The sequence below is a fragment of the Tachypleus tridentatus genome, chromosome 1 (assembly GCF_004210375.1).
Source record: "Tachypleus tridentatus isolate NWPU-2018 chromosome 1, ASM421037v1, whole genome shotgun sequence".
NCBI classification, from domain to species: domain Eukaryota; kingdom Metazoa; phylum Arthropoda; class Merostomata; order Xiphosura; family Limulidae; genus Tachypleus; species Tachypleus tridentatus.
Window position 1 is genome coordinate 47597624 of NC_134825.1, and position 137721 is coordinate 47735344.

Sequence of the window (137721 nt, forward strand, 5' to 3'; positions counted from 1 at the left end):
ACTCATTACAATCTTATCCACTACTTTTAGCCCTGATATTATCGTTCCTAACTCACTGAAAATCATTGTTAACTTGTGTATCCTTTGTATGTAAAAACTTAAGCTTCTCTTAAAATTCTACTGCCATTTCCTACGGTTTACATTTTCTACTTTAACTAGAATAGCCTCCAACTTGCAAACTCTACAAATAAATTTCACATTTTCATTGTCAGTTTCTTAAAAGTACATACCAGTTCAGTGTTCTAAATAAAACTCACTCATTGTACCCATCACACCTAACAAACTGTTAATGCTTAACTTCTATATAAATTCATTCTTCCCCTTTATTTTTTAAGATCAAGGAGGATTACTGTAAAATTTACTTTGATCAGCCTAAAACCATGATAATAAACAGTAATATCTCATTTATTTTATATGGACATTTACAGGTTTGTTTATTGTTAAGCGCAGGGATGCGCAATAAGCTATTAGTGATATGCTAACCACATGGACCAAGCCTCAAATTTTAACATTATACGTACACAAATACGTAAGTCCGAAGACATACAATGCTAGATGACTGATTTTGATACCCATGGAGGGCAGAGTAACCCATTGTGTAGCTTTGTGCTTAATTACAAACAAACAAACAAAATAACCGGGCAGTTTTACTGAAGAACCAAGCAGTTTCACTGAAGAACCATGCGGACAAGGGTAAAAATACAAATTATTTACCATTTCCCCAAACATTTTATATCGATCTTCTAGCATAAAAATAGCAAATTGATACTCTTTTTAGTATCAAATTATTTTTAGTTCTGATGGAAACAAATGCAACATTTATGTAAAAAAAATCTTTCGCTGTTACATTAGAAACTCAGTGTATCCTAATCATGAATTCTTAGCGAGTAAACATTTCAAACATTCAGTGAAAATTTTTCATTATCACCAAAATGTTGTATTTTTTAATGAAATTAATAAACTTCAGGTTGTTCTGTTTTTTACTTTGAGCGGAACAAATCATAGAACACGAGAAGACTTCGCTGTAAACTTCATTCCAAATATTTCAGTAAAGAGTTAGAATGGAAACAGTAAGGTTTGGTAGTAGCTTATCTACAGTAACAACATGACCCCTCAAAGAGTAAATAAAATGGCTCAGACAACTTTACTTTGTTAAGTTATCAACTTGAAAGGGGTTGTGTAACTGAGTGTCAGAATGTAGAGGGCGTGTTTAGATGTTTGAATATATAATTTTATATTATTTATTTTATTATTATTATTTATTATATTATTTTAATATAAGTATAAAGGTGTTCCTTTGTATTGGTTTATTTTGGGCTTGAGTTGTTGTATAAGTAAGGCTTCTTTAATTTTGCGTTTCTTTATGTTTGTTTCTTTATTTAGTATTTGAGTGTTTTCTATGGTTATGTCGTGTTTATTTGACTTGCAGTGTTCGAAAACGTGTGAAGGTGACTTTTTTATGTTCTTTGAATCTGGTTTTTATTTTTCTACTTGTTTCTCCAATATAGAAGTCGTGGCATTTATCACATTGTATTTTGTAAATAATGTTGGTGTGGTGTTTGTCAGTGTAGTTTTTACATAGTATAGACCTCAGTTTTGTGCCTCGTTTATCTCAACCCAAACGAGCCTTTTTTACATAAATATTTTCTTTACAAGTGGATTTCTCGACAAATGTGTATAATACATGTCATCCCTCGCTCGTGAGCCACCTAGTTAACAAGAATATCACATTGATGAGTGTCTGGAACAACTTCAGAACATCACTATGACTGTGGAGAGAGAGAGTTCCAGAAAATTTACTCTCTGCTTTTAAGAAGACAACAGCAGTTCTGTCTTGATATCAAATAACAGTTAGAGGACCAGAGCTGCTAGAAAAAATAATTTAAGCCAACTTGTTACAGATTGCATATACTTTTGAACTATAAGAAAATATTAGATGTAGTTATATCTAAATTCGTAAATAGAATGCAGTTTAGTGTTTACCTTACACATTAATAGAAATGAAGTAGTGTTATGTAGACACGAGTGCTGCTAAAACATTTCTTGATCTAGTTGTATGTTGGACTAATATTTTGATAAATAGTGATGCGTAAATAACACTTTGGTTCATTCACTTCACTGTTATTCCTCACAGAATAAAATTAATAGAGGCGACTTTGGTTCAAGTATAAAAATCTTAGAAATGGATCTCTAATAAAGTTAGGTGTTAAAGCAACGTGTGGTATTCAGGTGAAATGTAACGTTATAGTAGGGGCCATTAAATGCTATCAAATAAAACACACGAACAGTGAAAAACTTGAAGATGGATTTGTACTCTTCTAGTGCACAAATAGTTTCGATGGAACTGTGAATGCATTGTTGTGTGCCAACGTTTATAAATGTTTTAAAAGCTGTATACAATGTAGACTGTTTACTGTCCAATCTTCAGGCTACAGTTACTAGGATGAGATAACAACCCTTAGAAACAAGTATGTTCTTGGGAAGCAGTAAAAATATGGACAGATAGCTACAGAACAGACCTCCTTCAAATAAAATGTATAGTGTTTGAAGAAAAATGTAACTAAAGTTAACATTGTTGCTGGAATCACCTTAGTAATACCACATTAATAATATAATAATTAGTTTAAGAACATCTTAAATTATTATTCGTTGACTGTGCTCACAATTTCAATGGAAGACAGCGGAAATATTTATGTGTTACTGACCAAATATGCTGATAACTTTATGGAAACACATTACCAGCTGAGTATAACAAACTTAACTTCACATAATGTAGACTCTCTTCTCTTCATTGCCATCTCTAATAATGTTTCTCTTGGAATAACAAGGGATATAACCAGCACTGAAATAGGGTGGATTTTGAAATATTATATTATACAACCACCAGAAAGCATGTGATCGTAACCAGGAGCTATCGTGAGAAAGCAGAAGAAATGCTTAGGTTCTGTGTGGACTTCAGGTAGATGAAGTTAATAATGTACATAGACATACTTTCTTGTGCAGACGGGTGTTTCGATGTCCTCGAGAGCTCTAATAATGCAAAGCGTCAGGTCTGATATCTGGTAGTTGTCAACTCGCACTTCATAGTGAAAATGTAACTGATTTCAGTACTCAACAATGACTCTAAGAGTTCCAAGTGATATTATTCAGAATTTCTAAAGCACAAGTTGTGGTTGGTAGAACTTGTCTTACGATAGTGTTGATATATAATTTAAGTTTATGACATAAACATTTGAAAAATTGTTTTAATAAATTAAACGGATTCTTGGCATACTATTGCATTACTGCTGCTTTATAATGGATATTCCCGAGTTTGTGTTCTCTATATTAATTTAATTATACACATTATTTATCTGTATCTAATGTAAGTAGACAATTTGGCTTTTGATAGACTAATAATAGAGCATTCCAAAGCTTGCTGTATTGTCCAAAACGACTTTTTACAATCCTCAGTGCAGAAGATATCATGTTTCTAGTTTTGTTACAAAAAAAATTTACAGTTAGCAGTTGTAGTATTTTTTAAACATTACTGGTTCTATTTGTATGCAAGATGGTTTGCCATAAAAAATAGACTATACTTTACTTAAACAGCTAATGAACACGAAAGATACAGAAAAAATGATTGAATAATTCATAAGAACATTACAATAGTATAATCTTATTGTACAATATTATTTAAGTAACAGCATGTAAAGCATGTAAAACAACGCTTATTTGCAGAATGCTCTGACTCAGGACATAAACTTTTCTTGATAATAAACAGACTGAACAACAAAGAGAACGTTGTAGATAACTGGTTAGCAAAGATAATCTTCTAAACAAACAGTTTAAGTGCCAAGATTCGACATTAGTGCTGATTTTTTAGAGAAATAAAATTGCGACCCATACAGTGTAACGAACATAATATCAAAATTTCTAACCTTACATGAGGAATTAAAGGTATCAAAAATACTTATATTTCTGTTATGGACCACAGATGCGTAATACGTGCTTTGTGAAGTAACCAGTAGTCCCCAGGGCTCTGAGACAAGAATTTTATGTTATTCATATAGGCTCTGAGATGTGCTGTGTACCATGACTAACTTACAAAGATGATTTTTTTCTCGTCCTATTGTATTGCCATAGAAACGTTCATTGATTGAATACCTATTGTACTACATATGTCTGTTGCAAGAAAAGCTCTTGTTTATCTTGTCCATAAACAAAGTTGTGAAAGAGATTAATAGGTTAATTTTTTGCAATATATTACTATAAAGATAGACGGATCCGCCCCGTAATTAGAAGAACGAAAAGAATATGTAATCATTATGATCATTGGAGCTCATGAAATAGATTTGAATAATATCTGTTTCCTGATAATCAGATCTGAGCACAATCAGTAACCGGTGAAATTGTTAAGCAAGGAACAATATGTTTCAAAGCGACAGAAAAGATCCATAAAGGCAGAAGAGAAAAACTTTTATAAGTTGATGGTTGCATAGCTATGAGCGGTGGGGATTCATTCTAATTGTAACTGTCTGGATAAATAAACTGTTTAAATTGTCAAATAAATCTTTGTAAAGTTTGTGAGCCTCAGACTTGGAGTTCATTTTCTGCTAGCCTTCATTTACCATACGGTCTTTAGCCGATTACTCTCACCATACTTTTATAATAGCCTATCAGACAGTCAGATAAAATAAATAATTATAGTGTGCTATATGTTACAAATAATAATGGAATACACAGAAAATATATAAACATGAAGAACAAATTGCAAATGTGTATAAACAATATGAACTGTTTTATAAAATATTTATAGTTAAAACATCATATATAACATTATAGCATCATATTTAGGAAGTATGGCCTTGGTCTAGCTGTAATAATTTGTTATATTATTATCTTACAGGTTGCTACTAATGGTACAATGGTATGTATTTGAACCTATAGTGTTAAAAATCGGGTTTCGAAACCCGTGGTAGACATAGCAAAGATAGCCCTGTGTGTAGCTTTGTACTTAATGAGAAACAAAAACAAACAACGTCCAACAGGTAGATGTATCTCCATAAAAGAAGTTTCTAGGTAATATGTGGATGTTCAAGATGAGTAGCTTTGCAGAAAGAAATAATGAAAAACACATAATATATATATATATATAACAAATAAACTCTGTAACAGCAACAAGGTATTATACGGCGCAGTTAATAAAATTTGAATGTGAATAACAAAAGACTATACAGAATTATACATGGTCTTGACCAAAATATCTGGATAATTTGTAAAAATAAAATAATAATTACAAAGATGGAATACATTTAACTCTGTCAAACTAATAAATACATGTTACATTAAATATTTACATATGTAACTTGTATAATAAGACAGGTTCTGAGGACATCACGAGCAATGTATTAAAAAATAAAACAGTTTTATCAGACATCTGGAGAAGGTTGTATAAGTTCATCTATCACAATAAAACATAATCATAATATGTATAATGATAAAGTATAACATAGACTTGTTAAAAATAGCGTCTGTAACCTTATATCAGTTCATATTAAACGTTCGGTACGTCGTTGGTCCTCCTTCACTCTAATAACCTCCGCAAGGCGACATTTCATGCTCTTCATGAGGTTATTGATGTAATTCACTATGATTTCATCCCAACATGTCACTAGAAGGTACTGCAACTCTGTTACAATAGCTGATTTAGGGTCGTACTTATAATCATTTTAACTCTTCAGTTATTTTATTCCAAAATATGTGTACAGAACTTATTGCCCACAACTCTTTTAAAATGCATTTCTGTTTTTAACCAGACAACAAAATATGATGCAGGTGACTTTATAAATCCAATGCTTAAGTGGTAACAATAACGCAGGTTATGGAATCTGTAAAAGTCTTAAAATGTTAACTTCATAGAGTAATACAGTGCACTGTTGTCTGCAATTTAAAAAATCCAAAATTCTTACGAATTTAAAATTTTTTATTGATGTGCATCCATTTAGCTTCAAACTTAACTTTATAAATTGTAAATTAAAACTGAAATACAGTATTCTGTGAGCATACTTTAGCGCAACTAACCTAAAATTAAAATCAGACGATGTGGTAGTGAGGCCTTTGTAGAGGCCTTTGTTCGGTTCTCATTTTTATTTCTCGTTTCTTCCTCTCCGTTTATTTCTATCCTACACACCAAAACAATTCACTACTCCCTAAGAAGTGTCTTAGAACTTAGAGACCTATGTCATCCACAATAGGTTAGTTATAGCCCAAACTACATACAGTAATACATATTGTTTAATATTGCCTATTACACATATCGATCAATAGATGGGGACACCTATGAGGATCATGGTATATTAAAAAATGAACCAAACTAGCATTTAAAATTACAGTAAAAAATTGTTGGGATGTAGGGACGAAAAAATATCAGAAGCTAGAGACCATTTGAGATTGAAAGAAAAATCCACAATACCATTTTTTGTATTCCACCACCCACCTCGTGAGTGTTTGAATTCAAAAATGGGTCAGGCAGTTTACCTTCCATCTCAAATGCTGTCTTTTTCTGATATTTTTCCCTCCATACATCTCAACAATTTTAGAATTTTATCTTTACTAATATATAATAAAATTTGCTTCTCTTTTCCGTCGTTAAACACAATGGATTATTTGAACTCTGCCAACTGTGATTATCGAAACCTGTACTTTAACCATCAGAATTACCAGTGAGCTATTGAAAAAATGTATTATAAATACATACAGCAGCTTATTAAGACCTAATAAAAATTATGTTTATACCAATTTATATTTTGTCAAAACTAAATATTTTTCCTTCTGACTTATTTCTTTTAATACTTCAAATTAAATCTTTATTCAACAGTTGTTCATTAATTAAAAAGATTACTTCTTTCCAACTTAAAGGTATATTCAATTTAAAACAATTTCGAATAAACTTTTAAATAAAAGATACCCATATGCATAAATATCTGTTTTTAAATAAATCTGTAATTGTTTAAATTGAAAAGAATTGTCTAAAGATCATTAAGGCCTCTAGGAATAAATACGTTTAATGTTTAATTAACAGAGTAGATTTATATTCTCAACTATATATTGTCCACTTGTTTTCTATTATAAAGATATTTTTAATTATGTAAGTTGATTTCTTCTTACATCGCATTGCTCGGTTTTTTTATCATGATATCAAAATTTTCAGTGACTAAAACATCCGTTATGTTTAAAATTTAATTTATACAATCTTATTAAAGCTGTATTAATGTATTGTTATAATATATTTTAAGAAATTTCACTAAAGTTTGAGAACATCAGATGGAGAAGTAAAACATACACGTGAGTCTCGACTTTTCACATATGGTAACTGATTTGATTCAGGTTATTTTTTTCTGATTCACAAATAGCGTACAGTATTGAACTTTCAAATATGCATGTTAGTACTTGTACAATCAAGTCGGCGAAACCTCACGTAAACATGGTAGAACATTAGCTGTTTTATTAGTTTTATTATTTTTTTATCTTAAGCTATTAAAATGCTTAATTTCATATATTCTGGAGTTAATAAAATAAATCAATTTATATCACTAAGTACCCATTTTACCTCTAAAATGTTTATCATAAACTATTATTGGAACCTCTTTAGAAAGAGTTATGTGGATTCTATTGAAAGGTTTGTTAAATGTATGCACAATATTTTATCAGCCTGTGGGTTTGTTAATTTTGAAATAATTTCTCATTCTCTATTTTAGTAGGAATAAAATTTCATGGGAACTTGTCTATGCCTAACTTACGCTTTCTTTAAATTAGTTTTCGATATTTTAAAGTAATTAGGGCCTGGCATGGCCTAGCGCGTTAAGGCGTGCGCTTCGTAATCTCAGGGTCACGGGTTCGCGCTCGAGTCGCGCCAAACATGCTCGCCCTCCCAGCCGTGGGGGTGTTATAAAGTGACGGTCAATCCCACTTTTCGTTGGTAAAGAGTAGCCCAAGAGTTGGCGGTGGGTGGTGATGACTAGCTGCCTTCCCTCTAGTCTTACACTGCTAAATTAGGGACGGCTAGCACAGATAGCCCTCGAGTAGCTTTGTGCGAAATTCCAAAACAAATAAACAAATAAAATTAAAGTAATTATTAAATTAGTTTTGCTCAGAATTTTTATTAAAATATTCTTATTCACTTTAGATTAGAGATACTATTTTGATTACTTGCATTACATAACTTATATTTTCCCGAATATATTTTAGCAGTTACTTCGTCATTTTTTTATTTATTAATCGTATTATTTTCATTTCATGTTTATTTCATAAATTAGTTATAAAGTTATAAATATCAGTAAAACTTATTCTGCAAAACAATACTCGACTCTACATTCTCAAGTTCATTTATAAAACTAATTTTATCGTATAAACTATAATCATGGACTCATTTGCTTTTTTTCAGTATAATTAGATAACTACTTCAATGGGAGGTTATTACGTTGAAAAAGTATTTTGGTTTTTGTAATTATTTTGTATTCTACCTGAGTAAATTATTACATGAAATATTGAGCAAACCAAAATTCCACAAATATACCATTTTCTTTCTATCTGTAAACGAATTAATAAAACCTGTAAGATTATTTCTTTAGCTTTAATAAATAATTCTTATAAATCACATTCGTTATTTACATCGATTTCTCCAGTTCACAAACTACAATAACCAATTTTTCAGTTCGTTATTTAAACGAACAGAGTAAGTCAGAGTTTTCCGAAGAGAAACCCAACTAAATGCCATTGATTGGTTGTTTTTAGTGTTTGGCAGACGGTTTTATGAATAAAACAAAAATATAAGTTGAGGGCAAAGACTGACGAAAACACGTCGTATTAATCAGAAGCCTGGAAAATCATAGAACGCTCATCACACATAAACTAATATTCGTGGGCCTCTGGCCCGGCATGGCCTAGCGCGTAAGGCGTGCGACTCGTAATCCGAGGGTCGCGGGTTCGCGCCCGCGTTGCGCTAAACATCCTCGCTCTCCCAGCCGTGGGGGTGTATAATGTTACAGTCAATCCCACTATTCGTTGGTAAAGAGTAACCCAAGAGTTGGCGGTGGGTGGTGATAACTAGTTGCTTTCCCTCTAGTCTTACACTGCTAAATTAGGGATGGCTAGCACAGATAGCCCTCGAGTAGCTTTATGCGAAATTCCCAAACAAACAAACAAAACAAATCGTGGGCCTCTACCCTTTTTTTTTTTCTAAATGGTTCGATAGGTGTCTGTTCAGTTACGGAATCGAGTAACTTATAACATGTTAAGTCTTATACGAAAATATCTAAGTGATATTTTATAAAAGTTCTTCGATGGGACAACTCTAGAATCTGAGGTCCGATTTCCGGCTGTAGAGACAGCATCTAGGCCGCTATGACTTTGTTTTAAAATCAATGAAAATATTTTATAAAAAACGAAAAATTTGGCGAATCTGTTCATTTCTATGATTATGTCATTTTTCTATGCAGTTTATCCATGAATGTTCTTAACAGCATCTATTTACTGTATATTCCTAATCTGAAGGATACTACAAAATAGTGTTCGTAATGAAGGCTTCTGCGTCATTTGCACCAAGAGACTGTTCCTTCTTTCATCGTAATTTCTTATTAACTGTTCTTGTCATTGTTCAATCTCAATTGTAAAATAATTTTACCCGTACGTTCATTTCTACGTTACAATTTATTTTTATAAGTATTTGTTTTTTTATTTCCGAAGACTGTTATTGTTGACGGTTATTGATCGTATTTTTCATCAGTGAATTACGACAAACTAACTATCTTTATCAAGAGTATTGAACTGTTTAAAGCCTTTGTTTTGTGCAACCGAATTTGATAGTGTATTGCCATCTTATTATTGTTCCTTTAACTTATATGATTTTCGCTAAAATTTCAATGAAGATATCAATAACAATATTGTTTTACTTCAGCATATTCAGTATTAGACTTAATCTAAGAGGCATTACTTTAATACATTGATATTTTTATAACGTAGACTTTGTATTTCTTGTTTAAAACTTGGTGTGTTAACGAATCTTATTGAGCTTAGTCAATAAGGATTTTAAGATAAATTAACATTTAATCATTCTGCCCGCTCCTATTTGACACCGCCATTAAAAAAAGACAATTTCTTTACTCCTCTCAAGAGTTTTGCTACTGGTATTCTCTAATGTTTCCCATCATATAGTAAAGTTAGAGAATTTTAGTTAGGGAAAAAATTATAATAAAACTTAGTTTTTCTAAACACCAAGAAACCTATTGGTCCATCTTAACTTTCCAATTTTGTAAACTAATCTAAAACTGAGTAAAAAAATGCAGCTCTTATTATTCAAATAATTCTCAAGCTCACTAAAATTTATTGCCTCAAGAACCTGTTTCAAATGCCAACCACCCTGTCAGAAAAATAACACTGTCTTGGCTGAAGGTGACTCATATCCTGCCAAAATTTATATTTATGTCTCCTCGTCCTACCTTTTTCATCACTAAGTATGAAAATGATAGAATGCATCAACGCTACCAATTTCCTTTAAAATTTTAAACACTTAAATCAGATCCCCCTCTAATCCTTCTTTTGTTCAAGAGAAACAATTTCAGAGATCTCAATCTCTCCTTGTATGACAAACCCAGGTACCATTCTAGTAGCCCTTCTCTTAATCCTATCCAACGATTCAATGTCCTTCATAAGGTAAGAAGACAAGACTGAACACAATACTCAAATGTGGCATAAACAGTGACCTATACTATGAAATAACATTCCTTTTAGATGTTTATTCAGTATCTATGTAGATAAACCTAAAATGCTATTTGTTTTACCACTAGCAATAACAGTACATTCCTTGGATGGCTTTAAAGACGAATCAACTATTACAACAGATCTCTTTCTTTTGAGACACTGTTAGGGTTATTCCTATTCATATTATACTTATGATTCTAGTTATAATAAACCACATGCATTAAATTGTATTTATTATAATTAAAACCCATCTGTCATATATTTGTCCAACTCACCAAATGATCTAAATCCTTTCGTAAATAAGCAACATCCTCTTCACAGCTAGCAACACCCAAAACCTGAATGTCTCCAAATTTATTGACTATTCCTTCATTTACATCATTGATTTAAATAAAAAAAGAATAAAGGTTCTAACACTGAACCCTAAGATACCATGCTTCTGTCATTATTCCAGTTTGACTGAACTCCATTTGTAACAGCCCTCTGTTTTCTTCCATTCAGTCATCCTTCTATTCATTTAGTTAACTCTTCACCCACACCTATATATATAAGCTTTTATGCAGCACCTTAAAATTCTTCCAAAAGCCCAGCTGCACCAAAGCTACATTCTCCCCGTTATTTACATAAGAAGTCATCCTCTTAAAGAATGTCAAATTATTTATAAAGCAAGATTTTCCTTGATGAATCCTTAAGATTTTCAGTAGAATTCTAAACGTTGTTTGGCTTGGTTTGTTTTGAATTTCGCGCAAAGCTACACGAGTGCTATCTGCACTAGCCGTCCCTAATTTAGAAGTGTAAGACTAGATCGTGTGTTTCATTATAGCAAAGCCACATAGGAATATCTGCTGAGCCCACCGAAGGGAATCGAACTCCTGATCTTAGCGTTGTAAATCTGGAGACTTACCGCTGTACTAGGGGGGGCAAGACTAGAGGGAAGGCAGCTAGTCATCACCACCCAGCGTCAACTCTTGGGCTACTCTTTTACCAATGAATAGTTAGATTGACTGTAACATTATAACGCTCTCACGGCTGAAAGAATAAGCATGTTTGATGTAACGGGGATTCGAACCCTGAACTCTCAGATTACGAATCGAGTGTCTTAATCACCTGACCATGCCAGGTCTCTAAAAATTGTTAAGTGACTTTGTTAACAGCTTTTCAACATATTTTCCCACAAGTGATGTGAAACCTTTTCTCGTCTATCAGCTGTTTAAGATAAAGAATATTGTTTAAAATCTTCATCAGCAAAAACAGAAAAAAATCAGAATTCAATACCACAGCCATCTCATTATCGTCCAATATGAGCCTTCTTTCACCATCCCTCAAAGTTGCCGTCCACATCCTAGCATCTTTCTTATTATTAATGTATTTAACAAAGTCTTAATGTTGTGTTTTACTTTCTCAACCAACTTTTTTCATGCATCATTTTGATATCCTAATTTTCTGTTTGACCAACTTACTTGATCTTCTATAATCCTTTAACTCTTCCATATATCAATCAATTTATCTTTTGTGGGCTAACTTGTTTTTTATTTGTAGCCACCACTTTTCGTTCTATGAGGTGTATGTTTATTTTAAGTTGTTTTTTTAAATATCTTTAAAATGCTTCCACATCATATCATTGTCCCCACATAACTCTGCTGCCCAATTCACAGCAGATAATTCTTGTCGCATACTTTCACAATTTGCTTTTTGAAATTTATAATAAAAGTATGATTATTCTCGATCTCCAAATGCAGCAAAACATTGAACCTAATAGAACGGTGATCATTTGCACTCTGATGTTCCCCAGTTTCCACCCTCTCAAATCATTTCTTTATTAGAAAATAACAATAAATCGAAAATAGCATTTTTCCTAGTAGGGTCTGCTACTGACCTGATCCCACAGGTCCAACCAGCCAATCTGCTCATTCCTACATATTAACCTAAGTCTAACATTTAGCTCTAGTCACCAACTTATAATTCCAACCCCACAATTAATTCTCGGCAGTAACTCCAGCACAGTTATGTTATGACCTCTTTATCAACCCTTGTACTTATCAAGTAGTTTCTCTGACCTACCTTTCCCCATTTCATTAATCCTTGTATACATAACAAAGACTGCATCAGTACTAATCCCTTTAGTATATCTTCTGATCTGCCTGTTATATCCTTCACAGACTATCCTGTCCACATGTGTTGTCGAATAATTAAGTATAACATCCTTAAGTTTCTCATCTATATCATTTTCTGTTCCTTCCCTTCAATAGCTTCACCTTTACACACGGGCTTCTCTGAAATCTGTTCCTTAACAGAACAAACTCATTACAATCTTATCCACTACTTTTAGCCCTGATATTATCGTTCCTAACTCACTGAAAATCATTGTTAACTTGTGTATCCTTTGTATGTAAAAACTTAAGCTTCTCTTAAAATTCTACTGCCATTTCCTACGGTTTACATTTTCTACTTTAACTAGAATAGCCTCCAACCTGCAAACTCTACAAATAAATTTCACATTTTCATTGTCAGTTTCTTAAAAGTACATACCAGTTCAGTGTTCTAAATAAAACTCACTCATTGTACCCATCACACCTAACAAACTGTTAATGCTTAACTCCTATATAAATTCATTCTTCCCTTTATTTTTTAAGATCAAGGAGGATTACTGTAAAATTTACTTTGATCAGCCTAAAACCATGATAATAAACAGTAATATCTCATTTATTTTATATGGACATTTACAGGTTTGTTTATTGTTAAGCGCAGTGATGCGCAATAAGCTATTAGTGACATGCTAACCACATGGACCAAGCCTCAAATTTTAACATTATACGTACACAAATACGTAAGTCCGAAGACATACAATGCTAGATGACTGATTTTGATACCCATGGAGGGCAGAGTAACCCATTGTGTAGCTTTGTGCTTAATTACAAACAAACAAACAAAATAACCGGGCAGTTTTACTGAAGAACCAAGCAGTTTCACTGAAGAACCATGCGGACAAGGGTAAAAATACAAATTATTTACCATTTCCCCAAACATTTTATATCGATCTTCTAGCATAAAAATAGCAAATTGATACTCTTTTTAGTATCAAATTATTTTTAGTTCTGATGGAAACAAATGCAACATTTATGTAAAAAAATCTTTCGCTGTTACATTAGAAACTCAGTGTATCCTAATCATGAATTCTTAGCGAGTAAACATTTCAAACATTCAGTGAAAATTTTTCATTATCACCAAAATGTTGTATTTTTTAATGAAATTAATAAACTTCAGGTTGTTCTGTTTTTTACTTTGAGCGGAACAAATCATAGAACACGAGAAGACTTCGCTGTAAACTTCATTCCAAATATTTCAGTAAAGAGTTAGAATGGAAACAGTAAGGTTTGGTAGTAGCTTATCTACAGTAACAACATGACCCCTCAAAGAGTAAATAAAATGGCTCAGACAACTTTACTTTGTTAAGTTATCAACTTGAAAGGGGTTGTGTAACTGAGTGTCAGAATGTAGAGGGCGTGTTTAGATGTTTGAATATATAATTTTATATTATTTATTTTATTATTATTATTTATTATATTATTTTAATATAGGTATAAAGGTGTTCCTTTGTATTGGTTTATTTTGGGCTTGAGTTGTTGTATAAGTAAGGCTTCTTTAATTTTGCGTTTCTTTATGTTTGTTTCTTTATTTAGTATTTGAGTGTTTTCTATGGTTATGTCGTGTTTATTTGACTTGCAGTGTTCGAAAACGTGTGAAGGTGACTTTTTATGTTCTTTGAATCTGGTTTTTATTTTTCTACTTGTTTCTCCAATATAGAAGTCGTGGCAGTTATCACATTGTATTTTGTAAATAATGTTGGTGTGGTGTTTGTCAGTGTAGTTTTACATAGTATAGACCTCAGTTTTGTGCCTGGTTTATCTCAACCCAAACGAGCCTTTTTTACATAAATATTTTTCTTTACAAGTGGGTTTTCTCGACAAATGTGTATAATACATGTCATCCCTCGCTCGTGAGCCACCTAGTTAACAAAATATCACATTGATGAGTGTCTGGAACAACTTCAGAACATCACTATGACTGTGGAGAGAGAGAGAGTTCCAGAAATTTTACTCTCTGCTTTTGACAAGCATGATTAAAATTAAAAGACAACAGCAGTTCTGTCTTGATATCAAATAACAGTTAGAGGACCAGAGCTGCTAGAAAAAATAATTTAAGCCAACTTGTTACAGATTGGATATACTTTTGAACTATAAGAAAATATTAGATGTAGTTATATCTAAATTCGTAAATAGAATGCAGTTTAGTGTTTACCTTACACATTAATAGAAATAAAGTAGTTTTGTGTAGACACGAGTGCTGCTAAAACATTTCTTGATCTAGTTGTATGTTGGACTAATATTTTGATAAATAGTGATGCGTAAATAACACTTTGCTTCATTCACTTCACTGTTATTCCTCACAGAATAAAATTAATAGAGGCGACTTTGGTTCAAGTATAAAAATCTTAGAAATGGATCTCTAATAAAGTTAGGTGTTAAAGCAACGTGTGGTATTCAGGTGAAATGTAACGTTATAGTAGGAGCCATTAAATGCTATCAAATAAAACACACGAACAGTGAAAAACTTGAAGATGGATTTGTACTCTTCTAGTGCACAAATAGTTTCGATAGAACTGTGAATGCATTGTTGTGTGCCAACGTTTATAAATGTTTTAAAAGCTATATGCAATGTAGACTGTTTACTGTCCAATCTTCAGGCTACAGTTACTAGGATGAGATAACAACCCTTAGAAACAAGTATGTTCTTGGGAAGCAGTAAAAATATGGACAGATAGCTACAGAACAGACCTCCTTCAAATAAAATGTATAGTGTTTGAAGAAAAATGTAACTAAAGTTAACATTGTTGCTGGAATCACCTTAGTAATACCACATTAATAATATAATAATTAGTTTAAGAACATCTTAAATTATTATTCGTTGACTGTGCTCACAATTTCAATGGAAGACAGCGGAAATATTTATGTGTTACTGACCAAATATGCTGATAACTTTATGGAAACACATTACCAGCTGAGTATAACAAACTTAACTTCACATAATGTAGACTCTCTTCTCTTCATTGCCATCTCTAATAAAGTTTCTCTTGGAATAACAAGGGATATAACCAGCACTGAAATAGGGTGGATTTTGAAATATTATATTATACAACCACCAGAAAGCATGTGATCGTAACCAGGAGCTATCGTGAGAAAGCAGAAGAAATGCTTAGGTTCTGTGTGGACTTCAGGTAGATGAAGTTAATAATGTACATAGACATACTTTCTTGTGCAGACGGGTGTTTCGATGTCCTCGAGAGCTCTATTGATGCAAAGCGTCAGGTCTGATATCTGGCAGTTGTCAACTCGCACTTCATAGTGAAAATGTAACTGATTTCAGTACTCAACAATGACTCTAAGAGTTCCAAGTGATATTATTCAGAATTTCTAAAGCACAAGTTGTGGTTGGTAGAACTTGTCTTATGCAGCCTACGATAGTGTTGATATATAATTTAAGTTTATGACATAAACATTTGAAAAATTGTTTTAATAAATTAAACGGATTCTGGCATACTATTGCATTACTGCTGCTTTATAATGGATATTACCGAGTTTGTGTTCTCTATATTAATTTAATTATACACATTATTTATCTGTATCTAATGTAAGTAGACAATTTGGCTTTTGATAGACTAATAATAGAGCATTCCAAAGCTTGCTGTATTGTCCAAAACGACTTTTTACAATCCTCAGTGCAGAAGATATCATGTTTCTAGTTTTGTTACAAAAAAAATTTACAGTTAGCAGTTGTAGTATTTTTTAAACATTACCGGTTCTATTTGTATGCAAGATGGTTTTCCATATACTTTACTTAAACAGCTAATGAACACGAAAGATACAGAAGAAATGATTGAATAATTCATAAGAACATTACAATAGTATAATCTTATTGTACAATATTATTTAAGTAACAGCATGTAAAGCATGTAAAACAACGCTTATTTGCAGAATGCTCTGACTCAGGACATAAACTTTTCTTGATAATAAACAGACTGAACAACAAAGAGAACGTTGTAGATAACTGGTTAGCAAAGATAATCTTCTAAACAAACAGTTTAAGTGCCAAGATTCGACATTAGTGCTGATTTTTTAGAGAAATAAAATTGCGACCAATACAGTGTAACGAACATAATATCAAAATTTCTAACCTTACATGAGAAATTAAAGGTATCAAAAATACTTATATTTCTGTTATGGACCACAGATGCGTAATACGTGCTTTGTGAAGTAACCAGTAGTCCCCAGGGCTCTGAGACAAGAATTTTATGTTATTCATATAGGCTCTGAAATGTGCTGTGTACCATGACTAACTTACAAAGATGATTTTTTTCTCGTCCTATTGTATTGCCATAGAAACGTTCATTGATTGAATACCTATTGTACTACATATGTCTGTTGCAAGAAAAGCTCTTGTTTATCTTGTCCATAAACAAAGTTGTGAAAGAGATTAATAGGTTAATTTTTTGCAATATATTACTATAAAGATAGACGGATCCGCCCCGTAATTAGAAGAACGAAAAGAATATGTAATCATTATGATCATTGGAGCTCATGAAATAGATTTGAATAATATCTGTTTCCTGATAATCAGATCTGAGCACAATCAGTAACCGGTGAAATTGTTAAGCAAGGAACAATATGTTTCAAAGCGACAGAAAAGATCCATAAAGGCAGAAGAGAAAACTTTTATAAGTTGATGGTTGCATAGCTATGAGCGGTGGAGATTCATTCTAATTGTAACTGTCTGGATAAATGAACTGTTTAAATTGTCAAATAAATCTTTGTAAAGTTTGTGAGCCTCAGATAAATTGAATCGAATGAGCACCTATCTCACATCATTTAAGCATATCTAGGACAAAACGTTTACTGGATGTATTTATAAATATTTGGCTGAGACGTTATACATACATCATTTAAACTTAATGTATAGCTTATAACCAGCTATGAATGTTCTAATGAATATGTAATGCCCACGATCTTCTAGGATAGAAACTGAAAAATCTAAGGCTAAAACAACGAAGCTACACAACAAACTCTGGATGAAAGAAATTCTGGTCTAAAAGTAAATATATTTTTAGTCTTATTTTATAGCAGATATTTGTGTGTTTACCGTCTTAATTTCGAAACCAACAGTAGCAGAGACTGTAAAGTGATTACAAATATTTTTTGACTTTTAAACTAAGGGTTAAAATTTTCAGTAAGACGACTATTGCTGTTAACAAGTTAATAAGCAACACAGAAACAATACAATCACGAATTTATTACTATTGTGCCATAAGAACGTACGGGTCGACACTGATTCTTCTCCTAAGGTTAAAAGAGTTTTTCCTTCTTTACAAGTTTGCTAAGACAATACGCTATTTCTCTTTCTCACTTTGTAAGTAAACGAAATTTTCCATACTCTGACCACATAAATCTGGTTTCCTATTCAGAGACGCAAGTTGACTTACAAATAACATGAATCTTTGGGGACAAATTTACTTTATAGTGATCCTAACTACGGTATTGAACTTAACCTTACATAAAGATAACCAACTTTGACAGAAATATCCACACGTGTAAGCCACCTCAGAACGACAATGTCACTTATAAAGGGTTAGCCGAACAGCTACCAGTTACTAAGACACTAGTATTTACTGTTGCAAAGCCGTTACTTATGAGTAACTCCACCTGTTTGATGAGTAGGTGTGAGGTCAAAGCTTTTAAAATTTAGTTTTTAAGAAATGTGAACCTGAGAAGAATGTGGAGTGAAAGAGATTTTATGAGGTGACTTTAATTGTTCTGGCCTGGCATGGCCAAGCGCGTAAGGCGTGCGACTCGTAATCCGAGGGTCACGGGTTCGCGCCCGCGTCGCGCTAAACATGCTCGCCCTCCCAGCCGTGGGGGCGTATAATGTGAGGTCAATCCCACTATTCGTTGGTAAAAGAGTAGCCCAAGAGTTGGCGGTGGGTGGTGATGACTAGCTGCCTTCCCTCTAGTCTTACACTGCTAAATTAGGGACGGCTAGCACAGATAGCCCTCGAGTAGCTTTGTGCGAAATTCCAAAAACAAACAAATTAATTGTTCTTGAAACTATTAATACGTTCCAGGGTTTTTCTCCTCTAAAATACAGAAATTGGGAACAAAATAACTTTTGTAGTTAGATTTTATAATGTAAAGAAAACTGATCTATTTGACGTGTGAAAACAGTTACAGAACGTTATTAATAGGGGATTTTCGGTTTTATTTATTTGTAAAAACCTATACTTAAGTGTTGGAATGGCTACGAAAGATTGAAATAATTTGTAGAAATTTTTTGTCTGGAAAATATATTGTTCTTGTTGTTTTGAATTAATCACAAAGCTATACAATGGGCTCTCTGTGCTCTGCCCAATACGGGTATCGAAACCCGGTTTTTAGCATTGTAAATCCGCAGACATACCGCTGAGCCAGGGGTGGGGCTCAAAAATATATCATTTAATTGGCAGCGATTTTACAAACACGAAATACCAAGTTTCCTTTACATGCTACAATATCTATCTACAAAACTAGTTTGACACTTCCTCTCATACACATTTTACAAACACGAAATACCAAGTTTCCTTTACATACTACAATATCTATCTACAAAACTAGTTTGACACTTCCTCTCATACACATTTTACAAACACGAAATACCAAGTTTCCTTTACATGCTACAATATCTATCTACAATATCTATCTACAAAACTAGTTTGACACTTCCTCTCATACACATTTTACAAACACGAAATACCAAGTTTCCTTTACATACTACAATATCTATCTACAAAACTAGTTTGACACTTCCTCTCATACACATTTTACAAACACGAAATACCAAGTTTCCTTTACATACTACAATATTTATCTACAAAACTAGTTTGACACTTCCTCTCATACACATTTTACAAACACGAAATACCAAGTTTCCTTTACATACTACAATATCTATCTACAAAACTAGTTTGATACTTCCTACACATTTTACAAACACGAAATACCAAGTTTCATTTTACAAACACGAAATACCAACAAACACGAAATACCAAGTTTCCTTTACATACTACAATATCTATCTACAAAACTAGTTTGACACTTCCTCTCATACACATTTTACAAACACGAAATACCAAGTTTCCTTTACATACTACAATATCTATCTACAAAACTAGTTTGACACTTCCTCTCATACACATTTTACAAACACGAAATACCAAGTTTCCTTTACATGCTACAATATCTATCTACAAAACTATTTTGACACTTCCTCTCATACACATTCCCAAATTTCGCCAGATCTTGGTTTTAGTGTAAAGAACACAATAATAATTCTGATATACACTACCAATGATAAATATCTTTACAAATAACCTTTTCATATCAAATAATCTTAATCTCTTAGTTCCATATTTCAACTTTTTGTGATATTATCATGTATTTATTCCACTGAATTAACCTGTTAGCAAGAAAAGTATTCATATACTAGTAAATGACATGAGTACAGTTTCTGATTAAGGTAAATACGCAATCACCAAATCATGAGAAGTTATATTTCTTATTGTTGTTTACTACTGATAAGTGCTAAATATTAATATTTTATCTGTCTAATATGTCTTATAATCTTCATTTTAGGTATGTTTCAGACAAGAACCTTTGGAGTTCTCTTCTACTGAGCAAAACCTATTCACGTAAATATGTATTCTAAATACAGCTTTAGGTTAACCTGAAAATGATGACCTAAGAAGGTCAAAAGGTTGTACCGTACTTTATTGTAATTAACGTTTTAATACCCGTACCAGTCATCTTTATAATACATTTTTATTTCAAGGGGTTTCTCGTCATCATCTATTCACGTAACTGTTTACAACTCTTTACATCTGCCTATCCCCCAGTTTCACAAATATAGATTCAAAGCAATTCCCTAAAGCATAGAATTACTTAAATTTTCTCCAGACATCAAGTTTTGGAGTTATCTTTTACTTATAAAATCTCTTTACAACAATAATCTAAATCCTAGAATTTCTCCAAACCTCAATACTTTGTGGGATTTGGGTTTCGTAAAAAGGAATCACTCTAAGATATAAATGTATTAATAGCTTTTCTTTAAAATGTTCATCAGATGTAAAATTTGTATTTTAGTTTTAAAGTCTTATTCACAACAATTATTTAAACAACTCGTTCTATCCTCGTTTCTCTGTACCCAAGATCTGTGCTACAAAGAAAACATCTTTACATCAAATACACTTCAAGAAATGTCCTTGCAGTTTTCAAATTTGGAAGTTGTCCTTTACATCGCAAAAATACTCTAGACCCTACTCTAGATCCTTATAGCATTTTCGCATTTCACAGAAAACTTGGTTTTAAATGATGAAAAGTCTGAAACACAAAATGGTTCCCCGGTGGAACAGCTGTAAGTCTACGACATAAAATCCAAGGTTCAGTTCTATTCCCCGCAGTGAAAATAGATAGCCCTAGGTAACTTTACTGTAAAAAAATGAGCAAACACAAACTTACCAAAGATAAAATTGAATATTTTTTTTTTACTGTAATGCTATTCGTAACAGCACTTTAGGCCCTTTAATATCTCCTCATTACCAGACCTGGCATGGCCTGATGATTAGAGCGCTTGTCTCACAATATCAGGGCCGCAACATACTCATCCTTTCTCCCTTGGGGGTGTTATTACGTGACAGTTAATCCCGCTTTTCGTAAGTAAAAAAGTAATCTAAGGTTTGATGGTGAGCTGTGTTAACTAGTTTGAAAAGTAGGGACAGCTAATGCAGGTATCCTTCGTGTAGCTTTGCAAGAAATTCAAAGCAAACCAAGCTCTCCTCTTTATCACATTTCATTGGATCTGTATTTAAGAAGAAAGCATGCGTACTTGTAAATAGTTTTTATAAAATATTTCACGCATGCTAAAGTTTTCTTTTATATACTAATATCCACAAAAAATACATTTCTACCCCTTAGGTTTACAGTTATTAAGTTTTATAAAATAATAAGAAAAAACACTTTAAAACAACACTTTAATGTCTTTCTTTTAAAATTATTCTTTGTACGTTTTTACTCCAAAATACACATTTGCAAAAAATTTTTCGACTCTTTTTAGTTTTAGTTTTTCACACGTCACGCTAAAACACAAACCTATGTCGCATTTGGAAGAATATAGAGTACCATTGTATGATTGTAAAATATAATTTAAAAGTCCTTCCTAGAATCAGCGTAGCAATTTGGTAATCTTTTGATCAGCTTAATTGACATATATATATATATATAAGTCCATACAGTCTCAAAAACATTCGTGGTTTTAGTATTCCATCGACCTCTTTTACACAGAGTGCTAGTTTCGCGTACTCTTTCATAGAGCACATAGTAGTAAAACACGGGGTTTTGCAGCAATTTTGCTTATGAAGTAGAAGCAAAACTTTGATTTCTACATGTTTTTCAACGTTTTTCAGTCCTGGAAGACACGATTGGGTTAACAATACTACTACTGGGCATAGTATCATTGCCAGTACTTTTAAATACTTTGTATTGGTATAGTTCTCTCTAATTAGTTGGAAGATAACCAATCACAGGGACTTTACTGTGATATAAGTCATTTTCACACAACAAAGAGATTATATTCCAGTACCATTGTCTTTTTATCCTTTTCCTCACCGTTCCTATGAATATTCCAATAAGCTATATGTCATAATTGTACATTCATCGTGGCTGTAAGTATAGTCTGAACGAAAAGTGGCCAGACATAACTAAGATATTCTTTTATAGATTTAAAAACCAGGATGTCGAAGGAAGAAGTTATAACAAAGCACAGGATGAGAGAGAGAAGAACGTGCTATTTTGGTAATAAACGTATAAATAATTTAATATCATTTGACTTGTAATTACATTAAAGAACAACCCTAAGACTAGTCAATTAATTACCTAATAATTGTTGTTTGTTGTTAAGCGAAAAGCTACATGTTCTACCTACCAAGGGTATCGAAACTTAATTTTTAACGTAATAAGGCTTTCAGATCAACTACTGAGTTACTTTGAGAGATAGTTATTAGTTCGCTTGATGGTCAACTGAAATTACTACTTTGATTTTTGCATTTAAAACTGCATTTCATTTATTATTTTATTGTTTGTTTTAACTCAAAATTACATGATGGCTATCTGCACTGTACCCACTGCGGATGATCTAAACACGAATTTTAACGATCCAATTTTTTTGACATATTAAAGATATATTTTACAACTTTAGTATATTACTTTGTTATATTTAACTTTTACTATTATATTTTTATTATAAAATATGACAATCAAACTAAGTTTCACATTTTACTTTATGTTGTGTATAAGGCGTCAGTAAAACTATTCTCATTTGTTCAATCAGTTTGTTTCTTTTGTTGAATTTCGCGCAAAGCCACATTATGACTGTTTGTACCAGCCGTTCCTAAGTTTGAAGTGATAAACCAGTGAAGAAAGCAACTAACCAACATATAACATGACCAGCTCTTGGGCAGCTCACGTCAGACTGAATAGTTTGATTTGATTGTCATTGTCATAAAGTTTCCATGACTCAAAAGTATGGAGCGCGAATTATTTTTTATTATGAAGGAACTCGAATTACTGATATATCTAATTCTACACGAATTACCGTCTACACTAGCCACCGGGCCGCTCTCGATCCTTTTTATTAGTTATAGATAGATTTTTACACTCTACTGATAGCACGTAAAACAATATTTTATAAACCCCGTTTCCTATTCTATTCGCTGGATTTGGCAAGTTGTAACGTTTGTTTTTTGTCCCATGTTATAAGAAACGTGTTAGTTTTGCTGAAATTTGAAACTAAATATTTTATATGATTTACTCATACTTTATTTTTACTTTTTTGTAAACAAGTAATTTTATTGGCGACTTCAGCAAATATTTGAACTGCAAATTTGAGGCCTGGCATGGCCAAGCGTGTTAAGGCGTTCGACTCGTAATCCGTGGGTCGCGGGTTTGAATCCCCGTCGCACCAAACATGCTTGTCCTTTCAGCCGTGGGGGCTTTATAATGTGATGGTCAATCCCACTATTCGTTGGCAAAAGAGTAGCCCAAGAGTTGACGGTGGGTGGTGATGACTAGTTGCCTTCCCTCTAGTCTTACACTGCTAAATTAGGGACGGCTAGCGCAAATATCTCCCGTGTATCTTTGCGCGAAATTCAAAACAACAAACTGTAAATTTTATAATTTGATTGCAATAATAGATCATGTCTTCATTTTAACATGTTTCACAAGATTTTAAACCCAGTTGCTACATGTTTAAAGATAGACGTTAAACGTAATTATTTTTAAGAATACATCAAATGTGATTACTTTCGCATTTCAGTTTCATGGAGTTTGTCGAAATTTCTTTGTATGGTTAAAAATAGTGTTAAACATAAGTTTTTAACTGTAATTTATGGGTTTCAAACTTAAGTTATTTTAAAGTCTTATGCACAATAATTATTTAAACAGCTCGTTCTATCCTCATCTCCCTGTTACACAAGACCTGTGCTACACATTATATACACTTCAAGAACTTTCTCGCAGTTTTCAGATTTGTAACTTTTACATCTCATGTAATTTACTATATTTCCCCTCAATATTATCGAATCAAATTAAATAATTGATTTTTTTTACTTACCTATTGGTTTTGTGTAAATTCATTTTACCTCCTAACTTCTGTTTAGAACACCTCTGCAGAGGTGAAAAGAAATTGATTTTACTTTTATTTCATGACGATAAAATATCTCGGTAAGATTATATGCTACGATATTTAGTTCCGTATATCTGTTTTGAAGGCTGGAGGCCTGTATCCCGTAAATGCAGTGAACATTTTAATAAAACGCTGTTTATTTCCGGGAAATGCATGCAATAGGCTAACTGCTCACTGTCCACCACGAGAAATCGAACTACGTTTTCTATTGTCTTTAAGTCCGTAAAATTACTGCTAATCCAGTAGGAAACTTTAGTAGAAATAAATAAACGCAGTCCTAATCTTTAGATTTAACTTTATCTACTATTTCTGATAAGGGACAAAATTCCCCGAAACCGGTATGGTATGTAGTCAATCGAATGATAGATTAGTCTTCACATTTCAATAAATGAATGGTTGCGTAATAATAAAATCAAATTATTCTACTAGTTATTCTATGTATAAGTTAAATTAGAAATTATTCTAGTCATCGCGAACTTTAGACTGTTATTGTGTAACATAACCGATGGATTTGACCGTTCATCCAAGGTCTCAAAGTCCGGAACACGTTTCTTGACAAAGGTCCACAAACGTCGATTCTCGGATTCAGAGTAAACTATCCACTAGGCCACGCCAGGCTTAACAACATTGTGGGTATGACACAGAGATTGAGTTAATATATAGAAATTGTGTTTAAAATAATTTAGCTGAGTTCAAGAATATGTTTTTGCGGTTAGACTTAGCTAACGTTATTAAAACATTCGAATTTTCATCTACTACTTGCTGTAAGTTAACTTTATATGTTGCATGTTTGTGAAATCAAAATTACTTGTTATTTATCACTAAACTAAGGTATATCAGACCTCATTTGGTTCATAACTGTTTATAAACAAGACGTTTAAGTTTTTTCCCTTTAATCTATGTATAAAAACGTTATTTTATTGCTTATTTTAAATGAAACTTTATATAGCATAAACCGATGTTTTACATTTTGTTCTCTACTTAAATACAACGTTAACATCTATTGTTCGATTTTCCTCGATGTACAGAGAACAGATAGTCTGTTGTGTAACTTCAAGTTAAGAAAAGAACAAGAAATTTACCTGAACTGATTTTGTTTTGAGCGAACCTAAATCAGTGTTTTATCTTTTGTTATATTAACCATTATATATCAGTAGACCTGGCATGGCCATGTGGTTAAGGCACTCGACTCATAATTCGCGGGTTCGCTCAAAGATGCTCACCCATTCAGCCGTGGGAGCGTTATAATGTTTCCGTCAATTCCACTATTCATTGGTAAAAGAATAGTCTAAGAGTTAGTGGTGGTTGATGATGACTAGCTGCCTTCCCTCTAGCTTTACACTGCTAAATTAGGGACGCTTGTGCAGATCGTCCTTACGTAGTTTTGCGCGAAATTCAAACCATACAAACCAATGTAGCAAGAATTTGTTTTATATCATAATTATTTCTAGCCCGGATTACACTCTATTAAATGATGGTTTTAAAGTACTTGTTACATGGTATTCACTCTAAATTTGAATTTGATAAGAAATAAATTATAAATACAGCGAGAGTAAAACACGTGTTTACAAGTTAAAAGTTGATCAGCTTTATCGCCATCCGTTTCTACTCTGTGAATATTTAAAAAAACACTTTACATTATGTAATATAATTTTGTGATTTAAAAATAAATCATTGGAGTTACTTTTACTTTACAGAAGATGTACAACGAGAAAAGAGCTGCCGTCACAAGCTCCGCATTTGAAGGTTAATCACTCCACTCGCTTCACACGACTCAAGAAGTTAACAACATATAGTAGTTTACGCTGCGCTGGTAGTGTGACACACACAAACACAGCTACAACTGAGGGACTAGGTTTAGATCGATCCAACACCATAACATGGTTGATTAAAACTGGGGACGGAGGGAGGAAGGGAAACGGGCGGCATGATAGATGCCAGTTGGCACTCAACATTATCCAGGTTTTCTTTGTAGCCTGGCCAGACAGTGCCAACACCATTTGTTGAAATTTATGCTACTCGTAAAGTGGTACCCCGTGACCATAACTCCAATTTTAAACAAATTCCCTTTTTAAGCTTGCGTCAGTAGACCTGCCGTATTTTAGCCCGTAGACTATGCCGCGAGGGAACGATGGGTCTTCTGCCTCTCGTTGGCCTGTAATGGTGAACATTACGCGTCCTAGATATGTGAGCCTACCGACATGACGTATGATGCAGCGGCTACGTTAATATTCAGTATAACTCGGCATACGTGATTAGCTTGCAGTTTCGTGCTGTTAATATTCCTCTACTTGTATGTGGGACGAGAAATCCCTCGGTTTGAACTTGGGTCAACTGGACGTCTACGAGATCAGGGGTTACCATTACTTACACTTCATTAGTGCATTGTGTTTTTTTCAAAGTCGTCTTCTCATAGGGATCGTCTTCGAAATGAAACGAGTTCTTAATTAAGTACATGTTATGAAATGATCCCCCGTATCGATCATTTCTATTCGATTCTCTTTTGGTTTTGACATTTTTAAGTAAGTAAAGTGTAAAACGTTTCTCATTATTTATACAGTGCGTGTTACCAAAGGTAATAAAAAGGCAGTCTATAGCGCTATTTTAAAGGATCACGTAATAATATGTAAAATACGTAGAAGACTTGCACAAAATAAGTCTAGATGTAAATGTATGGTGGAGAACCATACAATCTGCAGCTTCATCAGTGCTCACAGCTGTAGAGAAGTATGTGCAGAGCCCATTAACAAAAACTGACTGTAGGTAATGCTGGAAATATTCACAGGTGTAGAGAAATATATAGTAACACATGTATGACCATAGGTAGCGCTGCAAAGGTAACTTTTAAACTAGATAAATTTTATTTTATTTGAAGAATTCGATAACATGAATGCAAGTCACATCAAGAGCCCACCGTCAATTTTAGAGACTTGAAAAGAGATAAGACATAACGCAGAGCAGCATGAAACACGTTTTATGTTCAGTGTTAACATTTGGTACCAAAAAAACTCTACTAATCGATGAGTAAATAAATGAACCTTGACATTAATTTTCATGAAAAGAAGTCTTCATATAGAATTCATTATCTACTAGTTGTCCCCACTGGTACAGCGGTAAGTCTACGGATTTTATAACCCTAATATCAGCGGTAAGTCTACGGATTTTATAACCCTAATATCAGCGGTTCGATTCAGCTGGTTGCACTCAATAGATAGCCTCATGTAACTGTGCTATATGAAAACACACACACTATGAATTATAATTCTAGGTGTTTGGTTTTTTTATGTAAAAATATTAAAGCGTTTTTTTGTGTGTTTTTTTTACTTAGATAGCTCATGTATAACCAATTTAGAAACAATTAATGCTATAATTCAATGTTATTTTCATCGAGAAAGAAAATTAGTTTTTAAACTTAAATGTATTTTTTATTTCAAATGTTTGAATTAAGTTATTGCCATATTCAACTTATTAAAATTGGTGATAAAATCAAAATGAATCTAGATTTGCGAATACAAAATTTTCAATAAAGTGAAACGTTCCAGAATAAAGAATGAAAACAGTTTATACCAGATCATATTTGTCAAATCGTGTTTACACCAGTTCATTGTCAGATCATGTTTTGCTATGTGATAGAAATCTTTGCTTAAAAGGGAGCGTACTGGAAAGATTTGCTCATTTCAGAATTGCTTGCGCACAGCTGTCTTTAATTTTGAATTTATAAACTGTAAGGAAGGCTGCTAGACACAAACACCCACTCAATGTCTTGGGCTACCATTGTCTGATCGAATAGTAGAGTTTGGCTGTCAATCTTATCATACCAATGACCTTAAAGAGAGGAAGAGATTCTGCGGGAATGGGCAGTGACCTGTGAATCGCCTAAGTTATGGTTTGAACATTAACAGTCAGGCTACGTTCGGTTCTACTGGGAAGGAATATTATTTGTAGAATACTATGAAAAAAAATATTCACTTCTAAAGATTTCTATACCACATAACAATACAATAAAACAAAGAAACTTTTCAAAATCTTACGTGATAAAAACGTACTACTGCTAAAAATAAATGGTATTTGCATACAGACAATTTTACAGGAATATGTAGGGTTTTCGTACACCTGTTCGCTACCGGTAACGTCACCATGTAAAGAATTACGTTCTTTCTGTATCCTTAACTGGTTACTTCAGGTTCCTAGAAGACTGCTTCTGCCTGCAAGGTACATCATTAGGATACTAGATGTAGTTAATTGGTTAAGGTGATTGATAACAATCGGTTTGTTTAAAGAAATTCTTTGCCGTGTATAATTAACGGCAATCTGTCTTTTCTTATTTGGACAGTATTTTGTGTTTCTCTTGTTTCTTGTTCATTGTCTCTCTGACTTATAGCACTTTCTGTACATAGTTTCCTGCGAAAACTTAGTAAACCTGACTAACCTGACCGAAACCAAACGTTTATTGTTAAATATCTTATCATTGTTTTTCTCATGTTCTTGAGCTTCGGAAATTTAACGTCCTATTGTATAAAAAAGATAAACCTAACAGGCCAGACCTTTGTATCAACGTCCTATTGTATAAAGATAAACCTAACAGGCCAGGACTTTGTTTCGGCGATTGGATGCTATAATAACAATTTGTTACCAACTTTATAAACAACAATATACGTAAGAATAATTTCTAAAAAAAACAGTACTTGCATTCATAAGGAAGCTCTGTGTTCAGAAACCTCTGCGATCTTTGACGAAACTAGAAGCTTTTAGAATATTGAATTCCAATGTATGTTTGGAAGCGATAATTACATTAAGGTGTATTCTCAATAAGCTAACGTAAAGATACAGTTGTTAGCATAATAAATTCCCATTTGTAAGTTACGAATTCGTTCAAACACTTATATAAAATATAGGGCTTTAACCAAGAATGAAATAAGGCGTATGAAAATAAAATTAAAATGGGGAAACATAATTCCTTAAAATTAATGTATTTTGTTGTATACATCAACAATATATCTATCTATGTGTTATCGTCCGCCAGTCTTGCTGTCTACTTATATCAATATACGTACTTTTAAACGTCATTAGTTTAATCTATTTTTATTTTATAATTTAAATAATAATTATTATTTAATTTAACCGAAAGTGCATTTAATTATGAGGTGATGATTTTTATATTCACCTTATACTCATTGTATCCAGGATTTATTTGTTGGTGTGCAATAAGTTAGGTTACATACTTTATAATTTATTTTATCTAAAAGTTTCGTCTTATCTGATGCCCAGAGTCCTTGTCATCTGAAATATATTAACAGAGTTTTAACAGAAACTAAGAGACAGTAAACGGAAGCGTTTCAGATACAGGATTTAGGTATTTTCGTCGTTACTTGTGTCTCGTTGAACTCTTCACGTCACGTCCTGTCACTTGGCTAACCTATAATACGACAAAAACCACCTCTATCGGCAATCTGCTGACAGCTGAAAACTATCTTTGATGGATTACCTTACCTTTGATTGACGTAATCAGATCACTTAAGTTTTGTTGTGAAGCTTACGATAACATATATCCTTTAATGGCGAAAATATATCGTTAAATTTAGAAGGTGTTTCTAATACCCTAGTGATAAAGTAAAAAAACAACAACAACTAAATCGTAAGTTTAAAAACTTAAAATAAGTAAACAAAACATCCACAAGACAAACTACTGTAGTTATCTTTCTATCTATATTACGTACTGTTATTTCAACCTTGTGTCCGGTATGTGTTAGCTATTGAAACAAATTTATTGTTAATACAAATTGTTCGTTTGTTAGTCGTAAGTTGACGCGTGAAAATGGTTAATTAGTACAAAATGGCTTCATGGGTAAGTTGGTCTTTCATGTTAATACATTAAGAGTGTTTATTCCAGTGTAAGTTATCTTGTAAAATAACATGTTATTCGTTTTACTCGTTATTTTCTTATATCGCTAAGATTCATGAGTCGATCCCCGATGCGGATAGAGCATAAGTATTCCACTCTATAGTTTTGCATTGATACAAAACAAACAAATAAGGACATTTTTTTTTTTACTGAATGACCCTTCAGGAAGTCAGCAGTAAGCTGAAGTTCTTACAGTGGTAAAGTCCAGGGCTCGATTCTCCGTTGGGGAGAAAGGCGCAAATAACTTATTGCGTTGCTTTACGCTAAAAAAATCAATAAGCATTATACACTATAAGCCTACATTTAGTTTCTCATTGTCCTATTTTCGATACATTTAGTATTCTGGTTGATATTGTTTCACAAGTTCCTTCGCATCCAAGGTGTTGATTGTACATTCATAAAGATTTCTATATTTTATCACACGAATATGATTAAGAGATTCAACTTTTTTGAAATCCGTTATTTTCCGTAGTCTCTGAGAAAATAACAGAGTTTAGATACGCGTATTGTCCCTTAACAACAACATCAATCTAATTATTTACCTCAAAAGGTAAAAAATGAGTGTGTGTGTTTTTTTTTCTTTCAGCAAAGCCACATCAGGCTATCTGCTGTATCCACCGAGGAGAATCGAGGCCCTGATTTTAGCGTTATAAATCTGAAGACTTACCGCTGTCCCAGAGGGGGGACACGTGAAAAATATATACGTAAAAGAAAATACTTCATTGCGGGTTGTAAAACACAAACCTACAGTATCCAGGTATTTAATGTTTATTGAAAATGAATAATTGACAGAACTTCTGTGGTTTTAAAAAATCCAAGTATTTGATTTTATCATGTGTTGTAAAGGGAATGAACGACGTTTAATTCCTTTGAAGCTGCTAAGAAGAGATAACTGATTTATTCTACTTTATTACTAACTAAAAGTAATCAAAGTTATATATGTTATAAAGCATACCTACATTTAGTTTACAGTTAAATCACGTGATTATTTATAGCATCTTCATTTATGTTTGTTTTGTACGTCTGAGGCTTGTTTATTGACTAGCAAATAATTGTTCAACAGAAAATTATGTAACATTAAGTCATTTTAGGGACACATCACTAACCAAAAAAGGACACACTTAACTAACTAATATACACATGTGCTGTTATCCTGTTAAACTATCTATTCAGAACGAACTGTCGATTACGAGGAAACACAAATAAGTTACTAAGGGCAATAATACTATTTTTTCTGTTTTAACCACTGTTTTCTAATTAACCAGTATCCGCAACTATATGTCTCATATTTGTCTTCTATAAAAACATGAAGTTTGGTAATCACTTAGAAAAGAAATACTGTAAACGTTAGGCTTAACTAGTCGTTTATTTTTTAAGTTATTTATTATGGGCTGAAGCTGACGTCAGATGGTTTAGTAGAGTGGTTACTGCTTCACTTTGGATGTTATGAGTTAACATTTGTAATGGTTTCAGTCTCTTCAAGATTTCGACTCCCAGCTGTGAGTCTGCTTTATCTTGTATTGTGCAAACTGTGTACAATATAAAAGTCACGGTAAGTTAGATACACATACAACGAGGGCTGTTCAAAAAATACGCGGACTGTTTAAACTGCGCGGCTCCAGTTGGTTCCAGAGAAATCCGCTTGGTGTCGGTAGGTTCGCACAGATCAACTGATTACGACGCCATTTCCCGATTGCAGATATCTTCATTTGTGTATTAGCTACGCGGTTTTAAGTGAAGTGCGATTTTTTCGTTTGGCGGATTTCAGAATGAATGACCTGAAGGAGCAACGACTTGCTGTGAAATTTTGTGTTAAACTTGGAAAATCTGCGACTGAAACTTTTGCTATGCTTAACACGGCTTACGGTGATGTTGCTATGAAGCGTATGGCATGTTTCAAGTGGCATGAACGTTTTAAGGATGGTCGACAGTCCATTGAAGATGATGAGCGTCCTGGACGTCCTTCCACATCAACTGACGACCCACACGTCGACAAAATCAACACCCTGGTGCGGGCAAATCAACGTTTGACTTTCAGGGAGCTTGCTTAAGAGTGTGGGATATCAGTTGGATCTTGTTACGAGATTTTGACCGACAAATTGAAGATGTACCGCGTTGCTGCGAAATTTGTGCTTCAGAACTCGTGAGTTTTTGGCCAAACACTCGATCACTGTTCTTCCTCACCCCCCTACTCACCTGACCTTGCTCCTTGCGATTTTTTCTTGTTCCCCAAACTCAAAAGACCCTTGAAAGGAAGAAGATTTGAGACGATTCCCGAGATTAAGGCAAATGCGACGAAGGAGCTGGAGGACATTACAAAAGAAGCGTACCAGGACTGTTTCAACAAGTGGAAACACCGTTGGGATAAGTGTGTGCGTTGGGGAGGAGAGTACCTTGAAGGGGTCCCAGACCTGTAACTTCTAAATAAAGTACATTTTGTTTTATGACGTCTGTCCGCGTATTTGTTTAACAGACCTCGTATACAAATAATTCATTTGCGTTTGTTAATTCGAAACGTTTTTGGCAACTTTTTTCCAATCAAGCGCTACAGATTTGATATCATTAGAAAGGCCTTTGTCCGATGAGTCAATCTATTGGCTTTTTCCATTCAGAATCCCCTTACCTGTTTTTTGGTTAGTCAAACTTTTTAATGCAACGAGAATGTTACGCGATGGCATGATGTAGCTGTCATCACATGAGTACCGGCTTCGAGTATCCTTACACTGAAACCATACTGTTCAAAATTTTCCATTATCTTAAAGACGCACCTACAAAATGAAGAATGTTAAGGAGTGTTCGTAAGATTTCTTACAGATGTATTTTAAACTGAACTGTAGAAGTCTCAGTATAATAAAATGTTTTTCCTCAATAGAGGCACATTATACGGAAGTTCACTAGTTTAAAAGTGATAGGTGGACTTTCCAGAGTTTGTTTATCCTTAAGCGCAAAACTACGCAATGGACTATCTGTGCTGTCTATTACAGATATCAAAACCAGGGTTTTAGTGTTAAAACCTCCAAACACTCCGCTGTTCCACTGGAAGGTTATTTCATAAAGAAAAATATTTCCATGGAGTCCTGATTATTTTTCGTATGATAGTTTTTGTAGTTGGTTTTTAATGGCGACTTTTTATCGTTACTGACAAAGTTTGTTTTATCTAATTTTTGATTTTACATTTTCTTATTCTATAATAACATTCAAATTTATTTCCCCTAACAACGTACTTGAAATATGTTATCAAAACATATAATATGTATCAGCAGTTGACGTTATATAGTTTTACATGTATCCTCATGCATTTCTTAAACAAAGATTATATTTTGATTGGAATTCGAAATCATTTTATCGTTTATTGATAGTAATGGTTTGACTAAATTTTCTAAAGCTCATGACATGCATATAAGTTATTATAGTTATATTAACTATAATATACATATGACATTTATATATGATATAACATATCATAGTTATGTTTTAACTACTTCTCCAATTTACTTTTCAAAATATCATTACAACTTCAACTATTATAATTATCCATCCCCAATTACAACTATCACAGATATCACCTTTAAATACAAATGTGACGTTTTTAAATTTTCCTGTTATCACAACCCATTCTCTCAAATCTTCAATATTATCAAAGACATATTAACATATTTCATAGTTTCTAAAATTAATAATTCGTATTTTTCTTAAACTATATGAAAAGCACAACAATAGAACGATATGGAAATGATTGCTCGAGAATAAGAGCATTGCAACCTAACTCGGCGTGGTGTGGTAATTAAAAATAATTTACGCCTTCGTGAAAAGCTTCTCATGATGAATAACTGATTATTTTTAAAGGTGATTAAACCATTTGTGTCTTTCTTTTTTATTGATTTATTAGTTACTGTCTTTCAAATGTTTTTGGTGTAGCTAGAGATATTTCCTCTAATTTGAGAAAGTTAATTATTCCTTGAACTCAACGATAAATACTTATGTTAAAGATAGGACAATGTTTCCATGTATTTGGCTCCTCGAATGTAAATCGGTAATAAAATTAGAAAGTTGGTATTATAGTTTAAATAATTAAAGTGAGAAAAGGTGTGTCTGTTTTTTATAGCAGAGCCACATCGCTGCTGAGTCTACAGAACGTTGTAAATCCGTAGACTTACCGCTGTACCAGATAGGGACAGTGAAAAAGATGACCTAGTAGTTAAAACAGGAAGAATAATCTAATAGGTCAAGTGTAGGTAAAATAAAAAATGCCATAATAATTAAAGGTATTTAAAAATGAGAAAGATAATCTAACAATCAAGTGTAACAAAAATGAAAAGGTTAACTATTAGTTAAACGAAGTTAAATTGAGAAGAGGGATGTGATAGTTAAAATTAATTAAAACAAAAAAAGTAGTCTGATAGTTAGGGGTAATTAACATTTCAGACACACGTCGTTTCTTGATAATAAAAAAATATGCGTTACAGTTAAGCTTTTAAATATGTGCATGTTGTAAGAATCTACTAGTCAAAGTGAAGGAAAATATGTTTAAATACGTCACCTTTATTATATCTTCTATAAACAGTACTTTACGATACCTTTTGCTCAGTACCACTGGTGCCTTTTAAGCATCAGGAAATCGTTTTCCTGCTGATTTACTTTTAAGACCTGATTATAGTTAATTCGATGACTGAATTCGGAAATGACCTCCTTTTTTTTTCTTCTCTATATCTGGTGTGAGTATTTCACAAATTACATTTAAAAAATTCACTAGTATAGTAAATTTCCACCTTACCTAAATGTATAATGACTAATTACTTCTGCTACAAACCAGTTAGAATATATGATTAAAAGATGAAGAAATAAGGGTGCATATTTCTAAATACAAAGAAATATCGACAGCATATACTAGACTATATGACTATATCTTCACTTTCTATGATTTATTATACCACTAGGGCCTGGCATGGCCAAACGTGTTAAGGCGTGCGACTCGTAATCTGAGAGTCGCAGGTTCGCATCCCCGTCGCGCCAAACATGCTCGCCCTTTCAGCCGTGTGGGTGTTATAATGTTACGGTCAATCCCACTATTCGTTGGTAAAAGAGTAGCCCAAGAGTTGGCGGTGGGTGGTGATGATTAGCTGCCCTCCTTCTAGTCTTACACTGCTAAATTAGGGACGGCTAGCGCAGATAGCCCTCGAGTAGCTTTGTGCGAAATTCAAAAACAACAACAAAAACAACATTATACCACTATACTTATTACAGTTAAATTTCAAAATTCAATCTGAAAAAAACAAAAAACTAGTTATTACTAAAAGTATAATTAATATGAAAAATATAATTAGTATTTTGAAAGTATGAATATAGTATAATTAATTATAAAACAGAAATGAAATTTGTAATTTCGTTTTCCGGCTTTTGTGAGAAAACCTGACCTGACACTAAAAAATTAAAGTCATTTTCGTATTTTTTTCATATAAACAACTGTTATTTTTAAGTCAGCAAAAACTATGCAGGGCGGTAATATAACAGAGTAGTGGTTTAAGCACTATATGTCATTTTCGTGAATAAGTGCTTGCATGTGTGTGTTCTTATAGCAAAGCCATATCGGGCTATATGCTCTGTCCATCGAGGGGATTCGCACCTCGTGATGGACACAGCATATATCTTAATGTGGTTTTGCTCTAAAACTAATTAACTAACCAATCAGAGTTAACGGTAATAATTAATAACACACCATTATTTATTTCATTTTTAATTTTAAGACCAATTATTTATACTTATTATTAGTTTTTAAATTAATTATTGCTAACATGAAGTAGTGAACGAGCATCTTGAAGCAGTCCAAGTAACTACAGAGTCAACAGGAAGAAAACTACGTTAATAGTTTATAGGTGAAATATATCAACCAAATTATATGCGTCATATTTGATGTTACAGAGGCCTTTCGTCCGTTAATAGTTTATGAGTGAAATACATCAACCAAATTATATGCGTCATATTCGGTGTTACAGAGGCCTTTTTTCCGTTACCAAGAGTCACCAGTCATTTAGCTCCAAACTTTGGCCTATTTCATGAAGTGTACAATTATACAAAGAATGTTTTGAACATATGTTTAGTGAAGACGTACTCTTTAACTACCTAATCGTTTCACAGTAACAGTTATTGTCATGGGGTTTCATAATATTAATAGCGTCTCAACCAGTGCTGCGTCTGTCATATTCCAGTTGGCTTGAAGAGAACTCGTGTAGTAGATATGGTGTGTTTCACACAGTATTATGTATTTTTCTTTGTTTTCACTTAGAAACACTTATTAATAAATACTCTCTGGGTTACAGTTTGCAATTATAAATATTCACGCATCACATTTTGCGAATATTTCTGTATAATGTAATATTTTAGCATATCACAAAACTTATTAATGACTAGCAGTTTAATCCATAATGGGATTATTAATACACTAGTGTTACATTAACGTATTAAGTCAAATATATGTTTTGCATTGTTAAAGAAAAGGTCCAACAACAGAAGCAATCAGTCTGCTTATCAACGGTTGTGTACATCACTACCACACGCAACATATTATTGATTTGTATTTCATTCCAAGCTCTTTACTCACTGCTTCTTAATTTGTTTCTCAAAAAATAAAATATCTTCGTTCATGGCTTCGTTCAAAAATTTATTTACTATTATCACGGACTGTGATTTAACCGTTAGTAAAGAATATTTTATAGTTATCATAAAGTTTCTCCAAGAAGTATGTCATAGTTTATCATAGTTATGTTTTAACTACTTCTCCAATCTACTTTTCAAAATATCATTACAACTTCAACTATTATAATTATCCATCCCCAATAACAACTATCACAGATATCACCTTTAAATACAAATGTGACGATTTTATTTTTCCTGTTATCACAACCCATTCTCTCAAATCTTCAATATTATCAAAGACATACATATTTCATAGTTTCTAAAATTAATAAGTAATTCGTATTTTTCTTGAGTCATTTCTTCAAATATTCTTCAGATATAATTGCCTTTCTTCCTTATGACCTCTCCAAATTATTCATTATTATTACAAACTTAAAGTTTATCGAAAAACAAACAAACAAAACTTCTGCAGTTGTTAGATATTTTACCTTCAGTCTTGCTCTTCCCTATATCTTCCATGGGTTTGTTTTTACCCACTTCACTGTATCTTCCATGGGTTTGTTTTTACCCACTTCACTGTATCCTTCATGGGTTTGTTTTTAATCACTTCACTGTACCTTCCATGGGCTTGTTTTTAGTCACTTTACTGTATCTTTCATGGGTTTGTTTCTAACCATTTCACTGTATCTTCCATGGATTTGTTTCTAACCATTTCACTGTATCTTCCATGGGTTTGTTTCTAACCACTTCACTGTGTCTTCCACGGGCTCATCTTTAACCATTTTACTGTATTTTTCCTAGGTCTGTTTTTAAGCACTTCACTATATCTTCGATGAGTTTTTTTAATCACTTCTATATATCACAGACAATACCACAAACTACATGTTAAAAGCTTTTAACAGCTTCTTTAAGTCATTTATAGCTATTATAGAATTCATATTTAGTTCATTCTTTAGTCTTGAATTAGAAATAATAGTCATAAATAATCGTTCTTAAAAGTTAAATAAATAATGCTGTATCAGTAATTATTACCCTAACTGTGATATAAAGATAATTACAAATAAAAACTAATAATAATTACGATTCACTAACATAATCCGTTTCTTACTGTAATATATTTTGTTTATACAGTTAATGATGTAAACATCTTTTCAATTATTATTATGTTTGTTGTATTCTAGCCAGCCTGATGAATCTTGAAATTTGGCACAAGGCCTCGCTAGTAGACATAAGTGAAGAATTACCGCATATTCTTTGCTTTCACTTGTAAGTTTGTAGAATTAGCAACATATACTGTTTTAGATTGTTATCTCTATGTGCTATCTAAAAAGTTTACTCAGAAACCGAGACGTGAAAACAGGTTTATGATAGAATGAACAAATACAAATTACTTAAAGACCACATTACACTACGACAACAGCGTTTCTTTTGGAACTAAAATATTGCTGTGATATATTATTATGTGTCAGAAATTAGTACAATCAGGTTTACGTACTGCTCCTTTCTAAATTTTTAATAAAGTTTGTTATTTTTATTCAGTTTAATTAACGGGTGATAACAGAAAAAAAAAACCAACAAACAACAACACTAAAATTGACTAGTGTGTAATATTCGTGTTATAACTAAAACCCTGAAATACACTAACGTATACGTTGTGAAATGCACGAGGGTAAGTTCACTTTGATAAATAGTGATGTTTTAAAACAATTTTCCTTTGGATGACACGTGGCGACAGTTTGCTTAGTGGTAGTTCAAAAGCGTGTTAATCAATCCATTATAAGAAGCTATTTTATACAGCTAATTTCATTTATTGTAATTTTTCTACACAATTTCACCGTAATGTGTTTAGTATGGCTTTGAGATCTACTCCGAATTTATAATTACTTCTTTTTAGCACGGGTAATTTATATGTATATACAAAAAGAGTTGTGAACTTGGTGTCACAAGTTATCGTGAGAAACTGGTTGAATCAATTTATATGTATATAGAAACAGAGTTGTCAACCTGGTGTCACAAGTTATCGTGAGAAACTGGTTGAATCAATTTATATGTATATAGAAACAGAGTTGTCAACCTGGTGTCACAAGTTATCGTGAGAAACTGGTTGAATCAATTTATATGTATATAGAAACAGAGTTGTCAACCTGGTGTCACAAGTTATCGTGAGAAACTGGTTGAATCAATTTATATGTATATAGAAACAGAGTTGTCAACCTGGTGTCACAAGTTATCGTGAGAAACTGGTTGAATCAATTTCGATTAATTTGGAGTTTTAGCTCGAGTTAGGACGGGTAAATGAGTAGAAGTGGCTGAGATGAAATTTATACTTTGTTTTTAATTTCGCGCAAAGCTACTCGAGGGCTGTCTGCTGAGCTCACCGAAGGGAATAGAACTCCTGATTTTAGCGTTGTAAATCTGGAGACTTACCGCTGTACTAGCGGGAGGCAAGACTAGAGGGAAGGCAGCGAACTCTTGGGCTACTCTTTTAGCAACGAATAGTGGGATTGACCGTAACATTATAACGTCCCCATGGCTGCAAGGGCGAGCATGTTTGGTGCGACCGATATTCGAACCCCGCGACCCTCGGATTACGAGTCGAACGCCTTAATTCACTTGGCCGTGCCTGGCCGAAATGTATACTTCTGAAACCTATTGAGGCTCAGTTACTCGAAGGACGTCTTCTTCCTTCTTTTTCAACTGTGTTCTTTCTTACTTCCACTGTTCTTTAGGTAACGTGCTCCTTGAAAGTTACTTACTCGCAGTATTTTAATATATTTGGAGCTTGACAGTTATTTAAATGTTACAACATCGATGCTTCAAATGAAGGTTGAACAAAGCGAAGATGTCGATAGCAACGTACGTTAAACTACTGACAAATGAAAATGATATTTAATGCCATGCTTAGCACGGTTACCTTTTCATTAAAGGAAAGAATCATGTTCTCTGGCTCAAAATAATGAAAAGTCACCGATACTCCACACTCTAATTCGTAACAATTATAAGATCATATCTTGCCAGTTTGAAATATCTCACTACAACAAATAACTCGGATACGTTTTCTGTATATCAAGGCTTAGGAACAGTTTCCTGAAATAAAAGTAATAAAGGTCATGAAATTTCTAAACTTCAATTTAGAACTTTTTGTTGGTTATTTAGAAAACTCACTTTCAGACTAGTAGTTCCACCTTACCAGAGAATCATAATAGAAAGCAATAAAGAATATTCGTTATTAACTATCTGATTAATAGACAAGTCATTAGAGGTTTGGTATCTTTTAAACTACCAAACAATTTTTAATACGAGAGCTATAAATTTAATTTTCAACATTCTGGCTGACAGTTTGGAGAATTTTTCTAAAACTATTCTGAGTAGTCAAATAATATGTTAATATTCTTATGTATATCTCTTTTGAAAACAGCTATTTATTCTGTGGAGAGCCTCGAATGAACAAACATTAAACACTAAATACAATTAAATGGACCGTTACTACTGAATTCAGACAGTTCTTTTGTTAATTACCCAGAACTGTATTTGCTTTTGCATAAGGTTCAACAGTGAGAAATCATCTTTGTTCTTACCCACACACACATATATATATATATTTTAAAGCATGTTTATGAATCACAAAATTATTATGTTTGTTTACTTATACACGGCAATAGATGGTTCTGCACCATTAAGTGTGGTAACAAGTATGCGGATATTTTAGCTATTACATTCTTACTGGTTTTGTGTTTGCTCGATTTATACAAAAATAGAAGGACTAGAATATCGAAACTGTTGTTCTTGTCCTCCTCCCCATAGCGATACGTTTGGTAGCCCATCGTGTAGCTCTGTGCTTAATTTCAAACAAACCAAACCAAATTATTGTTCTTAATATGTTGTTAATATGACTGCATGTCTATTTCTAAATTCACTATATATTTTAAAAACGTATATGTATGTATATGTTTTAGACTCATTTTATTTTTATACGCTGTTTAAGTGGCCGTTTTATGTTAAATAGTCCATATTTTATTTAAAATTAATGTAAATATGGACCAGCCAGTCTATATGTCTAGTTTTACTCTGTTAAAATAACCATATGTATGGTTCCATACAGGCTATATTGTTATTAGACTTTCAAAATGACCATATGTAGATATTCTTACTAGTTGTAAAAATGATACAATATATCTCACATATATTCTTGTTAGGATTTTTAAATGACTGTTTCTGCTTGTTTGCTTGTTTCGGGATATTAGAGCATAGCTAATCAGAAGATATCTACACTAGCCATCCCTAATTTTGAACTGCCAAGATAGTCTAGAAGGAAGGCAGTTAGCCAGCATTATCTACCGTTAACTCTTGTCTGCTCAAATATTGAGATGTGACGCACTCAAAGTCCCAAAGTGGGATTCCATCTTTCCTTTCTAGAGAGGAAAAAGGCATAAAGAGAGGCCAAACTGAATTCGATAATTCACAGTCCGGTATGCTAACTGACCACTGAGCGCCCTCGACCAACTAAGTTTACTCTAGATAGTGTACATTCGTATTTATTTCTAATTTTGTTCCTCATTAAAACTGAGATTTCAGTAAATAAAATATGTCGTAGAGGCCTAATCTATATTTGAATCATTACTTTGGCTACAGTTGACTGGTTACGTTGAATTCACAACTCATCAGTGCTGATTGGAAGAGCAAAGAAAATAAACTGAGTAGGCTTCCTATAGAAATACAAACAAAACTTATCTGGTTTTAATATATAACTCTTTAGGTTATTAGTGGTGAGTAGAAACTATACATCAAAACTATATTATTGTGAGTTTCCAGGTAAGGTATCGTTATTAGGTCGTCAAAGTATTCGTCTCATATATTTCAAAGAACCTGCTAATCTGTTAAAATATATGTATTTTCTCCAGACAGTGTGTACTGTTGTTAGGTCGTTAATGTATTTTTACTAATGTTGCCTATATGTTTGCCAAGTTGTTGAAATTAACGTATTTACTCCAAACAAATTCACTTCTTGTTTGGCTGTTAAAATAATGTTTAAAAATGCTTCACTGTGATTTATTATAGTAAAGGTACATTGGGCTATCTGTTCTGATACCGAGGGGAATCGAACCCCTGAGTTTAGCGTCGTAAATCCGTAGACTTACCGCTGTACCAGCGGGGAACCCGTAAACTGAACCTTCTATAATATAACTCTTACTAGTGTCGGTAACTCGTATAACCCAACTTCTAAATGAAATTCTGTAACAGTCATCACGTTTTATATTTGCATTTTTTGGATTATTCTAGTATACGGGAGATATTTTTTTTAAAAATTATACATTTTGTACACTATTGACAAATGGCATCATTTTAAATTTGTTTTGGAAATTTTGAAAACTAGTTAAGTTTATGTTGTTGAAATCTTATTTGAGTAACGATTTTAATTTAGAACTTCACATTAGACTATTTGAATTTGAAATACATATATATCTTTCCTTTATTGTTATATACTGTTGAATTTATTGCGTCACTGTACTTGATGCAATTTTCAGTATAAGACCTACATATATATATATATATATGTAGCTGTGTGTGTGTGTGTGTATAGAGAGATAGATATGCCCGAATACAAAGCAAACGACTCTCTGTCTGTTAAAAGTTAAACTTATACTAAAGAAATGTTCATTGATGAGCTTCTCTTGACTATATACAGGAACACCACTTCTACATACAGACTCTAACACTTGTTGGTTGATGAATGTGTAGTCGTTTATCAATGTCAGAAACGTAAGGTCACAGACTAGGATGTAATAACAGCTTGAAATAAACAAACACAACATGTAAATACTATCAAACCTGGAACGTATTTCCAATGCTGTTTTTTTTTCTTTTTTGCTGTATTTCTCCTTTCCTTCAGCATCAATTATTGTTCAACCAATATGACTCGTTTTACCACTTCATGCAACCTAAAATACATCAAAATATTTTTGTGTGGAAAATATTTTCTTTAAAGTCAGAAATGAATAACTTTAAACATTAAAAAAACTGATAGCCCAATCTTACCTTTTACATTAAATATGTAAAGAGTGTGGTTCACCTCTCAACTATCTAAACTTATATATTCACACACATAATTATGAATTTCGTATTTACCTCCATAGAAAAGTTAAGTGTTTTATAGTTAGTTCGCATAGTTCTAATTTTATCTAATAAGCGTATTAGTAATGAACTGAAGGATATATAAATGTAGTAGTAATGAACTGAAGGATATATAAATGTAGTAGTAATGAACTGAAGGATATATAAATGTATTGGTAATGAACAGAAGGATATATAAATGTATTGGTAATGAACTGAAGGATATATAAATGTAGTAGTAATGAACTGAAGGATATATAAATGTAGTAGTAATGAACTGAAGGATATATAAATGTATTGGTAATGAACTGAAGGATATATAAATGTAGTAGTAATGAACTGAAGGATATATAAATGTAGTAGTAATGAACTGAAGGATATATAAATGTATTGGTAATGAACTGAAGGATATATAAATGTATTAGTAATGAACTGAAGGATATATAAATGTAGTAGTAATGAACTGAAGGATATATAAATGTATTAGTAATGAACTGAAGGATATATAAATGTATTGGTAATGAACTGAAGGATATATAAATGTATTGGTAATGAACTGAAGGATATATAAATATAGTAGTAATGAATTGAAGGATGTATAAATGTACGCATGTATATTCTTCTTCAACCTTAATTCTATCCTCTCACTGAAATTTCCAGTCAAAGATTGAAGCATGGAATAGAAACTGTAAAATCAATTTATCTTTGTTAAGTATTAAACAATAAAGTACAAAAGAAGGAAAACTATGATAGAGACAGTCTGAATATATTACGTTAGATGAAAACTGAAAGGAAATAAGGGGTAATTTGATTACCATTATATGCACTAATGTCAGTTTGGTAGACACTCGCTTAGCTCATTATCTGGTAATTACTGTCTGGCTAAAGTGAAAATGGTGAGAGAGAGCAGCGATTGAAGGGAACATTCAGACTAAAAAGTAGAAATCTGACTGCCATGCCTTATTCTTAAAGATATTTGTTTTTGCTTCATTTCTCTTGATATACTGAACTGCCATGAACAGAAAGAAACTTGGCTGCAGTTTTTATGTTGAACTTCTCATGGATTAGGCATAGATCTGTTTCAAGCATCCTGCCTGCTGAGATAGATAATTTATGTAAATTCGGTTAAGTTGGTACAGATGGCAGACTATACAAGTCTATAAATCAGGTGATTCTCCATTTATCAGTTTATTTTTTATCCTGAAATTGTCCCCTTTTCAGGTCTGTTTATATAATAGATTAAATTTATTATATTTTCTTAAGCTTTAAAAACGGTGTTGCAAATTACATTGTAATACAAATAAGAAATAGATATTTGTATTACGTTTATTAAATAGACAAATTTATATATTAAGCTACGTGAGTTGGAAAGTTGTATATTTATAAACGCAATCAATATTTAAAATAAACTGCTTTTGATGTGATTATGCAAACTCCAAGTTGATGAAAATATATTTCATTAGTACTGTTCAGTATAAACATGTCAGTTACTTATGTATTAAGAGATAAATTCTGAAAGCTAACTGATGGAAAACAGTCACCATCCAGCTGTGTACTGACAGTGTACAAATCAGGCCGGGATCCACTGTTGAGAGTTAACTGTACTTGTGTACACACCTAGTTTCCATCAACAATTGTCACTTAACGTCTGTTCCATTTGTACCTTCTTCCACCCTATTTTAACTGTAACTAAGCAATTAGCTACGTGTTTCTCTTAGAGAGAGAACTGAATGACATAAAATTATTCTGTTCATTGCAAAGTTTGCATCCTTCTTAACTCAGTACATCCACTTGACAAACTTGTAGGAACCTATCGCTCATTAAGAACACTTATCAAGCAGGTTAAAATATCCTAGTTGCTTCGTTTAAATACACTTTACAATTAGTACAGTTAAATACTGATTTGTAAAAGTCTCATAGGTCTCTAGCATTGAGATATAAAGCTATGAAGTAATTGTTATTTATCTCTGCACCAATAGGTTCGCTCAAGCCAACACAAAAACACACACTTAAACAAATGTGGCAAAAATTCCATACATTCAAACTGTTTATTATGACAGAAGTAAATATGCGTCAAGAGATTTCTATTTTTGTCTCAATAATAATAATAATAAACATTTTCCTATAATATCTTGTTTATATAAATGTGAAGCTATGAAGAGACCTAGAGAGGTGATGTTTCTCATGCTAAAATAGTAAAGTATCTCTTTTCATTGTTGGTAAAAATACAAGGTGGCAGAGTGTTGTTACAGGAGTGAAGTTGTTTTCTCTTATGGAAGAAGCTAAGGATATGATATATTTCCATAACAGGAAGCTCTCTTTGACCTCCTGGAGGTTCCTTGATACAGAAGCAAAAACGGTGTGCTACAAGTAATCTTATATATGAAGAAATGTTTTCTCTGTAAGTAGATATAAGACAGATGACTTCTTCGAACAGTAGGGAAGTATGTTTTCTGTGGATTACAATTTGTACTTTCAGTAAGAAAGCGTATTTTGTTTAAGTAGTGATATAAAGACAAAGTTAAGTATTTGCACAGAAGGAGAGCATTTTTTTCTGTTATTTTTGGTTCAGAAATATACTTCCTTGTAGCAATAAGAAAGTCTAATTTGTCTGTGTCGGGCCTGGCATGGCCTAGCGCGTAAGGCGTGCGACTCGTAATCAGAGAGTCGCGGGTTCGCGCCCGCGTCGCGCCAAACATGCTCGCCCTCCCAGCCGTGGGGGCGTTATAAGTTACGGTCAATACCACTAATCGTTGGTAAAAGAATAGCCCAAGAGTTGGCGGTGGGTGGTAATGACTAGCTGCCTTCCCTCTAGTCTTACACTGCTAAATAAGGGACGGCTCGGTGCAGTGGGCTAACAACCTACTCACTTAAATACTTGTTGAATAATCCGCAAGCAAGTGCGGCCCTATGTTCCTAGATGGAATCTAATGGTGATAACTAATTTGTCTGGAAGTGACACTAGGCTTGACACCTAGGCAAACGTATATAACGATGGTTTGTTGTTACAACAGAAAAATCTGTTTTGTATTGGTGGAGATATAGAGTAATTATTGTGGTAAGTAACCTTTGTCTTAAAAATTTACGTCCTTCACATCTTGTTTACGAGGTCAAAAACTGCGTGAAAAACACTTCAAAAACACAATTTTGAAACATTTAACTGTATATATCTGAACAAATACATACCATTTTCTGGTTATGGAAGAAGGAAATGTATAATTTTTTGAAACTCCTTCTACTTCCTTATCCCAAGGCCTTTCTTGACCTAAAAGTTTAAGACAGATTTTCTAAGATCAAGTTGTAAATTTAACTAAATAAGGTCATAGTTTCCAATTGTCGCCTTTTTGGATCGCATATACAAAGACTAGACATTTACATGCACACAAAGGAAACTGCACTTAATAGAGGACCAATGAAAATAACTTGCTTGTTTAGTCTTTAATTTCGCCCAAACCTACTCAAGAGTTATTTGCGCTAGCCGTTCCTAATTTGGCAGTCACAGACAAGAGAAGAGGAAGCTAACTAATCAACAACACTCACCGCCAACTCTTACATAACTCTTTTACCAACAAATAGAGGAACTGACCGTCACATTGTAACGCTTCCATAGATGAAATGGTTTTTGGACTCACGAGCTGCAGATTGTAAGTTGAGTGCCCATTCTAGACCTATAAAACTAAAATGTTTAACTAAAATCAGATAAAAACCTTAAATGCGACTGTTTTCACAAAACACAATCAAATTTCAACAAAACAAATTTGTTTGTTTCAGGTATTCATGCATAGATACACAAAACATTCATCAAAAAAAGAAACTGAACAAAATTAAACAACATTCAAACTACATAAAATGATAATGCACTGTCATGAAAGCAGATGCTCCACTTATTTCACCCGCATTCACAAAGTTAGCAAACAAACACTTATCAACCGGCATAACTCAAGCACCCAAATCACCATTTTCTTCTGTTCTTTACACCAAGGTATATAAGGACTACCTGTGCTAATCATCCCTTATTTTGAACTAATGAACTAGAGGGAAAATAACTAATCAACAACCCTCGCTGTAAACTTTTGAGTAATTCTAGTTGATGGGTGGAATTTGTCCATCAGTCTTAAGTGTAAGCTCGCTGCCGTAAAGTATGAGTTGATGACAATTAGACATAAACCATAAACACTCGGATTCATAGTCCGGTATGCCATTTATTACGCCAAATATCGTACTGCAGATGATAAATGAAGTGCATATTTTCATTGTCCAATACTTAGCAAAATTTGGCAAACGACTAGTTAGTTATCTTAGTTAGTTCGTTGTTCCATGTAGACTTCTCCAGGTGTCTTAAATCGTGTTATCCATCGTTTGGTTAAGAATCAGTGATAGACTTCACTGCGGCTCACGGAAGCTACTACATACTCTATGCCCTCTTATTTCTGTGATAAAACTGCCCCAATTTCAATTCCACTATTACTGACATCAGCATTCATGATGAATAAACATTTTGATAGCAATGAGCAATTTTTAATTACAGGGACGTCAGCTGTAGTCATGTGATAACAAGAAACTGTTGATTTACACAATCAGCCATTTAATCATACAAGCATATCAGCAAACTTTATGAGCAAGACACTAAGTTCCTGTCTATATTTTGAGTTCAAATTGGTAGCATTGTAATAAAATTTCAACTTCAAATGCTCTTTCTTTCCAGTTTCAATGCTCTTTTATCATTATTAAGCTGATAACCATTCAAACTGTGACCCAGAGAGCCAAAATGTGTTTAATTATAAATAGACGTGGCACAATGTCAGAGTTCAGACAAATAACGTTTTGAGTAAGTGATCTCTTTCTTGGATAGTATTGCCTCAACCAGCACTGCCAAGAATTTTAATTAGTCAGTGTGATGGCTTCCTTCAGAGTAGCTGACACATGATAAAGTTTAGCAGGGTTTTGATTGCTACATTATCCACTAGGGACTCGATATTATATCCATATATTTTTAAAGGCACGTTCTACATGATGACAAATCTAAGGGCGTCGAAAGAAACTACTATAACATTTGGTACAAGTTGACTGTTGCACCCCACTTTATACTAGTTTAAACTAGCTAAACCAGCAATGGCTATATATTGCCACCAATTTTCCTCAACTTGCTGTTAAATTAGTCTCATTGATAATCATAGATGACATTTTTATCTCACAACAAAATCGAGGGCATTTCTTTGTTTAAAGGACTTAATATAATACAGGTAAAGCGAAATCAGAATTCTTCATGTTTCAAATATCTCAAGAAGACCAAAGTTGGGCTATGTAGGTAAAGAAATAAAACAAACCATTTTGGCCCCTTTGGAACCATTGTTCTACACCATGCCATTTCGTGGAATGTGGAATTGTAAAGCTGATGGAGTTATTGGTTGATGTTTCAGTTGGACCTTAACTAGTTTCTCATGGCATTGTTGTCAGATTTGTCTTATTTTTAGTTTGTAGCTGAAACAGTGTCGTCATACAAACATTTTCTGTTAGAGACAAGTTCTCCTTAAGTATTTGCAAAGTAACCTTTTCAGAAACTTATTCATGAATACCTTAACATAATCAACAATAGATGTATTTGGTAATACCCTCCCTCTCAACCCCTTAATGCGATCTCCATAAGTAGCTAAGATCTCTTAAGACCCTCGTATTTGAGCTTCCACTCCAGCATTGCCTGAGCATACACAAGCTCATTTATGATGCACAGCTCAGAGACTGTTACGTCCCAATTGTTGATTTGTTTCTTATTCAAATGCTCTAGGCCAACAAGCGCGTCAAATAATAAATAATACACCACCTATAACTAAGTCCATTTATTCCACCACAATATTCTTGAGATATTAAAATATGCCCCTACAGAAGTTGAAAAACATCTACCTAAATATTCCTGATAAAAATATATTATTTTGTAGTTAAAAAAGGATGGTAATCTACCATTTTCTAAATTATAATACAAGTAAAAACACTAGAAAAGTGGTTTCTCACCATTGAAATTTTCTGTAATTTCTATAAGTAAAAGTGTTAAAAAGTCCTTATTTTTACCACACCAGTATCGTGTTTTGTTTTCTGCAGTTAAAGATATAAAAAAGATTTTGTAACACGCTAGTAAAATATATTTTCTCTAAAGATTTTTCTTATTAAAGTAGTAATTTCTTTTAAGAAATTGGTTTGTTCCCATGTAATATAATAAAGAAATGGTTTGTTTTCATAGCTGTATTTTTATGCATATTTCTCTCCTTTTTATACAGCAGTGAAGTTGTTCACTGAAGGTAAAGGTCTTGAAAACTTTGTCCGCAGCATAGAAATAGCTTCTTTAGTTAAAGGTCTAGAGGAGTAGCTTCTTAAGTTAAAGGTCTAGAGAAGTTGTTTATTTAGTTAAAGGTCTAAAGGAGTAGCATCTTAAGTTAAAGGTCTAGAGAAGTTGTTTATTTAGTTGAAGGTCTAGAGGAGTAGCATCTTAAATTAAAGGTCTAGAGAAGTTGTTTATTTAGTTAAAGGTCTAGAGGAGTAGCATCTTAAGTTAAAGGCCTAGAGAAGTTGTTTATTTAGTTAAAGGTCTAGAGGAGTAGCATCTTAAGTTAAAGGTCTAGAGAAGTTGTTTATTTAGTTAAACGTCTAGAGAAGAGAAGTAGTTTCTTTAGTTAAAGGTTTAAAAAAGTTGTTTCTATAGTTAAAAGTATAGAGAAGTTGTTTCTTTAGTTAAAAGTCAAGAGAAGTCGTTTCTTTAATTAAAAGTCTAGAGAAGTTCCTTATTTAGTTAAAGGTCTAGAGAAGTTGTTTCTATAGTTAAAAGTCTAGAGAAGTCGTTTCTTTAATTAAAAGTCTAGAGAAGTTCCTTATTTAGTTAAAGGTCTAGAGAAGTTGTTTCTATAGTTAAAAGTCTAGAGAAGTAGTTTCTTTAGTTAAAAGTTTAGAGAAGTAGTTTCTTTAGTTCAAGGTCTAGAGAAGTTGTTTCTTTAGTTAAAAATCTAGAGAAATAGTTTCTTTAGTTAAAGGTCTAGAGAAGTTGTTTCTTTAGTTAAAAGTCAAGAGAAGTCGTTTCTTTAGTTAAAAGTCTAGAGAAGAAGTTTCTTAAGTTAAAGGTCTAGAGAAGTTGTTTCTATAGTTAAAAGTCTAGAGAAGTAGTTTCTTTAGTTAAAAGTTTAGAGAAGTAGTTTCTTTAGTTCAAGGTCTAGAGAAGTTCCTTCTTTAGTTAAAGGTCTAGAGAAGTTGTTTCTTTAGTTAAAAATCTAGAGAAGTAGTTTCTTTAGTTAAAGGTCTAGAGAAGTTGTTTCTTTAGTTAAAAGTCAAGAGAAGTCGTTTCTTTAGTTAAAAGTCTAGAGAAGAAGTTTCTTAAGTTAAAGGTCAAGAGAAGTTGTTTCTTTTGTTAAAGGTCTAGAGAAGTTGTTTCTTTAGTTAAAAGTCTAGAGAAGAAGTTTCTTTAGTTAAAAGTCAAGAGAAGTCGTTTCTTTTGTTAAAGGTCTAGAAAAGTTCCTTCTTTAGTTAAAGGTCCAGAGAAAATGTTTCTTTTGTTAAAAGTCTAGAGAAGTAGTTTCTTTAGTTAAAGGTCTAGATAAATTGTTTCTATAGTTAAAAGTCTATAGAAGTTGTTTCTTTAGTTAAAGGTCTCGAAAAGTTGTTTCTATAGTTAAAAGTCTATAGAAGTTGTTTCTTTATTTAAAAGTCTAGAGAAGTTCCTTATTTAGTTAAAGGTCTAGAGAAGTTGTTTCTATAGTTAAAAGTCTAGAGAAGTCGTTTCTTTAATTAAAAGTCTAGAGAAGTTCCTTATTTAGTTAAAGGTCTAGAGAAGTTGTTTCTATAGTTAAAAGTCTAGAGAAGTAGTTTCTTTAGTTAAAAGTTTAGAGAAGTAGTTTCTTTAGTTCAAGGTCTAGAGAAGTTCCTTCTTTAGTTAAAGGTCTAGAGAAGTTGTTTCTTTAGTTAAAAATCTAGAGAAGTAGTTTCTTTAGTTAAAGGTCTAGAGAAGTTGTTTCTTTAGTTAAAAGTCAAGAGAAGTCGTTTCTTTAGTTAAAAGTCTAGAGAAGAAGTTTCTTAAGTTAAAGGTCTAGAGAAGTTGTTTCTATAGTTAAAATTCTAGAGAAGTTGTTTCTTTAGTTAAAAGTTTAGAGAAGTAGTTTCTTTAGTTCAAGGTCTAGAGAAGTTCCTTCTTTAGTTAAAGGTCTAGAGAAGTTGTTTCTTTAGTTAAAAATCTAGAGAAGTAGTTTCTTTAGTTAAAGGTCTAGAAAAGTTGTTTCTTTAGCTAAGTCAAGAGAAGTCGTTTCTTTAGTTAAAAGTCTAGAGAAGAAGTTTCTTAAGTTAAAGGTCAAGAGAAGTTGTTTCTTTTGTTAAAGGTCTAGAGAAGTTGTTTCTTTAGTTAAAAGTCTAGAGAAGTTTTCTTTAGTTAAAGTCAAGAGAAGTCGTTTCTTTTTGTTAAAGGTCTAGAAAAGTTCCTTCTTTAGTTAAAGGTCCAGAGAAATGTTTCTTTTGTTAAAGTCTAGAGAAGTAGTTTCTTTAGTTAAAGGTCTAGATAAATTGTTTCTATAGTTAAAGTCTATAGAAGTTGTTTCTTTAGTTAAAGGTCTCGAAAGTTGTTTCTATAGTTAAAGTCTATAGAAGTTGTTTCTTTATTTAAAGTCAAGAGAAGTCGTTTCTTTAGTTAAAGTCTAGAGAAGTTGCTTCTTTAGTTAAAGGTCTAGAGAAGTTGTTTCTACAGTTAAAAGTCTAGAGAAGTACTTTCTTTAGTTAAAAGTCAAGAGAAGTCGTTTCTTTAGTTAAAAGTCTAGAGAAGTTGCTTCTTTAGTTAAAGGTCTAGAGAAGTTGTTTCTACAGTTAAAAGTCTAGAGAAGTACTTTCCTTAGTTAAAAGTCAACAGAAGTCGTTTCTTTAGTTAAAGGTCTAGAGAAGTAGCTTCTTAAGTTAAAGGTCAAGAGAAGTTGTTTCTTTTGTTAAAGGTCTAGAGAAGTAGCTTCTTTAGTTAAAGGTTTAGAGAAGTAGCTTCTTTAGTTAAAAGTCTAGAGAAGAAGTTTCTTAAGTTAAAGGTCAAGAGAAGTTATTTCTTTTGTTAAAGGTCTAGAGAAGTTGTTTCTTTAGTTAAAAGTCTAGAGAAGAAGTTTCTTTAGTTAAAAGTCAAGAGAAGTCGTTTCTTTTGTTAAAGGTCTAGAGAAGTATCTTCTTTAGTTTAAGGTCTAGAGGAGTAGCTTCTTTAGTTAAAGGTCTAGAGAAGTAGCTTCTTTAGTTAAAGGTCTAGAGAAGTAGCTTCTTAAGTTAAAGGTCAAGAGAAGTTGTTTCTTTTGTTAAAGGTCTAGAGAAGTAGCTTCTTTAGTTAAAGGTCTAGAGAAGTAGCTTCTTTAGTTAAAGGTCTAGAGAAGTTGTTTCTTTAGTTAAACGTCTAGAGAAGAGAAGTAGTTTCTTTAGTTAAAGATTTAGAAAAGTTGTTTCTATAGTTAAAAGTCAAGAGAAGTCGTTTCTTTAATTAAAAGTCTAGAGAAGTTCCTTCTTTAGTTAAAGGTCTAAAGATGTTGTTTCTATAGTTAAAGGTCTAGAGAAGTAGTTTCTTTAGTTAAAAGTCTAGAGAAGTAGTTTCTTTAGTTAAAGGTCTAGAGAAGTTCCTTCTTTAGTTGAAGGTCTAGAGAAGTTGTTTCTTTAGTTAAAAATCTAGAGAAGTAGTTTCTTTAGTTAAAGGTCTAGAGAAGTTGTTTCTTTAGTTAAAAGTCAAGAGAAGTCGTTTCTTTAGTTAAAAGACTAGAGAAGAAGTTTCTTAAGTTAAAGGTCTAGAGAAGTTGTTTCTATAGTTAAAAGTCTAGAGAAGTAGTTTCTTTAGTTAAAAGTTTAGAGAAGTAGTTTCTTTAGTTCAAGGTCTAGAGAAGTTCCTTCTTTAGTTAAAGGTCTAGAGAAGTTGTTTCTTTAGTTAAAAATCTAGAGAAGTAGTTTCTTTAGTTAAAGGTCTAGAGAAGTTGTTTCTTTAGTTAAAAGTCAAGAGAAGTCGTTTCTTTAGTTAAAAGTCTAGAGAAGAAGTTTCTTAAGTTAAAGGTCAAGAGAAGTTGTTTCTTTTGTTAAAGGTCTAGAGAAGTTGTTTCTTTAGTTAAAGGTCCAGAGAAAATGTTTCTTTTGTTAAAAGTCTAGAGAAGTAGTTTCTTTAGTTAAAGGTCTAGATAAATTGTTTCTATAGTTAAAAGTCTATAGAAGTTGTTTCTTTAGTTAAAGGTCTCGAAAAGTTGTTTCTATAGTTAAAAGTCTATAGAAGTTGTTTCTTTATTTAAAAGTCTAGAGAAGTTCCTTATTTAGTTAAAGGTCTAGAGAAGTTGTTTCTATAGTTAAAAGTCTAGAGAAGTCGTTTCTTTATTTAAAAGTCAAGAGAAGTCGTTTCTTTAGTTAAAAGTCTAGAGAAGTTGCTTCTTTAGTTAAAGGTCTGGAGAAGTTGTTTCTACAGTTAAAAGTCTAGAGAAGTACTTTCTTTAGTTAAAAGTCAAGAGAAGTCGTTTCTTTAGTTAAAAGTCTAGAGAAGTTGCTTCTTTAGTTAAAGGTCTAGAGAAGTTGTTTCTACAGTTAAAAGTCTAGAGAAGTACTTTCCTTAGTTAAAAGTCAACAGAAGTCGTTTCTTTAGTTAAAGGTCTAGAGAAGTAGCTTCTTAAGTTAAAGGTCTAGAGAAGTAGCTTCTTTAGTTAAAAGTCTAGAGAAGAAGTTTCTTAAGTTAAAGGTCAAGAGAAGTTGTTTCTTTTGTTAAAGGTCTAGAGAAGTTGTTTCTATAGTTAAAAGTCTAGAGAAGTTGTTTTTTTAGTTATAGGTCTAGAGAAGTTGTTTCTATAGTTAAAAGTCTGGAGAAGTAGTTTCTTTAGTTAAAGGTTTAGAGAAGTTGTTTCTTTAGTTAAAGGTCTAGAGAAGTTGTTTCTATAGTTAAAAGTCTAGAGAAGTTGTTTTTTTTTTAGTTATAGGTCTAGAGAAGTTGTTTCTATAGTTAAAATCCTAGAGAAGTAGCTTCTTTAGTTAAATGTCTAGAGAAGTAGCTTCTTAAGTTAAAGGTCTAGAGAAGAGAAGTAGTTTCTTTAGTTAAAGGTCTAGAAAAGTTGTTTCTATAGTTAAAATCCTAGAGAAGTAGCTTCTTTAGTTAAATGTCTAGAGAAGTAGCTTCTTAAGTAAAGGTTTAGAAAAGTTGTTTCTATAGTAAAAAGTCTAGAGTAGTACTTTCTTTAGTTAAATGTCTAGAGAAGTAGTTTTTTAGTTAAAAGTCTAGAGAAGTCGTTTTTTTAGTTAAAAGTCTAGAGAAGTTGTTTCTTTAGTTAAGGTCTAGAAGTTGTTTCTATAGTTAAATGTCTAGAGAAGTTGTTTTTTTAGTTAAAGGTCTAGAGAAGTTGTTTCTATAGTTAAAAGTCTAGAGAAGTAGTTTCTTTAGTTAAAAGTTTAGAGAAGTAGTTTCTTTAGTTCAAGGTCTAGAAGTTCCTTCTTTAGTTAAAGGTCTAGAGAAGTTGTTTCTTTAGTTAAAATCTAGAGAAGTAGTTTCTTTAGTTAAAGGTCTAGAAGTTGTTTCTTTAGTTAAAGTCAAGAGAAGTCGTTTCTTTAGTTAAAGTCTAGAGAAGTTTCTTAAGTTAAAGGTCTAGAGAAGTTGTTTCTATAGTTAAAAGTCTAGAGAAGTAGTTTCTTTAGTTAAAAGTTTAGAGAAGTAGTTTCTTTAGTTCAAGGTCTAGAGAAGTTCCTTCTTTAGTTAAAGGTCTAGAGAAGTTGTTTCTTTAGTTAAAAATCTAGAGAAGTAGTTTCTTTAGTTAAAGGTCTAGAGAAGTTGTTTCTTTAGTTAAAAGTCAAGAGAAGTCGTTTCTTTAGTTAAAAGTCTAGAGAAGAAGTTTCTTAAGTTAAAGGTCAAGAGAAGTTGTTTCTTTTGTTAAAGGTCTAGAGAAGTTGTTTCTTTAGTTAAAAGTCTAGAGAAGAAGTTTCTTTAGTTAAAAGTCAAGAGAAGTCGTTTCTTTTGTTAAAGGTCTAGAAAAGTTCCTTCTTTAGTTAAAGGTCCAGAGAAAATGTTTCTTTTGTTAAAGTCTAGAGAAGTAGTTTCTTTAGTTAAAGGTCTAGATAAATTGTTTCTATAGTTAAAAGTGTATAGAAGTTGTTTCTTTAGTTAAAGGTCTCGAAAAGTTGTTTCTATAGTTAAAAGTCTATAGAAGTTGTTTCTTTAGTTAAAAGTCAAGAGAAGTCGTTTCTTTAGTTAAAAGTCTAGAGAAGTTGCTTCTTTAGTTAAAGGTCTAGAGAAGTTGTTTCTACAGTTAAAAGTCTAGAGAAGTACTTTCCTTAGTTAAAAGTCAACAGAAGTCGTTTCTTTAGTTAAAGGTCTAGAGAAGTAGCTTCTTAAGTTAAAGGTCTAGAGAAGTAGCTTCTTTAGTTAAAAGTCTAGAGAAGAAGTTTCTTAAGTTAAAGGTCAAGAGAAGTTGTTTCTTTTGTTAAAGGTCTAGAGAAGTTGTTTCTTTAGTTAAAAGTCTAGAGAAGAAGTTTCTTTAGTTAAAAGTCAAGAGAAGTCGTTTCTTTTGTTAAAGGTCTAGAGAAGTATCTTCTTTAGTTTAAGGTCTAGAGGAGTAGCTTCTTTAGTTAAAGGTCTAGAGAAGTAGCTTCTTTAGTTAAAGGTCTAGAGAAGTAGCTTCTTAAGTTAAAGGTCAAGAGAAGTTGTTTCTTTTGTTAAAGGTCTAGAGAAGTAGCTTCTTTAGTTAAAGGTCTAGAGAAGTAGCTTCTTTAGTTAAAGGTCTAGAGAAGTTGTTTCTTTAGTTAAACGTCTAGAGAAGAGAAGTAGTTTCTTTAGTTAAAGATTTAGAAAAGTTGTTTCTATAGTTAAAAGTCAAGAGAAGTCGTTTCTTTAATTAAAAGTCTAGAGAAGTTCCTTCTTTAGTTAAAGGTCTAAAGATGTTGTTTCTATAGTTAAAGGTCTAGAGAAGTAGTTTCTTTAGTTAAAAGTCTAGAGAAGTAGTTTCTTTAGTTAAAGGTCTAGAGAAGTTGTTTCTTTAGTTAAAAATCTAGAGAAGTAGTTTCTTTAGTTAAAGGTCTAGAGAAGTTGTTTCTTTAGTTAAAAGTCAAGAGAAGTCGTTTCTTTAGTTAAAAGACTAGAGAAGAAGTTTCTTAAGTTAAAGGTCTAGAGAAGTTGTTTCTATAGTTAAAAGTCTAGAGAAGTAGTTTCTTTAGTTAAAAGTTTAGAGAAGTAGTTTCTTTAGTTCAAGGTCTAGAGAGTTCCTTCTTTAGTTAAAGGTCTAGAAGTTGTTTCTTTAGTTAAAATCTAGAGAGTAGTTTCTTTAGTTAAAGGTCTAGAGAAGTTGTTTCTTTAGTTAAAAGTCAAGAGAAGTCGTTTCTTTAGTTAAAAGTCTAGAGAAGAAGTTTCTTAAGTTAAAGGTCAAGAGAAGTTGTTTCTTTTGTTAAAGGTCTAGAGAAGTTGTTTCTTTAGTTAAAAGTCTAGAGAAGAAGTTTCTTTAGTTAAAAGTCAAGAGAAGTCGTTTCTTTTGTTAAAGGTCTAGAAAAGTTCCTTCTTTAGTTAAAGGTCCAGAGAAAATGTTTCTTTTGTTAAAAGTCTAGAGAAGTAGTTTCTTTAGTTAAAGGTCTAGATAAATTGTTTCTATAGTTAAATGTCTATAGAAGTTGTTTCTTTAGTTAAAGGTCTCGAAAAGTTGTTTCTATAGTTAAAAGTCTATAGAAGTTGTTTCTTTATTTAAAAGTCAAGAGAAGTCGTTTCTTTAGTTAAGAGTCTAGAGAAGTTGCTTCTTTAGTTAAAGGTCTGGAGAAGTTGTTTCTACAGTTAAAAGTCTAGAGAAGTACTTTCTTTAGTTAAAAGTCAAGAGAAGTCGTTTCTTTAGTTAAAAGTCTAGAGAAGTTGCTTCTTTAGTTAAAGGTCTAGAGAAGTTGTTTCTACAGTTAAAAGTCTAGAGAAGTACTTTCCTTAGTTAAAAGTCAACAGAAGTCGTTTCTTTAGTTAAAGGTCTAGAGAAGTAGCTTCTTAAGTTAAAGGTCTAGAGAAGTAGCTTCTTTAGTTAAAAGTCTAGAGAAGAAGTTTCTTAAGTTAAAGGTCAAGAGAAGTTGTTTCTTTTGTTAAAGGTCTAGAGAAGTTGTTTCTATAGTTAAAAGTCTAGAGTAGTACTTTCTTTAGTTAAATGTCTAGAGAAGTAGTTTTTTAGTTAAAAGTCTAGAGAAGTCGTTTTTTTAGTTAAAAGTCTAGAGAAGTTGTTTCTTTAGTTAAAGGTCTAGAGAAGTTGTTTCTATAGTTAAATGTCTAGAGAAGTTGTTTCTTTAGTTAAAGGTCTAGAGAAGTTGTTTCTATAGTTAAATGTCTAGAGAAGTTGTTTTTTTAGTTAAAGGTCTAGAGAAGTTGTTTCTATAGTTAAAAGTCTAGAGAAGTAGTTTCTTTAGTTAAAAGTTTAGAGAAGTAGTTTCTTTAGTTCAAGGTCTAGAGAAGTTCCTTCTTTAGTTAAAAGTCTAGAGAAGAAGTTTCTTAAGTTAAAGGTCTAGAGAAGTTGTTTCTATAGTTAAAAGTCTAGAGAAGTAGTTTCTTTAGTTAAAAGTTTAGAGAAGTAGTTTCTTTAGTTCAAGGTCTAGAGAAGTTCCTTCTTTAGTTAAAGGTCTAGAGAAGTTGTTTCTTTAGTTAAAAATCTAGAGAAGTAGTTTCTTTAGTTAAAGGTCTAGAGAAGTTGTTTCTTTAGTTAAAAGTCAAGAGAAGTCGTTTCTTTAGTTAAAAGTCTAGAGAAGAAGTTTCTTAAGTTAAAGGTCAAGAGAAGTTGTTTCTTTTGTTAAAGGTCTAGAGAAGTTGTTTCTTTAGTTAAAAGTCTAGAGAAGAAGTTTCTTTAGTTAAAAGTCAAGAGAAGTCGTTTCTTTTGTTAAAGGTCTAGAAAAGTTCCTTCTTTAGTTAAAGGTCCAGAGAAAATGTTTCTTTTGTTAAAAGTCTAGAGAAGTAGTTTCTTTAGTTAAAGGTCTAGATAAATTGTTTCTATAGTTAAAAGTGTATAGAAGTTGTTTCTTTAGTTAAAGGTCTCGAAAAGTTGTTTCTATAGTTAAAAGTCTATAGAAGTTGTTTCTTTATTTAAAAGTCAAGAGAAGTCGTTTCTTTAGTTAAAAGTCTAGAGAAGTTGCTTCTTTAGTTAAAGGTCTAGAGAAGTTGTTTCTACAGTTAAAAGTCTAGAGAAGTACTTTCTTTAGTTAAAAGTCAAGAGAAGTCGTTTCTTTAGTTAAAAGTCTAGAGAAGTTGCTTCTTTAGTTAAAGGTCTAGAGAAGTTGTTTCTTTTGTTAAAGGTCTAGAGAAGTAGCTTCTTTAGTTAAAGGTCTAGAGAAGTAGCTTCTTTAGTTAAAAGTCTAGAGAAGAAGTTTCTTAAGTTAAAGGTCAAGAGAAGTTGTTTCTTTTGTTAAAGGTCTAGAGAAGTTGTTTCTTTAGTTAAAAGTCTAGAGAAGAAGTTTCTTTAGTTAAAAGTCAAGAGAAGTCGTTTCTTTTGTTAAAGGTCTAGAGAAGTATCTTCTTTAGTTTAAGGTCTAGAGGAGTAGCTTCTTTAGTTAAAGGTCTAGAGAAGTAGCTTCTTTAGTTAAAGGTCTAGAGAAGTAGCTTCTTAAGTTAAAGGTCAAGAGAAGTTGTTTCTTTTGTTAAAGGTCTAGAGAAGTAGCTTCTTTAGTTAAAGGTCTAGAGAAGTAGCTTCTTTAGTTAAAGGTCTAGAGAAGTTGTTTCTTTAGTTAAACGTCTAGAGAAGAGAAGTAGTTTCTTTAGTTAAAGATTTAGAAAAGTTGTTTCTATAGTTAAAAGTCAAGAGAAGTCGTTTCTTTAATTAAAAGTCTAGAGAAGTTCCTTCTTTAGTTAAAGGTCTAAAGATGTTGTTTCTATAGTTAAAGGTCTAGAGAAGTAGTTTCTTTAGTTAAAAGTCTAGAGAAGTAGTTTCTTTAGTTAAAGGTCTAGTGAAGTTCCTTCTTTAGTTGAAGGTCTAGAGAAGTTGTTTCTTTAGCTAAAAGTGTAGAGAAGTAGTTTCTTTAGTTAAAGGTCTAGAGAAGTTGTTTCTATAGTTAAAGGTCTAGAGAAGTTCCTTCTTTAGTTGAAGGTCTAGAGAAGTTGTTTCTTTAGTTAAAAGTCTAGAGAAGTAGTTTCTTTAGTTAAAGGTCTAGAGAAGTTGTTTCTATAGTTAAAAGTCTATAGAAGTTGTTTCTTTAGTTAAAAGTCAAGAGAAGTCGTTTCTTTAATTAAAAGTCTAGAGAAGTTCCTTCTTTAGTTAAAATTCTAGAGAAGTTGTTTCTTTAGTTAAAGGTCTAGAGAAGTAGCTTCTTTAGTTAAAGGTCTAGAGAAGTAGCTTCTTAAGTTAAAGGTCAAGAGAAGTTGTTTCTTTTGTTAAAGGTCTAGAGAAGTAGCTTCTTTAGTTAAAGGTCTAGAGAAGTAGCTTCTTTAGTTAAAGGTCTAGAGAAGTTGTTTCTTTAGTTAAACGTCTAGAGAAGAGAAGTAGTTTCTTTAGTTAAAGATTTAGAAAAGTTGTTGCTATAGTTAAAAGTATAGAGAAGTTGTTTCTTTAGTTAAAAGTCAAGAGAAGTCGTTTCTTTAATTAAAAGTCTAGAGAAGTTCCTTCTTTAGTTAAAGGTCTAAAGATGTTGTTTCTATAGTTAAAGGTCTAGAGAAGTTGTTTCTATAGTTAAAAGTCTAGAGAAGTAGTTTCTTTAGTTAAAAGTGTAGAGAAGTAGTTTCTTTAGTTAAAGGTCTAGAGAAGTTGTTTCTATAGTTAAACGTCTATAGAAGTTGTTTCTTTAGTTAAAAGTCAAGAGAAGTCGTTTCTTTAATTAAAGGTCTAGAGAAGTAGCTTCTTTAGTTAAAGATTTAGAGAAGTAGCTTCTTTAGTTAAAGGTCAAGAGAAGTTGTTTCTTTTGTTAAAGGTCTAGAGAAGTAGCTTGTTTAGTTAAAGGTCTAGAGAAGTAGCTTCTTTAGTTAAAGGTCTAGAGAAGTTGTTTCTTTAGTTAAACGTCTTGAGAAGAGAAGTAGTTTCTTTAGTTAAAGATTTAGAAAAGTTGTTTCTATAGTTAAAAGTATAGAGAAGTTGTTTCTTTAGTTAAAAGTCAAGAGAAGTCGTTTCTTTAATTAAAAGTCTAGAGAAGTTCCTTCTTTAGTTAAAGGTCTAAAGATGTTGTTTCTATAGTTAAAGGTCTAGAGAAGTTGTTTCTATAGTTACAAGTCTAGAGAAGTAGTTTCTTTAGTTAAAAGTCTAGAGAAGTAGTTTCTTTAGTTAAAGGTCTAGAGAAGTTCCTTCTTTAGTTGAAGGTCTAGAGAAGTTGTTTCTTTAGTTAAAAGTCTAGAGAAGTAGTTTCTTTAGTTAAAGGTCTAGAGAAGTTGTTTCTATAGTTAAAAGTCTATAGAAGTTGTTTCTTTAGTTAAAAGTCAAGAGAAGTCGTTTCTTTAATTAAAAGTCTAGAGAAGTTCCTTCTTTAGTTAAAATTCTAGAGAAGTTGTTTCTTTAGTTAAAAATCTAGAGAAGTAGTTTCTTTAGTTAAAGGTCTAGAGAAGTTGTTTCTTTAGTTAAAAGTCTAGAGAAGAAGTTTCTTTAGTTAAAGGTCTAGAGAAGTTGTTTCTATAGTTAAAAGTCTAGAGAAGTTGTTTTTTTTAGTTATAGGTCTAGAGAAGTTGTTTCTATAGTTAAAAGTCTGGAGAAGTAGTTTCTTTAGTTAAAGGTTTAGAGAAGTTGTTTCTTTAGTTAAAGGTCTAGAGAAGTTGTTTCTATAGTTAAAAGTCTAGAGAAGTTGTTGTTTTTTAGTTATAGGTCTAGAGAAGTTGTTTCTATAGTTAAAAGTCTAGAGAAGTAGTTTCTTTAGTTAAAGGTCTAGAGAAGTTGTTTCTATAGTTAAAATCCTAGAGAAGTAGCTTCTTTAGTTAAATGTCTAGAGAAGTAGCTTCTTAAGTTAAAGGTCTAGAAAAGTTGTTTCTATAGTAAAAGTCTAGAGAAGTACTTTCTTTAGTTAAATGTCTAGAGAAGTAGTTTTTTAGTTAAAAGTCTAGAGAAGTCGTTTTTTTAGTTAAAAGTCTAGAGAAGTTGTTTCTTTAGTTAAAGGTCTAGAGAAGTTGTTTCTATAGTTAAATGTCTAGAGAAGTTGTTTTTTTAGTTATAGGTCTAGAGAACTTGTTTCTATAGTTAAAAGTCTAGAGAAGTAGTTTCTTTAGTTGAAAGTCTAGAGAAGTAGTTTCTTTAGTTAAAGGTCTGGAGAAGTTGTTTCTTTAGTTAAAGGTCTAGAGAAGTTGTTTCTTTTCAAACGATTGTTATTTGTCTGTTTTTTGTAAAATGTTAGAGACATGGAACCCTGAAATACTAGTGAAGTCTCTCTAAATTTATAACGAAAAATTTCCTGTTAAGATTAGCTATTGTGGATTTCCAAACGCGTTGTGTATGTTTCATAGCTTTAATTATGGTGGAATTGAGGACTTTCTTTAATATTAAATAAAACAGTTTATCATTGGCCTTTGTAATAACTGGTGGATTCAGAATAAGAGATTTAGGTATGGTTTGACTCTTCAAATTCTGTTCTAACAAATCGATAGTGTGAATGTATTTTAAGAAATTATGCTATGAGCATTTGACATTGTCGTTTTTGAATTAAGCACAGAGCTACACAGTGAAATATACACGGGTATCGAAACCAGATTTTTAGCGGTAGAAGTCCGCATACATACCGCTGAGCCACTGGTGGGCCATCAACATTTATAACGGATATTTTCTTGTCCAGATTGACTACTGTGGATTTGAAATACGAGAATTTATATTATCTTCTTCTCTTGAAGAGGAATAGAAAAATCTTTGAAAGCGCTCGAGTTTAGGTGTATTTTATGAAATTTATTGTATCTCTTGTGTGTCACCCCACGTGCCATCTTTTTTATTAGAAGTCTCTCTAATCATTATTGTTTTTTCTTTCATTAGTGAAGTTTCTACTTTTTGTTTTTATTGTTAAAAACTTATAATGTTGATTAAAAGCAATTTTCTGAAAAGATGTTTTTCACATCAGTAACACATTTCTTTGTAGTTAGTTACTTTTAGAGATACCTTCTTGTTACTTTAAAGAAGAATACTCTTCTAGATAATAGTTTAGAAAAAATGTTTCTTGCCACCTTAAAAATTATGTTTTATGATAATGACTTAGAGAGATTGTTTCTGATCTAAGTAGGGACGATGGTATCAAACTTACGGTAAATTTACAAATTTACAGCTCCAAAATCTGTTGCTCCATTCCTCGTGATGGACAAAGTGCAGATAATTCTTGTTACGCAAATGTGCGCTAAAACAAACAAATGTTTAATAGAAAAGGATGACAATTGAAACTGTCCTTAAGTTCACTTAGTGGTCATTTATTCCGCAAACGTACATTTTATGTTCCAATGAATGGCATAATCATTCTATCTTGTTATCGCTTCTTACACTGTTCTTTTGTTCCTTGTTGCTGATATTCAACAGGAGCTTTTGAACACATTTTGGTTATTTTTGTCTTTTGATTCACTTCACCACATGGTTTACTGTGCAGCAATTCCATTCACACGTGTTGTTTTTATGGTGCATCAGCAATTCAGTTAGGATTTGATTTTGTAAACCGGCAATGCAGCGCGTACTATTGTTGACCTTTCGAAGACTGTTAGGTTTATCCTAGAAGACTCTATATGGACCTGAACGGTTCCAAGAATGCTTAATCTTTATATACATACAAACACACAGTTTAGGTGCATGAGAAATGATAATGGATGTAATTTGCTTATCTATCGTTTCGACGTATCCATTTATAGGAAGGAGTTCAGATTTTATATTTAAGGTGGCTCATGTTCCATTACCCACCCCACCTCTTTTATAGTATTAGGCGAGATAAATTGAATTAACATAGCAAAATGAGATGCAGTATTCGTTATAAAAATAAGACAATTACAAACATGTAGCCTTTGGAATGTTAGGTTTAACGGTGTTATAATATATGACGTATATTATAGATGATTCGTTTCTTAACCAGAAATAAATAAAATTTTTTTTCTCGAGAGACTAGTTTGCAATAAATGAGGTTATGAAGAGGAGAGAACAATCTTAAGCAGGACAAATAAGTGGTTTAGAACCAGAGGACATAATAATGAGATTAGTTTGTTCCTGTCACACAGTAAAAATTCTTTATTCCTTGTTGCCACCAACAAAGCGACCAATAGGTTCAAACTACAGAGGGAAGCTAGATTTATAAACGGCTTCATTTTTATAAATTAGCTACATACTTTAACAATTTGTTTAATCTTGTTTGAAAGGTTGTAAAAAAAACTCTTTTTTTTTTTTGGTACATCAGATGGAGCAGGAGCCTCGTTTGAAATTATGTTAACATCCCTGTGTGTGATTTTGAACATAATGAAACTTACACTATTTTCATAAACTTATTCTGATAAATTAAAAACATTAAAGATGAAGTCACATTTCAAAGGTAATTTTAGAAGCATAGAAAAGGAAAACTCAAGCTTCCATAAATATTTGTCTTTGTGACTCTCGTCTGTAAAAAGAAATATTTAATTAGCCGTCACATTTATAATAAAAACATATAAAATTAAGCTTGGTTAATCTTCCAATATAAGTTACTGGTATGTAGATGTTTTAAAGAGCTGTTTTTGTATAAATTTGTTTTCTAAGATTTGAGCAATTATCTTGTTGTTAGTGTAACTCTTCCTAACTCGTTGTTCTATTTAACTGGACCTCTTGAGCTTAAATAGCCTAAATATTTATAATAGGTTTTTATTTTAACCATTAAATCTCTGGGACGTAACCTGTAGGTTTGTACAGCTATACTCTGCTAAAGCTCATACAAAATACTGAATCATCCCAAAATTCCTGCCTCAGTGACTGTATTTTTAAAAACGTTTCATAAAAATACATAAAACTGCCCAGTTGAGCAAGTGTGTAATATCTGTCATGAAAATAAATTTGAAATCAATAAGGTTTATGAATGTTTCAAATACCCTTTACCATTTCAAATTTTCTTATTAATCAAATGATAAATGTGTGTGTTTTCTTATAGCAAAGCCACATCGAACTATCTGCTGAGCCCACCTAGAAGAATCAAACCTTTCATTGTTGCATTGTAAATACCTAGACTTACCGCTGTACTAGCGGGGGGCAGTTAATCAAATGAAGAAAATAAGAATCTCGTTTTTAGTTAACATTTTATATTTGGCATTTTAAACATAAAATGCACACGAAACTACCAAGTGAAAGAACCAAGGTTCATGCTTAGCCAAAACTGCTGACCAGTAGGAGAACAGTATTAATTTTAATATAGTAACAGTTTGAGCGAAATTTAATGTAGGGTCATTCCACGAATCTGATTTTGTTTGTTTGTTTTGCTTTTAGGAATTTCGCGCAAAGCGAAATCCTGCGCTATCAATCCCTATTTTAGCAGTGTAAGAGTAGAGGGAAGGCAGCTAGTCATCACCACCTATCGCCAGCTCTTGAGCTACTCTTTTACCAACGAATAGTAGAATTGGCTGTCACATTATAACGCCCTCACGGCTGAAAGGGCAAACATATTTAGTACGACGGTATACGATTCTGTATGCTTGATTTTATAAGCAACAAGTATATTTACAGATCGTAATATATTTTCTATAAAGTACTATAAATAGCAAACCCCAAGGTACAGAAACGAAGACAATAACCTCTGTTTGTTATGGCAGATTAATATGAAAGTATAACATCTGTATAAACGTAATTATGAAATACAATATTTTTACCTTCATTATTTCAAACAATTTTTGAATAAAATCACAATTTTATTGATAATATTCAAGTGAAAGTTTTAATGCAATTTACATATATATCACATTGCTCAAACAAAAATGAAACACTGGCCATTCTGTTTATCAAACGACACCCTACTCTGTATGTTTATGAAAATATATCGTTACAGTAATGATCTCTTCTGTATGGTTGTTGGTTTAGGTTTCATGTTGTTTAGTTCTATGCAATAAAAGGTTAATTTTCTCGATACATGAGGATCACAATTAATAGTCGTTAGATAACCTCTTTTACCTCCTTCATTGGGCCTTGACCATGTATACCACATCGTTAATATTGAATATTAAATTATCACTTTTATATCAGGTCTGTGCAGCCTGCGCCAAATATTACATTCCAATTTGACAATATGAGATGATTTGCGTAAGAAGCAGACACTGTAATTTGGAAAGTAGTTTCTTGCAGGTGACTTATTTCTTATAGTTAATGTTGGTGCTTAACGGGAAGAGGTGCTTAGGTATTTTTTTATTAGGTGTGGGTATCAGTCTATTTCACATAGTAGATCATTTTTATAGGTTTTTCTGGAAATATTTCATAGAAATGTGTAAAAGTCTGTCAGATACATAGATGATATGTATTCTGTAGGAAAGCTGATAATGTTGTCCTTGGAACTTGGAATACTGTAGTGAGGATAAATCTGATAATGGTGTCTTGGTAGGAGTGAGGATAAAGCTGATAATGGTGTCCTTGTCCTTGGAACTTGGTGTCCTTGGTAAAATACTGTAGTGAGGATGATAATGGTGTCCTTGGTATAAACTGTAGTGAAGATAAAGCTGATAATGGTGTCCTTGGTATTTGAAATACTGTAGTGAGGATAAAGCTGATAATGGTGTCCTTGGTACTTGAAATACTCTAGTGAGGATAAAGCTGATAATGGTGTCCTTGGTACTTGAAATACTCTAGTGAGGATAAAGCTGATAATGGTGTCCTTGGTACTTGAAATACTGTAGTGAGGATCTTTTTTAGCACATTTTGTAATTTACCTGTTATCTGAGTAAAAGACACATTTAATCAGATAGGAGTTGCATATTCTAATTCTGGTCTAATGTATTTAGTGTATATTTTTAGGATATTTTTTGTTGATGTGCCTTTGTTATTATCTGATTTTATTAACACGTTTTCTTGTCCTGTTTGTTAATTTATTTGTTCAAGTTAATTTAGAATCATATTTATTTTAACAAAAATCTGCAGATGCGACAATTTGAGAAGGAGTTCCCTACAGGTAAACTTAAGGTCTGCACTTCCATGTTTTACTTGATTTTATAAATAGTAGTAATTGTGTTTTTGGTATTATTATTTTTATTCCATATTTTAGCAGTATTAGTGTATTCTGTTTTGTAGATTTGCAGCTGGGTGGGAGATCTCTTACAGATTGCCACATCATCTGCGAATTGTGAGGCGAAGCCTGCAATTGGGTTTCTAGAGGCGTATTGCTGACGCATGTATAAAAAACTTATAGTTTTCAAATGCTGAATTTCATTAATTAACGTTGGTTAAGTTCATTGTTGTATAACGATCTCTTTTATTCCTTAATGTTTATGGACAGAAATTTACCTTTTCTGTGCTAACATCTTGCGACTAATGTACCATGTTGAGTCAAACTGTACCCTACGGTGTGATATAATACTACGTTTTTCTACTGTAAGTTAAAAAAAAACAACAACAAACGACATAGCTTATTGATGTCATGTGTAAAGTTTTTCTCTATTGTAAGAGTGTATATTGGTTTTCACTTCTAGTGCATTAGCTGTAATAAAGTCTAAAGACGTGTATTGTAAAATATGGATTTGCACAAGTTTGGTTCCCATCAAAAGTTGGTCGGATCTCTTAATGTTGGGGTCCCCTGCTGGTACAGTGATAAGTCTACGGATTTACAACGCTAAAATCAGGGTTTCTATTCTCCTCGGTGGACTCAGCAGATAACCCGAGGTGGCTTTGCTATAAGAAAACACTCTTAATGTTGGGAATTTCCAGACTGTGAACATTTCATGTGTTCATATTTCGCGGCTAGTTTCCACAAAAACACACACCATTGGTGAGCTATAAAAGCGACGGTCAAATGCCACGATTCGGTCAGACAGGAATAGCCCAGGAACTAGCATGTGACTACAACATAACTGTGTTCCTTTAGCATATCAGCTTAAAATTAGAAACAGATGTGAAATATTTCTTTAGTTTTGCACAAAAATTCTGAAAAAAACAACAACAAAGAAACTGTGAATGCTAAAGATTATGATTGGACATACATACAGCTCGTAAAGCTCCAGACTATATAGAGTGGATGAATTAATTATTTAACTGTCTTCAATATTAAATAGTGAGTTTTATTATATATTTTCTTCAAAATTAGTTTCAAAACACGGTCATATTTGGACTTAAGCCCATTTAAAATCTTAGTTTGTATAAGTAATGTATTCTAATGACTGATTCACACCAAATAGTCTGTTCCGTTCATTATGCTAGACATAAAGCTAGAAAAATACAGTGATGAACTTCTGTTGGAAAAAGTAAATGACAGATAAAAACTGCAGTTTAGAATTTATCGAAAAACAAAGCATCATAAACTATAAAATGAGAGTAGTTCTTGACGTCATTAATTAGACCCGACTTCAAGAAACAGCCCTAAGACAACTACGAAAATAATAAATAATAAAGTCGTTTTTTATTTTGTGAGAAAATTGTTATACATTATTAGCTGGTAAACACTTGTATTACAAAAGTCAAATTCCTCAGATAAGACGTTTTGAATAATAAGGTTAAAAGATTTAGAATTAATACACTGTTAAGAAACAGTTTACATATTACACAGATTGTTGTTGTGAGGCTATCTACACAGTTAATTGTATACACTTTATCCTCCACAGAGAAATAGTCCTGAAGTTAAGCGTTGTAAATGCGTGAACTTACTGCTGACTCGCAGGGAGACATATTACATACATAGCGGGTAAATACTGACTCACACCATTGTCGATACTACTTTTGTTAACAATATTTGTTATTGTTTGTTTCTTTTGTGAATAGTGTAAGTTTTTTAAAACAGTCTTCTTCTGTTGTTAACTGATTTAAACCAGCAAATATGTGTTTGATTTTAGTCTGGAAAGTTAACCCTGTAGCAATATGGCGGCGTACCCACAAAGCATTTATCATCAGTCGTCAAAACCTATTTTTATCCATTAATATATTATTTTTAGCCGTGGTCTCTACTTTATGTTTTACCACCTATTACAATCCAGATTAAGAATATGAGATAGTTTGCGTAAGAAACAAATTTTGTTTTTAAATTTGTACCAAATTTCAATCATTTTCAATAGGAGATTTCTACCTCTGAGTAACAATGTTAAAATGAAATATCGAGAGAGAAAATAAATAATGACATAAGAAATACAAGTAGAGCGATGTCAGTTTTGAACACACATTCAAATATCATAACAGGTGATGTCTAAAGTGTGAATAAACACGTTTAGAACAAACCAACTAAAAACAAGAATAACAAACATGACTAATACTACATGTTTTGCTTATGGTATTGGAAACATTTAATATGGCTACTATACGTTAGTAAAATGAATAACACTTGCCAATAAGTAAGTATTAAAGGTTTGATTAATGCCCTAGTTTTTATAAGATTAAGTTACAAGTTATTAAATGTGGTATCAGTGATCTAAAACATCTGAATTTGCCTTTACAACTGCACTATAATACTGTTAGTCCTACCATTAAATCTTCATCAAGTTTAGCCTAAAAAGAAAAAAATTGTGACACGCGCTTTCAACATCACTTGATAGTTTTTCCATACTTTTCTGAAAAATGTTCACGCTTTTTAATTTAAATTTTGCACTATTAACCTGATAGAATAATACAGCCTTTCCCGTGTTACTTCTAAGAGACATGCCAGCACAGGTCTTCCATTCCCTCTTCTAATAAGTTTCTAGCCGTCCACACAGAGTACTGATAAACTATAAAGATCTGTAACCCTATCATAGAGAGGTAGGTTGTTTTTTTTACCTTTAGTTTCACGATCATATACTTTAGTTTTGCTTCTTTGTCACAGACGTGTTTAGCTGCAGTTTTCTGTCGTTACACTTTACCGTGAGTTGCTACTGTATCGAACCACCACTTGGCTGAGTGGCCAGATCGTGAAAACGCCCATTTCGTGAGTCGTTAAACAAATAGTATACATATTCATATAGAAATTGCTCAGAAATATTTAATATATTAACTGTGAATATATTAAATATTCAAGGACTTATATCGCTAAAAATTGGGGTTCAATTACTCAAAGTAGACACATCTTTATTTAAACAAGAAATAAGTTAAAAACAACAACAACTAAAAACTAAGCCATATTAAGACTGCCACTCACATTTAGTGTAACAACGTCAGTTGAGGTTCGAGATGTACTAGCAATAATATTGTGTGTAGAAATCTTGTCACTGTTACTTAGTCGTATAATGTTCAGAATTTACAGTTATTTTTGTTGTTTTGAATTAAGCACAAAGCTACACAATGGGCTATCTGTGCTCTGCTCACCACGGGTATTGAAACCCGATTTTTTAGCGATGAAAGTCCGCAGACATACCGCTGAGCCACTGAGGGAGCCAGAACTTACAGATGTTTCTACATATCAGCAACCTATAGTAGGAGTTGCTATATCAAAAGCATTGAACACCTCTCTATCTAAGTGATGAACCAGTCTTATTTCAAAATTTTAATAAACTATATTGTTATTTTCATTGTTGTTTGGTGCAAAAACTCAAACAATTTAATCCAAAGATTTATTTAAAACAGACGTTTGAAATTTATTGTTACACGAACAGATGGTAGATGTAGAATAAAAATTAACGAAAATATAACAAAATTAAAGATAAATAAAATAAGTAAAAATGTAAAAATTATGGCACATTGATGTTAAAATTAAAACCTGGTATACTCTTAAACAGTAGTTTTGTTTAGCGTCACTAGACAAATACATTGTAAGGAGTATTTAAGAATTGGAGCATGTATTACATTTCGTGAGACATTGGAGATTGTTTCCACTGACTTTGTAATCACTAATTAAAGTTTATTTTCATAATCTACAATAACATCTGTATTGTATTTTATATTATTCATTCATTCGCTAAAGTAAAACTGATTCTGATAGTTTATTCCTTTTGATATTTTCACTTGTACATTTTGAAAATCAAACTGTCTACTTTATCAATTACACTGTGAACACATAGTGGTCTTGTTTAATACCGTTAAACAAAAAAAGAAAGATTTGGGAAAAGAGGCTTATGTGTAATAAGTGATAATATTCGTAGTAAACTTGTGTAAGATGACATAAATTTAGTCAGTATCTTTCACAAGTTATGAGAGATAAGATAAACTTCACAATAACATATAAAAACTGTGTATGACTGGAATCTCTAATACAAATATATAAGCTGTAAGACCAATAATACAATATAACTGTACCTACGTTAAGGGTTCATTACAGTTTAGAAAAGTGATATTCATGGGCCTGGCAGCTCTTGGAACTGCTTATTCTATTGTTGATCGTACTACATACTATGGGCCTGGCAGCTCTTGGAACTGCTTATTCTATTGTTGATCGTACTACATACCAGCTGGGCCCTGGCAGCTTGGAACTGCTTATTCTATTGTTGATCGTACTACATACCATGGGCCTGGCATCTCTTGGAACTGCTTATTCTATTGTTGATCGTACTACATACCATTTAGCCATCACTACCATTATTACCCAACACCAAATATTTTCAAGGCAACGTTTTAAGAAAGAGGCTCATTCAAACTGTATCAGGTGTGTGGACGGATGAAACTGCTACAGTTATCAATAGCTGATAAAATAATCAATAAACTTTTACAAACATACTTCAACAAATTTTGTTTTTAGTTCGTTGATAATAGTTCACGAATTTTAAATACATTTTCCGCCCCTTTTTATCTAAAACGTCACTGTTCTTTAAAAATAGTGTAGGTTTAGTGCTGTTATCAATTGTCGCGGTTACGTAAAAATTTCAAGATGGTTTTCCGTACATATTGCTGAAAAGAATGATAATCAGTATTGAAACCAAGCTTTTCTTGTTTACCCAGAAGATACGCCCAGCTTCACCGCTGTTTGTGTCATAGATTCTCTTTTGTAATCATACCCTTCGCTTAGCGGATAATTCCGTTATTTCTGACTTGTTTGAAGTGCGGATTCCGTTACTGTCTTAAACATATTGTTTTAGGAATATTTTGCTATAATAAAGAATTCCTTCTTCGACATATTGTATTCGTTGGTGCTGCATCGTTTAACAATCTCGTTGTGTGAATATTTTTTTTTAGAAGGGCGAGGCGCCATTCCATCTAACCATAGAACTATTTGTGGAAACACTGTTTTGTTCAATGGTCAGGAATTCGTCATGAACCAAATATATAGGAGCTAAATATATCGCCCGTCGCGCCACAACTCCAATCTGCGAAGACAGTCCACTGTGTCAACATATGCAAATTAGTGATAAAGATTGCTATTAATTCTCTCTACATATGTATGTATATCATTGTTAATATAAAAATTAATATAATGTCTTCAGAAATATGCCAATAAAATGATGTTTACCTAAAACATAAAGTATTTTTGTTTTGTTTCACTGTATAACTTAAATTTCATATGATGTATAGCCATAGTATATTCTAATGTTAAACTGTTAAGAGTATATTAAGAAAAATATTAAGCCCTGTAATTTATTCTGTCTCTAACATGACAAATAAATAAACATCATAAGTAGTTTTAATACATTCTGCTTATTGAACAGCATACAATCGAGAACAAGAGTTCAGAGTTCACGAGAGTCTGTGTTATATGATAAGGCATATCAAGTAGTACAGCCTTTGATAGAATCTCTTGTATGCTCAGGAGTTCAAGAGAATCTGTGCTATATGATAAGACATATCATGTTCAGCAATTAGTACAGTCTTTGATAGAAACTCTTTTATGGTATCATACAAAAAATTTAAATTATTCTTGTGTGTAAAAGTACAAAAAAGGTAGTATGGGACCACAACTATTAGAAATTTGAGAAACTAATTTGTTATCAGTACAGTGATTAATGATCATAAACTAAAGTGTACAAAGTAAACAACAACCATTCTTTATTGCACGAAGTCTTTTAGTGGTTGTTTCCTTTTACTTGTTGCACTCTAATTCCAAGTAGCAAACTCTTTGTGTTCGACGTACTGACACTTAATTATTTCACAATAGTACATAATTTTACCAGGATTTAAAATGCACAGAAGGAAAGATGGACCAAAACTGAATTGCTCCCTGTTGGATTTGGAGCAGTGACTAACATACACACATAGATAAAGTGGAAAAAGAAACTCTTCTATAGTTTCAGCCAATTATTTAAAAATATTGCAAAATGAATAGTTTGTATCGCCATGGTTACACGTAGACTATATAAATTTGTTCAGATTAAGGACTCAGAAGATTCAATACGGTTGTTGTTGTTTTGAATTAAGCACAAAGCTACACAATGGGCTATCTGTATTCTACCCACCACGGGTATAGAAACCCGGATTTTAGCGTTGTAAGTGCGCAGACATAGCGCTGAACCACTGGGGAGCGATTCAATACAAATATATTCCTTGTATTAATGGCAAGAGAAATGGGATGAACTTGTAGCATTAGAAACACCCTAATCAAGACCCTTAACTAGCTAGTTGTACCCCAGTTGCGGCAAAAGTGCTGCAACTTGTAACAGATAAGAACTCATAAACATGTAGTTCAGTGGTAAAGGCCGTCCACATGACCCAGGCAACAGTATCCAACATAATCAAGGAATCGGGTATTTATGCTATTCCATGCAAAGACATGTCAATCACGTTACTGGATCCAATGCTCATAAATTTCTGTGCTATCATACTATTGAAACGGGTGCTAAGAAATCATTATCCTTGCATACAAAACGAAAAAAAAACAGGCAGAAAGAATTGTGTGCCTCAAACATGTCAACGCCACGACTTGGAAGCTTTTTCAATAGAAAGTGCTCTGAAAAACCTTTGTAAAGATGAACGGTCATCAAATGAACCATGAAAGGACGTCGAGACATGGACTGGAAAGATTTTGTGAGACCTCAAATTTATTTTAGCATAACATACTCAACATACGTAGCGGAAGGTAAAGTCTAGGAATAATAAACTATTTTTGATTATTCTAGAAACTGATTCACAAAGTGTACATTTGACAGTCAGAAATGTTGTGTTCCTTCCAAATTCTCCTCGGTTCATTACGATTGATCTAAGGTTTAAAAATTAACGGTCTAATTAAGTTTTAACAGAATTATCCTACTCTTCCTCCAAATTAATTTCATCTCGTTACGATTGATCTAAGAGTTAAAATTTAATGATCTAATTAAGTTTTAACACGTGCTCATTGTAACCAACGGAACCAAAGCCTTAAGAAATGCGACGTATAGAAATATCAGAAATGAGTTTAAAACATGTGATATAGAGATAAATCAAGTTATTTAATGAAATTATTAGCTTATATTTTTTTTTACAAATCTTATTAATCGAAGTAGAGATCATAGTTAAGACAATGCAGTTTAAAATATGTTTGACAAAAGATAACTCCTTACACAGTACATTAATATCGAACATAATAAATGAAACAGATTTAAAATTATTCTAATTTATTTATTACAACGATATACAACGTTGAAACAAGTAATCAGTTTACAATAATACACCATGAATCACAGTTTTACCTTAAGCAAGCACAGCAATACCAGCTATAAATCAAAAGTATACACACATAGATTTCTAACATCGTGCATTAAAAATTAAACTTCTCAAGAAATTACATAATAGTTGATAATAAAAACACACATTCTTAATATTTACATATAACAATAACCCTAAACACTGGGTAAAGGAAACAAAGAAAGATAAAAGATTGTACTATTTCAAGCTCTAAAGCCCTGTAAAATGGAACAAAATCAAAATATTAAATCAATTTAGAAAACATTGTCGAAATAAAATTTACAATATGAATATAGGAAAACAAAATAAAATTGGAGAAAAAGGAAATAGATAAAACTTTTTGTTAACAGATGTTTTAGAATATACACAAATTGAAATTATAAATATCTAAATTATTTACCGGGATCAGATGGTCTTAAGGAATTGAATGTTTTAAAAAAGCTTCTCCACGACTGTCACTGACTAATAGCTGTTCTTGAAGACATGAAACAGTTCTTCGTTTACCCGTCCAGCTATATTACTACTGTGTGAGGCCTCCTCAGTTTTAACTTTGTAGTTGTACCAGAGACCACATATTTGCCCTGTGCTCTTCAACTGTCCTTTCTTGCAGAATCATTGTCAAAAAGCCTGGGATGGCCAAGTGGTTAGGGCGCTCGCCTCGTAATCTCAAGGTAGCGGACTCGAATCCCCGTCACACCAAACAGCCATGAGGACATTCTGTTATGACGGTCAATCCCACTATTTGTTGATAAGAGAGTAGCCATGAGTTAACGGTGGGTGGTAATGACTAGCTGCCATCTCTCTAGTCTTACACTACTAGATTGGGAACGGATAAATCAGATAGCTCTCGTGTATCATTGCGCGACATTGCAAACAAACAAACAAATCATAGTTCAAACCTCCTGCCTAAGCTTGACCGTGGTGATACCAATTGGCCATGTTTTGAACTGATTATCACCAAAAAATCCCTGAATTGAGATATCACCAGCTTGTTTGTAGTTTAGTTGTAGTCCAGCGTGGACAATTTAACGAGTCAGTGGGTGGCTTGTTTGTGGTGTTCCAGTGGCTGTGTTCTTACTTTTGCAAAGATTTGAATAAACTTAAACTATTCATTCACCTCTCTGTTTGTCAAAGGTCGGTATTCTTTTGATAACAAGTGTTATGTTCTAGCTGCAGGTGAGACAATATATCCATCTTCTGGCCTCACAATACCTCTCATCCATCCCTGGATGATACACGTTTTGGTATAAGTCGAAGTAACTGTCAGCCAGGTTTAGGTGGTTGATCATATGAAATAAAATATTTCTCATGTGTAGAGAATTCCTTTGTACACTCTTTATCTATATATTACTCACGTTTCGAGTTAAAAAAAAACATATAGATAAGTTAAATTGTTCAAATAAGAACTTTGCTTTAGTTTAGGATTAACATCTTTAATATTCATTAACAAACACATTTATAACTATAGATAAATACTAACAGTTAGTTATGCAAAGATATGTTTACTTATTTATATAATTCTACATTCTCAAAGACATGTTTTTTGAATAAAATTAAAGATTCACTACCCCAGAATTAATGTATTATAGTATATGAAAAAACGAAAACTTATATCACATTAACTGTAAACATCAGAAACAAATTCAATTACAAAAAGTGTGCTTGAGTTTTAACAGCTTTGAAATTCTCATTTTCAGACTTCAGAATAGATATATTCATGTGTGTTTAATTTTACAAATTAATTATATATATATATATATATATTTTAAGCTTGTGCCTAAAATTTACAATAAAAAGTTTGTTTTCAATTTGTGCAAACAAAATAACAGAAGTGATAGATGTCCACACTGTTACCTTGTTTAATACCATCAAAACACGGATTCAGTTGTTAATGTTCCTTACTATTATACATGATACCACAATTTCAGATGAACTCTACTTGTATTCTACTTATTCAAGACAAATTACAGCTGAAAGGTAAATTAAAATAATACAAATATTTTAACACTAACTCAGGTGACTTCTCATAATCGTCACTTTTCAAACTTCGTCATTAACGTAAAATTGAAAAGTTAATAGTTTACCTTGGAATGTATTCTCAAGACGGATGATTTAATCAAAATAAAGTACAGAACAACATTTCGACCTTCTGAGGTCTTCTTCAGGTCAGCAAAGAGAGAGTTAGTAATTGACTGTTGACGGGCACATCTTAGGGACGAGAGTGTAAACGGGTACGAAACTGTAGGGGGCGTTGCTGTTAGATGTTGGGTTATTAATTGGTCTAGGTATAGAGGTGCTCCTTTATATTGGTATAATGTTGATTCGAGTTGTTGTACAAGTAGGGCTTTTTTTATTTTGAGTTTGCTTATATTTGTTTCCCAACTGAGTATCTTGATGTTTTCTATGGTTATGTTATGTTTATTCGATTTGCAGTGTTCAAAAAGATTTTAATTAAAGTTTTAATACCCGTGCCAACTCTCATGAGAATACATTTTTACTTTACATGGGTTTCACGAGTTTACCTTGGAATTAGTACTGCAAGATGTTTTACATTGTAAAAAATACATGAAGTTGGACAAATAAAACAGTTTTATTACAAGTATAAACTTCAAACATCTGATGGGAGTTAAACCTGTATATTTGCTCATATAAGTGGAAGATAGTTATGAGTGCGGAAATGATGGAGCACCCAGCAGAGCTCTTGTAAAATGAACCTTTCTCAGATATCCTTAAGGATATTTCTGTTTCTGACTCTGTCTCTCCAACATAAAAGAAAACTAATAACATTTGTCATTTACAGGCCTAACATTTCTACTTGTTCTCTAAAATTGACTTTAAATTTGGTCTCATTAACAGCCATGTTTTTCTTACGTTTTTGTCTACGTCACAGGTACAAGACCAACTGGTCCTAATCGTTTAGTGTGTCTTCCTTAAAGCACTCGCCAGAGTAAGCACCATCGTTTCAAGGCTGGGAAAGGTTTGTTTGTTTGTTTCTGAATTTCGCGCAAAGCTACACGAGGGCTATCTGCGCTAGCCGTCCCTAATTTAGCAGTGTAAAACTAGAGGGAAGGCAGCTAGTCATCCCCACTCACCGCCAACTCTTAGGCTAGTCTTTTACCAACGAAGAGTGGGATTGACCGTAACATTATAACGCTCCCACGGCTGAAAGGACGAGCATGTTTGGAGCGACGGAGATTCTAATTCGCGACCCTCAAATTACCAGTCAAACGCCTTAACCCACCTGGCTATGCTGGGCCGGGCTGAGAAAGAATAGTTGTATTTCCTCGCTCAGTCCAGTCCTATACATCATGATAACTGATACACTGCAAATAATTGACATGAATAGTGTTTCAACAGAGAATCTGATGAGTTTTGGTACTGAGAAAGAAAGATCTCGTCAGTAGTGGTGTGCGGCTAACAAGGTGTACAGACAAGACGCTGATGGCTTTTTTTTCTTATTGTAAACCCATAGTTTACAATATATATAAAACTATATATTTATTAGGATCCGCAGTATATTATTCTACATATCACAGAGATCCATAACTGTGTTTTTAAAAGAGGTTCCGTTATTTACCACACAAATGATCAATATTAAACAGAAATAATTATATCACTCAAGATTATTTGTTTGGTCGATGATGGGACTGAGGAAGTTATTACTATTTACCATTTATCAACGTGGATGTCCAGTATTGAAAAAGACAAGTAGTTCAAAGGATATTTAATATATGCTATAGAACAATTGTAAGATTACCAAATGAAAATAATTCAAATATTTCGTTAGTCACCTTAAAAAGCATTGAAAATTTTCTGAGATAAGCTATTCAAGACAATCTGACAAACGGTATCCAATAAACAACTGAAGCTATAGTGACGAAAGTAAAAGGATTTTATTGTACAACCAATCATACATAGCTGGAGCTAATGAGCGAACAAATGTTCTACAGCGTACTGCACAACGTTATACCACCAATCAAGCCTTAGTGGCTCCATGGTGACTGTCGTTTCTTTTAAATACTTAACATATCATTGTCAGAACAATATCATAAAATTATACAAATTACTTTTCCTAAATTGACGCTTACATCAACTATAATCCAACTGACTGTGGTAATTATATAAGCGTGTTAGGTTTTCCAACAATACAAATGACGTGCGGTTTTTTAATTCCATACTCTATTTATTTAAATGCGTTATTGTGTGATGAAGTCACATTTTCATTATGTGTTTGTAAGTTTTATGAAACTTAACACTAAAAATGTTCATCAGTCAGCACATTACGTTTCTGTGTTCTGTTTTTTTCAGTGTTGTTTTATCTCGAATTTGTGTTGCAGCCGTTCAAATCAAAACAATCTTTTCAACACAAGCCTTGTTGCTTAAGAAAACTTTTTAACAGTGTAAACAATTCCAGATAGGATCCAAATGGTTAGAGTTAAAGACTTCAAAAGTGGCTGTATATCCCACATGACATATCTGTAACAGCTAGAGCTAAAATCTTTGAGAGGATCTGCAATAGTCCACTCAAATTATCTCTAACTGCTAGAGCTAAATTCATCAAGAGTGTTTGGTATAATCCAATGTAGCATATCTTTTATGACTACAGATCACACAACACGGCTCTAATAACTAGAACTAAGTATAATAACGGAAATGGTAAGTTCACATGACATTGTTAAAAAGAACTAAAGGAGAGCGGGAGTTGGCTGTATACAACATACAATTATATCGACAGTCAAAAGAGGAGGCAGCAAATTTGTTGCATATCATAACATTGACCATTAGAATAAAGGGGAAATGATTGGTTTCGTGTATATTATTAAAATCGACAGTTAGTACTAAAGAACAGCTTTCGGTTTAATGCAGTTTATGTAGCATGTGATCAAGAGCCAGAATTTACTGTATATCATGTAACATGAACGGCCTGAATTAACATCAACAACTTTTGAGGAAACAAGGTTTGGTTTGGTTTGTTTTGAATTTCGCGCAAAGCTACACGGGGGCTAACTACGCTAGCCGCCCTTAATTTAACAGTGCAAGACTAGAGGGAAGAGAGCTAGTCATCACCACCCAGCGCCAACTCTTGGGCTACTATTTTACCAACGAAGAGTGGGATTGACCGAACATAATAATGTCCAGGGCTAAAAAAAACGAGCATGTTTGGTGTGATGAAAGCAAAGGGAAATATGTCCTCCACTCTACACCTATCCAGTTCTGATAAGGCCTTATGCTCAATACTAAGGCTCACCAGGCCAGTTATGGTACGACAAACGTAGTAGAGGTTTACTCATTATTTATACTATGAGTTTCATAAACAACAACTGTGAAATAGATCAAATAAATGAAGTGTAATTATTATAAATTTTTATTTAACCTTCATCAGTTCCCCTGTGGTCCATATGGACCCAGACGACAAATATTTTTTTAATATTTTTTCATCTACCAGTTATATTTTTATTTATTTTTATGTAATTGTCACATTATCATCTTCTGACAAAAATAATGAAATATTTGAAGTTTTGCAGTCGAATAATTTTTGTAAATAAAAAGTTGCAAAAAGTGGAGCTCTGTGTGTTCGTCAGACATTGTGTTTATGGACTCACAGAGGTTATCCATTGTGATAAACAGTGATTACATATTTAGATATCTTCTGAAGTGAAGTAATGCTCACATACTCCTTCAAAGACGTCTCCAGAATTCCCGTGAAATACAGAAGGGCGTCAAATTTGCCTTTGTAGATCTATAATTGCTTGACACAAAACATCATGCTGGTCAAGGTGTTTCAGCAACAAAAAACGATGATGTTATCTTTGCCTAAGAATCGCGGACAAGAAAGTCCGTCAAACCTGTACAGAATATGGAAACCCTGTCTGCGCTGATCACTCCACACCCAGTGTACGGTGAGATGAGTGTTTGTAAAGTGACTGATATGAGAGACACTTTATGTCCACTCAGAATAGGTTTTGCTATCATATTGTTCAAAATTTGGTATCAGTTTAGCTCTGAAAGAAAGTTGATGTAGTTCGACCCCCTTGTGTCCCTTCGGACCCCAAGCACATTTTCGTACAATTTGGTGTTTTTTGTTACATGTTCGAGAAATCTGTTTCTTCATTCAGTATTTTATTAGTTTTAATTGTGAGATGTCAGTTACAGAAGTACGAGTCGCAAAGTTACATGTTCATTCTGTTTACAAAAGTAGTAAAAGGTATTTCAATTTTCTTTCAAGCACTTCTGAATGGGCCCGGCATGGTCTAGCGTGTTAAGGCGTGGGACTCGTAATCTGAGGGTCGCGCCAAACATACTCTTTCAGCCCTTTCAGCCGTGGGGGCGCTATAATGTGATGGTCAATTCGTTGGTAAAAGAGTAGCCCAAGAGTTGGCGGTGGGTGATGATGACTAGCTGCCTCCCCTCTAGTCTTACACTGCTAAATTAAGGGAGGGCTAGCACGGATAGCCCTCGAGTAGCTTTGTGCGAAATTAAAAAAAAAATGAATCAGAGTTAAATTGAGCACCCATTCAGTTCGAGTGAATGTTGTATATCTAACACTATCTTGGCAGGTATACATAACTTGTACTGTGATAGCTACTCTTTGTCAGTGAGTAGGTGATGTGAACCTTAGTGGATGAAAACCGATCTATATTTGAATTTTGTGTAGGCACTTGTTAAAACTTTTATGTTATGAATAATCAAAAACTCTTAAGACTGCTCTAAAGTAAAATTTATATTTGTAAGGTGTGTTGCCCCCCAGTGGCTCAGCGGTATGTTTGCGGACTTATAATGCTAAAAACCGGGTTTCGATACCCGTGGTGGGCAGAGCACGGATAGCCCATTGTGTAGCTTTGTGCTTAATTCAAAACAACAAACAACATAAGCTGTGTAAATATTTGCGAAACATTTCCATACCATGAAACAACTGTATCGTCTTTTCTAATATTTGTATGAACATTATAACAAAACCCACTGCAACTCTGTTTTTCATAGCAACTTTATTTCTCTGTCCTTAAATATTTTTTATGGAACTTAAAATAACTTGTGACCAGAATGAAGTGAAGACATCGTTTTTAATCATACAAAATGTCAGAACTATTTCAGTCAGTACCTCGTAAGCAGTGGGTTTGCTGCCTATTATGCAACGTTGCTAGTCAAAATTAAGGGAAATAAATCATTGGTTTTGTTATATATTAAATAATATTTATAACCATAATCAAGTTTTTAGTATAACCTGGCGCACATTATAGAATATATTAAAGATTGTCAGAACTAAAATATTTAAGGGTGTTTCGTGTATTTTATAAAATATCATTTCCTAAAACTAGAGCTCGTGAGAGTCTGTCGTATATCATGCTATACAATGTGTTACTATTAGCTATAATTAATACATTTGATAAAATGTATATCTACTACGAAACCATTCATTAAAAATAGAGCTAGAGTTAAAAAATATATAACTCGTATCCGGACCTAATGTGTTGAAGATAAAATCAGTACGTACCATACAATACACTACCATTAGTGTAAAGGAATATTAGATCCTGCCGTATCTCTAACACCACTCCATCAATATTAAGTGCTAAATACTAGAGTCAGTATATATATATATATATAATAACTTTTAAACTAGGACTTAACGACTTCAGGCAGCCTACAGTATACCATTAAATATGTCACAAAAACCCAAAACTAAAAGAGTTCAACAAAATCAATCATGCATCACATTTAACTAGAGGTCAAGAGAGTGTGCCACATACTACACAACATATGACCTATAGCAATAACTGTAATATTTAAAAGGTCTATCATATACCTTGCAACATGACAGTGACAGTAAGGCATAAAGACTGAAAGAGTATCTGTTGTACTCCGTATAACATAATATTCATAATTAACGCTAACGTATTAAAGGGGGTCTGCTAATGCTAAAGACTTCAGTTGGAATTGTCTGCTGTGTACCATACGATACATCATCAAAATTCAGAACTAGTGTATTTAACAGGTCCTGGCGTATACTATACAACATATCGCTGGTAATCTTAGCTAAAGACACTTGGCTTGTGCCATACAACACACTAAAATAACTCATTTTGGCCCATGAAGCTTCATGTTAAGAGTAAGGTTCTGGGGCCATTATATTAAATACAACTGAGTCACATATAATGAGAAAATTAAAATCAAAACATAATTAAATAAGTTAAATATTTGACCAAGAATCATTATTATTCACATCATCGTACCGGAGCTGCTACAAAACATTCAAATTGAAGAAATTAATCTTCTTCGGGTTTCAGTACCCGTTTTTTAACGTCATAAGTCTTTATATTTACCTATAAGCTACCGGAGGACTCTTTTGAAACTTACGTATTTCTATGATCTTAATATGTTCTTATGGGAGAGAGAAAAACAAAGGTAAATAGATAGATCGACTAAATAATTTATAAAAATATATAGAAGATATTGTGAGATCGATTGCTATATAAAGATTTTAAAATATTCTATGACCATTCAAACAGGTGTTATTTCATAGTACATATAAACAAAAGAAAAAGAGGTCAGATACTTTAGTTATTTTATTGTCAGAAACTTTTAATTTAAAAGTTTTACAACATGCGACAAAAACATTTTGTTTTAAGTTCATATTTGTTCTTGTTTTGAGGATTATGATTTCAAAGTAACGATACACTCTGCCAAATTCAGTGATTTTTCATAGAGGTTCGAGAAGAGAATGGAGGAAATGGATAGGAATTCAAATCGACATCTACGATCACATTAGAAAATACAGGAATCTTTACTAAAATATGATAAACTGGGATCTAAAGGAAGTTGTGAAAGAGCTTCAATGAGAATATGAAAATGTCAAATTTAACATAGTAAGAAACTAAACGTAGTTCTATAATGTGTCGATAAAATCAGGGTTTAAAACTTGAAAATCTAAATAAACTGCGAGATATGGGTAAGAAACGAGAAATATTTTCTTTTAAAACAAATAAAAATGAAAAGCAAAACTTAAAAATAAAATAAAAACTTAATCCATACACTTAAAAAAACAAAAAACAGGGAATAGTTTTGATATTAAAACATCATGAAACGTGACAAATGGAACTGCAAACTCTAATTGTAAAAAAAACAAAATGAAGCACACATTCCATAAAATAGTGTGCTCACAAAAAAACATCTAAGGACTAATTATCTCCGCCATGTTGTGTCATCCAAATTGACACTGCAGTAAGGTATCGACTTTTTTTGTAATGCCTCAGTTACCCGAAAATGAATTTATAATTTATTGTATTTTATTAGCTATTCATTAAAGGTTTATTATGTTTTTGACTTTCCTAAATGACTTCAGAAGAACTCTTATTGTTCAAACGACGCCGGGCGTGACCACGTGAAAAAGTTGTGGCGCCACCGTCATCTACCTTGTCTCGTAATTCTCCCACCCAATCACCAACTTGAGAATTCATTCAGGTATCTGACCATACTAGGGCTAGCTGGGCTCTGTATTAGACCACCACTACGGTCACGAATACAAAATATTACGCCAATGAACTGCAATTTCAACAAATTTACGACTTACCAAGATGGTGCTTTTGGTACTTAGAGAGATTGACTATATTCAAGACAGTACATACCAGCGAAAAATTGCGTTTATTTTGGTATCCAAGGGAACGCCTTCGTATGCATGACGGATGATCACTAAGGTATAATTTATAGTCTTCTAACGGTGGACGCCACCAAGTGTTTGTTTTGCGTTCCCTCCTATCTCTCGCTTCAGCGCCCTCTTATGTAAACATGCACCATTTTGCTACTAGTCAGGCCACCGCCCTAGACCTCATGGCCTGTAATTCAATCATTGCGCCCGGCTGAATTTGATTTTCATAAATTTAAGAGTTGATCTCTGATTCGCAGAGACGAATTTCAGCTCTGAAATTCTGAGTTAATATGCTTCAAGTAGGCGCCTCCAGGTCTAAATTGTCACTTAAACTCTGAAACACAAAAGTACTGCAAACACAAAGCTTCAAATATAAAAGACAATGAAGAAAGTTGCATAGCACATTGAGAAGAAAAACTCTAAACTTTTATAGAAACAGAAACAAAGAAAAACTGTTTGTACTTTGGAGTAAGGCCATACATAAAAATTAACTTAAAGTAACTTGTAAAAACATATATACTCTTATTAAACTGTGCGTTTGTTCTGCCTGATTCTTTTTTTGTATGTTAACATTTATCAAATGATCTAAACTGTAAATATTTTCATGTATAACTTCTTGTACGTTTAACTGCACAATGTATTTAATTAACAAACAAGGAATGTCATCTTGTCAATCTAAAGCTCCAAATACACCGTTTTATGGTGACCTCATTTCTATGTTTAAGTGAAACCTTTTTCTGGGTTTTCTCTTTCTAATCTATTATATTCCAATGCACATCAATGTGTTTGAAAAACACTACTGAAATAAAGGATCGAATACGAAACCAACAATATTCATAATACACCCATAATTATATCCATCCTTAACTATAAAAAATTGATGTAAAAACCGCGAGTAAGATAGTAAACTGATCTGTCCTTACACTGACTTTATCTGGTCTTCCGTTCATTTGGTATCACATGTTAAGATTTATGCATTAAAACGTTCTGCTCACAAATATATTTTAATAGGAAATTCTCGTTTAAATAAGTCACGCAAGAACTAAATTACCATTTGTCCACAGCTTCCATCCTTTACAAGGTACTCCCTCCCCCTTTAAGTAAAACGATTAATCACGCTGGTCAACCAAAACATCCCCGAGATCTCCATTGTAATATATGTTGTATATTGTGTAATAATTTCATTGTAAAGATTTACTTACGTTCAGAGTATAGAACTTACAGCTAATTGTATGATAATGAACAAGTTATACACTGTTAGAACTAAGTGCTTACCGGATAATAATTTTCATTTCATTATACTAAGTGAAACACAAGTTTCAGCTATTTATAGACTATGCGCAATCACTCTCGCTTAACTAAAACACCTATAACGTACGATAACATGGCATTGAAAATATCTTGTTCTCCACACTTCTCATTTTAAAAAAAGTCAAACTGAATGTTGTTAGATTCAGTTGCAGTGCCGGCTTCAGAGTGTCATGTTATAGAATTAAAACTCCAATGGAAAGGAATGGATACAAATTACAGTTACACATCAGCGGTAAAGATATAAGATGTATTTTTAAAGCATTTTTAATAAAATTATTGAACAAATGGTTGTGTATTGGTGTAAGATGATAGAACTGTTAGTAAAAGAACAGTATTAGTTGTTTAAACAGTTAGTAGAATGATGGAATAATTATTCTCTAATATTCAAAGGTTAGAATAGAACACGCGTTTCTAAAACGTTGGTAAAGAGCAGAGCGACTAACTGTACACAGTAGATAAAAAGACAGAACAAATGGTTGTACACGTAGGTAAAAGGATGGAAATAATGGTTCTACACACTTTGGCAAAAGAGTAAAACAATATTAACATCTGATAGTAAAATGGTAAAAGATTCTTAATTAACATGGTTAACAGGCACTAGAAGATATAATATTTGTACCAAACATTATCTAGGAATAGCTGTTGAATATTGTTAGTGAAAGAGGTAATTTGACACTAATAGTGAAAAAGTAGAATTGTTATTTTACATTTTTAGTAAGAAGTTATAATGGGTACTAGACTGAATAAATTGTTACATATTGTAAATAAAGAAGAATCACGAATAGTTAAAGAAAGTTAGTAAAGCTATAGAACAGATACTCTTTACTCATCACAAACAATGAAACGGCTGGTTATGTACTGATAGTTTCATCAACAAATTGTGGGATTGACCAACACATTATAACCTTTCCACAGCTAAAAGGGCAAGCATCTTGGAGAACAGGATTCGAACCCGAAATCTTCACATTACAAATCGAGTGTTCTAGCTCATGTCAGGTCGTCTTTATACGATTTGATAATCACGTTTTGTATTTGGTTTGTTTTAAATTTCGCGGAAAGCTACACGAGAGTTATCTCCGCGAGCTGGCCATTAGTCATTTAGCTATTCATAACAGCCCACTACCAATTCTTAGGTTACTCTTTTACCAACAAATGAGGGGATTTGCCGTAATTTATAACGCACCCACGGCTGGAAGGACAAACACATATGACGTGAGGAGGATTCGAACTCGCACATTACGAGTCGAGCGCCCTAACCACCCGACCATGCCTGACCATTATTCAGTAAAACTTCAAAATAATATTGAGAATTTCACGTGATTGAAACAGCCACAGAAGTTGTGATAGGTTCATAAATTTTTGAATAAACAAACGATTGAGATATAACTATTTAAAAATGGAAACAGAAGATATAATACGGTACTGTAACTAACCAGAGAAAATAGAAATAATAATTTTAATAATTACGTTATCACACGCTGATTTACCTTTTCTCATGAATATGGTGGACTCAGAAGCTAGATATTTTTATCTTGTAATTATTTACATTATAAACATTCCAAATATTTTATTTAAGTGTAAATTCTGACTTGAACTGTTGAATAATTTTTCTAATTCATTTCATGTTATGAAACGCGGCTGCCGAAAGAAATTTGTTGTTAGTGTATGAATGTGTAAAAGCAGTTATGTATCATCAAACTCACATGTTTGATAAAACTAATAAATATGGCGGTATATAACGTGTGTGTATAACAGTAAATAGAACAATAATTAGTCACGTGGACGGCCTGAATTAACATCAACAACTTTTTAGGAAACAAAGTTTTGTTTTGTTTGAATTTCGTACAAAGCTACACGAGAGCTATCTACGCTAGCCGTCCCTAATTTAGCAGTGCAAGACTAGATGGAAAGCAGCTAGTTATCACCATCCACGACCAACTTTCAGGCTACTTTTTACCAATGAATAGGGGGATTCATTGTGAAACTATAACGTTCTCACGGTTGAAAGAGCGAGCGCCTTAACCATCTGACCATGCCGGGCTTTGTTTTGTATTACACGTAAATAAAATGGCTTAAAGTTCTAATTATGCTCAATGCAGTACTTCCCAAGGTCTCCCAGTACAGAGTACTTGCTTTGCTGAATTTATGCTAAACATTAAATTACGCCTGTGTGTTTTAAAATGCTAACCTGGTTAGTGCCCTCAAATATTTTTTTCAGACAAGCTTACAAAAGATCGAAAAAGCACAAAACTGCAGACACGTTTCTGAGTTTTAACTGCATACTTAGCAAGTAGAGCAATTAAACAGAAAATAAATACTATCACTTTCTTTCAGAAGAGTTGAAAACTTTTAAACATATCATGATGATGAACATATAAACACCAGTCTTAATTGTTTTGTTTTTCAAAAACGATTTTATTACTAGTTGAACAGCCGCAGTTTTACCTTCTATCTTCCCCAGATATACAACTACCAGGGTGTCAGACCTGGCTTAACCCTTAGCTTTGAATTCGTTTTAACCTGTAAAAAGATGGGGCTATGATGTGACAATAAAGGACACTTTCACATAGTTAAGTTGACTATTCTGACTGCACTGGAAAATCACCTGATACAGGTGACATAGCCATCTCAATCATAATCATATGGTGGAATTTTTGGATATTGAACTTAAAAGTCATACTAGGGGTCATACTAGGCTATGATTGGTCTGGATATCCTGGAGTGACCTGATAATGAATGCCTCTGGCTGGGAAACAGCATATCGTAACCCCAGGAGGCTCAGCACGGTACTTGTGATAGCTTGATACCAACTCAGCATGCCTCACTCGTGCAGTGTCAGCACCAATTACATTTCATTGTGCATGGCTTTAATTGACGGGCGAGTGCTAGTCCGAGACTAATGGTCAAAGGTCAGATACAACAAATCAAGCTTACTGAAAGAAATCATCGAACATACCCAAGTTTGGTAAAAGTGATGGGCTCTTATGTTAACACTGTGTGACCGCTAACGAGTACTTTACCCTTTTTAGACATTCTAAAATATGCAGACACGTGGAAATTTAAGTTGTAAGAGTTTAATCACAGCTATCCTTCTAACAATTTGATCTCTCAGAAAAATGTGGTTTAACATTACAAATAAATGACACTTGAGTTAGTTTGCTAATTACAATTTATATTCTACCCGTTTATGATATTAGTGAATATGATTACACTGTGTAACAGAGATTTTGTTCCTTATTAATTGCTTATGTTGTGAAAGTACAAAAAATGGCCATTATTCCCTTCAAACTTTGCTTTTGTGACCTGAATAATAAAATTTAGAAATTAACCTATTTTCTATGTAAAAACTGGGCAAATTTGCACATTTTCATTTACATAAGGTCTGAATAAAACAACATATGAATCAAAATTTACATGTATTTATACTAAAGTTATACAAAAATGAACAAAACTGTTTAGAAGCGAGTAGTTTTTCGAGATTTGTAACTGTAATGTAAATCACTTTCACGTATCAGCTCCCAAATATAGTCTCCCATCATGTTTTCGTTATACGTTCCCAAGTCACAAAAGCAAATTTTGAAGAGAAAACTAAATCTTTTCCATTTACTTTAGGCATAAGCAATTGGAAAATAACACTTTCTGCTCAGGAACAAGAAAAAGTAAAAATTTTGTTACGTAGTGTTATCACTCATAGGTTACAGATGAACCTGTATACGTTATTTAGTGATCCATAAAAAATATCCGTTCATCTGTGTATCTAACTAGTAATTATAATCACTCTATTATACCTTCTCCCCGTTTATAAAATTATAAAAAATTGTCAGGCAATAAAATAATGGATTCTATTTATTTAATGGACATTGTTTTTGCTGCTGTGTTTTTTAACAGAAGCATTAAGATGCTCAAAAACTGTCAATACATCACAAAATTTTAACTCTATCACTTAATTATTATTATTTTTTTAATAAGCACCTGATTAAAAATATCCTTAAATCATCCAACTTAGATTCTGAATGGAATAAACACTGTAAGGAATTACTGTCAGTTCTTGTATAGCGAAAGTATTATTTTTTAACACCTTAAACTCAAACATATTACTAATGCATTTTGTGAATTCAAAAAAAAAAAAAAAGTATTTCTCATTTCGTATGTTGAAATTCAGTAAAGAATTTGACAAAACATCTTCCGTCTTGTTACAAAAACAAATTAACAATGAAATAATTGTATATGTTCTGATAGTTAACATAAGCAGATTGTTCGAGACGTGTGCTTTCACATTACTTTCTTTGTCCTAGTTAAAAGAAAATAACATAACGTCGTATTTTTCGTGGATATTGTCCGCGTGGATTTGATGCTATGAGAATCATGTAAAGCATGCCGCCTCGTCATTAATGTTATTGGGCCCGCACTCTTATTATTAGTCGGATATTAAAATGCAAACTTATGAGATAACAAGTTCACTCAAAATTCAATTTCTATAGTATAGTATAATGGTGAAGCTCCATAAATAAAATTTGGGATAATATAAAGCAGCGATTCTCAAACTGTGGTCCGTGGAGCTAATGTCGGTGGTACACGACACAATTAACATAAAAAACATGAAAATTTAATAAGCCCTATGTGTGTACACATACATAATACTCTCCTCACTTACAGACTCACCTTCCACTCTCATAGACTCGCTAGTATTTTCTTCTATTAAAACTGACAAAAAAACAATACTACATATTCTTCTATCTCGCCAGAAAAAGAAACAATTCCATCCTTCGTATTAATGGGTAAGTGTTAAAATTATTGTTACTGATCTTTTTAATAAGTCCTGGATTTGTCATTCTATGAAATTAAACAAAATTTGGTACACCGGCCTTAAACGTTTGAGAACTATTGACCTAAAAGATCACAAAAGTAGCAAATCATACTTAAGAAAAAGTAGGTATTTTCTACTTCAGGCAGAACTGATTACCTCCCATTAGCTAATTCTCTAATTATTTGTATATATAATTACAAAATTACACAAGTATATATAACATGGATTAAATTCTACAATGTTTTCCTTATAGTGCATTTTTTATAACGACTGGCGTCGGAATTGTATATTTGAGAATCATCTTAAACCTGTTAAATGTAATATAACTCAGAACATTTCTGTAAGACTTGAAGTTTAATTTTATTCAGTTAATACAGTGTAAACAACAAGGAAACTAACTCGGTGCTTTAAAGATTTTCCATAAATATTAGTTACTCAGTGAACTGTTCTGTCTTTATAGGAAGGAAAATCTTTAGAACGTTAATTTAGAAAATTACATAAACATCTTGTTTGCGATTTTTATTCGTTTGTTCAGAGGAAACACTTGGTCCAGAAGGTGATTTCAGTTTCTCAGGTAGATATGTATCATTTGAATCATCGTATTGTGTACGGTTTAGTTACCAGTAGTTGTAATGAAGCAGTTGAGAATAAAAAGATATGATAAATTTCAAACTACGTTTAACTCGAGCGTCACCAGTAAAAAAAACTATTAAATTGAAAATGGGATTAATCTAGCAATTTCAAGCTTGACCCTAGCATGAGATATGCCATTTTCGAATTCCTCCTGTTTAGTTGGTAAACGAAAGAACACTGTTAGAAAGTGCTTGAGCATCTGGTGTCATATCTTGCTTCCAGTACACGTCTTCATCTAGTCCATTAGATTAGTTTTCTTGATCCATAATTATGTACATTTCCAAGAAGTAAGTGTTATTAACTTGCATTTACGTATATTTCCTGACACTGTTCATTATCTCCTGTAGAATTACGTATATTTCTTAACATTACTTGTTATTTTCTGTAAAATTACATATATTTCTTAACATTACTTGTTATTTCCTGTAGAATTACATACACTTCTTAACATTACTTGTTATTTCCTGTAGAAGTACGCATATTTCTTAACATTATTCTTGATCTAGTGTTACGTATATATTCACAGAATTAAGTATCGTTGACTTAGAATAGTATACATTATACTAACCATCACATTATAACGCCCCCACGGCTGAAAGGGCGAGCATGTTTGGCGCGACGGGGATGTGAACCCGCGACCCTCAGATTACGAGTCGCACGCCTTAACACGCTTGGCCACGCCGGACCTCTTTTAATAGAATTATGAAATATTATGTTGACTGAAAGTAACGCTCAAACTCACATTAATTATAAGTATCTTCGTCAGTGTATTTCCTCACACTGAAATTGTTCCCCGCTAGTACAACGGCACGTCTACAGATTTACAACGCTACAATGAGGGGTTCGATTCCCCTCGGTGGGCTCAAGCAGATAGCCCGCTGTGGCTTTGCTATAAGAAAACACACACACTCATAGTGAAATTAATGCCATTTTTATGTAAAACTAAATAGTTGATCTTTTCCATGTTACATAGTCGATGTCTTGATATTCAAAATGTATAAGAATACTGAAGCGCATTAAAATTTTGTTTTTGTGCTATATAATAGCATCGTCCAATAGCTTCTCATTTATTTACTATAAAAGTATGGTAAAACCTAGCTTATAAGATGTTTCAACAAACATTTTTCTTTTTTCTTATAAACAGTGCAATTTTTCTTCTTCTAAACTTATTTTCTTCATTATAATTAAACTTATCATCCTCAGAATGCATATCTATATCATGGTAAAAATATCTTAAAATACTGATTATCTGAGACTAAAACTGCAATCAAACGGAAATACTTGTACTTGAAAATAATAATATTTAACGAGCATGTAAATGTTTGAAATTTTAAAATCATAAACAGAATTTATGACAAGAAATTTGAGATGCATTCACTTACAACTACCATGGTATCACATATCCACTCCTGTTTTTCTGGTTGTGCGTGTGTACATGGTGGTAAAATTATAAGTTATGTTTGCAACTTATCGCTCTGAACATTTCAGTTCAACCTTAACTATAATAATATATAATTAAAACGATCCACGACAGAAGTGCAGTATAGCTTTATTACTGATACAAACACACATACACTCATAGATGCATAAATATATATATGTATACATATTTATAGAAAAGCCATCTAGAATTTAGTTTAATCTATCCATCAAGTGATAAAATATTTATAATACAAACCAATTCGACAATACAAATCCCTTAGATCTTTTACTTCTTTAGTTCTGTTGTACTCACTTTTAACAATGTTGCCGGCTCTTCATTATTGCCGATTTACACTATTATTGAGCTTATTTCAATTTGAGCAACAGTTTTTACGATACGCTATACAACATACAATAAACTAGTGTAAATAGATAACTGAAGTTCATTAAACAATATTAGTTTATATATAAAATAAAGAATAAAACTCGTCCATGTAATTATGTATTATACTAATTATTGTCTTGATCAACAATGTAACACAAGAAGTAGCCATTTGAAGTGGTATTAAAGACGGTACTTTGAACGACAATTTCCAGTCTCATTAATCTAATTATATTTGCAACAGAAATATTTTAGCAATTCTTTTTCATTCGTAATCTTATGGTAACCAGGTTCATATATATGTATGAGAAAAAGATAAGTCATAATTTTTATATAGCTATCGATTTAGAATAGCCTGTAATCTATAACAGAAACGCTTTGAAAATTGGATTCCATTTCCATATACAACAACAGCAGTAATCATTAGTTCACTAAAATTCCTCGTCACACACACAGACAGACGTATTAAGAACAAATGAAACTCTTAACTAAACCCAATGTGCATGATTGTAGATAAATCAATACATTTCAGAATCAGTCTCCAAAGAGATATCGTTTTGAATTGAGAATAATTTATCTTATATTCAATTCGTATTACTGAACTGAGACTTCATTAAAATAAAACTATAATACAGTCATTAAACAAACACACTTAGCATATACTGATCTCGAGCACCACTTATGAACACCAATATATTTAAATATAAAATTACCATTAACACCGAAAAGCATTCATAATGAACCTAGTACAACCATATACACACACAAAACTTACATGAAACAGATCACAGACATAAGAATAAATTATTCTAGATTGATCACTGGTACCAATGAAATTATGGAATGATCATATGCTGTAATTGAATTTACCATAGACTAAAGATTAGCACCAAATAAATCACCTTTATGGATCTTTATAACGTCAAAAAAAATTATTATAAACTGATCCCAGCCACTAAGAAGCTAGTTAGAAATTTATACAGGCATCAGGAAATACATATAATTGACTTATTGCAGAAGCCAAATGAGCTTATAGTTGATTAATTATTGGTTCTAATAAAACGTACAATTACATTTTTGCTAAAGGAGGAATGTTGAAGTAAAGTTAGAAGATGCAACAGGAGAGCTAATATTGAACTGATTTTGAAAGATTCATTGAAATAGAATAAGCAGCAAAATAGCTTATGATGGATCAATCAAAACAGACGCCATGGCAAAACCAAATAATCTGATCAAAGGCACCTACATACAATAAATAGCTTCATATCTAGTACCAAGATAATTTGGAATAGACTTAAAATAAGTGTTACAGAAACTTAGAATCAACAAATTGGAAATAAGACGTACTTAAAACACATTCAGTAAAGCTTACAGAAGAACCCAGATGCATATTCAAGGCATAATAAACATCATTATACATTATGATCCTTTTACATTTTGTGTTACATATCATCCTTAGTATTTGAACAAGTTTAAAGACGAATATTTTAAACTATTGCTTAAATACCAGAAAACTATATTTTTAAAAACTTTTATTTGTGCGGAATACTTTTTTAAAATAACCAGCTTGAAAAACACTTATTACTTTTTGCTGGCAGGGGGCTGGGGCCATTTAGTCGAGGGATTAGACTTAACTGAAAGCGTGGCTACGCCTCAGTCTTAGATAAGCGCCAAGTGGGGCTGGGACCAGTTCTCAGACTACACCATAATTATGGTTAATAACCAATGCAACCGAGATGGAAAATGAATGGGATGTGCTCCTCCTTTACGTAGCTCTCGAGAGAAAAACTATCCGTTAACTCATAGCTCTTCAGCCTTAGAAATAAATAAAGAATTCTGCTAAGAATCACGGAAACCCCTGGGTAGGAAATTTACAGTTATCATTATGCTAATTTCCCTTTCGTTTTAGACATCTTCAGGTGAAGGCCAAACCAATTTTAATTCAAACAAAAATAACGTAATGTATTCTGTTTCATCTTCACCGACAAGGCAGAAATGAAAAATGAGAAACGTTTTTCCCTCAGCACTTTTAGAACAGACATTAGAAAAAAGCTGTTTGAAACAATATTAAGCTGTCTCAGTTGCAGTGTTTATTATGTCAAGCTATTTCTAGTGTAAGATTTATGATAAACTTACTCTCTCTTTCGTGAGTAAACATTATCATATTAAATTATCCTAATTGTAATGTTTTATAATACCAAAGTTTCTTAAGTGTAGAGTTAATAATATTCATTCGAATAGCTTACTGTATTCATGGTAGTGATTTCACATATTATGTTCTATTATAAAAAAGGAAGACGGTACTTAAAAAAAACAGTGAAGAACAACAGCAGCCATTTTCTTTAATTAATGTAAAAATAGTAAACAGTTTTTAATATCATAGCTCGCTTACATTAATATTAGAAACACCACATAATGAGGTATTAGGCCATTGTGGGTCTTTTTACTGCCCAACATGACATGACATTGACTCCACTAGTGTTTGGAAGGTATTTGCTTCGATTCTTAACCGCTTATTAATCAATACCTTCTCTAATCCGGATAGAGCTAACTGTAATGTACTATATTTCCTGATAAATTCTTGATAGAATATCAAGAGACTATGCAGTGTGCAGGACGGAATACAAGTTAGAACCAGCCACGAATGATTTTAGTTCTATAACTGGCGTCTTTAACTCACTGGAAGCAACATCACCATTTGGATCAATAGAGAGAGCTCATAGATGCACTTGTCAACTTGTATATTGAAATACATACGAGTAGAGATAGCTATTCATAGAAACCAGGAGTTTAGCCCATGTCATTTAAGTGAGCCCATACAACATTACACTGTCCTAGAAGCTTGTACAGTGGAGAATATGCAAGATTCTGCGTATTGGGAGATGTCACGACAGTCTAAACCTACCATCACTGCAGAACATTGTGGATTGTTATTAGTCTGGCTATATTACACATTTATATTGCCCAAAATTTAATCCCAATAATCTGGACACCAATGAAGACGTTTCTTTTGATTGTTTGCAGGAATAGGCTGTTTTTATAAGGAAAAGAATTATCAAAATTAATTTTCACGTAGCTCACAACCTACTATTTTGGTAGAAGTGGATATTCCAGGAGCATTATTATTAGAGTTATTTGTCAACTCAAGTACAGTTAAACGTTTGTTATCCCGAATAGTCTTAGATATTTCATTCTATCTCCTTACTTTCCTATCCTTCCCAACCAAATTTCCTTTATTAGACGAAGTTTTTGGTCTGATATCTATGTAATTTAAAAAGCAAACGTAATGATATTGGATTTGCTTCATCGTTCTTGCAAGCTACGTACTTGCTTCAACAATAATACCTCGTTCAAATCATGATAAATGTTCAGTTTTCCTAATAACAGCGACAACTGATGCTCATGCAATTCACAGTATTTGTTTAACGGCTAAGAAACGGGAGAAAAAAAATGAGTAAAATATCTTATTTTGAATATACGATATGAGCCAGAACACCATATGAATAATAATATGGAAATACTCTGATCAGATCATAAAGTACTGATTAAAAGTAAGTTTGTTTCGCTATGAAAGAAATTAGATTCTTTTTCTCGTATAATCATAAACACAAACGTCCAAAAGTAAAGATGTTCATCAAACTGCCCTTTTTCATTGCCTTACGTTTCATACTGAGAAAATCAACGGTAATTTTATACCATTAACGTTCATGATCATGATCGCTGTTCTTTAATGTTTATGAACGTTTCATGATTCAGGATATATCCAATTCAACTCATATGTTTCCGTTTTTGTGTAAATACATTCATCCAAGCAATTTTAAAACTAAAGAAAGAAAGTTAATTAACAAGCTAAAACCACTCATTTATAAAATGATGAATTATCATTTTGTGCATTTTTGTTTTAATATTTAGTAGGCACACGCAACTCTTGTAACATTAATAGCCTAGGTTACTTTGGTACTCTCTGTGTGAGTAACTAAACGCTTGATAACAAGAAATGTCACGTTTTATTTTACTTTTTTATCATTTCTAATTATTTTATTAAATATAATGATAACATGTTCTATTGATCAATATAACACAATAAATAGCAACTCTTAATTAGAACCTCTGCCTCCCATTATTACATAAAATTATACCTATTATTGTTGTGTGAGAATGCACTAGTTAAACTTGACTGTCATATTCTTTGGAAAGTTAACGCTACGAAAATATTGTACCATATGATATATATATATATATACGAATAGTATTTAGTTCCTGTTAAAATTACACATAATACGAATAAGAATTTCTATTGCAATAACTTTTATTTATAAGCAATAAGAAATCCGAACAAAGTTGTATAAACAAACCCGAATTTGTTATTTCTTCTGTAGAGTACAATAGCGAAAAACCAAGTTGCCATTATTATGTGACAAATATTAGCAGCGGAGGCTGTCACCCCCTCTTGTGAATAAAATGTTACACTTCTAACTTTAAATATCAGGTTGCTGCATTTTTATACCATAAAAATTTGAGCCTTCCGGTTTGTTTTTAACTTACAGCATAGCTAATTCTACTGAGATCCGTTAGATTTAGTCCATAATTACGAGTTTTTATTTGTAGATCCAGAGACCTTTACTCACCATTTATAACCTCAAATATTCTAGGTGTTTGTATAAAATGTTATGATTAATGATTAATTATCCATTGTTATTGAATTTGGTTATTTATTTAGTAGCAAATCAAGGAATATATCAGATATATATGCCATTTATTCTTCACTGTGGTTTGATGAGAAAAATATTTGAACAGGAACTTTCATATAAGTACGTGTTTTCAACTTCCAGTCTATACCGTAATATACAACTACATTTTGTAATGGAAATAAAAACAAAAAATATTTTATCTGGAAAACAATATTTCTACACGATACTCATAGTTTGTTTCCTCTTTGAATAGTTTTTGAAATGAAAGTAATATGATAAATTAAAGTTGAAGAACGGAGTTTAATCATCCTAGGACTTTGTTACTTTGTTTACAATAGGCGAATAACGACAGAATTATAAGTGCATTATTCACGAGGTTCATTGCTTTTACATTGTTTGTTTTGTAGACAAAACATACATATATGTGTGTATATATATAGGAGATCAACATTAAAATTATTCATTATTTTGATTTTACAATGAACGCTAGCCTGTCACTGATTTTGTAGTAATTGGTTTTGTTTTTGCACAGTAGCATTCTATAAAAAATCAACACTGAAACGTATAGATCACAGTTGGATTAAGGAAGAGAAAGATTCAGTTGTTGAGCAATAGGTGCTTGTATGTGACCAGTAAACTTGTAGCCAAGAAGCAATGGCGTTCCTCTTCAGTGAACACAAAACCAAGAGGAAAACGTTTATATCTTTATATGTTTCCTTTGAAGGAAATATTACTGCAACGTAAAATGTTTTACCTACTAATATGATACTGTTATTTAAACCATAAAATGGGTTGTTAGTGTAACTAAAGAGCTAGAACGATATAATAAGCATGTGAAATACGTAAAAAATAGTTAACAGTATATTATATTTCAACAATATTTAGGAGACAAAGAGGGCTCACTTCATGGCTTTGAAAGGATACTTTGAAGTATTTCTATCAAACCCATGAAGTGTTATACAAAATAAGAACCGTTTTGAAGTTAATGTATATTAGTATAAGTTTGTACAAAACCAGGAAGATTGGCTCAGAAAGTGTATTATAAATATATGAAGAGTAGATTGTTTTATTTCACCCTTTGTAATATTCAAGTGTTGTTTTTTTTATTGGTAGTCTTATATTACAGTCATACTTTAAACAAAACCATATCTCCTGGTTGAATAAAAGTAAGTTTTCGCACTTATAATACTACGATCCGGGGTTCGATTTCCTTAAGTGAACACAGCAGATAGCCCAATGTGGCTTTGTTCTAAAACAAACAAAATCCAGCATCACGATTCATCTTTCTGTACCTTCCTAGTGATTCAACGGTACGTTTCAGAACTGATAACTGAAATTTCATTTTTATCGGCCCCGGCATGGCCAGCTGGGTTAAGGCGTTCTACCAGTAATCTGAGAGTCACGGGTTCGAATCCCCGTTGTACCAAATATACTCGTCTTTTCAGTCGTGGGGGCGTTATAAGATGTCTTATTTGTACAAACACTTTACTCTGTCACTTCATGCTGTGGATTTTAAATTAATGGACATTCCCCCCCAACAGCCTCCCGATTGTACAGCGGTATGTCTATGGATTTACAACGCCAAAATCAAGGGTTCGATTCTCCTCGGTAAGCTCAGCAGATAGCCCGATGTGGCGTTGCTATAAGAAAAACACACGCTCATTTTTATATTCGTAGCGGCAAGAACACAAAATATTTTGAAGCCTGCGCTTAACAACAAAGAAACTTATCTCTGTCGATATAAGTAAAGAAATAAACAAAAGTACAAATGTCTGGAATGTCGATGTGATCAGATATTATTACAAATAACGTAATCGATATTTAACATTTCATAGAGCGTCTGAGTCTTCGTACGTACCACAGTTATTACAGAACTAACTTGTGTCATGTATAAAATGATAAGCGATTTATTGTTTAATGGTATTTTAAAATATGTCACTTTCCTTTCTTTAATTTAAATATTAAGAACAATAATTAAATATAATGGAAATTATTTACCAAACTAGAAAGGAATAATGCGTTGTTTTCACGTGCTTTTTGAAAGGCATTCCATGTTTTATACTTGGTATGAAGTGTAATCTTACAGCTTGTAATTATAAGAAGAAAAATAAATGTTAAATACATATTCATACCTCAGCAGCAGAAAACAAGCAAACATATATACAGTAATCATTTTCTTTGTAATCTGTTTCTTATTTATCTCACACGAAGTTACCAAAATGTCTTCAGTATATCAAGTGGATGAAGCAGAGAAATAAACTTTTTTTTTTCATTTATTTATCTGTGTCTGTTGTAAACTTTCATTTCTGCCTTATGCCAGAAACTTGATATTTACGGGACATTTTATGATATATCAAAATTGCTTATGTTAGTAAATGAGAACAGAATAACTTCCAGATACTGCTTAAAGCTAGCTAAAGAGAATATTATTTTATTTCGAAAACTTTAAATGACAATTATCATTTTGAATATGTGATAGTTACGAAGTAAAAAGTTATTCTTAATTCGGATATAACAACTAAACATTTGGTTTATTAATGACAAAACTTACTTTTGAGCTACAGAAACCTGTTTTATTACAAACAACGTTGACGTTGATGTTTAGTCTACTAAGTTATTTTCTTACATGGGTTCCAGATATTAGCAAAGAATAGTGCTATACTAGAATATTGAGAATCATAAAAAAATACCTCGTATCACATTTTCTAAACAATGCAATGTATGCAGAAACGTAATGTAATAGTGACCTGAAAAGTCGTTAAAAAATACGCTGAAATAAGTTTCTGTAAACAAGACGTAAATATAAGATACTATTTCTAATGAAAGGTCAAATACCTCGATAATAGCCGTGATAAATAACTGATGAATCAAAGTATTCTAGTCATTATAACTTGTGTTTAATGACATTGCTTATTCTTATTTATACCAGTATATAAAAATAGCTATGTTATCAACGAAGTTATTTTTTTAGTTTTTGTCCACACAGTTAGCCTACTTTGATCGTAAGTTATTAATTTGTTTGGTTTTATTAAGTACAAATATGTCTGAACCTCAGTCAGTAGAACGTAGAAGTTTTTGATGTTTTTTTCTTCATCTTTTAACAACTCAACTTAAATCTATTATAAATGTCAAACCTTAGGTACAAAGAAGTAATATTTGAAATCAATCTTTTGCTTCCCATAAGAGGCGTTTTTTCATCATGTAGATTATATTTGGAGTAATTCTTTGTACATGCTATAAATAATAAATAAATATCATAACATTAGTCGCCTAGAAATAAAATTTTAAAATACAAAACCTACGGTTTCACTACAATTCATGCTTTATTTCTTTCTGTCTAGCGTTAATATATCTACTTTTGTTCACAGTTAATGTAATTTGAAATTTACTAAAAACATAAACGTTTCTTCGCTTAAATATATATTTTAATTTTTCGAGTTGAGCCTTTTCGACGATAGGATGCGCAAGTTGTAGACTTCTTCAAATGCATATTTTGGGAACAATAATAATAAAATACAGAAGCCTCATCTAACCATGTCACAGCAACATTATAAATAAATAAATACATATATACAGGGGAGCTCAAAAGTAAAATAAAAATAAATATTTTTGCGACTGGTAATCTACCTAATTGATCTACACAAAAATCTAAAATACAACATAACATGAAGGTTTTAAAAATATACATACATGGTGTAAACATCATGACATGGTTTTTCAATCACAATAGTTATCGAAAACATGTTGCTTTTCTTTGTGCACACGAACAAATTAATTAAAGCAACAGAAAAAAAAAGAAAATTTATTAATTGGGAGTAAGTTGTCATCTTAAAAACTTAAAAAACATTCTGTTTTCACTGCAGCGTATTTAATAAGGATATTTTGTTGTTGAACTGTATGACATATAAACACAGTAAAATTGTTGTAAATATTATGGTATTTATTGAACAGCTAGTCACGTTGATATGTACTAAGCAAAGAGAAGTCCTAAATGTTGTTTATGCATGATATAGCATACAGGTGTAAATAACTGATAATACAGTTTTGTGTAATAAATGTTCGTTTGAATTTCACGCAAAACCGTTTCTAATTTAGCAGCGTAAGACTAGAGAGAAGGCAACTAGTCATAACTACCCACCGCCATCTCTTGGGCTATTCTTTTACCAACGAATAGTGAGACTGACCGTCATATTATAACGCTCTCATGGCGAGCATGTTTGGTGTGACAGGGATTCGAACCCGCAACCCTCGGATTACGAGTCGAGTGCTTAAACCACATGGCGGAGATTGGCCTGTGTACAATAAACGAATGTTGTCTTTGACACATGAGTTTCAGCAATAAAAGTTTCGTAAAGACAACAAAAACATTGTGCTTCTGATGAAATTAGTTTTGATTGTTTTTAAATACAAGAGAACTATAATAATTCGTGGTTTATTGTATTAATAAAATAAACACCTAAGTAACTTTACACACTTCTATATGCCTAACATTCATGTTTTCAATCGTTGTTTGCTCCTCTAAATGAAACTTTTGAAAGCGTTGAACAAGTTCACAGAGCTAAATACGTTTTATTGTAGGTTTCACATATATCTTAATGGTTTTCTGAGGTATAAAATACAGTTCAATCATCTGGTAGTAATAACCCGTAACGAATAAATAACACAACTCTGTCCGATGGTTTGGCAATAAGTTTACGGACTATTAACGATAAAACCCGGGATTTGATTTTCCGAGGCGGACACACCTTAGATAGCGTATTGTGTTACTTCGAGAAGAAACGTATCGCTAGCGTGCACAAAAATAACACAAATAACTAATAAACAAATCAATAATGCAAAAGGAAATCATGCTTACTTATAATTTATTGAACAAAAAATGTGGGTTCTCAATATATCTTAAATTACAAAATGGTTTAGAATCCGTTTAATTGATACATTCGAGAGTTGTTATCCACCACCGTATATAAGTTATATTCCGCCTGTGATACATAAAAAGCTAAAAATGTTACACTACACTTGGCCAAGCTAGGACTAACTTCTTATACATGAAGGTAGCATAAAAGTCATTAATTTAATACATGTAGTTTTTGTAATGCGAAATTAAGTGATTTGTTTGTTTGTTTAGAATTAAACACAAAGCTATACAATGGGCTATCTGTGCTCTGCCCACCACGGGTATCGAAACCCGGTTTTTAGTGTGTAAGTCCGCAGACATACCACTGTGCCACTGGGGGGCAAAATGTTGTTGCATCGGGAAATTAAGTGGACTACAAGCGCTACAGATTCATTACAGTAATTTGGAAGAGTAAGTATGGTGGATAGTGATACATAGAAAGATTAATGAAATATTACATAGATTAAATATGACAGAATAGACGCCATAAGAAAATAAAACTCAATAACTTTGTCGTGTTTAACAAAAATGCAAAGAAGTTGGTTGTTTAATGGCTTTTGTGTTCTAATAGTGACATATTACGAAATATTAAATTTTATTTATCTATTTAGTTTCTTCTAAACGATGTTTCGCGCATTTTCTAAAGTTTATTTATTATCAACATTTCTCGCGCAAGTTACATTTATTTCTGTTCTGCAAAAAATGGCCAAATCTTGCAGTTCATAAACAAATACTGATAGAAAGAATGTCTCATTTGCTTATAATATTTACAGATTTCTGAGTATTCATGTTACAAGGTTACAAATATATCAAAAACAGACCCTATAAGAAAAAAAGAAAGAAGCCTTTAGAATCGAGTGACTTTTTATTATTTACTTCATGATTAACTTAAGAAAGTGATTATTAAATTCAAACAGTTTAAGTTCCGAAGACATTTTAAGCTACTTTACCAAAATCCTGTCTAAATAATCGTAAAAATTGGGATGGTCCAAAAAGACTCGTTTTGAAATATGGTTCTGTCTAGATCATATAACTATAACTTAGTTGCAGAACATACAATAGAAAAAGAAGCCCACAAGCCCGCTTTTACAATTAATTATTTTAGTGACTTTATTTACAAGAGAATTCAATGAGGAGTTACGTTAGATTTTTAATTGAGTGACTTCACTTACAAGAGAAGTCAATAAAGAGTTTCGTTAGATTTTTATTTGAGTTACTTCACTTACAAGAGAGGTCAATAAAGAGCTTCGTTAGATTTTTATTTCAGTGACTTTAGTTACAAGAGAAGTTAATAAGTAGTTTCGTTAGAGATAACCTGTGTCAGATGTTCATGAATCTGTTGTTGAGATCGTGACTCTTGTTCGTATTTTACAGAAAAATATTGCTTATAACAAACAACTGCTTTACAATTAATAGAACATAAATGTAATTACAGCATACGTCTGAGAATATTAAAATACCTAAAATTGTTGTAATATCAAAAGAAAAAGCGGTCATTTCGGCTTTAAAAAATTGTTTAGATGAATGATGACATTTCTTTTATAATCATAAACTTATGTTACTTGTTGACATTTTGTTCACATATATATACTTTTATCATTTGTTGTTGTTGTTTTTTTACTTTAAATCTGAATATCTGTTTACAGTTGTTTTCGTCGCTATATAAGAGCTCCGAGTATACGGTTCTTGCTATTGCATGTTACACTCGTTTTAAATATGAAGTTTATGTCATGTGCAGTATAACCAATACGGTGCATATTCATAAAAAAGGAAACACACTGTGGCCAATGAAATGCTTTCAAAATGACCAGACACTAGAGTAAGACCAGTACTAAGACAGCATGCGTCTAAATACCTATTGTATGAGAAAAACTGGTATTATCAGTTTAGAACATATCATATCGGCCTTAGATTTATTTTATCTTTATATATTACTTAGAACGCATTATTGAAACTTTATAAACCTTTTATGCTTGCCTGATTATGCCCTAGATACTAGGACTGTCTTAACCGATTGTTTGTTGAATTTCACGCAAAGGTGTCTTGCTTCGAGGACTAAGTGCGTTAACTGTCCCTGGGTTTGAAGTAATAGACCATAGGGCAAATAACTGTTAGCACAATATATATGTAAAAACGGCTCGTTTGGGTTGAGAACATTTTTTACGTAGAAATGGTTTTTCTCGACATCACTGATTGTTAGCACAATACATCGCTGACTGCTATAATAATATTGTCAGATACACATAACCCCAAACTGTGGAATGCGATATTTTTAAATATATATTTTTCGCGGTAACGGGTCGCAGATTGTTGTGCTCAGATCATCACGCTACAAGTACCGAGCCGCGCATGGTGCAAATGAGCAAAATTCATTATTAGATAAGAAAATTAATTTAAAATGTCCACGATAATTTCATCGATATGTGAGTCCGTGTAGTTTGTAGATACAAGTACTGTCCATTCTAGTAAACCGACAGCTGCTTCCTCAGTAAAACCTCTTTCTATCAACAACAAAAGCTGTACTTCATTGGAAATCTGTAAACACTTTTTTCGTTAACTTTAGATTCTTGAAATTTATTCATATTTATTCAATATGTAGCACTTTCTGTTTTTCTAGTTGTAAATTTTTTTGTACAGTCAAACGTAGTATTCTCAGGAATTACGACAAGACTAAAATTGAATATCACTAATACGGTTTACCAAGCTCAGTTTTCCTTGGTGATTGTAGGTGAGGTATACTATTATAGTTTTCATTACATTTTTTATACAGACATAATTTTGTTAAAAGATAAAATCATACATATATGCGTGTGTGTGTGAGAGAGAATTATATTTTAAGAATCTAGCATCCAAATACGTTAAGAACTTTCACATTAATTCAGATTTAGGTTTAAATAAATTAAATGTGTCGTTAAAAATTAGTATATGTATTACTTTTACATCAAGATGAGACAGCGAAGTGTTTTTCATTTATAATCAGTTTTAACTTCTTTTCCTACAAAAATCAACACTGAAATATTTTCAGTTTAATAAAGACCGTATCATGTGACGATGTAATTAGTAGTTCAGTTGAAAACGAAACCGTATTTCTAGGGTAATTGTTTTGTAATTTGTGTGATTCTTAATGGTGAAAGCCAGCTTATTCACAGCAAGCTGATGAACCTCTGATTCACCCACACACGTGAGAAAAGTATGGACGTTCCATTTACCTTACCTGATCCCGGATCATACCCCGTACTGTTTCGGCTCGAGCCACAGTGCGTGCGATAACCGCAGTACTCACGAGCTGTTCACCAACTGTTTCATCAAGGTTTTTTTCAAACTCCGTTTAGTACTTACACGTCTTCAATCCATGTTTTACTTCCGATTTGAGCTCCAGGTCTCGTCCCGTGAAGAGAGTGTACTCCATATATCCATCTCGCTGATTTTCTTGACAACTGGTTTTTTCTTTGTTTGTTTGCTACCAAGTCTGAAAACCTTATCAATTTCAGCTTAGTAAACTTTATATTATAGTAGTTAATATACAATATTATCTAATCGGGAAATAATCTTGTATAATGCCTCATGGACACACCTGCAGTTGCATCTCCTGCCACAAGGGGCCATGTTGGACGTACATCGAATATCTCATCTCCTGCGGCCAGTGCGGACACGTCTGGAATGCAGCACAGTTACGTTTGCCTGATTCACCTTTATGTATACAGCACCGGGACAAATTTTGACTTAATATCATGAAAATTTCAAGTGCTAGATCGCCAGTGTTAAAGAGGAAATGTTTACACAGACGTATTGTCTCCTGACTAAATAGTTACGGCTGAGACGATGGGTATACATATACAAGTATTACAATTAAGTGATTACAACTGCAGAACATGAAGCAATCCCCAAGCCTAACCAATGCAGCGACATGGATGCTGAATCATGCAAATAGGGCTCATTAAATATCAAAGTCTACTTAATAAGAATGTTTGCATTCTGTGTTGTGTCAGTTTAGTCACACTTATGAAATGACCGTAAGCTAATAACTGGACAATAAGACCGTGACCAAAAGATGACGCATTACTGTACAATAGTAAATCTTGTCTTCAATTATCAGGTTTCAAAGGTGATCATTTAACAGGTATAGAGCGAACAAAGCAATAAACCAAGTTAAAATTACTTTATAAAAGCCTAAAACTAAAATAAATTAAAATATAACGTTCGTCCTCTCAGTACAAAGTGATTTACAAACTAACTATTCCAAATGTAAACATCAAAATAAAATTCAACATTAACACCTGTTAGCACAAACAAAGTGATACATAAACTAGCTATTCCAAATGTAAACATCAAAATGTCAACACAAACAAAGTGATATATAAACTAACTATTCCAAATGTAAACATCAAAATGTCAGCACAAACAAAGTGATATGCAAACTAACTATTCCAAATGTAAACATCAAAATGGAATTTAACAATAACACCTGTTAGCACAAACAAAGTGACACATAAACTAACTATTCCAAATGTAAACATCAAAATGTCAGCACAAACAAAGTGATATACAAACTAACTATTCCAAATGTAAACATCAAAATGGAATTCAACATTAACACCTGTCAGTACAAACAAAGTTATATACAAACTAACTATTCCAAATGTAAACATCAAAATGGAATTTAACATTAACACCTGTCAGTACAAACAAAGTGATATACAAACTAATTATTCCAAATGTAAACATCAAAATGGAATTTAACATTAACACCTGTCAGTACAAACAAAGTGATATAAAAACTATCTATTCCAAATGTAAACATCAAAATAAAATTCAACATTAACACCTGTTAGCACAAACAAAGTGACACATAAACTAGCTATTCCAAATGTAAACATCAAAATGTCAACACAAACAAAGTGATATATAAACTAACTATTCCAAATGTAAACATCAAAATGTCAGCACAAACAAAGTGATATACAAACTAACTATTCCAAATGTAAACATCAAAATGAAATTCAACATTAACACCTGTCAGTACAAACAAAGTGATACATAAACTAACTATTCCAAATGTAAACATCAAAATGTCAGCACAAACAAAGTGATATAAAAACTATCTATTCCAAATGTAAACATCAAAATAAAATTCAACATTAACACCTGTTAGCACAAACAAAGTGACACATAAACTAGCTATTCCAAATGTAAACATCAAAATGTCAACACAAACAAAGTGATATATAAACTAACTATTCCAAATGTAAACATCAAAATGTCAGCACAAACAATGTGATATGCAAACTAACTATTCCAAATGTAAACATCAAAATGGAATTTAAAAATAACACCTGTTAGCACAAACAAAGTGACACATAAACTAGCTATTCCAAATGTAAACATCAAAATGTCAACACAAACAAAGTGATATATAAATTAACTATTCCAAATGTAAACATCAAAATGTCAGCACAAACAAAGTGATATACAAACTAACTATTCCAAATGTAAACATCAAAATGGAATTTAACATTAACACCTGTCAGTACAAACAAAGTGATATACAAACTAACTATTCCAAATGTAAACATCAAAATGGAATTTAACATTAACACCTGTCTGTACAAACAAAGTGATATACAAACTAACTATTCCAAATGTAAACATCAAAATGAAATTCAACATTAACACCTGTCAGTACAAACAAAGTGATACATAAACTAACTATTCCAAATGTAAACATCAAAATGTCAGCACAAACAAAGTGATATACAAACTAACTATTCCAAATGTAAACATCAAAATGGAATTTAACATTAACACCTGTCAGTACAAACAAAGTGATATACAAACTAACTATTCTAAATGTAAACATCAAAATGGAATTTAACATTAACACCTGTCAATACAAACAAAGTGATGTACAAACTAACTATTCCAAATATAAACATCAAAATGGAATTTAACATTAATACTTGTCAGTACAAACAAGTGATATACAAACTAACTATTCCAAATATAAACATCAAAATATAGTTTAACATTAACACCTTCTCAAAATACACCTATTGACATGTAGACTAAACACTCCACAGTCATGGATGATAATAAAGTTTACCCTGTTACGTTAATATATCTATAAAAATATGTTAATACGTAGACTAGACCTCTAGAGACAGTCATTAATGTTTTTCTGTGTATGTGTTAACTTAGTTGTATGTGGACTATAGTATACTAGAAAGAAATTACAAACCATAATCAACATTCATCCACCTCAATGGACCACAACACCTACTCCATTGCTTTGAAGAATATAGGGCATACAGGATAATGTAAGAACAAATTTATTCTAAAAAAGTTCAAAAACGTGAATAGAAAACATTGATGCACAATCTCAGTGCATGGTGGTCTCGGCAGTTTCATAATGACTACTTTTAGAATAATCGAAGATATCGGACAACACAAACTTTAGGCATAACCTTTTAGAATATCTGACCATAGATAAGACAACCTGTCAGTAATATCAAGCGTCTATATAACCACTTCTAAGTGAATATAAATATCCTAAAATGTGAAGAATATCAAGTAATGTGTGGCATATCACAGCTTGAGTTTTGGACCTTGCTAGATGCAGCCCAACCCGCTAAACTTTTAGCCACACCCGCATGATATATATTTACCTTTTTGTTTGGATTTTTGTTTGTACCAGAAATTTACCTTTCCACGAGAAACATCCTAAAAATTCTACTTGGTCTGAATCTTTGTATACGATGTAGTTTCTCGCAAAATCATATCAATTTTTAGTCTGAATCTGTGGTATTATAAAATATTTCCCGCGCATTAGGTTATGGATGTGTTATAAGGGATTCAGTCAATTTCTTAGCGTTAATGGTGGATGGTATACCTGATGCTGCTAACGTGAAGTCGTAACACTGCCGTAGATATAAAGTAGAAATGTATATCAGATCTTTATCTAACGGGAGTGATAGTTATGCTGTCATTAGGTAGAGTGGATATATATTTAAAACTAAATACAAATGTTGTTATCTAAATACTGAACTGTTCAATTTAAAGTTAGAGAAGAATTTATAAGGTTACTGAAGCTAAAAAAATCGTGACCAAATCTTACGAAATGTTGAGATGGGTGACGCAACAACATTTTCTCAAATGTATATAATGGTAAATAATTTAGTAAGTGGTACATTGCTTAATGCAAAAAGGCTTAGATAGACGATATTTTGTACTGAATATAATCAAGCAGTTCACTACTGACTCCATTCTAAAAGCATTGCATTTTCTAGTCTACAGATAATGTTGCTTGTTGAAGAGGAACATGCGCAAGATAAAAGTATTTTAGTTTTAGTTTTCTTTTTCGCGTAGTTACACTGGGCTATCCGCGTGTAGCTATCCCTGATACTGAGGTGCGAAAGCCAGCTAGTCACAGGCACTCACCGCCAAATCTTGATCCGCTCTAGTATGGCTTTTCTGCAACTCTTATAGTGCACTCATGTGACTAAAGTGCGAAGCACATTCTTGTAAAGATGTGACTTATAGTTCAAACCCATTAATTACTCGACTACACCAGGATTATAATCCACACACATTAATCACTTGACTACACCAGGGTTATAGTCCTCACACATTAATCACTTGATACACCAGGATTGTAGTTCAAACACATTAATCACTTGACTACACCAGGATTATAGTCCAAACACATTAATCATTTGACTACACCAGGAATATAGTCCGAACAAATTAACCACTTGGCTACACCAGGATCATAGTCCGGACAAATTAATCACTTGACAACACCAGGATTATAATCCACACACATTAATCACTTGACTACACCAGGGTTATAGTCCTCACACATTAATCACTTGATACACCAGGATTGTAGTTCAAACACATTAATCACTTGACTACACCAGGATTATAGTCCAAACACATTAATCATTTGACTACACCAGGAATATAGTCCGAACAAATTAACCACTTGGCTACACCAGGATCATAGTCCGGACAAATTAATCACTTGACAACACCACGATTATAGTTCTGACACATTAATCACTTCACTACACCAGGATTATGGTCCAAATACATTAATCACTTGACTACACCAGGATTATAATCCTGACACATTAATCACTTGACTACACCAGGATTTTAGTCCTGACACATTAATCACTTGACTACACCAGGATTTTAGTCCTGACACATTAATCACTTGATACACCAGGATTATAGTTCAAACACATTAATCACTTGACTACACCAGGATTATAGTCCAAACACATTAATCATTTGACTACACCAGGATTATAGTCCGGACAAATTAACCACTTGGCTACACCAGGATTATAGTCCGGACAAATTAATTACTTGACTACACCAGGATTATAGTCCAAAATCATTAACCACTTGACTACACCAGGGTTATAGTTCTGACACATTAATCACTTTATTACACCAGGATTATGGTCCAAAATCATTAACCACTTGACTACACCAGGATTATAGTCCAAACATATTAATCCCTTGACTACACCAGAATTATAGTCCGGACAAATTAACCACTTGACTACACCAGGGTTATAGTTCCGACACATTAATCACTTTACTACACCAGGATTATAGTGCAAAATCATTAACCACTTGACTACACCAGGATTATAGTCGAAACATATTAATCACTTGACTAATCCAGGATTACAGTCCAAACATATTAATCTCTTGACTACACCAGGATTATAGTCCAAACACATTAATCACTTGGCTACACCATGATTATAGTCCGGACAAATTAATCACTTGACTACACCAGGGTTATAGTCCTCACACATTAATCACTTGACTACACCAGGATTATAGTCCTCACACATTAATCACTTGACTACACCAGGATTATAGTCCAAACACATTAATCACTTGACTACACCAGGATTATAGTCCAAACACATTAATTACTTGACTAATCCAGGATTATAGTCCAAACACATTAATCACTTGACTACACCAGGATTATAGTCCAAACACATTAATTACTTGACTACACTCGGCCTTAAAATTTATTTTCAACCTTAATTTGTTTGTTTTTTTCATATAAATTATAAGAAGAAAAATAATGAAAAAACTGAAATAAGATTTTTTAAAGATATTCTTAATAGATGTGATATGATAACTACTTTCATGGAATTCAAAAAATATTTAAACTGAATTAATTAATCATTTGGAACTTCCAGGCCAGGCGTCTCGTGCGTAGTTTGATAATGCATTGTTGTTCCTCTTTCACCCATTAATTCAATTTAAATATTGTATCGAAGGCACACTGTTTTCGTGATTTTGTTTGTTTGTCTTTGAATTTCGCGTAAAGCTACACGAGGGCTATCCGCGCTAACCGTCCTTAATTTTGTAGTGTAAGACTAGAGGGAAGGCAGCTAGTCATCACCACCCACTGCCAACTATTGGGCTACTCTTTTACCAACAAATAATGGGATCGACCGTCACATTATAACGCCCTCACGACTGAAAGGGCGAGCATGTTTGGTGCGACAGAGATTCTAACCCGCGACCTTCAGATTACAAGTCGAATTCCTTAACCCACCTGGCCATGCCGGGCCTTTCGTGATTTTAAGAAAGTCGGTTGTAAGTATTTTCCTTAAATTCAGACTAGTAGGTATTTTATTCCATAAAAGGAGAAACTGTAAGGAATTTACTTGTTTATTGTCACTCCATTTTTCCTTTCTTGTTTCATTGTTGTTATTATGTTATCTTTATTGTTGTTGTTGTTATCTTATCTTTATTGGTCCAACAATGGCAGCCGTGAAGTATAATTTTTCCCACAAGTAAAGAAGAAAATCAAATATTAATTTTGCTCCACTATGTTTCATATTAATCGTTACCACGACTACAAACGTGCTTTTTATTTGCATATATTTTTCTTATTGTTACCGATGACAAGGATCTCTGACCTAGGTGTTCGAGGAAAAGTTATCATTGCGTTTTGAGAAGAGGTTTAAAATACAAACTAAACTACAGGAAAGAGAATTAATTATTTTACTGAAAGTTTAAACTTTTAACACTATGTTTTTTCTTATGCTCATAGGCAGAAATATTAATTAATTTATGGTTTTAACTGAAGGATTTTAAAAAACGAAATGTTTTTTTTATCACAACTCATTTCATCATATTGAATTTTTCTAATGGAATAAAAAACTTGCATTTCAACTGTTTATTAGAAACACATATCTGTTATCTCTAAATGAACAGTTAAATAATGATGTATTTGATCACAATTCTTATGGACATTTGTTTTTACTACTAAGCACCAGATCTGATAATCAGATTGATAAATGATATATATTTTTATGTTTTTAAATTATCAACACTGTAACGTAGTTTCAGACAGTATTTTTCAGAATTTCAATGAAATAAAAATTATTGACGTTTATTGGGTAAACATAATGTTTATTTTTGTAAGTAAAATTACCACTTATATTTTAGTCAATTATAACAAACGAAATGACGTTGCGATACATATAATGATATTGTGTTATAATAATAATAATATGTTATAATAATATGAAATGACCATAGTCCAAATTTCGGAGATATGGGTGAAAATCTATATAAATTAATGTGTACATTAATTTAGATAACACAATATATAACTACACTCAAAGTTGTAATAAATAGCCCAATATGTAAATAAACAATGAATTTGTGTTAGAGTATAGACAGCGCAAAATTATACATATTTTTTATCATAAAATAATCATTGTTAAAGTTGCGGAGGTATGGATGGAAATATATATAAATTAATGTACACAAGGATTTAGATAACGCAATATGTAACTAAATACAGAATTTATTAAAGAGCACAGTAAATAAAAAGGAAGAAATGGTTTCAGAGCAAGTAACAATTTTAAAGCGTTTTAGGATTTATTTCTTGGTAGTCAATAGTGTGTTTTTTTTCTGTTACCAGCCACATTTATTTATAATCTATATTGATTATTTCAGCCGTCGCATTTTGTTTCTTCGCAGTTTTACTGACATAAGTTAAGTCAGCGTCAGCGATGTGAAAAGAGACATTTATTGATAGCTGCTTTGTTTAAGTTGAAACAAAAATGTTCATGCTATTGTTATGCATTACATAACACTTTGCACCTGAACGTGACACCTTTACGTGGATTTGTAGTTTTCATATTAAAATATCTTTAGGACTAACGGACTCGTTAGGCTTACTTCCGGTCAGGGAACCAAGCACTTGCATATTTCCGCTGTAAGATTCATAAATCTAACACGTTTATCCATGGAATGTTGCAAAACCAACAATTCCTGCCTTCCAACGAGGTTTGTTCGCCGTCTGGGCAGCTTACTAGACTACTTAGTGATTCTGAAAGCAGTATCAAATGTCCGTTCTGCTACTGATTGTTGAATTATGCAAAAGTCGATTTCCGGGAAAAGAGCGTGTCGTATGATGCCTAGAGGGTTTATCCGGAATATGTTGTTTTTTTACCTGAGGTTATTTGTCAAAAATCCCACGTTTTGTTTTTACTTCATTTTTTTTTTTCAGTATTATGCTTATCTTAAACGAAAACTGACAAAGTACATATAACTTACTTGCATACTGGTATTTCATTTGTTGTTTTTAAAGCTCATTTAGGTACCGATTTTCTGATCAACGTTACACGGGTTAAAGTTTTAGTTTTACTTTCTTTATTACGTGAAAACAAGCACTACTGAGACATCTGTTAGTTCCAAACGTTTTTGTTCGTAAAAATTACAAAAACAATGACATACGTTTTTATCGAAATGTGCCTTTGTACGCTCAGAATATTTTACTTCTCATTTTTAGTTTAGAAACCTTGATTGATGAGAATGTGGTTGTTTACGAAATTAAGTTATTGGTAATAAATCAGCTCCCACTTCGATTAACCCTTTCACTGCTATTGGCACAGATATATGTGATACCTTGGCCCCGCATGGCCAGGTGGTTAAAGCACTTGACTCGAAATTCAAGGGTCGCGGTTTCAAATTCCCATCACACCAAACATGCTCGCCCTTTCAGCCGTGGGGATGTTATAATGTGCGGTCAATCCCACATTAATTGGTAAAAGAGTAGCCCAAGAGTTGGCGGTGGGTGGTGATGACTAGCTCCCTTCCCTCTAGTCTTACACTGCTAAATTAGGGACGGCTAGCGCAGACAGCCCTCGTGTAGCTTTGCGCGAAATTCAAAACAAACCAAACCAAATATACGATACCCTCTTGAATATTGCTACGTGTGTTTTTGAATTTGATATCATCGTGAAGTAAGGGTCATTCTTCCTCAGAATTTTCGTAGCTTAATAGTTCAAGGAAGTAATTAAATATTACAACAAAATATTTTTTCTTTCCTGTTATTTTTAAAAATAAAGCCGGCACTTGGAGAGTATTTTTTCTACAAACTTGCTAATGAAAGATTTAAACAGTTGACTTAGATATAAAGATATTATTAATACCAAATAAATGATGCTAGGACAACAAACTTGTTACTCTTTTCAGACATGAAGTATCTCAAATTCATCATTTAGTGACATGTTATGGTTTCACTAAATATTTGATGTGATTAACTCTTGTCATACCTAATTACGTTTTTTAGTATTTATATAGATTTGTAGAACTGTATTGACTGTTGACACGATGAAAGGGATTTAACACCAAATTGTTTTGAATTTTTGTGAAAACAATATGTAGTCTGTTTGCATCTCTCTCATCAATAATTTTAATAGTTTAACGCGAATATCGTTTTATATTATTTTCACAACTGACCACCAGATGTCGTGTTATAAAATTAAGAAGCAGATTCACTTTGAGAAGCTTGAATGTACACTGTACAAGAAAATTAGCATTATTAAAAAGTCCGGATACGCATTGTCGAATGGTAAAATAAAAAATGACCCCTTATATATGTCCATTATAAATACCTTAATAAAAATGGTTTTTGAAAATAGGATGAAAAGGCAGTTTGTTGAAGAATAAGGTAAAATAAGTATATTTCTAGATAAGAGTATTTTAAATATGTATTTTATAATGAGTTATTCATTTTACATGGATACGTTTTACTTTGTTTTTCTGAAACTAAAACCTTGCATTACGTTGCTGTACTTATACCGAATTCAGGCACTGCTAAAAGTCTAGTTTTCAAACTGTGGTTGGCAATATTCCCTTGTATGACTTTGCGTTTAATAATAAACAAAGCGAATGCAGGCAGTAAACAATAAAAAATTTACGGATGGAAGATCGAGTGTTTAAGCGTTCAGGTGCATTTCATCAAGTTAACATTGAAGCATATTAAATATGGGTTCAAATTCTTAAACTTTACATGAATTGAATATCTTGAAACCTGACGTCTGAAAAACTATAAAACGCTATAACTTGGAATATCCATAGGATTAGGAATTACCATAAACTGAGAAGTGTTATGAGAGAACCTGCAATAAACTGATATGCAGTATGTTAGGACTTGCTACGTAGTGGCTTATCAGGTGTACTTCCACATGATTTCTAGTGTTTCTTATTATCAACTGATGAAACATATGTTCTGACTAACTAAAAGTTAACAAGTAGTATATTGGAATTTGCGGTGAAATGATTTGCCAAAAGTTAGAATCTTTCCTGATTTCTGGTTCCTACTTACCATCAATTGATGGAACATTCGTTATAACTTATTATAAACTAGAAGAGCCGCATGTGAAGACGTGTCATTTACCACAACTCGGAACGTACCGTGGTTTCTAGCTCGATTTACTATCAACCGATGAAACATGTGGTGGCTTCCGTGAATTGATAAGCAGCATGTTAGGATTCACCCACAAACTGATGAAACATGAGCTTGGACTTACATGGGATTTCAAAGGCAAATATTTGTCTTGGAATGAGCTGTTAAATCATATGTTGTTATTAACCATGGACTAAAAAGCTCACGTGTGGCCCAATTTAAACAGAATTTGTGATATTATTTTCTATGACCAATGAACCATTAATAAACCGTACTTTACTATGAACTATAATCCACGGTGACCTGGAAGCTGATTCTCTGTTTCGTTAATTGTTATATTACTCTAATCAACAGTCACTTCAATAAGGTAAGAAGTATTGCAATTTATCACGAAACATTTTACACTCATTTTGTTCCAGCTGTAAGCTAATGAACCATGATTTGTATTCTATTATGAAATGAAGAGCCATATGTAAAGAACTATTGTATCTTTGCATAAAAGAAAAACTACCAATGAACAGCACGTCGGAATTGTCATAAATTGACAAGTCACATATCGCCTTTTACCTGAAATGATAAATTATGTTTTAGGATTTATTTTGAACAAATAACCCTTTTATACTCTGTTATTACAATACAAGCTGTGACAATCACTTTAGAAATTGCTCATCATGGTTGAACTCATACGCAGACAAGCTTCGCTTTTTATTACTTTTACTTGCACTAACCTGGTCGCCTATACAAATATTGCTGACTGAGACCTAGAGCTTTCTACAAAAAATCAACAAAAACGAAATAGTAAAGCATGTAAATACAGTTTCTATTTAAATTTTTAACTACTTTAGGTGCAGCGAGCCTAGTTACTTTGCGCCATAAAACACCAAACCAACTACTTTTAATCGACAATTGGATTTGCTGTTTGACTAACATAAATACCTGTAGTATGCTAAGGAATTCAAACCACTGATTAAACCCCTCATTATCTCTAATTACTTTAATATGCACCGCTAAGAGAGGATATAGTACTCGAAAAGAATATGTATCTGAACATATATATCAATATTGGTCCAGCTAACTTCTGAGTAAGGGTATGAACACAATTTTAAACACGCCGCCTCTAAGGTAGCGAGGAAAGGAAGGAACATAGAATCCAATGTCAAATTCATGTTCAGCGGCTCTGAAAACCTACTCTTAAATGCTATCATGCTTGGGTGATACTCCGGAAGCGTTTTAGTCCCTCTTGGTAGGGTGCTACGCCGTATAGATAAAGATAGCCCCAGGCCACACAGAATCCATCTGCTAAATTTGATCCTACTAGCTCCAAAATAGTGAGAAAAGTTAGTTGGATTTACATACATACAATGCTATAATTTGAGTTAATACAAGATTCGCTAGGGAAATTAGTTTTTAGTTATTTCCTAAGAAAGAAAATATCTTGGGATATCTCCTTAGGAAAGGTCTGCTGGTCTAAGTCATTCGAACAAGAACACGGTTTCTCAAGTACTTGTTTTTTTTAAACTAACATGCTGATTTTACGTATTGTTAATATTTTTTTTTATTTTAATTTGTTGCAATAATCAGAGTAATTACGTAACAAGTAAAGAAGAATCTAAGTAACTAGATAATAAATATAAAATTATGTAACAACTGTGCAGCTGCGAAACAATAGCTTAATAAAACTGATAAACATTCATAGGCTTTAATAAGTTATTACGGAAGCTCGACAAACATGTACTTTTACTGTAATTGTATTGACACTAATGAATATTCTTTGATACTATGCTCTGCGTGGTTGCGTATTTTTAAACATTTTAGAAGGAAATTTTGGAATAAATGTTGCCTTTTTTTTATCAGACAAGTCCACCACCAACTGTGAAAGTATAATTAATTATCTTTTATTGACACTAATTGGATTTGAATTTAACCAAGTTGGACGTCTCCTAGGGGTCGTGGTAGCTGGTTGAGTTCACCAAGTTTGGTTAAGACGACAGCCGCACTATTTAGTACACGAAACCACCAAGAAACGATGATCAACCGCCTATACTAAATAATCCAAAGTGTCAAAGTAAGTTGAATTACGAATCACCAATGACAAGTGAGTGGGTAAAGAAAACCTTTTTTGTCGGCCATGTTGGCAAAACAAGCCTCCAGGTGATGAAGCACAAGTCATTTATGGTGGACTGCTCTCGAGAGTATGTTTTAATAGAAGAATTTATTAGAGTGTTCTAGAAAGTCGGTTATTACGAAGAAATCGTCTGCCTCAAGTACCTGATGACGAATGAAGCTTACACAACATTCATGATTTGTCAGAATTTTTGTACAAGGAAATTTGTAAAATTTTTGTTATAGTTTCTAAGAAGACTTCGAAAATTAGCACACACGCCACCCACAAAGGAGTTTGATGCAATGGCCATTAGAATATTGTTTATATACTTCAAACGTTTCTACATAGTTAACGCTTTAAAAGTTTATTTTCATCTTTGAAATATAGAACGTTTCCATAACCTATCTATATTTTTCGGTGATGTCAGGATCAGCAAAATTGCTGGATTCAATGCCAAATTTTAGTACAATATATAAATAAATAAATATTAATAAATGTGTGAAGTGTAGACTAATTGTTACATTTTATAATTGGTAATTTTATGTCACTACAAAAGAATATTTTAGGTAGAGAAGTGTTTTAAATAAATTATAAAATGTGCGTAATTGAATAACTAAAAATATTTCTTTTGAAACGAGGTAAAATACTTTGAAAACAATTTGAACTTGTAACTTAAAAATTATCATTTATATAGTTTAAACAGAAAATTAAAGATTTCGTTTGTTCAGAATTAAGCAGAAAACTACACACCACGGGTATCAAAACTCGTATTATAATAATTTCTTAAAATAATGTCTTTAACCACCTGATAAACCAAAAAGCCTCGAATTTTTTGCTTACCTACGTGACATTTCACAGTAATGTACATACAAACTAACTATGTGCATATATACCTAATTAACATCAAAAATTTATGTAAAATTTACTCAGATTCACATAAGTACATAGACGTAAGCAACATCTGAAGTTTATATACAAATGACTTAGATTCATCCATACATTATGAATATCCATATCGTTGTTCAGCAGTACAGCCCTGACGTTGGATGTGGCCATATTATCTATAATAAACGTCTAACAAACACACACGTATACATACGGCTGTGCCACTGGGCAGTAAAATGAAAGAACCATTGTAAATATACCTTTAGCCTCACAGTAAACGAAATATCTTCGAAGTCTGAGTGTACTTTACGTGACACTTCATAAAATAATATCTTTAACTACCTGATAAAGGAAACAGTGTCGAATTTTCAGCTTAACTACGTGACATCTCACAGAAGTCGGCATAAAAAATAACTATATATTAAAAAACGGCTGGTAGGGGTGGGATTTTTTTTTTTTTTTTTGTGGAGGAGCGAACAACATTTCGACCTTTTCGGTCATCGTCAGGTTCACAAAGAAAAAAAGAAGTAACTGACCGATAGTTGACCACATGTTTGAAGGGGGTTATGTAACTAAGTGTAGGAATGTAGAGGGCGTGCTTTGATGTTTGTTATATTTATGAATATAGGTATACAGGTGTTCCTTTGTATTGATTTATTTTGGACTTGAGTTGTTGCATAAGTGAGGCTTCTTTAATTTTGCGTTTGTTTATGTTTATTTCTATATTTAGTGTTTGGGTGTTTTTTATGGTTGTGTTGTATTTATTTGATTTGTAGTGTTCGAAAACGTGTGAAGGTGACATTTTGTGTTCTTTGAATCTGGTTTCCTTTTTTCTACTTGTTTCTCCAATATAAAAGGCGTGGCAATTATCACATTGTATTTTTCTCTACAAATGGGTTTTCTTGTCATCACGGATTATAAAAAAATCACTGTTTCGATCTAATTAATTTGGTTAACATCAAAAGTTTACCTAAACGTTATTTACACACACACATATATACAAGTATGTGATAAGTTTCTGTTAACACAAGACATTTTTATCAAACCATATTGAATATATAAACATTCTCTACAGAAATACTTAAAACACCCTCTGGTTTCTTTGCCCAACAGAGCAAGTACTTTGTGAAATTAGGTCTATATAGTTACAGGAATATATGGCTTGTCTATAGAAATTCTTCAGTTCACAAGATCATAATAAAAATAATCAGCAAAGGTTAAATTAGGAACTTAAGGTCCACCACATCAGCTGCTTCCCACCGTAACTGAAAGTTGATATGAGAGTCGTACCTTACGACTGCCAAGTTTTCAACGCACCATGAAAATATTTTTTACAAGACAACCTTGCAATGGAGTTTTTTGTGATGGGAACTATTTTCCACGGATATTATCAAGATGCATAGTTGTCAGAAAGCATATAATCGCATGTGACGATATAGACTGTAAAGACGTGATGAGGATTTATAATAGTTTTAATATAATGTACTCACTTCTGTATTATTTAAATCTTTCATTTATAAGTATTTCTTGTATGCCTACTAAATATAAGAATGATTACAAATGCTGGAAAGAGTTTAAATAACGTTTTCTAATAAGTAGTGAACTATTGATTTAAAGTTATATGGATTAATATTTCAAGTTGTGAAACATTCAGAAATAAATAATTAAACATATTCTTTTACAACTAATGGGCTAACTATGCTTTTCACACGTAAAGGAACTGAACTCCACATGCTGGGGCAGTATGTCAGTTTAACAGCTGACCTATTGAGCAACAATAATTTTAAATATCTGAAGAGTTTTTTTTTTTCCTTTAGTCATTTTTTCAAACCTTTATCACCGAAAATCAACATCAGCAAGTATATATGTGCACACATAAAGCAATAAAGATAATTAATCTTGAAAAATACGTTGTTGTTTTTTGTTTTTGTTTTTTGCATAGTCTGCATCAACAACCGTAAACACTCATTAACAAGGCGTGGACTGCAACACCTTTAGGGCACTTGACCCCACCTTTCCCTTTGGGTTTGAACGTAATAACAATGATTAAATGAACATATGGCACCTGTGTGTCTTGAATAAAATATTGTTAGGATCTACTTTTTTTCAGCAGGAATATTAGTAATGTTTAAAATATGATAAAAATTCAGGTTCACGTTAGCTATTCATTTCGACTTTTACATTTTGTGATATAATAACGCGCTCTAAAATAGGTCGTCTATGAAAATAGCAAAAATCCTCTTTGTTACCTAATAGAAAAATATTCAACTTAAATAGGGAATGAGCTTAGACTTTAGAAGACATTAATTTAAAGAATCTACTCCTTTCTTCGTTTCGAGAATAAATAAAAGTGGCTACCAATAAAAAAACATTAAACTTAACCAACGTTCTACACTGTTCGTAAATCCGAGGAAAATAATATCAAATAAAGAATAATTGAATCATAAAGTAAGTCATTTATGACCTCATTAAATATTACTAGATATAAAAGAATCCGATGTAAGAGAAAGTAACCATTCTTAATCTGATTAAATATTACAAGACATAAAAATACCAAATCTGACCATAGCTCACTATTTTGAATTTAATGAAATATTATTGGAAAAAGAAAAATTCCATTCGAGAGTAAGTGACCATTCTTGTTCTGTTTATTTATTACTAGATATAAAAAGGAATTGGATACGAAAATAAGTTATTATTCCTGATGAGGAAAAAAATATATATAGATAGATAAAGGAGGATCCGATGCAAAATAATTGATCATTTCTAACCTGTTGAGATTTTTGTAAATAAATAAGAACCGGATTATTAAACATATTTTATTACGACTTGATGATACTTCAGAGTCTTGTAATATTACTGTTCTAACCTGAGGTAGCTTTTTGTCCTTCACAGTAGCTAGGTTCTGCAAAATAGCAATCAATTGAAATGTTGTTAACAATATATTTTATATATATCTTTAGTAATCAGATTTCGTGAAGCATAATACATGTATTAAAATATTATATTGCGAAATATATGTTGAAAGTTTATGGTAATATAGTCTTAAGTACATCGTTTGATTTTTCAATGGCATTGAGACCCTGTGGTAATTAAGACTATATAGATTCCTACGGTACGAAGATATATTTGTACAACAGTTTTCTCCGCCATGATTTATGACCAGCTGTCTCTCCATAAGTAGCGATGACCTTCAACCTTCTGAGCACAGCTCCCCAAGACCTTGACGCGTTAATTACACATCATATGGCGGATTATCCAGCTTTGTATAGCTAGAGGCTCTCCTGGGTCGTTTAGGCTTATGCTCTTGTCCAAGTGACATTTTACTCTTTAAACAAATAACCCTGGACACGGGTTCGAACCTTGTGCAACTTGGTTCGGGCCAAAAATTAGTCCTCATCAGTCACAACATAATTATAAGGTGCCCACGAGAGTTCGCTCGTGAACGCTCATCTGCATGCTGAGAGATCGGCTAATAGTTTTTGCTGGCCAGATCGGAGCAGATTGAACTCACAACACAAGCGAGAGTGTCTGTCCGCCTCGTAGGCCGTTCATCAATCTTCTGACAAGACGAAGCGCCAACAAATTATTAGCACAGATAACTAGCTGGAGGTATGTGAGACGCGTGGTGCTTAAGCGTAGCTCGAGGAATGACCTTACGTGAGCTTACTTTTTAAAAGCGCAAAATGAAATAGTGAAAAAAGTATAAATAGAGGGCAAGGTGATAAGTAGCCTTCTCCTGTCTATTTTAGTTCAGCATATAAAGACCAAAAATTGAAATACATAAGTAATTGATGGAATCCTAAATATGATTCTGCAGTAATACAAAATCATGTCTCACTAAACATTCACATAATATCCATCAACAGCGTCGGTAATGAATTCTTTGTGTCGAAGTTCATCTTCAAAACACAGGGTTATACCAGTAATACACCCCCAGCCTTTTCAAATGAAACTGAAAATATAATTACGTAAAAGATCAAAACTAAATGTCGATGTTGTTTGTAGTAAAGCGTAATTTTTTTGATTGATATCTATGAAATAGTCACAATCTGAGGGTCGCGGGTTTGAATCCCCGTCACACTAAACATGCTCGCCCATTCAGTTGTGGGGGCGTTATAAGTTCGGTCAATCCCACTATTATTTGGTAAAAGAGTAGCCCAAGAGTTGGCGGTGGGTGGTGATGACTAACTGCCTTTCCTCTAGTCTTACATTACTAAATTAGAGACAACTAACGCAGATACCCATCGTGTAACTTTGCGCGAAATTCAAAACAATTTTTTTTTTTAAATAGTGTATCACTTAAATAGAAGCTTATATTCCGTGAAGCATTATAATCTATAAAACAAAAGATAAAATAGATCAATGAAGTAGAAGTATTTATTGTGTGAAGTATCATAATCCATCAGTAAAATATATCTATGAAGTATTATAACCACTTAGACGGAAGGAGCTTATGAAAGATTTTAACCTTCAACAGAAGTTTGCTATCAAGAACAGTTATTTTTTATGTGGTATACAGCATTTTTTTATTTAGATAAACGTTTAGGTATAATTACTGAAACGCTACACTTTGGCCAATAAATCAGCAGCTTTCTTCAGGTAGAGTTTATTTGTTATGTCATCATTGTTCTACTCAGCAAACAATATCAGTTATATCTAGTTAACACCAGAATAAGGCTATTCTTATCGGAATGAAATATTTTCTTCATTGTAATCAAATAATTTCATTGATGTATTAGGCTTTTTAATAGAAAATTTGCTGTGTCAATAAATGAATTTCAACACAAAAGATATTCAACGTACGGGCGATTCCAGTAAACGGTTCCAAGCTGGTAGCAAAATGCTGTACGTTATATGATCGTTTATTTCTTAAAAGCGGCACAAAGTTTAGTGTTTCGTACAGTACTTAAGACTAAAACTTGAAACAAAATTACAACAACACAAAAATATCAAGAGACTTGAGTATTTTAAAGCTAAAAGTGGACCAACGTTTTGCAACTGTAAAACGAAACAACATTTCTGTAATTTTATAGTGCTAAACTATTCTGGCACTTACATTCATTGTATCAGGTCATTCCTTAAGTTAATATCCAATTTTATGTTCAGAAAAAGAGAAGGGATTTCAAATGCTTTTAGTGTTAGTTAATCAATAATGTATGTTCCATTATTATTAATTACTTCCTGCCAGTCCTCCGCTAGTACAGCGGTATGTTTCCGGATTTACAACGCTAAAATTAGGGGTTCGATTCCCCTCGGTGGGCTCAGCAGATAGCTTGATGTGGCTTTGCTCTAAGAAAACACATACACTTCCTGCCAACGATTCACAAGCCACTTCTATACAATTCTTGGGGTTTGGGGGAAAAGAATGCAAAAAGGGTAGTTTTGACATTTTCATGTGTTTCAAGCTCTTTTCCTTCAAGTTAGCTCTGTAAACTTCGGAATAGATGATAATCAGATAGGACAAGGTCTGGAGAAGTTGTGAAAGTTTTCACAGTCTAGCTCTTCAGTATTTGCAGATGTGATCCTTGCTGTATGCTGCATTATCCTGGTGTAACACAACATACTTTATGATTGATCAAAGCAGGCCTCTTTTCTCTCAGTACAATGTTCAAGCACTCTGACTGTTGACAATAGAAGTCTCATTACATTGAGTGGCAGCAACTCAAAGTGGATCACACCAACAATATTCCACCAAATGCTTAACAAGACTTTCCTAGGGTGGAGGTCCATTTTGAACTGTGCTTCAGCCAATTTACCTAGACTGATTCATTGTCTGCGGCGTTTAACAATTTTATAAAATATCAATTTTTCGTCTCCAGTCACTAATCTGTCCAAAAAAGGTGACTTATGTTCACGAGAGTGTAGAGAAGTGCAAATGTCCACTCTTGCTCTAAGGTTGGCTTCTGTGTAATCATGGTGGACCCATTTTCTAAGTTTTAACACCTTTCCAAGCTGTTGCAGATGTCGGTGAACTGTTGAATGGTTGAATTAAACTACTGTGCTAGTCCTTCAACTGTTACAGCACAATCTTCATCAAGTGCAGCCAGCAGCAAGTCATCATTAAACTCAACAGGGCGACCTGAACATGGTGCATAACTTAAGCTGTTGCCACCTAATCTGAACTTCTGAAACCACCTTCAACATTTTTTTCATTGAGAGACTCCACACCATAAACACCTTGAATGTTTCATGTAGTTTCTGCTGCACTATTGCCTTTTTAAACCCATAATGCATTATATGCCTAATATGCTACTCAGGCACATCAATTTTCATAAGGGTTTATTTGATTGATTTGAAAAAGTGGAGTTGGGTTAGTTTCTTTCATTTATCTGAACATTTTTATACACGTCCTACTACACATTTTATTCATTAAAGCCTTCTACAAAGACAGAAATGATGATGCACTTTCTTTATTAAATTTTCGGACATTACATATGGGACGACCTGATACATAACTTGCAAATGTATCTGTGTATAAAACATTTCTTAATGTCACCATAGATTGATCATACTTTTTGTATGTTGGAGCTATAACATTAAGAAAATATTATAATGTATTTTTTTATTATATTGATTAACTTTGTCGTTATATTATTTATACACATACTATTCGTGACATTTTTATGTATCATTGAAATACAAAATAATTACTAGAATTGAAAGTAACTTTCATAATGAGAAGATCATTTGAAAACATAAATCATTAACTTTTCCTTTTAAGGCGTTGTTGAATATACTAAACACAATGCAGGCTTCATAGTTTATTAAATTCTGTTTGCTTCTTGAGTGGGGGAAGAAAAAGTCATCATGTAATATATATATATATACACATATATATAAGTGTACTTGTTATTTTCTGACATAAAACTCTGAGAGATTGAAGTTAAAAATATATAAGTTCTTTAACTTGTGTTTCATGTGAAAAAATATCATGTTTTCCGATCCAGTGGACTTTGTATAATTCTAGCGTCAGAAACGTATTTTGAAGTTTAATGTATACACTTGATATGATGTCATTTTGCTGTTCTCTCAAATAAAATCGAACCTGAAGCTATTTGTAAGACTTGTTCTGGTGGAAATATAACAGATTGAATAATATACGTTTTGTTTGCTTTTTCAGTTTACTGTGAAAACTAAATATTAACAGAGACGGTTTTCTTCCTTTAGATATATGATTATGTTATGGAAACAATTGTGCTTATTTCTGTCGCTTCAATGATTTTTGTTTTGGAAAAAAACAACTTGATTTATAAGAACATTCACATTGAATAGCCTACGGTTGTTATTGTTAAACATTGCTGGTCTATTCTAAAATTAATTTAAAATCAATTGTATAAGCTGTTGTATACTAAAAGATTGATAAATGGGTAAATGGATAGGTAGACAAATAGACAAAATAACAATTTATCATATATAAAATTCGATATTTTCTTCATAATAATTCGTCTTCATAATAATACAGCAAATCGTGGTTTTATAATTACTGGTCCATAGTCTTGACCAGACTCATACCATTTGGTTTGAAAGTTATCTCTATGATACGATTTGTACTTCAGAGGAATAAACAATGTGACGTTATTGTAATCAAATTAATAACATCTTATTAATAACCCTATTATTAGTAAACTACCAGATACATATTACATTATTTTGAGAACGTATATAAATAACCAAAATATACAATAATCCTTATTCTAAAGATCTGTTTTTATTATTAAATTTACATATTGTAAAACAAATTAACTATACTTATTGCAATGCATTAGCAGGCTTATTGTCTTACTTTTTTTTCTGTGTGTGTTTTCTTATAGCAAACCCTCATGTGGCTATTTGATGTATCTACCGATGGAGAATCGAACCGCTGATTTTACCGTTGTAAATACGTAGACCTACCGCTGTCCCAGAAAGTGATATTTTTTCTTCTAATTCATAACATCTTATTATATTTCAATTTCTTATTTTTTTTTTATAGATCACATTCAAAATCCTTAAGAAGACATCTTCGTGATTATTAGACTACTTCTGAGAAATGTTTTCAAAATTTAATGAAACGTCTTGCTATAAACACCTTGGGCTTTTAAATAATTCAAAAATATTACCTATCAATACTCTAAAATTTTCATAAGTCACAGTTAACAGTACTTGAGAATGTACCATCTTTGTAATGTACAAATTAAACTTCTTTAACATAAATGATTAAATGCTATAATATTTGTTTGTTTGATTGTGAATTTCGCACAAAGCTACTCGAGGATTTGTTTGTTTGTTTTTGAAATTCGCATAAAGCTACTCGAGGACTATCTGTGCTAGACGTCCCTAATTTAGCAGTGTAAGACTAAAGGAAAGGCAGCTAGTCGTCACCACCCACCGCCAACTCTTGCGCTACTCTTTTACCAACGAATAGTGGGATTGACCGTAACATTATAACGCCCCCACGTCTGAAAGAGCGAGCATGTTTGGCTCGACGGCGATGTGAACCCGCGACCCTCAGATTACGAGTCGCACGCCTTAACACGCTTGACCATGCCGGGTCTAAATGCTATACTAAAACACCTTCCTAATCATTACATTGTACTTCTTCTAAGAGAATTTGTATGAATGTCTAAAAGATGGATATGTGACGAAATGATTAGATATTTTCTAAGTAAATCGAAATAAGACTAAGTCTTCGTAAAGAAGAAGAATAATTTAAATTAATTTTATAAAATACTTGTAAAAACTGATAGTTTGCAAGTAAATTACACATTCAGTCTTCTAATAATATGTTGAATAACATCAGGTTTGTTTGTTTGTTTGTTTGTTTTGAATTTCGCACAAAGCTACTCGAGGATTATCTGTGCTAGCCGTCCCTAATTTAGCAGTGTAAGACTAGAAGGAAGGCAGCTAGTCATCACCACCCACCGCCAACTCTTGGACTACTTTTTTACCAACGAATAGTGGGATTGACCGTTACATTATAACGCCCCACGGCTGAAAGGGCGAGCATGTTTGGCGCGACCCTCAGATTACGAGTCACACGCCTTAACATGCTTGGCCATGCCGGGCCCGAAGAACATCAGCACTACACTTCCAATCGTTTTAATAAACGTTGAGATCTAGACAACGTTTAGTCACCAGACTTAGTTTTTTGCCTGTGGAAAATTCAATAAGCGATGGACAAAATGAGGAATGGGTTTCTTTTTTCTTTTTTTTTTGGAAAGTTAAATAAGATTAGAAAGAAGTCAGAACTAGCTAACTGTCCAAAAAAAAATCTGGAGCTAAGATATCAGGAATGAGCTTCGGATCTGTGGAAAACTCGATGAGCCCAGGAACTTATCAAAACTAGCGCATCGGTCTGTGGTAACCACCTGGAGCTCAGATATCAGACATGAGTTTAGGATTTGTGGAAAACTCGGCGAGCTCATGAACTTGTCAAGACCAGTGTATCGGTCTGTAGAAAACATACTGAGTTCAGATCAAGATTTAAGCTATAATATGATGGTGGAACACTTTCTGAACGCCAGAGAACATTAGGTCAGAGTTCTGATATCTGAAAGATCCACAAACTTGTAGCTAGAACCTAGACTAAACTTCTGATCCTTATCAATAGCTAGGAAAGTGCTTTTAGAGGCAATGTGATAGCACGTTGTCTTTCTAACCTGTGGTGACGGGCTAACAGAAATAAATAGTGATATTCAGACCTCATGAACCATCTGCCGCAGAGCTGTCACTTTGGAAGCTTGTTGATGCATCCCCTGCTGAGTTCTACTCCTCATATTAAGACAAGTTTTCGAAACTTTGGACAGCTTGAGATTAACACAGTAACATTATTGTAATCTATTGTAATCCCTCTTTCAGAAATTTTTGTGTTATCTTTGTTACTTCTAAATGTCAGTCTTTTCATTTGGACTACATCCACAAAAACTTTGATTTATAATGAAATGACTCAAAACGTACAGTGAAACAGAAATGCGCTAGCGATCATTCTTAAGGGCTTAACTAATTAATTAATTTGTGAGTAAAATTACGAGAATACTTCCATAAAGTCACATTTTATTTCTTACAGATCCTCAGTAAATTACTTTTTAGAAGTAAAATTGTTAAAAATATTTTATAGAATTTACTAAAGAGCGTGTTAAGTGTTAAGTTCTTCAACCAGTGAAAGAAATGTCTTATAATCAAGAGAACCTGAGCAAACATTCGTGGCGTGTTTAGAGAGAATTTAAGGACGCATTATAAGGAAGGTTCTCAGAATCCACGGGCGAAATATTTATAACCTCTCGAAATACTGAACATTTGACGTGCAATACGGTCACAGGTGAATTTATAGATATAAAAATAAGTCACAGTCGTTTATGGGCAAGGTGATCTTATAGTTAGATTATGAAACGATGTGGAACCAAAGAAACTGCAAAACTTACAGTTTAGAACAGCAACAGGCTCTGAAGCCACACCCAAGCAAATCCGGAGTAACGAACTTCTCTACACAGTGAAGGTTATGGCCTCGAAAGAAGAACCTATGACCTAACAAAAGCCATTTTGTAGTCTTAGACGCTATGTCTGTGTATGGCGGAGGAAAGTATTGCAGTCAAACACTAATTTAGTTGTCGTCTGCAAAAGTTTGTTATTAGTGTAAGTGACGGTATTATATGATAATGGAAAACGGAGTACTTGTAAAAACAGAAAAAAAAAGCCTAGAACACCTATCTTATAAAGTTCGATTAATCTAATAAAATACAATCAATCCTAAATTCATATTCGAACTTTAAAAGATTGATTAAGTACAGTCCAAAACTAAGAAAAATATAAAATATGAATCTATATTGTAAGAAATCAGATTAACAATATACTATTTTTAAAAGGCTAAAATACTGTGTCACTGTGGGGTGGAGGACTATTTTTTGCATTCAGCGTGACAATGGACATTATATAAAAAAAGAAAGAAAGAAATTAGCGTGTAGCTTTGTTAACAGTTTACACCGAACATGTTTTTTTGCATATTGGATCAGCATGCTATACACAACGTATGATACTAAAAAAATGTTTAATTGCTAACATGCTATTGCGGTTATTAAGGATACTGGACACCTACTGTAATACTTTATTTTTAAAGAAATCAAACAGCAAACAAGTTGTCTTGAATGTTAAAATAAAATACATTTTCAACGTTTTACTTTGCATGTCGAAGGATAGCACTATGTAACACAAATCTTGTTCCTGGATAGTTGTGTCACAATGTAACACAAATTGTGTTCCTGGATAGTATGTGTCACAATGTAACACAAATTTTGTTCCTAGCTAGTATGTGTTATTTTATAATTGCTTATGTTGTAAAAGTACAGAAAATGGCCATTATTCCCTTCAAACTTTGCTTTGTGACCTGGATAATGAAATTTAGAAATTAACCTAATTTCTATGTAAAAACGGGCAAATTTGCACATTTTAATTTACATAAAGTCCGAATAAAACAACATATGAATCAAGATTTACATGTATTTATACTAAAGTTATACAAAAATGAACAAAACTGTTTAGAAGCGAGTAGTTTTTCGAGATTTGCAACTGTAATGTAAATCACTTTCACGTATTAGCTCCCAAATATAATCTCCCATCATGTTTTCGTTATACGCTCCCAGGTCAGAAATGCAAAGTTTGAAGAAAAAAATAGGTCTTTTCCATTTACTTTTGGCATAAGCAACTGGGAAATAACACTTTCTGCCCAGCAACAAGAAAAAATAGAAATTTTGATACATAGTGTATTTGACTAAAAAACATAAGCGGAAAAAAATGGACTCTTTGGGTTATGTTGTTTTACAATATGTAAGAAATAAGGTATGTGTACAAACCCGGAAATATTTACAGAATACAAATAATTATAATATCATACAAACAATTAGTTTAGTTTATAATACGTTGAGGAACAAAATATATCCACAGACTCGGAGAAATTACAGATTACAAAATATCATATTTATAGTTATTTTACCTTATAATATCTAAAGAATAAAGTATCTTTAAAAACCCAGAAATAATTACACGAATATCTGAGTGGAGAAAAGAACTCTGATCACTTAGAAACAAGACTTATGACAGCAGTAGAGAACCTGGAAGCTTTTGTTTAGGTTAAAGGTTTGCGAATCCTCGAGAGTGTGTACAATAAAGTGGCCAGCTGGCACGAATGACCAGTTGCACGTGCTTTTAGACCGATCAGAAAACCGTTTCTTCCACGTGACTTGTTTGTAATGATGTTTGAGTGACTGTGGTCAATATAATAGCTGTTTCGATCTTTGGGAATCCAAGGAAATATTTCGTAGTCCTGTATATTTATGATACGCTATAAATGAAATATTTATAACAGAAATTAATCTGGTGGATTCACGATTTATTCGTAAAAATGTTTTTCTTTCACTGAATAAAAGGAAGGGTTGCTATCGATACTGAATCAATTGTAGAGATGTTTTTTTCTTTTACTAAATAGAAGGAGGGATTTCTATCAATACTTAAACAAGTGTAGAGATGTTTTTCATTTACTAAATAAAAGGAAGGATTCCTATCAATACTTAATCAAATGTAGAGATGTTTTTCATTTACTAAATAAAAGGAAGGATTCCTATCAATACTTAATCAAATGTAGAGATGTTTTTTATTTACTAAGTAAAAGGAGGGATTCCTATCAATACTCATTCAAGTGTAGAAATGTTTTTCCTTTACTGATTAAAAGGAAGGATCGCTATCCATACTTAATCAAGTGTAGATATTAATCAAAGTTGCTGCATATGGTTGGTGGCTTCTTTCTCGTGCTGTTTCTACACACAGACGGATTTTGTTTCTTAATAGTAAATAATGATATTCGTGGTTAATAAGAGACTAGATCCTGGTACGTGGTGACTAAACAACTCAACCACAAACATCAGTTAACAGAAATGCACCTAGCCATTGGCTTAATGACTTAAAGCACTTGTCAGTACCATCACTAACGAACTAAAACCTGTATTTTATTCTGTTATGTACTTAGGTAAGGTTTTCCTTGTTTACTAACAAGATATCCTAAATTTTAACATGTCTAAGGAGATATCGTTAAGCTGTACTGCCTCGAGAAACAAAATTAAGCAAAGATATTCTGTTCTCCAATAAGTGTCAAGTTCTTATTACCTGTTAATTCTTTCAATTTTCAAAATTCGTGAATATATATATACTCTTCAAAAAAAAAAGAAACGCAAAAGGCAAAATTTGAGACATATTGTTAACAAGTTTATTCCGGGTAGTTCTGTATGACATGTGTGAAACTTTGCACATTCACTGCTGAACATCCAAAGTCTGCAAAGGCGAAGTCCACGCTCACTAGTTGACGTTTAACGTCACTCAACGTCAATAACGAGTATGTCCCCCGTGAGCATCAATAACTGCTTGGCATCTCCTGCCCATGAAAGCGATGAGATGACGAATCACATCCTGTGGAATGGCTGTCCACTCAGCCTGCAAAGCTGCTACAAGCTGAGATAGAGTCTGCGGTTGAGGTGGTCGCCGTCGCAGACGTCGGTCCAACTCGACCCAAAGATGTTCGATGGGGTTTAAAGCTGGTGGTCTGGAGGGCCAGGGAAGAACGTTGATGTTGTGGTGTCTCAAGAAGACAGTGGTGAGTCGGGCTGTGTGAGGACGGGCGTTGCCATGTTGAAAAACATCGTTGACGTTCACCATGATGGGTTGCACATGGGGCCTAAGAATCTCGTCGACGGTTGCGTACGGTCTGATCGGAAATCCTACGCAACCCTGGTATGGTTGAGGCAGTAGACGTCGCAGTGGCGGTCCTATCCCGAAGGTGACGTAACCGGATGTAGCGATCTTGTGCGGGCGTAGTTACACGAGGTCTGCCAGATCGTGGACGGTCACGAGTTGATCCATGTTGTTGGTGACGATTCCATAACCTTGTGATGGTGCTTGGGTGGACATTCACAGCTCTGGCAACATCTGATCGAGATTCGTTTGCTTCCAAACGACCAATGGCGTTGTTGCGTTGTGCTTCAGTCAGTCTTGGCGTAACTGTATTGCGTGTCGGTGGCTTAACATTGAGCTATGGAAACCGAGAACCCGTCACTTTTATAGGGATTTTGCACATGTTGCACTTGCAGAACATGCAGATCTCTCAAACAAATTTATTGGACACGAATGCATTTTGGCGAAAAATCCGATGTTTTCCTGCGTTTTCAAAGTGGACAACTTTTATTGTCATTTTGGTCTGACAATCAGTGCCTTAACACGTGTAACATCACATACTCTGAGCTTGTAACGTTATTACATATATTTCTCTTTAAAATAACAAAAATATCCCTTTTGCGTTTCTTTTTTTGAAGAGTATATTACTGGATAATTTTAATTTAATGAAGGCCAATGAAAAAACAAAGCAATTTTGTATACATCACAAACATTTCATTTTATCTTTTAAGTTTGAAAAAGGCCAAACACAAGTCAGAGATTGTAATGTAGCAACAACTATTCTTCAGACACAGGTAATTAATGTTACAATATAATCATTAATGTTTTAAAATAAATTAAAATCAGTAACATCTATTAACAAAGCGGGTTTCCATAGCTAATAAGAGATGTCTATTACTTATTTGTGTGTCAAACCATAAGAAGATGTGAAAAAAATTAGACAATTTTAGGTACAAGATATACTGCTACTACCTATACTAAATATCATTAGTTTTTCTCTTTCTATCTATGAATAAACACACAAATACAAATATCAAATCCACACGAAAAGAGACAGAAGAAGCTATTGTATGCTTCTACTATATGTAAAGCTGAAAGTATTACCTATGATTTGTTGAATTTCACGTGAAGTACAAAAGCTTTCAGTGATCAAAGTATATGTGTATGTGTGGTGTAACCATAAAAATACTTATGTAAAATATTATTTGGAAAACACTACTTTATTTTAAGACAGCATTTTTGGTAGATTATTCATGTGGTTGAGAACAACTTTTCTTGCAGTTTCATGAATCATTACTGAGATCCGCTAAAGCTTATTGTTGAGGTTAGTATGGTTCTCACTGTGTGGCGCTACTTGTAATTTTTTTATGTAAGCTTTTGTTGTTTTCAATTAAGCACAAAGCTACACAATGGGCTATCTGTGCTCTGACACCACGGGTATCGAAGCCCAGATTTTAGCGTTGTAAATTCCACTTTTATGTAAGCAAAAACAAAACACAATATAAGCTGCATAAAAATTAATGAGTTGTTGGGAATTTGTTTTAAAAAGATATATTATAAGTTTGTTTCTTAGCCATATTTATCTTGTCAATATATTTTTTGAAGCTCTACCTATTTTCAACGTTAGAAATTCTCAGTTTTCCCTTAATGACTTTTGTCTTTCAAAGTCATCTGTCTAAAGTAAACTTTACTGGCTAATTGGGTATGCTCATTAAGAACATACGAGTTATTAACTATGCAACTTAGGCTAAGACGGGCTAATTACAATTTATTTTTATTATTTTATATTCATGTAAGCACAAATGTAAACATGTAGTTACGAGCGAAAAATTTCAAGACGGGAACATGTAAGGACTATTAGTGCTGTCTTAATTACCATGCTAATGTTATATTAACGTGGCTAAACAAAAGCAATAAAACAATTAATATTGTGGTAGCAAAACTGTTAATACACGTGCGTAATTTATCTTCATTTACCTGTAACTAAATATAAAAAGAAAGAAAAAAATTATCAAATTTTGTACACTAATAAAGATTATTGAATCATTTCACACAATCTTTCAATACTTTCAGAACCAGAAAGAGTTAATGATATTCCACAGAAATTCCAAACTTTTTTCCACGTCGTAGTAATACTTGACACCTTGGGTTTTTGAACTCAAACTATTCTCATTTTTGAGAAAAGCAACCTGAGATTGTTACAATAAGACTGTACAGTTGGAAGAAGTAGAAATTTGGCTACGCTCTTCCAGCATGTAAGTAATTAAATAAATAGTCTAAGGTTATTTAAAGGAGTATATATTGGAAAAGATACACTTAATAAATTTATACTGTCTCGAGCTTATATAAATTTAATTAAAAAAAGAGAACAATCTCGTGATTGGTACTCTGTACCTATTTATAACTAAGGGTTGTTTTAAGCTTTCTTATTTCGTTTAAAGCATCTATAACTTCCTCTGTCTAGAACCGTAGTAAATCATGATGTAAAACACCTTGAGTTACAACAAAACGGAAACCATGACCATATGAGCACAGCATTCTGATTGGCGTTTGCTGACATACGCTTACGTAAGTCGATGATAATGAATGAGTAGTGTTAGCTTTCTTATTAAATGTAACTTAATATATTTCATAATGTAGCTTACAATACTAGAAGTGAAAAACCAAACAACTATATAAACCTAGTTAGAAACTAGCCAGCTTCAAATGCTTTAATGTATTGAACACAAAAGCATAGAAACTAAAATAGTTTTCAGATAGAATGTATCAATACAACACTAAAATACTTTCCTTACCTAGATATTTATGAAGTCATAGCTCCATTGTTTTGCCTTGTTTTTCATCGTGTAACTAGCAAGACATAAGGGCTGTCCTCACTCGGAACTGTAATCTACAGCGGGTTATATTATCATATATGTCACTTAATGTTTATTGTTTATCGTTTTAAAATACTATTTACCGAAAAAATGTATTCGATCAAAGATTATCTTATTGTAAGCTATTTCGATTCAATAGACAAAAATCTTTTTTTCAAAAATACATCGTTTATTAAAATATTACAACTTCCATCACTTCCTTTGCACGCACATGAGATATCAGTGAAAAACCTATATGATATTGAGTACTTGATAGAGATAATAATAACATTAAATGTAGCATGCATCAGGCTATTTATTTTCCTAACTACTAGTGAAAATAATAATTACAAAGTCTATGCATTTCATAAAGGAAGAATCTATACATGTGTAATTTTTTAATTCTTTGTGCCGTTTTGTTATAAGTCTATACATTATTACTAAATATGTCTAAGTTTGTAAGAAACCTATTTTTTGAATTAATTGAATACATCAGTGTTTAATACAGTATAATGTTACAACACCGTAACTCTGAAATTGTGTCGTTTTGGTGACACACTGCAAACTTTGAAAATAGTGGCTAAAGAGATGAAATGTAGGCTATTATAGTGAAGTACTACCAGATTGCGCGTGCATGTGTCTCGCATTGACTAATTTGTTGCTTTTACTTTTAGAGCAAAACCACAGTGAAATATTTGTTGTGTCCATAGCGGGGTATCAAACCCCGGATTTTAGCATTGAAGGCAGACAGCCATATTAAGAATATTTTACTCAAACAATTCGAGATGTGTATGTAATATAATATGAGTTAATTAGTGGTTCATAGACGTTTGTGAACTAAACCCGTCGGTATATCAATCTTTACTTACCCCATATAACTACCCCATAAACATGTGTTTGTGTGTGTGCTGCAGTTGGGTCAGAATGATTTCCAATCAAATGTATAAGCAGAAAAGCCAAAAGGTTTAACTGTTTTTGACTAGATTTAAATAAACCACGAAATCGAACCTATATTTATATATATATATATATATATATTATATTTTTCTTTTCTCTTTATTTTTACTTCAGTTTTGAATTTTGTTTTGAATTTCGTGCAAATCTACACGAGGTCTATCTGCATTAGCCGTCCTTAATTTAGCAGTGTAAGACCAGAGGGAAGGCAGTTTGTAATTACTACTCACCGCCAACTCTTGGGCTACTCTTTTACCAACGAATAGTGAGATTGACCGTAACAGTATAAAGTCCCCACGGGTGAAAGGGCGAGCATATTTGGTGCAACGGGGATTCGAACCCGCGACCCTCAAGTAAAGAGTGAAACGCCTTAACTACCTGGGCATGCCGGGCCTAAATTTCTTCAGCTAGAAACAATTAAACTATTTTCAACACACACACACACATATATATATATATAATCCGAGGATAAAAGGGCCAAGCTGTGTCAATAATTCTAAGTATATCACTTAGGTATACGTATAGAAAAAGATAAGTATTTAACGATTGTGCTTTAATGTTATTATAGAGATAAGGCTAGTACTGCGGCATGTCTTACAGCTTACAGGGGATACAAACCTGGTCTCGACACTTGCTATGGGCAGAACACAGATAGTCTATTGTGTAGCTGTGTACTTAATAACGAACAAACAGACAGAAATTGAAACAATTATTTGAAATTATTTGGACTGAATTCGACTTTGTGCAAAATACTTTACTGCTCGAACATATATTTGTAATGAGAACAAGATATACAAAGAACTAAAAACTGTTTTTATGTAACCAATTAGTTACGTTGAGAAATGCATGTTGAAAGATCGTGATGGAGGACTATGTGTTTTTGGTACATTCTTCGTAAAATATTCCTAAGAAAGAGATGTTCGTATGAAACATGTTCTTAATAAACAGCTGTTTACAATATAGTGTATATATGTCTAGACAGAAAACATTTATGTTGTCTCAGTAGTGCGTGCCACCTGAAGGAGAATTACAGAATGTTTATGATAAATGGTTGTTTCCAGTTGTAATGTTGTGTATGTAAGAAGTTTCGAACGAAATGACACGGTGAAACACTGAGCATCTAGAATAATACTTTATCAGGAGAAAAAGACGTAAACGGTTAAGCTTTTCTTAAACATATCCTTTTTATGTTTTTATTCATTGGAATATAAATTATATTATATATAATTATGTAAATTATAAAGTTTTACTTTACAAAGCTTTACCTACATTTAGACGCACCTGAATATCTTGTTCATAAAATTATACTTCAACTTTAACTGATTGCGCAAATAATTATCAAGAACGAAAGTGACACTTAAAGGACATAGAATATTAATTTTCAATTCGCCTCGTTTTTAAAGAACACAACAATGTTGGAAGAGCATTGATTCATCGTTATCTTGTATATGTGGGTGAGTATCTGTGCACCCCCCACTTTAACTTCGGGATTCGTGAATGTCCTTGTGCCGGAAGGGATATTTTTCCCACCCACAAACCAGTTGGGAAGTGATCATTAACTGTTTTTACTAAAACAACCGGTTAAATTAACCTATACTGTGCGACACATTTTTGTTAAATGACCTATACTGTACGACGTATCTTTGTTAAATAACCTATTCTGTATGGCACATCTTTGTTACATTAACCTATTCTGTATGGCACATCTTTGTTACATTAACCTACATTGTACGACACATCTACATTTTTTTCAGTTCTTTAAAAACGTGTATAAAGAATGATTTGAGTTCTAACTCATTTGAAAGCTTTCGCTAGGCCTAAGTTATTTCATGTACTTGTAATAAAAATGTTGGTTGGGTGCCAAGGTTGTGTCAAACACGTGTAATTACTTCCTTGGAAATAAACACGTGTAATTACTTCCTTGGAAATAATTATTTTCTGGTTTGATTTGGATTATTGTTCTCTGAATACATTAAGTAGATTTTGTT

At 32.7% G+C, this 137721-nt stretch overlaps 1 long non-coding RNA gene across 2 annotated transcripts; it reads right to left on the reverse strand.

Annotated features, from left to right (window-relative positions):
• Positions 1 to 35021: 35021 nt before the first annotated feature.
• On the reverse strand, positions 35022 to 105316 carry LOC143247743 (uncharacterized). Of its 2 annotated transcripts, none has more exons than XR_013026694.1 (3): positions 104833 to 105316; positions 42923 to 43032; positions 35022 to 40180 (listed from the first exon to the last, which is right to left on the reverse strand). It is a non-coding gene; the product is annotated as an uncharacterized LOC143247743 (long non-coding RNA). The 2 variants fall into 2 exon arrangements; XR_013026693.1 differs by having other exon boundaries at positions 104708 to 105316.
• Positions 105317 to 137721: the final 32405 nt, after the last annotated feature.